The sequence below is a fragment of the Zootoca vivipara genome, chromosome 1 (genome assembly GCF_963506605.1).
Source record: "Zootoca vivipara chromosome 1, rZooViv1.1, whole genome shotgun sequence".
NCBI classification, from domain to species: Eukaryota; Metazoa; Chordata; class Lepidosauria; order Squamata; family Lacertidae; genus Zootoca; species Zootoca vivipara.
The window spans coordinates 81,462,369-81,591,379 of NC_083276.1; the positions used below are offsets into that span (position 1 = coordinate 81,462,369).

Consider the following 129,011-nt stretch of genomic DNA (forward strand, 5'->3'; position numbering starts at 1 on the left):
GTCGGAATCTGGAAAAAAGTGCATCTTATAATCGGGCCAATATACAAAGATTACATAAAAACAATAAAACAATATCAGAAAAACAGCGCCCACTGCCTTGGGGGTAGCCATTTCATTCTACCTAAAGGTGCAGCCAAGCCCTGCATTTTCCAAAGATGTGGTGGAAAAGGTCAGGGTATAACTGATGCCTTCTACTTTTCAGCACCTGCCAAGTATTAACTTATTCTGAGGCCAGTCATTATCCCATTCTGAAGAGATTCAGGTATGTTACAATCTGCCGGATGCAACAGGGCCCACGCCAAATCTACAGGAAAGATCTCACAAAACAGCCACGTCAGATTTGCATAAGCTTGGATTGCTGTCTCTTCCTGTTCAGCTATGTTGAGTACATTTTTTAGCTGCGCAAAATGTGACTCGCAGGGGGGAAAGAACTGTTCAGCTTCTAAAGAAAGGAAGTACGGCTAGAGAGAGGAACTGAAAAAGTCTGCCAGAATTACGGTCCCGCTCACTCACCATCTTGTTCATTTCCCCTTCAGTTCCAAGACTGTGTTGGGGATCCTTTGAGCCGTCTTGCAGAGAGAAGACTCCATGTGCAAATATAGGCAATGGATGATTTAGGTAAGTAACTCTTTCGCATTATAGCAAAACAGCAAGGACTGACACGGTGCAGAAAGCACAAGAAGATTCCACACTGTTTCATCTTCTCTTTAACCGGGTGGGGGTGGGGGTGAGGGAACAGGGAAAATTGAAGATATGAAGAGATCAGACACCAACTGTTGAGATGACACAGTTCCATCTGGCAGAGGCTTTGTGCCTTTAACATTCACAGCTGCATGACAGGCAAGAATTCACCAGGTACAACTTTCTCCATAACTAGAAAAAAGATGGTGAAGGAGAAAGAGCTGTAGATGTTGAATTTCTACCTCTCAGACAGCTGTTAAAAGCACAAAGACTTTCTTTCGAGAAAAGCACCAGCCTTATTTGGGTCACTGGTGTTCCAGAAGGAAGAGCTCAAGCTAGGACAGAGGAACTTGAATAAATTTGAGGAATGGAGAACCAAAGATCCACACCGTACCTTTAAAACTCATTCAAGGCACATTTAAAACCCACGACTTCTCCCAAGAATCCTGGGGAACTGTAGTTCATTAAGGGTGCTGGGAATTGCAGCTCTGTGAGGGGAAAACTTTATCCACAGAGATGGACCAAGCTTGTCCTTGTTAGTTTCCAATATATGGAGTTTACAAAAGGTGATACATTAGAAAGATAATGGTTGGTAAGGCAGTAGAAAGAAGAGGAATGGTTAGAGAAACCTGTGGTTGCAAATGACATCTGAACAAATTTATATGGGAAACAGGGGAGAACATTTTTTAGAAATTATTAGCAGTTTTAAATTCTAGAATATTCTAGATTGTGCTGGATATATGCAGTAAGGATATCTTTCTCTTTTGCTGTGGTCTCATCATCCTTCCCTTCCCTACCTCACTTCCTTTTGTACATCAGAGCTACTGCCATAAATGGGTAATCCTGTGTGTGTGTGTGTGTGTGTTTGCACATACAATAAAAGCCACAAATCAATGTGGTGGGTCAGAGAGATGCATCATAATGTAATGAAGAATAAAACAGAATTAAGCACAACCAATTACAAACGACTTAATAAACTTGGTTGTTGACCCTTAAAATGGCATAATTACCAAGTTCAGCTCAGCCTGTAATTTGTCTAGGTTAGATTTTCCAACATAACAATTTTTAACTTCAGTTTGTACTGGAATTGGCCCTAATGAAAAATATGCGCGTAAAATTTGAGATCAGGCTTCTGCAATAATATATTGCCTGTTGAACTTGTGGAATATGGTTCATGCCTTTAAAAGGCGGCAACTTTTGTCCTTTATTTGACATTCCTTTGTGTTATTTGAATCTAACTGGATGTAAGTTTGAGGTCTTTGTTAGGCCACATGACAACTATCTTTCCTTTCCGCGAGAGGAAGTATCTGAACAACAACCTTGTGGCTCTCACTTTTCTGATTTTGGACATTTCATTTCATGAGAGAGAAAAGCCACCGGATATCTTTTAAAGGTGAAATTATGTGTCATGTACAACACACTAAGGGTCAACGGAGGAAGCAGAAATTAGGGCAAGGAGAAAGGCTATATTGAAAGCTCCTCCCACAGATGAGACCATTGTGCTTCCTGAGAGCAAGGTATGTGGTAGAGGAAGCCAGCAAGTTTTAATAGCTCTCTTTGAAAGGTGCACCTAGGACAGAAGATGTACTGAATTGTGCTGGGCACCGTATAAATAGGTGACTTGCATAGCCCAAGAGTGTCTGTGAGACAACTGTACGTGTGTCAGCACAAGAGAGATGCAAGGCAAAGAAAGAGAGCACATACCGTATACTGATTTATCAAACTTCTCTTTCCACAAGTTCAAGACAAGAGGCCACCAGGGCCAAATCCACACCTTACCTTTAAAGTACTATTATACCATATTAACAGTCATTGCTTCCCACAAAGAATCCTGGAAACTATAGTTCATTAAGGATTCTGAAAGTTGTTAGAAGGCCTGCATTCTCCTCTCGGCACACACAGCTACAGCTCCCAGGATGCTTTAGGGGAAGCCATGAGTTAAAAAGGTATAGAGTGGTACCTCCGGTTACAAACACTTCGGGTTACAAACTTCGCTAACCCGGAAGTAGTACCTCGAATTACGAACTTTGCCCCAGGATGAGAACAGAAATCACACGACGGCAGAGCGACGGCAGTGGGAGGCCCCATTAGCGAAAGCGTGCCTCAGGTTAAGAATGGTTTTGGGTTAAGAACGGACCTCTGGAATGAATTAAGTTCATAACCCGAGGTACCACTGTATAGTGGTACATAGTTCTCAAACTTAATCCGTTCTGGAAGTCCGTTCCAAAACCAAAGCGTTCCAAAACCAAAGCACACTTTCCCATAGAAAGTAATGCAAAATGGATTAATCCATTCCAGACTTTTAAAAACAACCTCTAAAACAGCAATTTAATGTGAATTTTACTATCTAAGAAGACCATTGATCCATAAAACAATGTACTGCAGCCACACAATCAATCAATCAATCAATCAGTAGCTGAACTGGGTTCCACACAGTCACAAAAATAAAACAAAAAAGCCACAAAAACAAAAAGGCAAAATAAATAGCAAAACCAGACAGATCTCAGTGTAAGACTCAAAACGGAAGTGTGGCACTCAAATCGGGAGCGTAACACTCAAAACGGAGCCCATTCAGCTTCCGAAAAAAGTTCGCAAACTGGAACACTTACTTCTGGGTTTGCAGTGTTTGGGTTCCAAGGTGTTTGAGTATCAAGGTGTTTGAGAACCAAGGTACCACTGCACCAATGCTTTAAATGTATGGTGTGGATGTTGCTATATTTAACATAAAATACCATATTAAAACATTCCTCTAAATTGTCCCTACAGAGCATATGTAGCATCTAGCTCTCAGCTCTTGGCCTTCAGGAGGGAATTAAAAAAACCTAAATAAATATAGATGCTGACCCTGAGGTTAGAAGAGATTTGTGACCAGAGACCTCTCTGCCAAAAGGTCCAAAATAAGCAGACTGCCTTTTATACCCTAAGATGTGGAGGGGCAAATAGCAGCTGGTGCATATGATCCTATCAAAGTCAAGCATTTATTCCAATTGTGCAAGTGTTTCTGTCTTCCTCCACGAATTAGATTTTTAAATGTTTAACTGTTGGGCTTGGTTGCACTTCCTGTATATAGCCTCGGATGAGCAGGCTTGTTGAGAGGTGGTACTAGAGAGAACTCTAGACAAAGATTTGTGTGGCTATTCATGCTCATACTCAGGAAATACTGTATTTCACATTTATAATCCAGAGAGAGAGAGAGAGAAATAAATTAAGTTTTCCATTCCTTAATCATGCTTGGCTTCCAGAGCAAGGTGCCCCCTGTCATGGACATTGTGCTAGACTGGTCATGTTGTGCGGATGCCTGACGATCGTCTTCCAAAGCAACTACTCTATTCCAAACTTTAAAATGGAAAGCGTAATGCTGGTGGTCAACAAAAGAGGTTTAAAGACTTTCTCAAGGCAAATCTTTCAAAAAAAATGTAGTGTAAGCACCAACAATTGGGAAACACTTGTCTGTGAGCGCTCCAACTGGAGAACAGTCTTTACCAAAGGTGTCATGGGCTTTGAAGACACACGAACTCAGGACGCAAGGGAGAAATGTGCTAAGAGGAAGGCATGCTTGGCAAAGCCACACTGTGATCAACTCCCACCCGGAAACCAATGTCACCACTGTGGAAGGACGTGTGGATCCGGAATTGGCCTCCACAGTCACTTACGGACTCATTGTTAAAACTGTGTTTATGGAAGACAATCTTACTCGGCTACAAGTGAAGAAGAAGAAGAAGAAGAAGAAGAAGAAGAAGAAGAAGAAGAAGAAGAAGAAGAAGAAGAAGAAGAAGAATCAAGGAATGGAGAAACATCTCTAACTTGCTTCCTCCTTCTGCAGGGTCTATATTATCCCCACCCCTACACCAATAATGGTAGACGTTTGTAAAGAAAACTCCCTTCTGCCCTTGTTTGCCCCAGCATAACCCATGAAATTGACAGGCAGATTGCTAGTTATTGATAGATGTAGATGCCTATTATTGCCAAAGCACTCAGAATCAGATGGAAGGTGCCAATGGGCATGACAGGGGCAGGAAGAGAGGATGAATGATGGGAATGACAAAATTTAAACTATAATCATTTTGTTCAGATGCTTTGTTGGCAGAACTGGAACAAACCTCAGCAAGTTTAACTGTGAGTGATCCAGTAACCCCAAAGGGCTACTTTCTTCTGGAACGTGACAACAAGGAGAAACCAGCGGCAGCAGCAGCAGAGGCCAGTGTCACCCAGAAGAAGAAACCAGTTGCCCCGGAAGCCAAGAAGGTATTCTCCTTAAGCTGTTTACCTCCTTAGCAAGTTGCCGGTTAATTCAGCTTTTCAAGATGAATCACACTGGGGTGACTACACCTTTGGGGGCTGAGGGAGACATCCCCTGCTTCCAAGCCCTCCAGGTGCCTAATGCCAGTGATAGGCATGGCCACCCCACAACAGACACACACACACACACACACACACACACACACACACACAAGAGCGCACACAGTCAGCAACACACTCAGCAACACCCAGATCCAGATGCATGTACACACCTACACAGAGAGATGCATGCAAAGGGTGCAGATCACTCCCTCTCCTGGCTCACCAGATTGATCCTCTGGTCAGCAAGGCGAAGGAGTAATCTCGGTCCTGATCCTGGCACTGGGATGGGTGGAGAGGTTTCAGTTTCTCTGCTCATCCCAGGGCCAGGGTGAAGACTCTGCTTACCAGATATAATTGATCTGGTAAGTGGGGGAGAGGGAGTGATCTGTATCCCAGTCTTGCATGACTAATCTAGGAAGGGCTTCCCAAACGTTGCAGAAATGACACTTCATATGGAGCATCAGAGAATCAGTTCAGCAGTTTGTTTGTTTGTTTGTTTGTTTTCCCTGCACTCCCAGAGTACAGGGAGTCTTGAGGACACGGACACGGACACACACACACACACACACACACACACACACACAGGGCTTAATGGGCTGGGTATGGCTTGCTGGTCACAGGGGAACCACATGACACCTTGTGTCCCCAGCAGACAATTCACTCCAGTTCTTGGCTTCATCCACCACATTGCTGTCATTTTTCACCTAGTCCAGAGTTTGGGTAAAAGCACTTTGTCTTATATATGGTTGGGGGGGGGGAGAATAACAAAATGTGGCTGACCCATAAAAAGTCCAAAGTCCAAGTTGCAAAACACAGACTAAAGACCTGCCTGATGACCTCAGAAAAATGAACCTCTTTCAGCAAATCAGCTACATTTGTAGACTCAGAGTCAAAGTTTATTTCTTGTTGCTACCATCCAGGTCATTTCAACCAAAAAGGAAATGAAAGTACAGTGGTACCTTGCAAGACGAAATTAATTCGTTCCACGAGTTGTTTTGTGTTGCGATAATTTCGTCTTGCGAAGCGCGGTTTCCCATAGGAATGCATTGAAATTTAATTCATGAGTTCCTACGGGGGGGGGGAGAAGCGCCCCCCCAAAGGCACTGACTCACCCGCCACGGCTGGAAGTCTTCAAGGCTCTGGGGAGGGGGAAGCAGGAGGAGGGCCAGGGGTCTGGAAGGAGTCTGGAAGCCATACAGAAATGGGAGAAAGCAAGACCGGAGCCACGGGGTCTCCTCCCGCCGCAGCCTCCACTCCTTCAGGTGCTGCCGCTGTTCCCACCAAGGGCTGCCTGGTGAGTGGCGCTGCTGCTCCTGCCAGAGCTGTGGAGGCCGCCAAGGAGGGCAAGGCTGGAGCCGTGGAGGCCACCATGAGCGCCGCGCCGCTGCAGGAGACAGAAGCGGCGGCCGTGGACGTCACCGGTGGAGTCCTAAAGGTAAGTGGTGGTGGCACGGCAGTGGCACAGTGGTGGCACGGCAGCGGCACGGCAGCGGCTTCCCTTCCCCTTGTGAGGCTGCTTCGTCTTGCGAAGCACGGCCATAGACGGCTTTGTTTTGCGAGCCGTCCAAAAAATTGCAAAACGCTTTCGTTTTGCTATTTTTTCATTGCGCAAGGCGTTCATCTTGCAGGGTACCACTGTATACATAACTACATTGGTAGAGTCATAAAGCTACTGTACACACATGGTTTGCATATATTATATAAGTCCCCAAGTTTCAAGTCTGGTTAGAGCAGGGGTAGGGAACCTATGGCCTTCCAGATGTTTTTGGATGACAACACCATCACCCCTGACCATGGGTCATGCTGGCTCGGGCTGTTGGGAGTTGGAGTCTAACAACATCAGGAAGGCGGCATTTTCCACACCCTGGGGTTCAAGGACCACAGGTACCTCTGCCCCTGGTTCTGGAGATGTGTTCACTGAGCTACCGGTATAGTGGACTTGAGGAGCATTTGGCTTGATTCAGTTTACAGCAGCTCCTCAAACTGCATATATCCTTTCACACATGAGACTTCCCAGCGTGGAGACTGTTGCATAGCATGGCTGCCCCGATCCTATGCTGTGATGATCCAGTTGTCTGCTTTTCTCCCCTGTATGTTTTGAATATAATTGAATACTTTGCAGCAGTAATGGGAGATAAGGGGAGTCAATAGGTATGGGAGAAAATATATTTGAGATCTGCTCCAAAGTCTTCTAAACCAGGAGCTGGCTTCACAATGGGAGATGGCAACTTAACTATAAAGCAGCTCAAGAGAAACAGAGGAGAGTAACAATTTCTGGTGGTTCTTTGCTTTTCAGAACTGGTTAATACAGGATAACAGTCAATATTGGAGAGGAGCATATGATTGAGGGGAGGCAGTGTCCTTTTTGTATATCTTCTCTTGTGTATATTCCCAGGTGCCACCAGCACATGATGTTCAACACCGTGAAGAAGATGCAGACCGTATTTACAGGTAAATGAACACTGAATCAGGAAGGCAGGTTACACGGCTCACTTGTGCTGCATGTTTTTTGTGGGTTTTTTTAGGGAAGCCTTCCACAGATAATGGCTCAAAACTGTACGGCATGTAAACTTTTGCTCTCTTAATGCTTAGTTAGCATTGCATCAAAGGTTACCAGAAATGGTCACTGATAAAAGGCAAACTTATCTCCATTCATATGCATACATATGTATCTATACCATATACCATACCACAACCCCAAAAGAAAGTTTTATAACACAAAAATAACTGCTGAATGGCTTCAAGGAGCTTGCTTCCCCACTATCTGCCAGAAAGAACAATCTGTCCGTTGATTGCCCTGGGGCTGAGAGCTGAAGGAAAGTACCCTTTGGCTCCACCCATTGTGTTGGGTCTGAGCAGAGGCTTCTGCATCTCAAAAACTTTCTTAACACTAAAAAGGGGAAACCAAACAGGGAGGCCAAATCTACACATTCCATTCCCACTGATCGCCAGCTCTAGCAAGTAACGTTGTAGGTCCTCCTTTAATAACTCCCTTTCTAAGTACAGCCTGTCCGTTCGTATAGTCCTTTTATCATTCTTATTCCAGAGCTTTGAATGTCCCAATCGGGGATTTCTATATCAACTCTTGAATGTTAGTAGGGACAAGTTGATTCATTTAAGCATAGCATGATTATTTTTCAGAATGGGGAATCATGCCATCGTTTTAAGCAGAAGGAACATTCTTTCGTACTACTCATATGCCCGATTTTACATGCACATTGTGAGACAGGGGTACCTGGGCTGGTAATTATTAATCCCCATTTCCAAGAACCCTCAAGCAATTCAACACAAAATATAATTTTGGGACTCCAAAGAAGGTGAAAATTCCTCTTGGGGAAAAACAACTCAGCTTATTAGCTATAATTCATATATAATCTTGTCCGTAGTTAACTAGATAATAGTATCAGGCTGGCTTCAGGTCAAGGTATCCAGCATGGGCAATGGCCAGGGATGAAGAGAGTTGTAGTTCAACAACAAGAGGCTACCATGTTGGCTACCCCCTGCTTCAGATGTATGGATTTAGTGAAGAAGATGAGGGATAAGATTGGATTTGTTGCAACTTGACCTCCTTTCCTATGGTTGGATGTATATAGGGGTGGGGAGAGATGAACCATGCTATACGTGGTCTGTGTGATTTATCCCAGGGTGGACTAAAACACCCCCACCCCCACTGGCAGCATGCCTTGAAAAATGGAGGGAATCAGGGGGAGGGCAGATACTGCTGCCATATGGCTTTCCTGAATCAGATACAGTACATGGAATCGATGCACCAATTGCGGAATGAAGATGTGGGAGAGTTTTTCTTTAAAAGGATCTCAGGCACATTGTAGCAGAAGTGAGTAGCTTCCTGGTATTATAATAATAATAATAATAATAATAATAATAATAATAATAATAATAATAATAATTTATTATTTGTACCCCACCCATCTGGCTGAGTCTCCCCAGCCACTCTGGGCGGCTCCCAATTGAGTATTAAAACAATACAGCATTAAATATTAAAAACTTCCCTAAACAGGGCTGCCTCCAGATGTCTTTTAAAAATAGGATAGCTGCTTATTTCCTTGACATCTGATGGAAGGGCGTTCCACAGGGCGGGTGCCACTACCGAAAAGGCCCTCTGTCTGGTTCCCTGTAATCTCACTTCTCGCAATGAGGGAACTGCCAGAAGGCCCTCGGCGCTGGATCTCAGTATCCAGGCTGAACGATAGAGGTGGAGGTGCTCCTTCAGGTATACAGGACCGAGGCCGTTTAGGGCTTTAAAGGTCAACACCAACACTTTGAATTGTGCTTGGAAACGTATTGGGTCATTGTTGCTTACCGGGTCAAAGTGGTGGGGAGGTCAGTGTGGTGCAAATGCATTGCCAGGCCCAATTTAGTGCTCCTGCTGGTGCATTTGCAATGTGCCAACCTTTCTGTCCTTCCATATCTCCTGGTAAGTAACGATGACCCACCTGCTAGGAAGCTCCACCCCCACCCAGTGATCCATTTCTGCCTTCTAAGTTTTTTTGAAGTTGGTAGCAGTTAAGGTGTAGCCAGGATCGGGGCCTATATGTGTGAACATGCATGATGGACAAAGGGAACATGGCTCATTTTAGAATTTTAAGAATGTCCTTCCTCCTTTCCTTCAGTCATAAATTTGACTTTCTATTCCCTCTAGCCAAGTGCAAACTCCACAGCCAGTGCTCTCTTCATTCACCACACCTGCTCAACAGTTGGATGAACTTTTGGCTTGCTTGGGAACAATCCAGGACAAGGTGAGTCACAGACCCAGCTGACCCTCTGCAGGAGAAACAACAACAGTTTCTGGGAAATGATAGTGCAGCACCAAGACTGTTCCTAAGGAATATTTAATGCTTTTTTTGTGGTCATTGTATTAGCCATCGCAAATTAAGAGCAGAAGTTACATTCTCATCTCCAGCTTAGGCAGAAGAAAGGTTGCAATAAAAATCAACAGAAGGTGTAGGTTGTGCGGGGAGAAGGGACACTTCTGTGGGACAAGACAGAAAAGGTTCATGCATGGTGATCCAGGAAAAGCTTTGTAGAATAAGTGAGATTTAGGAGTTTTAAGTGGAGAGAGAGAGAAAACTTGAGTAATACAAAAGAGAGTATTTTTTATGTATAGGGAGCAAGATTTGTGGCACTGTTAAAGTTCACCATGTTGAGTATATCTATTTATCTCCTCTTTTGCTGTTATGTATTATTTGCTTGTTTTACTGTGCTTGGTGTGTTATCACTTTATTTTTTTCCATTGTTAACCACTTTTGATTTATTGCTAAGAAAAGTGGAGGGTTGTTGTTTTTAAATAAAAAGTAAATAGAAATAAATGAATGAAAAAGCGAGAACCCAAATCATTTGCTTTTCTGCAGATCTCAGATGGAAATGAAGGTCCTGAGAAGCCATCACCAACAAAACAGAATACCATTGACAACCTAGACAGCATGTTGCAAGGCCTGACACATGATATGCAGGACCTTGGTGTTGCCACTGAGGCCAAGGGCCACTGTGCTTCCTGCCACAAACTCATCGTTGGAAAGGTAGGAGAGGGAGAGAGACAGAGAGAGAATTGACCTCTCCAGTAGTTTTCAGCCCCAATGGGTTAGAGGTTTGTTATGAACAACCAATGGTTTGTCACATATCTGCTTTGTGAAGTGTTTGGTTTGCCTCAGATAGAAGGAAGGGATTTCTTCTCCTGCAGATTGGCCATTTAGTGTCTGCCACATATTGCTGAGGGTCCTGCCCTCTCAACCCAAAGTGGTCCTGTGGTGCACTGAGCAATGTGGGGGCTTGTTGATTAGAAACATGGCCCCATGACAAACATCTGAGAGACATCCTGTTGGAAAGGGACACATGCCTCTAAACTCTCCTCTTGGGCTTGCTGGTTTCTAGGTAATTACAGCACTGGGAAAGACGTGGCACCCTGAACACTTCACGTGTGCCCATTGTGGAAAGGAAGTGAGCTCTATCCCCTTCTATGAGCGGGACAGCAAGGCCTACTGCCCCGAAGACTACCATGATCTCTTCTCTCCTCACTGCGCTTACTGTGCTGCACCAATCAAGGAGGTGTGTCATGTTAGCCTCACCTTCTGACTGCTATTGCTCCCTTTGATTTGACTCGATTATTGACTTTCTGTATCAATAATCAATGTATCAATGTATTAAAGAATATCTCTAAGCGGTGTACAAAAAACTGAAGCAACAACAGACAACTTAAACAAAATATTGCAAAAATACAGCGTTACATATAAAAATCTTACATCAACACACACACAACACACAGACACACATTTTCCTACTGGCACACCCTCCCTCTCAGCCTCCAGGTCCTCACCCAGGGTCCAAGCAAACTCTTGGCCCACCTACAAAAGTCTCACATCACGAAGAGTTCCTGGAAACAACGGACTAGTCTGGTGATAGTACTGTACTTCCTCAGGCTGTGTCCAACTCAGCTGTACTCTCTGCACCCAGTTCCAGGTGCAACAGGTTTGTTGAGTTTCCGGGGGGTGATTTCTTTCATCAATGGAGAACATACAAATAGGGACTTAATGATCAAGTGAACAGGATTTGGGGAGCTGTAGAGTTCTATACCACCCAATGGCCCCCCAATGTGTGTGGAGGGGGGTATTGTTTTTGTTTGCTACTATGGTATGCATTTTTGTGTTTTAATACTGTAAAAAGTAATACTGTGAATCTTCAGATGAAGAACAGTATGGAAATTTTAATAGTAGAAGTAATAATAATAATAATAATAATAATAATAATAATAATAGGGGGCCCTCCACTCACATCTCTTTCTTTGCCCTCTCTCTCCTCCTCCAGCTGCTTTGAGAGAAGGTTCTGATTCAGATCAAGAGCAAGTTGAGAGTTTATCCAATCTCTGCCTCCACCTTCTTTTGCCCTTTTAACCACCAGGGCTTCCCAGTGTTGAAATCCCATGACCCTTTCTTCTCCTTTTCTTTGCAGAAAATCCTCACAGCCATGGATCGCACTTGGCACCCAGAGCATTTCTTCTGCGCTCACTGTGGGAAAGTGTTTGGCAATGATGGTGCGTCTTCTTCCTCTCCCTCAGTCCCTGACCCTTCCCTCAGCTTTTCCGTGCTTGCTTGCATAGTAGAAATCCATACAGTTTTTGCCCTTTCAATCTTCACTTGCTGCTCCCTGCCATTTGAAACTTCCCTCCCCCCCTTCTCTTTTAGTTAGACTAAAATCTGCTAAATCACAATTGTTTTCTGCAAAATCCTAACTACTCTTCACCAGGGAGCAATTCTAGTTGAGCTCAGTGGGACTTGCTTCTGAGTGAACAAGCTTAGGATTGCATTGTGTAGCATTTTGGTATAAGGGATACCAGAGAACTCTTTCCACAGAGCTGCCAAGACGATTCTAAGACATCCTGCAGCTGCCTGTCATACCAATGCATACATTCAAAAGTATGTTATATTTGGGGAAATTGATTGGAAGACTGTTTGTTTGACAGAATTGCATTAAAAATCTGTATATTGGAAGAAGTGCACACTAAAATATTGATGAAATTAACTTAAGGTGGGAAACAGAGAAATCAAAATTGGCAAATTTGTTTGTCCCTACTCTAAAGCATTTTCAGTCACATTGCTCTCAATGGGAGAGGTATGCTTTACTGTCCCACTGAAACCAATGAGGCAAGTTAAGTGCTTAATTTTGATTGAATCATGTCCCTGGTATTTAGCATAAGTATGAAAGCCTCCTGCTTCCATCCCGGAAGCCTAGCTAAAAGCAGAAGCAACTCGGTCACCTCTTCAGGGGCGTTAAACTAATACGTTGAGATGACCAGAGAGTTTGTGGCATTATTCTAACTCTTTCAAAAAGACCTCAAGCTGTAAAAACACTGGGTTGGTTCAAGACGTGGGCATGCTTAGAGGAGACTATTGAAATCAGTAGGACAAATAAGTCAAAAGTAAGTCTGGATCCAATGCAGTACATAGAAGTCACCCATAATGTGCTCAACTTGACCTGACATAAGAACCAGCCAGGATTCATGAGTGACAACTTGTTTGCTAAGACATGCATCACTCTTTCTAAGTTGTGATCTATAAGAGACTGTTTTGGGAATTCTATAGTGAGATTCCTCAAAGCTTCTCCATTTGGACTCAGAGTCACTATGGCAGGCATCCCCAAACTGCGGCCCTCCAGATGTTTTGGCTTACAACTCCCATGATCCCTAGCTAACAGGACCAGTGGTTGGGGAAGATGGGATTTGTAGTCCAAAACATCTGGAGGGCCGCAGTTTGGGGATGCCTGCACTATGGTATCAGCATTCTACCAAAGGACATTCTACCAGCATCACAGTTCTCATTGAAAGCTTGTCTCTGTGTCCTAGGAGGAAGTCATTGTGAGTGTGCCTATGATGTGTTTTAATTTCTTTGCTACCTGGGTGGCATGTCACAGGGACTTATTATTTCCTTCTCTGTGAATAACCATCAGAAAAGCGTAAACACACTTGTGCTCACTGTGGGACTTTTGATCACAGACTAGTTCTGATGTGCTCCCAGGAGCCCAGCTCCAGTAATTGGCCCCCCAGTGGATCACTGAGCACATAGTGGTGAGCTCAAGTCCCCAGACTGCTAATTATAAGATAAGTAGAGTGCAGAAAGTTTTGTGGGTGAATTTAGAGTCTGACTCGTCCCTGAACTCTGTGGATTGGTTCCTTTTGCCAGCTCGTGGCAACCATTCTTTGCCATTAGAGTGGCTTCTCCTGAAAACACCCCAGTGTTATTGCTTCATGCTATTAGAAGCAACTTTGAGAAATGTGCTAGCCTTGCAACAGTTTCTTAATCCTTGGTGTGACGATGGCTCAGCTTCCGTTGCATGCTTGGAGCAATTATGGATTGCTGAGCTGTAAGTATTTCAGGAGAACTGTCACTGCAAGAGTTTAGCAAAGCACTGTGTGATCCTATTGTTGCGACTGGCCTATGACTGTACCAGATTATTCTTAGAATCAGTATGGATTAGTGCAGTTTAGCTGGTCAGTAGCACGAACAGCTCGATCTGCTTGGACGAGTTGTTGCATTTTGTTTTTAGGGAGGAAAAGAGCAGCCTGCCTAGAACCTGAGTATTCTAATTTCCCAATAATTAACATGCTTTAGTTGTGAAAAATATATTTGAGCCCAGGTGGACCGCTTAGACTGAGTTTTCTGCTGAAATGTGGAGTGGTCTATTAAGTAAAAAAACAATATGTTCCCAAGACAAACCATGAACTAGGCAGATCAGCTGAAGGAATCTCGATCACAAGGACCTGTTGAGTACTTAATGCTTCCAAGGGAGGCACCCCGGGGAGTAAAACACCCAAGGTAAACTAGACATTGCTTACTGGGCCCATGCAGAAAAACCATTCGGCAGAAGCTGATCACATCCAGCCTTTTCATGTTGATTTGACTGGAAGGTAGTGGGTCAAAATCCCAACGAAGGCAAGAATAAGATCATGGGCGGAATTCAAGTAACAGACCCATTTGTGGAAGGACTTCCACTTGCACAGTGGGGCTTCTCCTTCTCTCCCACCCCCAGCCCCATTAAATTGGCTTGGGGAACCCCCATAACAGCACCACAGGGGGAAAGATTGTTCCATCTGATAAGGTGATAGGCTTGCTCAGATGGATCATTTGGGACACTGAGTTCTACCCCTTGGCTCCACATTGGACTCTTCATGTGAAAAGGAGCCACCTACAAGGCTGTTTCTGACTGTTGAGAAGACAGGCAGAGAAAAGTTGAGGGGATCAAAGAGTAGCTGACCACCTTTTTGCAGTGAAGGAGGGACGCTTATTTTCTCTAGGGGTTCTGAGAAGGGACACTTATCTGCTAAAGAGAGAGGAGATAGTCATAGATAAACATTGGTTGGTTGATGTCAGATCTTCTCCGGTGGGATGGGAGACCCCCAGAACAACAAGTGGGAAGGGGAAGAGAGAGGAGGTCATTCCAGTGGACAAGCAGATATGATTGTGCTGATGGAATAATCTTATTGCTACATTGAATACAAACCATGGTATGCGGTTCCTCTTCTCTAAAAGCTCTATCTCCCCATACTTTCTCTACAGGTTTCCAAGAGAAGGATGGGAAGCCATATTGCCAAAAGGATTTCATGGCCCTTTTTTCTTCCAAGTGCAAAGGCTGTGACAAGCCTGTGATGAATCAGTATCTGTCAGCATTGAATGGTGTCTGGCACTCTGAGTGCTTTGTGTGTGGGGTAAGTAAATGCAGAATAGTCTGCTCCAATTAGAGGTCATTCTGGGTTGCTGGGCGGAAAACTTATATACGCCACGAAACTTGTATTGAGGAGGCTGCTAACAGAACCAAGAATTATGAAGTCCAGACAGAGTTCAGATAGGATTTAGCTGCAATCCTGCATGTAGTTAGGTTGCTTAAATCCCCAAAACTTGATTCATTCATTTGTTTGAAAAATTGTATATTGCTCCTCACTGAATTTGATTCCAGGGCAGGTAACAAAATAAAATATCAATAAAACAATAAATCCCCATGATAAAAACAAACCAACAATGACTTTAATGGGTTTAAAAAGTCAGTGTGCAGGATGACAGCCCTTTCCCAAATAGAAAACTGCCAAAGCTGTTTGAACTGCAAAGTTCAGGTTTTATTCTTCATGAAATTTTAATTAAAATTTTCTTAATAAGATTTTATTAAGATTAAGACAGTGAAATTTCAACTACAGAAAATACAAATCAAATAAGTAAAAGACAGAGTTCTCTCTTAAAATTAATTCTTGGCCCTTACCACACACAGAGGACAGTAGCTTATTCCAACTTTCACCTGGAATATTTCCTTTCTCCTATACTCTCACCCTGGGAGACCAACATCTCTCATCCAGGGTCCCCCATAAACCCATATATCACCCCCATGAATATACAATCTCTGGACCTTAATAAAGGCCCTACACATAGGACTCTAAAGAGAGAAGAAAAAGAAGAAAAACAAAGGAGAAACAGAAAAAAGAAAGGGACAACAAAAAGAAAGAAAATAAAAAGAGAGAAGAGTAAAATAAAAAAGACAAAAGAAACAGAAAAACATTCTAAAAGAAAAGCAAAGTTCAGATTTTAAAAACCAAATCATGAAAACAAAACCTTGATTTGCAGAATTTAAATACTAGTTGCATACTGTACAGCACGCGCACACGCACACACACCACCTGAACTGCCAGATTCCTAAGCATCCTTCAAGTGATTCCTGGTCCATGCCTCTAGCCCCACCCACAGACTTCCATGTGTTGGTGCAGACATCCTCGCTACAGAAACCTGTGCACGAGCAGCTGCTTCTTTGTGTGAAGGCTCATGTGAAGGCTTCTTCAGTGCAGGCATCTGTGGATGTCCATAAGTGGGGCCACCACTAGGCTCCATTGCCAGGAGCAGGGCCTGCAGTGCACGCCCACTCCCTGCTTATCACAATTCATATGTGAAGGGGGATCTGGTTTCAGATCAAAAGGAAACAGAATGTTTCTATTTTAAAACTCAAAATTTCATTTTTCAAAAATAATAATAAAGGAATGCTTTGATGGTGTTTCCTGCTTGGCAGGGGGTTGGACTGGATGGCCCTTGTGGTCTCTTCCAACTCTATGATTCTATAGAACAAGAGCAGAATTATTTTTGATGGGGAAACTGCAAATGCTGACAAATCACTCTATAAAGCACTAAATATGAACTACAAAGCTGAAAATTTGATTTAAAGCAAGAACCAAAACACAAACGTGAAGAACTTATTTCAAAACAGTAGCTGACTGGTGATGGTCATGATAACTCTATCCAGACTCTGTACAGTATGCTGACTGGCTGGTTCTTATGTCAATCCCGGAAATGGTTATTTTTCTGATGCCCTAACACATGCTTCCTCTGCTTTCAGGACTGTTTCTGCAGCTTTCAAGATGGTTCCTTCTTTGAATTAAATGGACGCCCCTATTGTGAGCTTCACTACCACCACCACCAGGGAACAGTGTGTTTGGGTTGTGGGAAGCCCATTGTTGGGCGCTGTGTCACTGCCATGGGGCACAAGTTCCACCCGGAGCACTTTGTCTGTGCCTTTTGCCTCACCCAGTTGCACAATGGCATCTTCCAGGAGCAGAATGGCAAGACCTACTGCCACGCCTGCTTTAACAAACTCTTTGTCTGACCGGAAGCCGCACAGGGAGCATATTTCTTCTCTCTTCTTCTCTTTGCATGAGAAACAGGCAGGAGGGGAAACGATTTTGAAGGGACAAAGGCTGCAATCCTCCACTCCATTGCGTTTCAAACAACTTTTGCCAGTTTACAGTAGTTTATCAGAAACAGTAGCCTCTAAGTAAGATTGGCTCTTCATCCCGTATCCTTTCCTGCTGGCAATAGCAAGTATTTTATTTACTCATTGGGGCAAGGGGAATCCATCTACACAAAACATATTCCACTGATATGGTTATTTACTGTGCAATCCTATGCATGCCTATTCAGAAGGAAGTTCCACTTGGATTTACTCCAAGGTAAATGTGTATATCTTTGTACCCAGGCAAACCAATCCTATTCACTAATTGTGTCAGATAAGGGAGATACACACTAGAGGAGAGCAACAACCATACCCTCCTCCCAAAGCCCACGGATCAGGGACTGTGCCAGCAACCATGCCCACATGCCACCCAAAGAGGTGTGATGGTGGTGAATATCATATATTTGTGCACTACACATTTGCGCTTTTGATTGGCAGGAGTACCACGTACAGTACAGGCAAACATGGCTGCCCCCCTTTTGCTAACCTGCTGAATCTCACACATGTATACAAGCTCTCTTTCGCCAATTCATTAGAGTAGCTTTCTATCTTAGAATACTCCCCCTGTCTTTCAAGGACACTGTGCTGGATGCCTAGATATTTTCAACATGTTGTTTGTAACTGAATAGGTAGCGTACACTGAAAAATAAACATCACTTTTCTATTGGTTATATGAGTGCTTCTTTGCGTTCCAGGACTCTCTTTGGTACAGTTTAGTTCTTGTGTGTATCACATAGGGATCCTGGTTGCTTCAAGTGAGGATTTGAATAAGGGATTGGGGGGGGGATTTATTTCAGTTCATATTTGAAGTTGAAGCTGCCTAATTCACACTTTGTGAATTGCTATGCAAACTTAAACCTAGCCATCCTTTAGTGTTCACGCTTCACTGAATATTGCAATGCAGTTCTCCAGCCAAGGAATGTGTATAAAAATGCATATATTACAGAAAACAGTATACAGAAAATGCATTATATTAGGCAAAATTGCATGCAAAATGTTTATATTAGAAGAAATTCACACTAAAATGGTGACAGATTTTCATAAAGACTTTTTTCCCCAAAAAATTCAGATGATGTGGAAATGTGGAAAACTGAATTTAAGATTGGAAAAATGAGGAAACTGAGAGAAACTGAAATTGACAGTTTTTTCCATCCCTAATCTGAGTTAGCAAATACATGCAGGGCCCTTATCAGTTTATTAGCAAAACAATATCATGGTGGACAGAAGAAAATTAACAAAATTGCATTCATACCAGGGTTGCCCCTCTGTAAACTTCCATGCAGGACTGACTTTAAGGTGTCCAGAGCACAAAAATAACTAGAGAATATGGCTAGTCAGTGCCAACAATGGCAACTCTTCCCAGTAGTTGCAAGGTCTGAAGGCCTCCACCTTCCCATCACGCTCTAAGGCTCCTCCTCTCCAGGGTCTTTTCCAAGCAGTTGCAAACTGTGTCTGTGCAGAGCCAATCTGTGCTCTGCTCTTTTCATTTCTCAGCCTGATCTAGGAGACCAGAGGGGAGGGGAGCTGGTTGCAACAGGAGGGTGAGACTCCCTAGATTCTTCAGCAACATGTCTCCACTCTGCCTTTTGCCCAACCTCCTCTCCAGCCTCTGCTTCAGCCTTGGAGATTGAACTGCTCTCTGCCACAGCCTCTTCCGGCTCACCACACCCTGTTACCTCTTCTGCTTCCGACACCTCTTCCTCCCAGTCTTCTCCCACGGACCACTCATTGTTGTCATCTCCCCACCAGTTCCTATCTCTGAGCCTTCTTCTCTTGGGAGTTCCCCGGCTGGTGCCTCCCATCCCTCCTCTGCATCCTGCCAGTGCATGACATTTCCCCACAAAGCAGCATGATTTCTTATTAAATAGGCAATGTTATCTAATCTCCCTGCAAAAAAAAAACCCCAACAACCCACACACATTGATTGCTTGAGAAACAGGTTAGCTGGAAACACCCAAGCCGACAAGCTGACTTTATTATTGCACTTTATTATTTTTAATTTTTCGCCTCCTTCCCCCTTTGTTTTGTATCACATCTCTGCCAGATGAAAAGCTCTGGAGAACTCAAAAGCTTTCCATGCTTTTGTGACATTATGGTTGGTCCCAGTATAAGTGTTGTCCAACTGTGGAAAGGAAGTGTGGTTTTTAATGACAAAAAAAAATCACTGTAGTTTTTCTCTCTTCAACACCCTTAGGGAGAAAGCTCCACTGTACTATTTAAATACTTAAACAGGAAATTGTCCAACATTTTGTTTGACTAAATAATGGGGAACCAATCCTCCTACTTATTTCAAATCATCTTGCACATGCTGTAAGTACATTGAATATGTTAGGCAATACTAAGTTCCGTAGATGAACTGCAGAAGATCAGCCAGGCTTTCCAGGTCCAATAGTTTAACAATAGAGCCCAAAACAATTCCCCATCTTCCATTGTCTTGAATTAGGTTGCTGAGATCAGGAACCCTTGGCGGTGGTAGGTGGAACAGGAGTAGAATTGGGAGCAAACTCCAGTTCTGGTACTGTATTGAAAATAATCCTCAGGCTAAACTAGTGCTCAGAGGTGCCACATTTTATAATTGTGTCCATCTTCCAGGAAACAACATTTTGCTGCTGGCTCTGGTTGGTGGACCTCAGGTTTCTAGTGGAAAAACAAATTGATCCTTCAAACCTAAAATTTGCCTGCCTCTGCCACAGATGATCAGAGTGGTGAAGCCTGTTCAGAGGTGCATATACGGCAGTGCAACGGGTTCCCCCGCACAAATGACATAGTGAATTGAGCAAAACGGAAAGTAAGAGGCAGGTTTGTGTGGATTCTGGCATTGCTGAAATTTCAAAGGCCAAAATCCACCCTTGTCAGACTTTGGGGAATTGGCTTCCCTCCCCCCTTAGCATTAGATAAGAACATCTTACCAGTTAGAAACTTTCACAGCAAGAGAACAAAGAACACATCTCCTAGACATGATGGTGCTCCCAATTAAGGATCACACCCCCTTCCGTCACTATTAATCTACGTCATTCCTACTTCTTGTAATCTGAGCTTGTACCTTCTATGCTTTCTGTTCTGAGACTTTCTGAGCTCTTCTTGACCTTGGGCTGAGTGGAGGAATGCTGTCCAGAGACTGTGAATCTGTTAACACTCTCTATTCCAGTGTTTCTTCTTCTAGCTGTTCCCCATCCAGCATTTCCCAGCTTCTGCCTTCTGAACTATGTCCCTCTGCAAACCTCTGTTCCAAATCTATACTGTCCTCCTGCTTCTGGGAAGATTCAGGAGCAGGAGCAGGGGGAGGGTGTGGCTCCCACCATTCCTCTTCAGTGCAGCCCTCCTCAGCATGGTACCTGACAACCCCTGAGGCTGTTGTAAATTGACACAAGTACAATGCTAAGAATGCTGACCCTAAGATTGCTATGGGGCCTACCTGGACTAAGTAGATTAAAGGATCTCAAACAGTAGGAAAGCTCTGCTGCTAGAAACAGAGGGAAATAGAAGCATCATAACTGGTGGTTCCTCTTGTGAGCTGTAGCAGGCACTATCGGAAACAAGCCTGTGGTTTGTGGTGACTCATCTCCCTCAGCTTCCTTTGAAAAATGCAATCAGCAATAAAATATGAACTCTGGGGCTGGGGAAGTTCTCTTGCATTGCTTTCCTATCAACCGAATGAGCCCTTCTTTGTTTTGTTAAATGCCATAAAACGAAAACAAACAACTGTATATACAAATTCACCCCAGTGGATAGAACGCATGGAAGGTGGAAAGATCTCTCACATACAGTATGTCTCTGACCTGATATTGCTATGGCAAGAGCATGTGCACACCCACCCCCTGTCATTTCAGCTGCAGAAGACAGGGAAATTGTGTGATAGATGTCACAGACCACAGCAGTGCTTGCAGCAAGGAAATGCAATGTTAAGCAATTTCAGAGAAAGTTCTCTTCCAATCAGCAGGGCCAGTTTTTTAAAAAAAAAATTTTTGAGGATGCTACTCAGCTCAACTTGGTGACTATCCTGAAAACATCTCCTCTTTAAATGTATTTTATTTATTTCCTTATATTTATATACCACTTTTTGGCCCCCAAGTGCTGGACAGATGACTACAAAAGACAAATGCAATTATTTTTATGTACAAAGATACATAAAAATCAATAAAAATATACAATATCTCCTGCCTGCCTTCAAATATGGAACCTTTATAACCTTTGACAAAGGCATTATCATAATTTTTTCTGAGAACTCTTGGGTGGATGATCCCATTTCTTGTTAGGAGGTACGTTCCAGGCAGTAGAATGTGGTTCACCAATGCTCCAAGAAACTGGCGCAATGGAATTGGGGTTAGTTCAACAGCAGAGTCCTTTGGTGCTAGAAGTCATGGATGCAGCCAGGATTTTTGTTAGGGGAGCCTGGGGAGGGGGCTTTTTTTTAGGGGATCCAGAAAAGTTGTTGAGCTACGCCCATGCTGGAAGTGGAATCAAAATGCAGGTTTCACAGAGCACCTAATATAATGCTGGATTGTTGAGCATTGGCTCTTTCCCATGGCTTTCCCTTATCTTTTCTTTCTTTTAATGTTTTTCCACACAGAAAAACTTAGTTTGCAAAAGAAGGATAAAAGGTATGCAGATTCTGGTCGGTGGTTGCAGGTTTAGAATTCTTAGTTGTTTGTTTCCCTCTGACTTCTAAATTCATTTTTCACCTGCACCTAAAGATAGTGTGGCTTCATGCAAGGTTTACTCATTTTATTTCCACCTTGAAACTATAGACAGATCCACACATTTAAAGTACATCCAACCAGCGGCAGAGCTTCATGCTCCGCCACCGGGGGCGGAGAGCAGGCGCGCTGCCCCCAGGGACGGGGCACGTGTTCTGGGGGCGGGGCGCGCCGTGCGCAGGGGCGTGATGCGCATTTGGGGGTCAGAGCAGGCAGCCACGATGGCGCCCCTGGGATTGCGCCACCCAGGGCGCCCTGCCCCCACCGCCCCTATCTTCCTACGCCCCTGCATCCAACACACATTTAAATCGCTTGACTTCCCCCATAGAATCCTGGGAACTTTAATTTGTTGAGTGTGCTGGAAATTATAGCTCTGTGAGGGGATTTACATGTGAGTTGGTTGTGCTTTAAATGTATCTTGTGGATCTGACATTATAATACCGATGGAACGGCACAGGAACATATAATGAGGAAATTTCGTACTATTTATAGGCAACCTCTAGCGGTGAACAGACGGCTGGGAAATGTAGTTCATTGTTATACTGTAATTCTTTTATGGTGATTGGTATCTCTATCCCTATTCGCTCTCCACTTCCAGATGTTCATTCCTTATATGTATTGTGCTGATTCTATAAGATGCACTTTTTGTGGCATGACTTGACTGTGGGGAAAGTGCAAAGATAATGTAGTTTTTAGCTCCCCAAATTTCCTGCTACCGGTATCTATATAATGTTGGGGGATAGAGCACGCTAGAAAATATTCAAGATGGTGTCATTGTCAGCAGGGAAGTTTACAAGCATTAGGTCTACTACAAAAAACAACAACCAGTCAATTAGTCATTGAATACCTTGGCTGGGATCAGTCCAAAGTTTGTGACAATTAGGTATTGCCTCCATAGTGGATAAGTACTGCTTGGGACAGGAAGACTGTAATGAGTTTATCATAAGTTCATTGACCTTTGGGGTTTGTTTGATAAATATATTTGCAACAGAGAAGAGGGTGATGTTCCCTCTAAACAAAAACCAAGAGATATCTGACAACCCTACTGGGGATAATTCACTTCTTCTGGAAAGAAGCTAAGTGATACCCTGTCTGCAGGATTAGGTGATGGCAATGCATGGGTAGTTGGTGTTGCTTTGATTCTGTTGATATTTCAGTGGTGGGAGAATCTTACCAACCTAGCAAATAAACCAGAATACCCTAAGATCCATTACTATACTGCGTAAGAGTTGAGTGGGGTGAAAATAACGCTGGACGTATCACTTGCTTGCTGATACTTGCCTTCCTTTTTGGGAACCAATATCTCAACAAAAGGAGATCGCCAGAAGGAGCACTCGCTTTGGACTGTCATCCCGTGAGTCTGAAGAAACTTAGCAAGGTAAGAAGAGCCCCTTGCAGGCATAGCCAGTTATATAGCCAGTTGTTTCCATGTTATTCTTTAAATGGGTTACATGCACTTAAACAAATCATGCCTGATCCACTTCTTATCCTTTGCCGAAGGGATGGGAGCCAGTGACCCTCCAGATATTGTTAGACTTCAACTTCCCTCAGCCCCAACCAGCATGCAGTCAAAGTTATCTAAAGAGCCACAGACCTGCTTGACAGAATACTCATGAAAAATCATTTACTCAATTGTGCAATGGATAGGGAGGATGCTGGGGATAAGTAACAAAGGCTATCCGTTATCTTCATGCCCTGGTTGTGAGCTCTCCAAGGTATCTGGTTGGTTACTGTTGGAAACTGAATGTTGGGCCAGGTGGACTTTAGAAAGGCAAGTGTTTCTGCACACAGTGGTCCTCTTTCTCACTATGCTGATACTCACTCATTGTTCCTGTGGACTGAAAAGCTGGGGTGGTGGTGGAATTGTAATGCAATTGAGCATGCTTGCTAATGCAGCTTTGCATTAGTGCTGCAGATCTCAGTGAAGCACTACATATTTATCAGTGTGCAAGGTTCTCTCTCCCTCTCCATTTTACTCTCACAACAATCTTGTGGAAATCTTTTATGTTCTGTGAGTGGAGAGCTGCATCTGGATTCATCTTGCCCCCGTTTAAAGTGCATTAATTTTATTTATTTATGTTTATTCCACGAGAGAATATACCTCCTCCCTCTCCCAATGCCATCTAATAACCTTCATGGCCTGGTAGTGATTTGAATCCAGGTCTAAGGGATTATCCACACTTACCTTTTGCCCCACTCTTTCCAGGCAGAGATTTGTACTATAACACTCAGTGTCTGAACATTTTGGGGGGGGTCCTTCCCCCCCTGAGCTTTCCCCACAAAAAACCCACTCTTCAAAGCTGAATTGGAGCAAACTCAATTTGCATTTTCTGAGGATTGATATTTCCTCGGATTGTGCTTTAAAGAATGGCTTTTCACAGGGTAAGTCCAGAGCAAAAAAATAAAGGTTTTTCTTTTCTTTCTCAGACATAGAGTTTAAATCATGGGCTGTACCTGGAAAGAGGGGAGGAAAGGTAAGCCCTAAATTTACATCCCCTACACTGCACAGACTCTCACAGCTGAAGAGGTGAAATATGCAGCCTCTAAAAGCTCTGTCCAAATGGATGAGGGAGCTGCAGTCAAGAGAAGAGAAACTTAGCCAAACAATGACCCTAGGGAGTGTTGCAGGAAAAACTGCAGGAAATCTTGTGGTACCATTAAGAATTAAGCATTTTTAATAGCATAGGCTATCTTGGACTCAGGAAAACACTTCATGCATCTGATGCAGTGGACCATATTCCACAAAAACTTATGCCAGAAGAGTCTTTTTAAAAACACAACAGCACTTGTTTGTTTTTATGACTAAAGCAAGCCAGAATGGGCAAAGGGTTTTTTTAGGTGCCTCTTCCACAAACGCCGACTCTCCTTTAGTCTATGTTTTATCCATTTTGCCGTTTTTTTATCCATTTTGCTATTGAAACTGGGGCCTCTTCCTCTTGTGTCTGTGAGCACACATCTAACTGATTTATTAAAGTAAAAAGATAAACAGAAGCATAATATTTTACCACTCTGCACACTCAGGCCGAGTGTATATCTCCCACTCTTATACCTGACAGTGAGTGAAGATCTGAAGATCCGAAGTGCTTTGAGAGAGGCTTTCAGTTCTCAGTGTCCACACATATTTCCTTTGTGCCATTGTTGAATCTGGTCCAACAGACTTGGCAAGTTTTTGAAACCCGCTTGCCTGAGGTAAAAGCTGGATAAGTGTATATGTACATGAGCAGCAATTCCTCTTTCATTCCACCTTCAACTTTATGAAAACAGGGGACCCAATATTTTCACAACTGAAGCATTAAGGTCAGACCAGCAGTGAGAGGTACTCTTTAAAAAACGGCAACATGAGGGGGACGAGCCCTGCTGGATTGGACCAAAGGGATAATTCATCATCCTGCTCCCCACAGTGGCCAATCACCTAAGTTGCCCTTTCACACTCACCATTTTTCTGTTTCCAGTCACTCTCCCTGGCCTAGCTGCCTTCCCCCAACCCCACCAATATCAATTATGCTGGATCGGCTGCTGGAGTGGGCTCCCGTTGCTCTGTCCCAGCTTCTGCCAACCTAGCAGTTTGAAAGCGCACCAGTGCAAGTGGATAAATAGGTACTGCCACGCTGGAAAGGTAAATGGCATTTTTGTGCGCTCTGGCTTCCATCACGGTGTCCCGTTGCGTCAGAAGCAGTTTAGTCATGTTGGCCGCCTGACCCAGAAAGCTGTCTGTGGACAAATGCTGGCTCCCTTGGCCTGAAAGCAAGATGAGCGCCACACCCCATAGCCGCCTTTGACTGGGCTTTACTGTCCAGGGCTCATTTACCTTTAGCTTTTTACCTTTACCTAATTGTTTAATGTATATTGAAATGGATAATAAATATATAATGTGCCAGTATTGTATATGGAGTAACATGACTAGAAATTTCCATTGAAGAAGAGATTACCATATTAATCATTAATGGGACTGTATCTTTGTGGCTCATTCACAAGGTTTTTAGCTCACAGTCACATGAAAGAGATAGTATTAAAGGTCTATGCATATGCTAATTTGCGAGGCAACCACGTTGGGTGTGTGTTTTTTGTTGGAGGCTGTGGAAGAGAATGGACATGTTAATCTGCGTCCAGCACAAAGCATGAGACTAAAAGACTGCAATGGAGAACAGACTGTTTTAGCTCAGAATACAATATATTTGTACTGTAATCTAAATTACTATGCCTTGTGCTGGGACCAGTATATGAAATTATGCTACTGGGTGAATGTAACTTTATTTGTTTTAAGTTGTTTGGAGTTAAGTTCTGTAAGTAAAGCTTTTGAACAGATTAGAAACTTGCATGTTGTTTTTCAATAAATATTATATAATTAGTAATATTTCATAACGATTCATTGACATTTGCATGGGAGGTATTGTACAGGATCTAAAACTAATTCAGTTTGTATTCATGGCGACCACAATATTTACATGGTAAATAAGATGCAGAGGAGTAAAAAGTCTGAAGCTGATAATCAAGATTCCAGGTATTTGAATACCACATGCTGCAGTGAGATAACTATGAATTAAGAATTGATGTTTAACCCATTGGTTTTTTTTGTACAGTGACTGATGAGATGTACTTGGCACTTGCAAACCAGAGCAACCAATCCATTGCCTATGAGTTTATCTTCCGGGCATTCTCCACCATTCCTGAGATCCAGCGTCTCCTCTTCGCGTTCTTCCTTCTGCTCTACCTCACCATCCTCTTTGGCAATGTCTCCATCATCTGGGTGGCGTGCACAGATCATTCCCTACGTGTCCCCATGTATTTCTTCCTGGGAAACCTCTCTTTTCTGGAGATCTGTTACACCACTGTGGTAGTGCCTCAACTGCTGTCCAGCATCTTAGATGTCCACAGACCAATCCCATTTGCAAGCTGCGGCATACAGATGTTCTTCTTTGTAGCACTCGGCAGCACAGACTGTTTCCTGCTGGCCGTCATGGCATATGACCGTTACGTTGCCATTTGCCACCCACTTCGCTACAGCCTCATCATGACCTGGCAGGTATGCTCATGGCTCGTGGCTGGATCACTGATCCTTGCACTTGTGTTGTCATTGGAGCTGACTGTGCTGATCTTCACCTTGCCTTTCTGTGGCCACCAGCCCGAAATCAACCATTTCCTGTGTGACGTGCCACCTGTGTTGCGCTTGGCATGTGCCGACACCCATGTCCACCAGACTGTGCTGTATAGTGTTGGTGTCATGGTCCTAACTATTCCCTTCGTTCTAATATGCATCTCCTACATTTACATTGTGACTGCCATCTTGCGGATCCGCTCAACAACTGGGCGGCAACAGGCCTTCTCCACCTGCTCCTCCCACCTGACAGTGGTGATCATACAGTATGGGTGCTGCAGCCTTGTCTATCTGCGTCCCAAGACAGATTCGTCAGAGGATGACGACCGCCATCTTGCTCTCATGTACACTTTTGTCACTCCACTGCTAAACCCCCTCATCTACAGCCTGAGGAACAAGGATGTCAAGCAGGCTCTAAAGAAGGCCATGGTGAGAACTAACGACTCTCAGGTCTGATTCCTATTCATATGGGAAATCCAGTACCAAACATTCCATAGAACCATCTTCCATGTCTAAGAAACAGGAGGCAGAATGAGGTTATGCAACGAAGGGGAAATGAGCGAGGTCCTAACTAAAGAAGAATGGCAACTTAAGCTGATGGAATATGCACAGCTTGTGGACTTAACCTATAGAATAAGAGAACAAGAAGAGCATACAGTATGTTTAGAGTATACTCTTGAAAACATTGGCAGCATTGTGTAAATAAGTTTTGGTGGATTTAATAATGGAATACTGAATGGTTTAGTTTGTGTAAAATATGCAAGGATTTATGGTATGCAAAATGAACTATGGAAAGAGAAGAAGGGAAGTTTAAATGAGAATTCTAAATTGTAAAACAGAAACATTAATAAAAATTATATATATAAAAAAGATAATGACTGCTCCCAGGTGTTCTTACACAAGCTGCGGCAAGATGATGACCGCCATCTTGCTCTCATATACACTTTTGTCAGTCCACTGCTAAACCCCCTCATCTACAGCCTGAGGAACAAGGATGTCAAGCAGGCTCTAAAGAAGGTGATTAGGACCAGAGCTGGAACTAGGGTGGGGTGAGCAGGGTCCTTGCCATGGGTGCCTGATTCAAGGGAGGAGACACACTGAGAACAAATGTTTTAAGAACTGGGACTTTACCTGAGGCCAGTGGGATTGCTATTAACCTATTGGAATAGATTGACATGTGGGTATGTTTGTAGACCTAATGTTCTCCCTGAACCTCAGGTCATAGCTTTGACCAGCATACAAAATATCTGGCGGTGTACAGCAAGATTTACAGAATAAATATAATACCATTAATCACAAAATTGAATAATGATAAAAATGGCTGGTTTGTCTTAAAAGTTTAAACCACAGAACAAGCCTGTTGACAGCATTCCCATGGAGATTCAACAGGTTTCTCCTACCTGCACTTCACAGAAATTAAAATATTTTTGTTTAGGCAAAACAAAATAAAAAGATTCCTTCCAGTAGCACCTTAGAAACCAACTAAGTTTGTCATTGGTATGAGCTTTCATGTGCATGCACACTTCTTCAGATACACTGAAACAGAAGTCACCGGACCCTTATACTGTATATGGTGAGAGGGTGGGGAGGGGTATTACTCAGAAGGGTGGTGGGAATGAATGATTGGCTGATAGGTGTGGTAAACCTGTTGATGACTGTTAACGGCTGTTAACGACTGCAATTGGCCTTACAGGAAAAAGCAAGGGGTGAGCTGGCTAAAAATTGCTTTATCATGTATAACGAGATAAGAATCCAATGTCTAGGCAAGCTTTCCTAGATGGAAGTCTCTGCCACAGTTGACCATTTTGCATAGTGTTTGAAATTATTTTCTGTTACTCTTGTGTTGTTTCACAACTGTGTTTTAGTTAGTCTGTTCTATTTTTACATAGCCTTGAGGGAAAGTGATCAATAATAATAATAAAAACCAGCCACCACAATAATTATACAAACAACTGCTCAATTAGTTCTTGACTACCTTTGGATGGACCCAGGTGGCGCTGTGGTTAAACCACTGAGCCTAGGGCTTGCTGATCAGAAGGTCGGTGGTTCGAATCCCTGTGACGGGGTGAGCTCCCGTTGCTCGGTCCCAGCTCCTGCCAACCTAGCAGTTCGAAAGCACGTCAAAATGCAAGTAGATAGGAACCGCTACAGCGGGAAGGTAAACGGCGTTTCCATGTGCTGCTCTGGTTTGCCAGAAGCGGCTTTGTCATGCTGGCCACATGACCTGGAAGCTGTACGCCGGCTCCCTCGGCCAATAATGCGAGATGAGCGCGCAACCCCAGAGTCGGTCACGACTGGACCAAATGGTCAGGAGTCCCTTTACCTTTACCTTTACCTTTGGATGGAGGGATGCAGGCGGCGCTGTGGGTTAAACCACAGAGCCTAGGGCTTGCCGATCAGAAGGTAGGCGGTTCAAATCCCCGTGACGGGGTGAGCTCCCGTTGCTTGGTCCCTGCTCCTGCCAACCTAGCAGTTCGAAAGCACAAAGTGCAAGTAGATAAATAGGTACCGCTCTGGCGGGAAGGTAAACGGCATTTCCGTGCACTGCTCTGGTTCTCCAGAAGTGGCTTTGTCACGCTGGCCACATGACCCGGAAGCTGTATGCCAGCTCCCTCGGCCAATAAAGTGAGATGAGTGCCACAACCCCAGAGTCGGTCATGACTGGACATAATGGTCAGGGGTCCCTTTACCTTTGGATGGAAGCTTGTTTTCTTTTGCTCTGAAAGGGAGAACTAGAACCAATGGATTCAAGTTACAAGAAAGGAGATTCTGACTATCAGTGGAACGGTCTCCCTCGGGAGGTTGTGGACTCCAGGGGTGTAGTGGGGGGCCATGGCACTCCCATGACAGGCTCCCTCAGTTGCCAAGCCATGCCCAGGCTGGGCCTTCAGAGCTGGGGCGGCAGCAGGTGCGCCTCATGGCTGGCGAAGGGATGTCCACACACCCGCCATCCACCTCGCACCCGCCACAGAGAGGGAGGTGGTGGGTGCCACCACCGCTGCCCACCAAGGAAAGGCAAGAGGCTCTGGCTGCCTCCTCCTTTGCAAACGGGGTGCCCCTTCGAGCCCCTTTCTCCCTCCCTTTATCTCCCTTGTCTCCAGCTCAGGCTGCTGAGGTTTGGTCCGTGGTGAGGACTTGGGGCTGGCATGCCCACCCTCCACTCCCCACCCCACATACATGCCCCAGGTACAGAGGACCCACACTATGCCACTTGTGGACTCTCCTTCATTGGAGGTTCTAAGGCAGAGATTGGATAGCCATCTGTCATTGGTGCTTTAGCTGAGATTCCTGAATCACAGGGGGTCAGACTAAATGACCCCTGGAGTCCCTTCCAGCTTTACAATTCTATTTAATTTGTATGGTATTTAATTAATATGGTATCAAGAAGACCGATATCTCCAATCTGCAATTTATTCTCTTTGCCATTCCATATTGGTTCACAGGTGAGTAGTAATACTTAGGAGACTTGTATTATCCTTCCCAATTCAAACAGTGGGCACATCACTTTTTACATGAAACTTCAAGCAACATAAGGCACTCATGTAAAAGTCATAACTTAAAAAAACCAAATCTGATGGCTTAGTTGGTAACCTACACAACCATTTTAGAACAGTTCCCTACACAGAGAAGGAAACCATTTGGGTATTTCATGGAGTTAAGTTAGCTGGATCCCATGTGCCACAAGGCAAATATATTAAACTTGATCACTTTGGGGATATCATGGAGGATGCAGTAGGAAAACTTCTTCATCCATAGATCTACAAAGCTTTACAAGCAGGAGGACATATCTGCGCACTGGAAAACCTCCTAGCCTCTCTCTTGAAAGAAAGCACATCACAAGAAGCTTCTTGTTTTAGCAGTGAAAAGAAGGAGCCAGAACACTAGCACTGTCCTTCCCAGTTCTGCATCCTGTGGTGGTGAGTTGTGATCTTTGCAGTAATTCAGTGTGATCCTGCTGCCAAATGCTTACTGCTAAAGATGAATCATAACCTGCATAGGAAAGCGGGAAAAGAGTCCAGGGGGTGGAATTGACTGTTTCACAAGAACCATGGACTGGCTTCTATGGGTGTTCACATGCAAATGTTATGGCATGAATTCTGTTTCCCTAAAGCCATGTCCTTCAGCCTTTGCTCCCCCATTTGTTGTTGGACTAAAGCTCTCGTCATCCCTGACCACCATTGGCTAAGCTTCCTGCAGATAATAGGACTTAGTACCTAGGACTGAAGAAGACTGCTCTAAACCCATGGATGGAAACTCTTAGGCTCTTTGTGTTGAGGGTTCTCGGGATTCTTTACTGTTAAAGTGGTGTAAGAGTCCTTTAAATGCCATGCCTGGTGTGGATGTGACCTGATGCCATCCATGTGTATTCTTTGAATTGAAGGGCAAGGTATAAATTGAAATTCTTCTGCTACCCATCACCTTTCCATTGCAACACTTCCTACAGAGTAGGACTCAAATGTGATCCACAGGCAAGGGACCAGTGCCGGATTTAGATATAAGCTAAACAAGCTATAGCTTAGGGCCCCATTCTCTTGGGGGCCCCCAAAAAATTTAAATAAAAAATCCTGGATGTGCATTTCCAAAATATAAGATAAAAAAACATTATGTTGATAAAATATATTAGGTCCATAAGTTACCATATAGCGGGCATGTCCAAAAGGTAGATCGTGATCTACTGGTAGATTACTGGACATCTGCGGTAGATCACTGGTAGATCACTCGCTCCCCCCAAAGAAGCTGAACAACTGTGGCTCCCCTAAGCTCAACATTTTACCCCCTCCCTGAAAAAACTCAACAACTTTGACCCGAACCACCCCCCCAAAATGTGCCTTCCTCCTTCCTAAAAAAAGCTCAACCACTTTGACCTGAATCCCCCCAAAGGGGCTAGATCACTGTCAGTTTTTAACTCTGTGAGTAGATCGCAGTCTCTTGGGAGTTGGCCACCCCTGCCATATAGCATATATTCAACACAAAAAACAGCGACAATTTGTTGTTGACAGCTGGACATATAAAGGGCCCCATTACCTTCAGTAGCTTAGTAGTAGTAGTAGTAATTTATTATTTGTACCCCGCCCATCTGGCTGGGTTTCCCCAGCCACTCTGGGCGGCTTCCAACAAAGATTAAAATACATCAATCAAAGGGCCTCATCAAACCTAAATCTGGCCCAGCAAGTGAGGGAAAGGAGCCAGAATCTGTGGGTATGAAGAAGGGTTGAGCAGCCCCTTCCACCCTCCTCCACCCCACAAACAGGGCACTGGGAAATCATTCCCACATTTGCTGCTGAATATCTGTTTCCACCCACAGCTCAATAACAGTAATCTAAAAGCAATAGGATTTTTAAAAGAATTTTTATTTATTTAACAAGATCATGTATTCCAGTAACATACAAGGATAAAGAAATAAATAAAAACAGTACAGTTCAATTAAAAAGTAACTCTCACACACAAAGTATAAATTTGGGACATTTTATTCACTTTCCTTGGTGTTGGGGGAGTAGTATTTTTAAACAAGGCTTGTTATATATATATATATATATATATATATATATATATATATATATATATATATATATATATATAATGGTATTGTCATCTAAGTCTTGTGATATTCTCACTTAAAGCTGAAATGTTATTAATAATTCCAAATAGTAGCATATTTCACAGGAGGCATGTGAACATAGTTGAAAAGGGATCTTGTTTTGTTTGTCCTCCTGTTGAACCTTAATTTTTTTTTGTTAGTTTTCCAGCTGTCGCTATGAACCTGATTTGACTATCCCATAACTCCTTATTGAATCCTTCTGCATTTTTCTTTTTTCTTGCAATAACCATATTGTCAGCTTATAAGTACAAAATCAATTCTTCATCTAAACCATCTTCACCTGGCCCATCCCACCAGTAATGCTAATGAAGGGATTGGTATCAATTCTTGCTTTGTTATAAAATTGATTTCTAGGAACACCATTTCCCTCTGGGCAAGACTCCCACCATAAGAGAAAATACATTCCTTTGTGTGTGTGTGGCGGGGGGGGGGGGGGTTCTTTAATGCTAACATTTCAGGGACAGATTGGGGTTAATGTGTGATAAAATTACCAGTGTATAGTGATGACTAAATATTACTTTATTCTTGAATCTTCACTGAGATTGATTTCATATGCACCTAGTATTTCCCATTTAATTGGCTCAATAGCATAACACAAATCCTATTCCCAACATTTTTGTAATCCTGTTCCATATCTAACTTTGTCAATATTCTCTAAATTTGGGTGTCCTGTCAAAAAATGAAACACATTCTTTAGAAATAAATTTATATTTAATTTATTTCCTGTAACTCAAATTCTGGGTTATAAATATTTAGGAATGAACTGCAGTTTATCTCTAAACTTTGAGGGCTTAGAAACTGAAGCATAAAACTGGGGATCCCATTAAGCTCTGATCATCAAAGGACTTGTAATCAAAACACAAAACTGACCATTACAGTTTATTAATGAAATCATTTTTGCCTGGTATAAACACCTGAGTCCTGGCCTTGATGTTCTCATTAGTCAGTGGACTTGATGTTCTTCCAGGTAGTATGTTTCCTTTCCTGTTGGAGCCTATTTTTCAATATCAGATACACCCAGGCTCTCTAATTAGCACTGATGCTATCTTATTTTTCATCCTCATTGCTCTGTAGAACGGGAGCTAGTCGGTTGGATGCTCCAGGGGAACTGCACTGCAATGATGGACTTCATGCTGCTGGCTTTTCCCACCCAGCCAGAGTGTCAGATCTTACTTTCCCTGGGCATCAGCATGATCTACGCAGCCATAATCACAGGGAACGTACTCATTATGGTAGCTATCTGGGGCAACCCTCACCTGCACACTCCCATGTACTTCTTCCTGGGGAATCTCTCTGTGGTTGAGCTCTGCTACACAGCAGCTGTAGTCCCACAGATGCTGCTGAGCAGCTTGCAGGAGAGGAAGTCCATCACTTTTAGAAGTTGCTGCGCTCAGATGTTCTTCTTCATTGGACTGGGCAGTGCCGACTGCTTCTTACTGGCCATCATGGCATACGACCGCTATGTAGCCATTTGCAAACCCTTGCACTATACCCTCATCATGACGCAGCAGCTGTGCATTCAGCTAGTAGCTGCCTCCCTGCTGATTGGTTTCTTGATTTCATTCATGCTGGTGTGGCTGGTCTTCCACCTCCCCTTCTGTGGCAGGCATGGAATTGAACACTTCTTCTGCGATGTGCCACCTGTATCACAGCTCACCAGTAGCAAGACCAAGTTCGATGAGGTTGGGGTGTTCCTCACTGGGATAACGGCCATCGCTGTACCCTTCATATTGATCTGCGCCTCTTACCTTTTCATCGCTGTTACAGTGTTGAGGATCCATTCTTCAGACAGTCGCCGAAAAACCATCTCCACTTGCTCCTCCCACTTAGCTGTGGTGGCCCTGCAGTACGGTTGCTGCAGCTTCATGTACCTGCGTCCAAGCTCCAGCTTTTCTCCAAAGCAAGACCAGATGCTATCAATGGTGTACACTCTGGGTACACCACTACTTAACCCCATCATATACAGCCTGAGGAACAGAGAGATGAAAGTAGCCCTGAGGAAAGTCATCAGACACCGAATCTTCCAAAGGGAATCTGAATGCCACTAAACTTCATGCATTGCGGGCTGGTGGTCACAAGTATCCTTGACCTCTTTCATGGAGAAATCACTTCTAGGCCCCAGAGGAGGACCAACATGTGTTACGGTATCTCAGCCAGACTAAGCAGTTTCTGGGTAACTTAGAGCAGTATCTTGATGAGTGCATTCCAGACAGAGGCTTAATAATGCAAATGGACCATTCAGATATTGCAAATAGGTCATTGGCAATTGTCTGTTGTTGTTGCTTTAACTTATCAGATTTCCCCCCAAAAAAGAGTAAATCTGAATTAAAGGGCACTTTGGTGCTGACAATGTCATGTGATCTCCACAAAATACTTACATCATGAGCTGTACCCAACCCAGAATTAACACCCACCTGTGTGCTCTCAAGATAGAACTATACTGTGATTAATTTTGTATGCTGGACTAAAAAGTCAGATCTCAGAACTCAACTTGAATTCAATTAGCAACAAAGAGGCTTTTCTTCTGTGAACACGATTTCTGGGAACAGGGTTATCCGTGTGGGTTGCCCCAAGGCAGTAACTGAAAGAGTGTTGGTTCCCCAATGACACTGCTGTATTCCAATAATAATAATAATAATAATAATAATAATAATAATAATAATAATTTATTACTTCTACCCCACCCATCTGGCTGGGTTTCCCCAGCCACTCGGGGCGGCTTTCAACAGAACATTAAAAACAGAATAAAACTTCAAACATTAAAAAATTCCCTAAATAGAACTGCCTTCAGATGTCTTATAAAAGTCGGATAGTTGTTTATTTCATTGACCTCTGACGGGAGGGCATTCCACAGGGCGGGCGCCACTACCGAGAAGGCCCTCTGCCTGGTTCTAAGAAACCTAGAAGATGGTTGGAAGGGGCAACTCATCTGCATATCCCCCTTCTAGCCAGAGGGCAAAGCGCTTATGTGTGTGAAAAAAACAATAGACTGCAGCTGAGACAGAGAGCTTGGTTGGGGGCTCTGTAAGTATATAAGGATCTGAGGGCATTGGCTGTCTTTCCTGGAGATCTGTGAGGTTCAGTTCTCTGTCAGAGTGTTTCATCTGTGTGGCTCCACCTGTGCTCAACATGTATATTTGTAAATAAACACAAATATTACAAAATGTCAAATAAGCTTTCAGCGGCCTCCTTCCCAAGTAAACCAAACCCAGATAAAAACTGAACCTTTAGAACTACTCGTTGTTCAGGGAAATGGAGTGAACATAACAATCTATCATGGGACAGCTCAGTCAGTAGAGCATGATACTCTTGATCTCAGGGTCATAGATTTGACCCCCATGTTGGGTGGAAGATTCTTACATTTCATGGGGTTGGGCTAGATTATCCTTGTGGTCCCTTCCAACTCTATGATTCTATGCAAGACACAAAGTTCCCCATTCTGCATTTTCCTCATGAGGCAAGCACATCATTTTTGTTGGTTCAAGAGGAAAAGAAGTAGTATAAAAAAATAGAATTCCTGGATTCTAAGATCCAAGTTTGGGGCATGACCAAATGGCACCTGTGTGTCGCTTATAGTGTCTTCTTTGCCCCTTAGGCAAAGCTCTCTCACCAGGCTACTATCAGCTGAAAATAAAATTGTGTATTTGTGAGTCCTGTGGAGCCCATGGGATAGGGTAGGAAAGAAATAGTTATGAATTAGAAGTTATTTAAATTGCTCCCATCAGCAATAGCTTTCTATAGTGAAGATGAACTAGGTCGAAGCGATACATTTAAGTCAAGAAAACAGTATTAAAGAATTCCCAGGAGCAGCTAAGATTAAAAAACAAACATATTTGTAGTTCTTTGTCATTATCTTCCTTCACTCCCTATTCACTGCAAAAAGTGCTAATTGAGGTGGAAGGGATGTTGCTGTGCAAATGTGGTCTGGGACCACCGGTGAAAAGAAGGATCGCGTCACATGCAGACCACCAACAACATATTTCATTCATATTTACACACATCCAAAAACATCCTGAGAGTTCTGGCAAAATGTGTGATTACTTCCATTATGGAAGTAATATTGAGCTCTGCTGGTGAAGTCAAGCATAGAGGACAGAGGGCAGGGTTGTACGTTGTGGAAATAGCAGGCAACCTCTGCAGCAGGGTAGAAGCAATAGCCTTTCCCAAACTGGCGTCATGACATTTCTTGGGAAGAGATTGGCCCTGCAGTTCAACCCGTGCTTAGCAGCACTTCCAACATAACACTTCAGAGATAAGCCTCTGAAGACCCATGTCTTACATTGTGTACAAATGTTACTAAGGAATGGTTATATCTCCATCTGTCTCATTGCAAAGATAAAGGAAAAAAAGGAACTCATATAACCTGTGGTTGGTTTCTGAATTCATCTCCACAGTGATAACCATGTAGATATTGTTTTTAAGTGACACTTTCATACATGATGCATATTTAAAGTAATATAAGAAGCCTCTATGAATGTACTTGGAAAAAACAGAACATACAGTGGTACCTCTACTTACGAATTTAATGCGTTCCGAACGCACATTTGCAAGTCGAAAAAAATTGTAAGTCGAATCCCATAGGAATGCATTGGGAGGAAAAAAATTGTAAGTCGAAGCAACCCTATCTAAAAATTCGTAAGTAGAAAAAATCCTATCTAAACCGCATCCAAGATGGCGGACGGAGCTCCATTCGTAAGTAGAGTTATTCACAAGTAGAGGTACCACTGTATTGGGTTTGATTGCCATACCCTCAAACATGGTTGGGAGAACATGTGGCTCTCCGGATGTCACTGGGCAACAGCTTCCATTCCACCTCAGTATGACCAATGATCAGGGATGCTGTGGGTTGTAGCCAATCAGCATCTGGAGGGCCACAGACACTGGTGGAGGATGAGGAGTGGGGGGGGAGCACACCGCCCCCGGCAGCGCGATCCCGGTGGGGTGCCATCGCAGCTGTCCCCCCCCCCGTGCTGGGCACCACACCCCTGTAGGTGGCATGACACACCCCTGCGGGCAGCACACCACGTCCCCAGGACACGCACCACGCCCCTGGGACGTGTGCCAGCCCTGTCCCCACCTGCTCTCCGCCCCCTGGTGCCAGAGCATGAAGCTCCACCACTGGCCACAGATTCTCCATCCTTGCCTTTTAAAGAAAACATGCCTTATTTAATACACCAGAACAGTGAACACCCCTGTTCTTCATGCACCTCCCTTCTAGACAGTGCCACCTGTTGGGAGTGCCTTCCAGGACAATGGCCCAGCGAGCAGCAGGACAGATGCATCCCAACCATCTTTGACTTCTTGTCCTACACAGAAGCTTTGGGTGTGGTGCTGGCAACCTGCAGTTCCTTGTTCTTCTTGCTCTCGCTGTCAGTCTTGGGTATCTTCATACAGCATCACCACACCCCAGTTGTCAAGGCCAACAACCACAAGCTCAGCTACCTCCTCTTGACCTCCCTGGCTCTCTGCTTCCTCTGCCCTCTGATGTACCTTGGGCACCCATCCCAGCTCACTTGTTCCTTCCGCCAGGCTGCCTTTGGCCTGGTCTTTGCCATTTGCCTCTCTGCAACCCTGGCCAAGATGGTGACTGTGGTGATGGCCTTTGGAGCTTCTAAGCCTGGCAGCTGCCTCCAGAAGTGGGTGGGTTATAAGCTCCCTGGCGCTCTCACCCTGGGCTGCTCCCTTGTCCAAGCTGCTGTATGTGTCTGCTGGATAACGGTTTGCCCCCCGTTCCCATTACAGAACCCACTACATGGGGGGCCTCTTGTGACCCTGGAGTGTGACAAAGGCTCAGTTGAGTTTTTCTACACCATGCTGGGGTACCTAGGCTTTCTAGCCACCATCAGCTTAGGGGTGGCCTTCCCAGCTTGCCAGCTGGCAACAGCTTTCAACGAGGCCCAACACATTGCCATCAGCATGCTGGTCTTCACTTTCGTCTGGGTCTCCTTTGTGCCCTCCTATCTCAGTGCCACAGGGAAGTACACGGTGGCCGTGGAGATCTTCGCCATCCTGGCTTCTGGAGCTGGTTTGCTGGCTTGCCTCTTCTTCCCCAAATGCTACATCATTATTTTGCACCCTAAGAAGAATAACAGGGACCACCTGATGGGCAGACAAAGGAGACTTTGCTTATGCTCCATGAGCTACAAATGGACAGCACATATATTTAGGAAAAGAGTTTCTGTCCCACTTTTGTCCCACTTTTCTGTTTATCTACACCAGGCCTGGGGAGCCAGAAAGAGCCCCTTTGTAAAGAGCACAGCACCTAGAAGCACCGATGGTCAGCTGATCTCTGCTTCAGAAGCCCCTGTTGGCCCAGCCCAGCCATCTTTTTACCTGTCCACACTTGATGCCATGTTATGACATCAGCTGTAGAGGCAAGTGAGCATGTCTTGGGGCAAAATTTTAAAAAGGCCTAGTGTTTAGGGAAGCTTTAAATGTTTGACGGACTATTGTATTTTAATATTTTGTTGGAAATCCGCCCAGAGTGGCTGGGGAAACCCAGCCAGATGGGCAGGGTATAAATAAATTATTATTATTATCATTACTAGTACTACTACTAGTAGTAGCAGTAGTAGTGGGCCACATGGGAGGAGGAGCCTTGGTTCTCAGCCGGGAGGTTTCTCACTGGTGATCTACACCCAAGGCAGCTTACAACCAGGGCCGGATTTAGGTTTGATGAGGCCCTAAGCTTCTGAAGGTAATGGGGCCCTTTATATGTCTAGCTGTCCTTTGTCAACAACAAGTTGTCGCTGTTTTTTGTGTTGAATATATGCTATATGGTAATTTATGGACCTAATGGGTATCTAAAGCCATTTGCACATAACAAAATATGTATTTTATCAAAGTAATTGTTGAACTGAAATGCAATTAATAAGAAGTATATTAATAGTGAAATCATTTTTAAGTTCTAACTTAAAATGATTTTTTATTCATAACAAACTGAATAATGCAAACACATCATTTGGCAACAACAAAAGTTCATTTAGAAATGAGTTAAAGCAGTGATATCTTGGGGAGCAGGCTAGCAGGCGGGGCCCATTACTTACATCATAGAAATGCTTTGATGGTGTTTCCTGCTCGGCAGGGGGTTGGACTGGATGGCCCTTGTGGTCTCTTCCAACTCTACGATTCTATGATTCTATACACAACACAAAACACTGTTGCTGTATGTAGGTTTTATTTCATTTTTTTTATCTTATATTTTGGAAATGTACATCCAGGGGTTTTTTTTCCTTTAATTTTTTGGGGACCCCCAAGAGAGTGGGGCCCTAAGCTATGGCTTGTTTAGCTTATATGTAAATCCGGCACTGCTTACAACACCAGCAATTAAACTACAGTCAAGCGATGAGCATACTAAAAATTAAATGTGACATTCAATTAAACGAGTCCCGTCAACAAAAGCCCTGCACAAAGACTTCTGCTTATGCAACAGGGCTTTCTCCTCCCTCTGCACCCCTTGAAATTGGTTGGGAGTGGGTCCAGGTTAACCCCAGAACAGCACATAGTGGGAAGAGGGGGGGGGGCGTTGAATCAGGTAAGCAGAAATGAAATGAAGGGAAGAGTGCAATGCTGAATTCCACTCTAAGTAGTTAATAGTGGCAGGGACAGCAGCACATAAATGCACAAATATCTTGAGGGGAAAAGAATGGAGTTCCCATCTTCTTTGGACTGTTTCCACTCATTTTTGAGCAACTTTCATGTGGAAAGGAGCAGAACTCCTTCCACCAATATCCAATATAATAAAAGTTTTTTCACAGGGACTTCATGGCTTACCATGCCTTGCGCTGAAAGGGAGGAAATGCTGCCATGTACATGGATATATTCTTGTTAAACTTACATTGTATTGATGTTTAACTGTCCAAACTGAAAACCAGGTCTAGTCAGTAAGATGTTGTAGGGATAAGAAAGCTGTGTTGTCAGTGGTTTCACAGAAACATGCCTTTCTCTGGGAAGGGATTTACTTATTTAGATTTCTAGGACTGTTATATCACTCCTCAGAGCAAGCAGCAATGAAGCTGAAGTGATAGAGAAGAATGTGATGTGGTTTTGATAGGAGTTTGGTACAGCTATTTTTGTTTAATCAGTTGAAATATCATTAGCTGTTATTTTGATACAGATGTATGGATTTTAATTTTATTTTTTTAAATATTACCTGTTACACATTTTCTTCAGAAAATAAAATGGGAGGGGGCATAAATATGCAGTTAAATATCTCCCTGCCCATAACTCTAGAGTAGATTCTCATTTGGATCAAGTTACCGTGCCAACAGCAATCTTGCACCAACAGCAATTCTGTAAGATAGTTTTCCATCTACAAAAAAATCCAACCCAAGGTTAAAAGGTGACAGCTTACCTGTGATCCCTCAGCTAAACTGGGATTGGAACGAGAAGAGTGGAGCAAAGGGAGCTATTAAGGATGGTTCTCAGGTAGATAGGAATGGCTTATGCTGCAAAATATCCCTCCAACCCCCAACCCCCCCAGAAGAAATCAGGTTGAGTTCTTGTCACGTTGCAAGCTGCTTATTCTTGGAAATAACCCTGTATAAGGCCCCCTTCACTTCTGCATTCCGTAGGCTATAGATGAGGGGGTTGAGCACAGGGGTGACTATTGCATAAAATACTGACACCACCTTGTTGAGGTTGATCGACGAGGCCACCTTAGTACGTACATACATGAAGAAGAGTGTCCCATAGAAGATGGACACCACTGTCAGGTGAGCAGTACAGGTGGAAAACGCACGGCGGCGCCCTCCGAAGGAATGAATCTTCAGCACTGTGGAGATAATGCGGACATACGACACTACAATGACAATAGAGGAAACCAGGAGCACCATCAGCGAGACCAGGAAGTCAACCGTCTCCTTCAGGGAGACGTCGGTGCATGAGAGGACGATGAGTGGAGAAGCATCACAGAAGAAGTGGTCTATAACATTGGGGCCACAGAAAGTCAACTGGGACATGAAGTAGATGGGCAGTGCCGGGGTGAGGAACCCCACGAGCCACGAGCCAGCAGCCAGAAGCATGCAAACATCTCGGCCTACCATCTCCTGGTAACGCAGAGGCACACAAATAGCCACATAGCGGTCATAGGCCATGGCTGCCAGCAAGAAGCACTCAGTGCTGCCCAAGAAGGTGAAGAGGTAAAGCTGGGCCAAGCAGGCGGAATAGGAGATCATTCGACCACCAGGAGATCCAAAGCTGGCCAGCATCTTGGGCACAGTGAGGGAGGTGTACCACATGTCCAAGCAGGAAAGGTGGAGGAGGAAGAAATACATGGGGGTGTGCAAGCGCCTTTCTGTTGCCACCACCAGGACCAGGATGCCATTTTCGGTCAGGGTCAGCAAATACATGACCAGGAAGAAGGCAAAAAGAGGCAGGCGCCCCTCATTGATGCCTGTGAAGCCCACCAAGACAAACTCTTCCACAAGGGTCCAGTTCTCATGTTGAGGCTGCATCTAAGAGGACCAGCACAGCATCGTTAGGCTATTGTGCCCCATGGACAAAAGCAGAAGGCTCATTCTAAACATTCAGATCTTGCATAGATTTTATTTTTTAAAATAAGGTATATGCTGTCTCTCTTTCACACACACGTCATTTATTTTCTCTCAATTTTTCTAAGCCACCTTTGCACTAAGGAGTGACCAAGGCAATGTGGCCAAAGAGCCAATGTGGATCAAGTATGTAGCACATGGAACAACCAACAGCTGCTAACCAATCAACAGCTACTAGCCATTATGCCTTCGTTCTACCTGCTGAGAATTGCAAGTGGATAGGCCATTCAGCGCTGTTGTGTTCAGGCCCTTCCTTACACTACAGGCTTCCCATAGGCATCTGGTTGACCATTGTGAGAACCAAATGCTGGACTAGATGGGCTTTTAGTCTGATCCAACATGGCTCTCTTTATGCTAAACAAAAGCGCTGCCACTGAGCTAATGTTCAGTCCTTATGTTAACTTTGGGCCACTTACAACAACCCTGTAGTAAGGATTAAAATGAAGGGAACAATCCAAGTGATCTATGGACACTTCTCTGAAAGCTTTTCTGCACAGCAACAGTAGGGTCTTAGAAAATGGAGGTTCCTATTCTCACAAGGTTAAAGGGAATTATTCCTATAGACTTTAAATCATCCCTAAGAATGGGATGACTTCCAGATTGTCATTATTATGCAGGAGGAATTCAAGACATACTATAAATTTAGGTTTGGATTCAAGTTCTCTGTCATCCTAGCACAACAAAGAGGGTCATGCGCCTTCTAGGGTTCTTTTATGGCAGAAGTCAGTCATCTGATGGTTTATTTGTAGCACCCTTGGTGTAAAGTGAGATGAGCCAAGACTCATCCATTAACAGGGCAATCCTACACATGTCTACTCAGGGTTGAAGTCAATGGGGCTTACTCCCAGGAAACCAGTTATAGGATTCAAGACACAATCTTACTTTGTTTCATGGGCTCACTTCTGAGCTATTAATGGTGTGCAGCTGGTATGGGGAAGCAGTGGAGCTCCAAATGTTGTTGGACTCCAACTCCCATCATACCTGAGCATTGGCCGTGCTGGCTGAGTCTGGTGGGGGTTGGAGTCCAATAGTTTCTGGAGGGTCACAGGCTCCCCACTCCTGGCATCAAGGAACCCTCCCCTAGGCAGAGCTCATGGATAACTTCTTCCAGTTACAATAGGAAAAGATGTGTGCTCCTCATCCCATGCGGCAAAACTGATCTAGATGCAAGGTGGAATAATCAGAGAGCTGCATGGCCAGTAAGAATGCATTTTGAATTCAGAAAGTGCAACCCCGCCCTCCCAAACACACACATATCCAAATCCGCTCTAAAGAAGGCTGGGTGAATGCTTTCTTTTCCAGCATGGACAATTCAGTCTGGCTCAAGCTAATAACCCCAGAACACAGCATGAAAAAAGCATGTCAGGGTTTTGCTCTCAAAGGCAGCAGCTGATCTGGAATCATCTGAGAAGGCAACAAATGCTTATCAAGCAAGCTTGACTGAAACGTAATAGCTGTGAATGCACCATTCTTGCCTTGAGGTGGCTGTGGGGGGGGGGCAGCGGCAGTTAGATTAAATGGATCGGTTCCTTCCAACCCATAGGTTATATGTTATATTATCTTTTTTCTGCTTTTGATTGTCCACACCCTGCAAAAATTTACTCCGGCCCTTTGTCAATGTGACTGATGACAGGCATGTGTTCTTCCCCCTATACTGTACCCAAAGCATCAGTAACCCATAGGTTGTGAATAACCTCATCAAGGCCAAGTACTTAATAAGGTTGACAGGTGTTTCAGGGGTGGCTTTACCTAAAAACTATGTGTTTTTAACAGCAGTAAAGTGTATGTATGAGATTTCAGTGGGATGGATGATATTCTCATGTTTAGCTGACTTTGAAGACTAGGAAGACATGCCTGTGGTTTTTCCCCATTCCTATCTAATGCATGGTTTCAGGTAACCTTCACCTAGGCATTATGATGTTCCCTATACCCATTTTCGGGGGCAATGTCCAGTTGCCAAGTGGAATAATTAAATGGACTTCTATTTAGTGGCCACAACACACCCACCAGGTCTTAAAATCAAGAATCCAGAAGAAGCTGGACCACAGACTTCATTCAGTGTGGCAGTTCTTTAAGATTAGTTGCCCTAGGCTAAGAGTACTCACCATCCATGCTTCTAAAGACAACGTTGTCCAGCTCTGCCTGTCTTTAAATTCTCCTTGTATAGTGAAGAGATACTGCTTGGGGTGGTCTCTCCTCCTTAGATCATATCACTGCCTCACAGCCATGCCTGCTGGATGACTCTAAACCCCCAGGAAGAGCTGCCCTCTAAAAATGACTCACAAGATAGTTGCATGAACCTTCTTCTTACCCCAACACCAGGGAATGGACTCTCTAATGAGTAGCTGGGGAACAGCAAGGCACATAGGGGAGGGGTGTGTGTGTGTGTGTGTGTGTGTGTGTGCAAAGTTCTGGTAAAAACTTTTTTTTAAAAAAAACATATTCAGATAGAGCTCAAAGTACAAAGCAGTAGATGTGTATTGTAGACAGCACATATTTTATTCCCAGTCATTAGCACTATGCAGTGTTTTTCATTGCTCTGCAGAAAGCTCCAAGCCTTTGACTCAAAAAGATGAGTGCATAGGAACCTGCCATTTATAGTCAGATCACTGGTCCACCCACCCCAGCATTGTCTACTTTGACCAGCAGTAGCCCTTGAAGATTTCAGGCAGATCTCTCTCTCAGCCTGCTTTGGAAGAGCTTTGGAAGTGGGATATGCCAGGAATTGAATCTGGGATCCTTGTGCATGCACTGAGCTTTGGTCACTCAAGTAAATTGTTCATTGTACGTTTGATAACTTGCAGCTGAATGTGTGAACTGACTCAATCAAAAAGCAGCACACTAGGCAGATGTCTGGGTGTCATATCTATAGGGGCTGATTCACCCTTGCATGTCCCCATTTGATGCTAAAGTGAATGAATGTGGATTTGTGAACTGACCCAAAGCATGCTCCTAACTTCTTCTGAGCCTTTGATGGGGCTTCTTGTGGAAGCAAGTGAAGCCATATTCTACAATGGCAGGCAAAAACAAGCCATTCAGAGTCACGCACCAGTTCGATCTGGATGGGAAATGTTTTCCAACCACAAGCTTGACAACAAAAATAAAGACCCTGAGCATGGCCACAACCCAGTTAAAAGGGTCATGGAGAAAGTTATGGGGGTAAAGACTTCACTCTAGCAACCATTAATTCACCTTATTGCCATGAGTTTAAAAAACATCACATTTCACCTCCATTACAGGAGCTAAGAAGGGAATGGGAATAGACATAGGGTCCCTGTGGTTGACCCAGGACTAAAGTGATCCCTGCATTGGGATTAGAAGTCAAAATTACAGCTTCACTTTATAAAATATGGTGGCTACAAATGACAATTTATCCTAGGTATGACATGTGTACCCCATTCTCACCAAGTGGGAAGCCAGTCCCTACAGCATCCAGACTAGAGATGATGATGAAGATGATGATAATGATAATAATAATAATAATAATAATAATAATAATAATAAATTTATTATTTATACCCCGCCCATCTGGCTGGGTTTCTCCAGCCACTCTGGGTGGCTTCCAACAGAATATTAAAATACAACAATCTATTAAACATTAAAAGCTTCCCTAAACAGGGCTGCCTTCAGATGTCTTCTAAAAAGTCTGGTAGCTGTTTTTCTCTTTGACATCTGATGGGAGGGCATTCCACAAGGGGGGTGCCATTACCGAGAAGGCCCTCTGCCTGGTTCGCTGTAACTTGGCTTCTCGCAGCGAGGGAACTGTCAGAAGGCCCTCAGTGCTGGACCTCAGTGTCTGGGCAGAACGATGGGGGTGGAGACGCTCCTTCAGGTATACTGGACAGAGGCCGTTTAGGGCTTTAAAGGTCAGCACCAACACTTTGAATTGTGCTCGGAAATGTACTGGGAGCCAATGTAGGTCTTTCAAGACCGGTGTTATGTGGTCTCGGCAGCTGCTCCCCCCCCCATTTTTTCCGGTTTCCCCCCAGGCCTTCCCATCTCTAATCCAGGCACAAGGTGAGAAAAATACTACCAGCAGTTACACCATGTTTGCCAGATACTAGAGAGAACCAGCTCATGACTGCAGTCATCCATAGCCACCTGGCAAACTAAGTTCCATGATCAGCAGAAACAAGTGTTGTTCTGCTGGAATTTACCACTTCGGGTGGCAGGGGATAGTACTGTATGGCTGAATATAAAGAAAACTCCAGAGAACAGAAAATGGACATGCCTGCAAGAAGACTATGATAGAACCCTTCTCCCTGATAAGGTGTGTGTGTTCGTGGTGGTGAGGCTATGCATGGGAGAGCATTCAAATGTGTGGTTTCTACATGCTGAAGCGCAAAGGCAACAGCAGCTGCTTCTCTTGAATGTGAATTTCAAATTCCCAGCTGTAATATTTTTCACTCAGTCATGCTCACCATCACCGCTAGTATTCTATCCTAATAGTTGGGCTGTTCCGCTTGGAGCATTTATCATGCCCATGTGGAACACCTAGCAAGTGTTGGCTAAGGGTTACTGTAATGTAAATATATCAAAAAATGACAGTTGCATAGAAAAGAAATGTCCTGTACTTATGAAAGATCTCCCAAACCTGGCTTTAGTGCATGGTTTTTTTTTATGTCTGTCACTGAAAGAATAATAGACCCCCAACAACAAAAGACCCTGCAGACAAGTGCTCAGCACAAATTGTGTGTTGATAATATATTGCTTATAATTATTTTTAGATGACTCTTTTGGGATGTCGCCATGTTTCTTTACAAAGACCTTGAAATGTAATTATAATATAAAGTAAAATGCATTTAACAAATACCGTACCTGTCTTTTAACAAAATTCTCAGTGCAAATTCACAGCAATTCACAAACAACCTGAGTATGCCGAGGTTCATGACAATACAATAAGGGCAGTTCTCTGTGTGTTCTTCAGACACATGTTCTTCACACGGTTGAGAACCTTTCCCAAGGCTTTTTTCACATCTCTGTTCCTGAGGGTATAGATGATGGGATTCAGCACTGGGGTGATGACAGTATAGAACACGGATACCACTTTTTCCAGTTCAGAAGTCTGACCGGAATGTGGACAGAGGTACATGAAGATGACAGTGCTGTAGAAGATGGTGACCACCGTGAGATGGCTGGCACATGTGGAAAAGGTCTTGTGCCTCCCAGAAGCAGATGGGAGATCTAAGATGGTAGAAACAATCAGGGCATAAGAAGTCAAAGTCAGGAGAAAGGACACAAGCACAATCACTGCAGACACAAGAAAGACCATTGTGTCAGCCATGAAGGTGTCTCCAGTCGATAAGTTAATTAAGGGGCTCGTGTCACAGAAGAAGTGGTTGATCTGGTTGCTGCCATTGAAGGGGAGCTGGGAGATGAAGGCTATGGGCAAGAAGGGGGTCAGGAAGCCCCCCAGCCAGCAACTGCAGGCTAGGCAAGCACAGACATGGTTGTTCATGAGCACAGGATACTGCAGTGGCTGGCAGATGGCTAAGTACCTGTCATAGGCCATAATAGCCAAGAGGAAAAATTCTGTGGTACCAAGCGAGAAGAAGAAATACATCTGGGTGATGCAAGCCTGCAAGGAGATGGCTTGAGGGCCAGTGAGAAAGTCCCCCAGCAGCCGGGGAACTGTGACTGAGGTGTAGCACATCTCTAGGAATGAGAAATTGCTCAGGAAGAAGTACATGGGGACATGTAGAGCCACATCCATATTTGAGAGGAGAATGATCAAGGCATTGCCAAGGAGAATGAAGAGGTAGACTACCAAAAAGCTGAAGAACAACAGGATCCGGAACTCCTGGAATCCAGAGAAGCCCAGTAGGATGAATTCAGGGGACGAGGTGTTGTTCAGCATAATCTTGGTGTTGCATGTACAGCCAGCATCAAAAACAGGAGGAGGAGGAGGAGAGAAACAGACAAAGATGTGTTGGTGATAAAGAGATACCAAATGGAAAATCCCAACATTGCTGTTCTAATGACCAGATCAAGGACATCTAAGTCCACTTTCGTGATGTTTGGTTTGAACAAAGCCATAACTCTGTCTCATGATGATACAAGTAAGCTTCAAGTTTCATTCATAGACATTTGCATATAATGAAGTCAACCCGATTTGGCTTTTTGGTCATATAGGATGTGTAATGGACATTGTATATTTTTCCAAAATCACAATTCACCATATTCTTGACATTTTTCCAAGGATGGGTTAAGCCTGGTTGTAGTGACTCACAAAGTGGACAAGTGTTGAATCATTCACAAAACCCATTCAACAGCATTTTGAAACTACCGGGATATACTTATGTGAATCACCTTCTGGTGGAACCCAAGTTCCTCAATCAAGCCTCCATCGCCAACCTCTTAGTTGGGGTATTAGCATGGTAGCAGTGGAAGTTGCCTTATATTGAGACAGACCATCTTCCCATCTAGCTCAGTTTTGTCTACACTGACTGGAAGTGGTTCTTCAGAGTTTCAGGCAGGATTATCTTGCAGCCCTACTTGGAGATACTGGGGAAAGAAGCTCCTATTGCTCCTTGTCAAACAGAAATTATTCCTTCCTCAGTCTTGACATTTTATTTCAAGTTGCAAGACTTCACAGAGAGAACTTAACCTCCTGCCCCTTGTGTCTTGAAGAATCAAAGCATAAACAAAATATAAAAAGGTACCATATTCTTTTCAGTGTATATAACATAAACTACATTGATAAACGTATGAGAAAAAACAAAACAATATTAATCAGAAAACTAAAAAGAAGATGGGACACCAGTTAAAAATTCATTGCAACTGCTCAATTTTGTTTTTCCAGCTTTATTTTTTCAGCTGTCCTTGGAAGGAGTGAGACTATCCAACACCTGAGGAGAGTTTATGCATTTGCTCCAAGGTAAAGGGGTAAAGGGACCCCTGACCATTAGGTCCAGTCGTGACCGACTCTGGGGTTGCGCGCTCATCTCGCATTATTGGCCGAGGGAGCTGGCGTATAGCTTCCAGGTCATGTGGCCAGCATGATAAAGCTGCTTCTGGCAAACCAGAGCAGCACATGGAAACGCCGTTTACCTTCCCGCTGTAGCGGTTCCTATTTATCTACTTGCATTTTGACGTGCTTTCGAACTGCTAGGTTGGCAGGAGCTGGGACCAAGCAACGGGAGCTCACCCCGTCACAGGGATTCGAACCGCTGACCTGTTCAGCAAGCCCTAGGCTCAGTGGTTTAACCACAGCGCCACCTGGGTCCAAGGGACCCTTAGTTATATTTTTCTTTATCCTAAGAAAGATAGAAAAATATATGAGGCTGAACAAACTGAAATGTGGCAATTAGTCAACAGAATTGTGTAAAAGACCCTGGATGGAGTGTAAGAAAAATCTGGAACAGCACATAATTTTAAAACAATATATACTCTATAAAGAAAACCAGGAGGGATAACTCTGATAAGCAACAAATAGCGTAGTTGCCTTTTGTGAATGCCACACTATAGGCAACATTTAATGGGAATTAGTTCTTGTACAATTCACAAAAACTACAAATTAAATTAATTAAGGTTCACTTAATATAGTGGTACCTCGGGTTACAAACTCTTCAGGTTACAGACTCCGCTAACCCAGAAATAGTACCTCAGGTTAAGAACTTTGCTTCAGGATGAGAACAGAAATTGTGCTCCGACAGCATGGTGGCAGCAGGAGGCCCCATTAGCTAAAGTGGTGCTTCAGGATAAGAACAGTTTCAGGTTAAGAACGGAACTCCGGGACGAATTAAGTTCTTAACCAGATAACTGTATTCAGATAGTTAAAAGTTGGAGTCGTCACTCATTTTCTTGAAGACTTTATTTGGGAGAGGACCATAGCTTGGTGACAGAGCATATGCTGTGCATGTAGAAGTCTAGGATTCAATTCCTGACATCTCCAGTAAAGACTGGGAACAACTCCTGCCTGAAACCCACTTCCAGTCAGCAAAAACAACACTGAGCTACATGAACTCATAATTTGATTCATTATAAAGGCAACTTCCTGTTTTGCTCAGTAAAGCACACTGCCACAACCCAAAGCAGAATCAAGCCCATTAAATAATATTTGTAGATGTGCTTAACTCTGTAAGATTGTGAACAGAAAAACAAATATGCCAGTGTTACACTCAGTGGGGATCTAAACACAATAGGTAAGAATATGTAAGGAATGCAAATGAGAAGGGGGATCAAAGCATCTTAAAGATGGAACCTTGTACATGAATTTGGAAGTCAACCCAACTCCATCTTCTATATTAATCCATGCTTGTTTCAATGGCTAACCTTTCCAGAACAAATGCAAGCAGATTCTTTTATTTTATACAGTGCACATTTACACCTTATTTTGTTCTGATCTTCTGAGTCAAAGAAAGAACATAAGCAGGGTGCGTGGAATGCCAAACTAAAGCAAAATTCAAATGATACAGATGAAAGCTGGTAATAGCATTCTGCTGCTGAAGCACATTACACATACGTTCCTAAAACACATGCTTATTCCTATAGCAACTGTTTTCAGAAATTGTCTTTGGTTTTGTCAATTACCAGGAGTGGTATTGGGAGCTAACCAATTTCTGCAGGTAGATACAGGCTTGGGTAGCCATGGGAAAGGTCAGAAAAATGTTAACTTCCCTGCCTTTAAATTTCAGGCAACCATTTTTGAGTATCATGGAAGGAGAGTGAATTATTAGGCTTTTAATTTTTTATCATTGTATTTTCACTCCCAGGAAAACCAGTCTTTGGCACTATGTACACATGACTTTACATGGGGAAAGTGTTTGCATGTTTCTGCCTCCCACAGCCAAATGCCTTGAAGAGGCTCTGATAAGAATGCAAGAAAACTAAGCTTGTGTGAATCATGATCTCATAGCAAACTGGGATCAGAGAGGAGAGAATACATACCTTAAATCACAGGGCCAATCTTGCAGTCACTGAGATGTAGCCTCTGCAGAAATAAAGCACAAAACCCCTTCCTCTACTTGACTTCAGATCAAGAGCAAGGAATCAGTCAAAATTGTTTTTCACCTGTTTTCTGCTGACAATATTTGCATGCAGAGACGGATTCTGCTTACAGCCTCCATGAGCCCGATCCTTAAGTAGATCTAGCTTGACCCAAACTGGCCCACTCAGCTTTTCTTTTCTAACTACTCAGAGCAGCAGACACACTCTACAAATTACAACCCCCAAGACCTGACTATGCATAGCTATGCCTTTGAACTAGGGAGCTGCTGGCCTTATATAAGCTCAGCTGGGGGAACAAGAGATTCACACTTTGTTCCTTATGGGTGAAAGATACACAGCCCAATTACCCTTTGATGAGCTACTTGGAAAACAGATCAGGCGTTCAATTATACAAAATTCTGGTGGTAGGGAGAGGTCACTTTATAAGGGCACCTGAGGCCTTTGAATCCTCTTGAGAGAGTGACATTTCTATAGGGACCGATCCAGATGATTGGCTGCTGCACCTACACAACTCTGGTATTCAACAGACATACTGCAGCCCAGTGGGATCCCACTGTGGAAAGTGGTTCTCCTGCAGCAGCAGGTGTCTGTGTGGGTGGAAAGGGGCATGCAGGGAAGCCAGAAATTGGTGATCTCACTAGGCCCACTGCCAATGCATTCTTATAATGCAGACTACACCAGCAAGATGAGCAATAGCTAGTTGAACTTCTTGGTTTCTGCTACACAGTTTTTAGCATACCTTTGCCTTTTGGCCACTAGGTGGCAACCACATAAATATTACAAGATGATCTGCACACCTTCTCTGTCCTCCATAGAATAATCAGCCTGGGGTGACCCTGATGAAGAGGCTGGTCTTGCCTGCTTTAAGGAGGACAAACCAGGTGGGGCGAGGCCTTCTGTTATAGGCCTTGTGTGCAAGCTCCCCTGAAGGCTGCAAACATGCAGGGAAATTCCTGTGGGGAGAATTAAATAGATCTTAGAATCATAGAAATGTAGAGTTGGAAAGAACCATGAAGGTCATCTTGCTCCACCCCCTGCAATGCAGGGAGCTTTTGCCCACATTGGGCTCAAACCTAAGACCCTGAAATTAAGATAGTCATGCTCTACGGACTAAGCTATATGAATCCATGTGTGGGTGAGCAACAAAAGAAACCAGCTGGGTACCTGGATTCAAAATGTGGGGCACTGTGTACTCTCCTACAGAGAGAGCGCCCCAGTAGCAGAGATTAAACTCATAAAAATTAAGCTGTAGTATAATGTTAGGAATATTTTTATTCAGTTCAGCTGCACACAGCAGCTGACCACGTTCTACTCCTCCTGCTATCAGCAGACTACATACTGTTGAGTAAGTTTAAAATGCCTTACTTACAGATTCAAGGTCTCAATCATGCATTGTACCATGCAGCAGCAAGGCTAATACAGGCATATAACACTCTTGGGTAGACAGTACAGAATAGAGTTCCAGGCATGTGCTGCAAGCTTGGGAGCAAGCTTACACATGTCCACATCATTGCATGATGGAGAGACTTCACTTCCTCCCTCTCCAGAAGAGAGGGAGTGTGACCTAGATGAGTCTATTTAGCAATATAACTCTGTGGGTCCTTTACCCCTTCCTGCACTAACTAGCCCTATGCTTGCTAGTTGTATTTTTCTGCAATTTCCTACCCTCCCTGGGTGCTGCATACAATGGCTGCCCTTCAAAAGGATGGACAGATAGAGGTTGGTTCAGTCTCTTTCCACCCCACAACCCACCCACCCCACTCTATGCAGGTGCTGGCATGCATTGGAGGGCCCTTAGAGAAGTTATCTCCTTCCTATGCTCCTTTCCTCTTTCTACACAGTGATCATCACAGTGATAAACTCCAGGACCTTGTTTACTGAAGAAACAAAAACTTAACAAGTCCCCTGAGTAATAATCTGGGTTATGAGTAATAATCATCCAGGTAATCATCTGGAGATATGACTCCATCCCATTTTCAATTCTGAGATGTGGGAAGGGGCTAAATTGCCCGGTTTTCTCTCTTTCGGTGAACAGAAAGAAATTAGACACCATCTCTGTAGTTTTATGCATGAGATTTTCTGATATAAAAATAATATCGCACTGTGGCCCGATGATGGAGATAAGATTATTGCTCCCATAGTGCAATGCCTCCCTTATGACCTTGGTGGTCTTAGTTCTGATCATGCTTTGGGTAGCTTGAAAGTCGTGGAAATAGAACAGAGTGAAGGAGGAATATGGCTCACTGATTTACACAGGGGAGCATACATTTCCCAAAAGAAAATGGTCCTGATGTGAAAGGATATTGATATGAGAAAGTGGATAGCTCAAAGCTGGTTCTTCATTTTTTTTTAAGGGGAAAAAGGAGGGCAGGGGTCTACCTAAGTAGTTCTGCAATAAATGTTCATCTTTTCAGACTTTTGAAAACAGTAATAAAGACCATAAAGCACTTTCTGAACTGTTTTGTGTATTTAAATAAGAGGGTAGATATTATTCCTTACAGGGACGCAGGTGGCGCTGTGGTCTAAACTACAGAGCCTAGGGCTTGCCGATCGGAAGGTTGGCGGTTCGAATCCCTGCAATAGGGTGAGCTCCCGTTGCTCAGTCCCTGCTTCTGCCAACCTAGCAGTTTGAAACCACGTCAAGTACAAGTAGATAAATAGGTACCGCTCTAAGCGGGAAGGTAAACGGCCACAACCGCAGTCATCAGCGACTGGACCTAATGGTCAGGGGTACCTTTACCTTTATTATTCCTTACAGGAACTATCCAATATAGAGGTTTTCATACTTTTTAATATTTGCTTTTTATATTAATGTTACATACTCTGTTTCTCCGAAAATAAGCCGTAGCCATAAAATAAGCCGTAGGAGGATTTTTAAGCATTCAAGGAATATAAGCCATACCCCGAAAATAAGACATAGTAATAGGCACAGCAGCAATGTCAGCTGTGGCAGGAGAAGGAGGGGGAAAATAAGACATCCCCTGAAAATAAGTCATAGTGTGTTTGAGGAAAAATAAATATAAGACGGTGTCTTGTTTTCGGAGAAACACGGTACATTAATCATCCATCCATCCATGCATGCAGCAGTAATACAGAAAAAAAACATCATGTAACAAAAAACAATATGCATGGGAGTATTGCGCCGGAGGGTATATAACAAAAAGGGCCACAAGTTCATGATAAAACACAGGACACAGGACAACTGTCAAATAATAAAATAATAGGTGCCTTGGTGATAAGTCCAGCCCAAACGTTCTGTAGGAATTCAGAGGTTTAACGGAACCTCCCCGACTAATCACATAATGCAAAAAAGGAGCCAAATTGTTGCAAAATTGTCACTCTTTGTTTCTCCTCTAAGAGCACAGTGGCTTTGTGTTAATTTTTCAGCTAGTGCCATGAACCGTCCTGAGATCTACGGATGAAAAGCAGTATACAAATTTAATAAAATAAAAAATAAATGAACCACATCTTGCCCCACCAGCACCTTACAATCAGCTTAGAGAACAATTCCCAGTCCTGTGGCAGCTAGTAGAAGATGAATTATATCTTTGCATGACAGCCCAAATGTAGACTTTGGAAGAGCCCTGAGTCCAGAAAAAACCACCTATCTGGTTTAGAATAGCTATGATTTCTTGAAAGATTCTTTGCCAGAAAACTTGTATCCTGGAACATGGCCACCACATATGAAACTCTGTGTCCAAATGGTCACATTCACACCAACACAATAGATTCAAAGTGGTATTTTTATACTTGTTTTATTTGCTTTTCGGTAAGTCACTTCGAGTTTCCATTTTTTAGGGGGGGGGACTAATTAGCGCCAGCCCACCCATTAGGCAAGGTGAAGTGACCACCTGAGGCAACAGGATCCACCTGAGCAGCAGATCCCAATGTTGATCTGTCTTCCCCACTTGTTCCTGATGTAGATCTTCCTCCACGAGAGCCAGTGTGGTGTAGTGATTAAGAGCAGTAGATTCGTAATCTGGTGAACCGGGTTCGCGTCTCCGCTCCTCCACATGCAGCTGCTGGGTGACCTTGGGCTAGTCACACTTCTCTGAAGTCTCTCAGCCCCATTCACCTCACAGAGTGTTTGTTGTGGGGGAGGAAGGGAAAGGAGATTGTTGGCCGCTTTGAGACTCCTTAGGGTAGTGATAAAGCAGGATATCAAATCCAAACTCTTCTTCTTCCTCCTCCACTCCTTCTTCCTTGGCAGAGAGGCGGACCATCATTTGGGGGTCTGCTTCAGGTGCCAAAATATATTGGGCCGGCCCTGCAACTAATAAATAATAGGTGCTTCCTGTCACATCATTATGTACATACATGCATCACTGCAGCAGTGGTTTTTCTTTTCCAGGGGACTGCTTCACACACAAATGTAATCATAATTAATACACGTTTGATGGTTCTATTCTTGGAGTCTGCAGTGAACGTTCTCTGTGCTCCTGGGACATTCCATTTGGATTTTCACATATTTGGTGTGTCCCCTCCAGATACTTAAAAGGTTGGAACCTTTTAGATCTGCAGTGGAACTATTACTTCCATGAGAAAGAGGATATCCACCTAAGTATCATTTTTAGACTGGATCATTGAACCCTAGAAGTTAGTTTGATCCCACTTAAGTTCTTCAATCTGACATTTGAAGTCACCCTCCCAGGATATCCTAAGACAGGGGTCGATAAACTTTTTCAGCAGGGAGCCAGTCCACTGTCCCTCAGACCCTGTGGGGACACATTCTACTCATGTAAAAACACTCAGATTCCGGTACCATCCGTGGACTGAGAAGGCGATTGGGCTGGATCCGGCCCCTGGGCCTTAGTTTGCCTACCCATGAGCTAAGACCTTAGGCAGAGCCCATTGCCTGGCTTGTAAATATTGGATACCAAGCCTTTAGAATTCAGATATTTGAGCAGTTAAGGATCAGAAAGTTTAGAGAACATAAACAACCCCCCTGACAAGCTAAATATTTAGCAAATGTTGTAAATTGAATTAATGGAATCCATTTATGTGCTGTATTTCCAATTAGTTAGGAGGTATGGTATATTGTGAAGTGGGCAAACAAACCAGCCATCTCATGTTAAAAGTTCTCATCTCCACTACAGAAGCGGCAAGCAGGAAGAAACAAGATTCCTTCGCTGATCCCTCTTCCCCTAGCTTGGTTTCTTAATTGCCTTTTCGTGCCATCATAGGTTTGTTGCTTTTGGTCTCAAACCTCTGCCTTTTCTTCCCTCTGGTTGCAAGAGACAGCAAACGTTGGCAAAAAACCCACCAGTTTTCATCTTTTAAAGAACAAAACTCCAGTTCATTGTTTCATTCGCATGAGGCTTCTCTTTCCCAGTGTTTTTCATGTTCAGCCATCAAAGTTGCAGCATCCGTGGGGTGTGTGTGTGTGTGGCAAGGAAGGAATGGAAGGGGTCAAAGCTCTGGTTTTCAGAAGTTTGGACCATCCATTGCATTTCATGGCAAGTGGGCAGTCAGTGGCATAGCTGCCAAGTTCTCCCTTTTTTTAAGGGAAATTCCCTTATGCTGAATAGGCTTCCTCGCAAGAAAAGGGAAAACTTGGCAGCTATGGTCAGTGGGCTTTCTCTAGTGATCCTGCAATACTGCTGCCCCTTCAGTTTCTATTATTAGGGGCGGCAAGAATGTCACTAGCCAGTCAATGGAAATCTTTTCCACCTCCCTCAGTTGTTTGGCTTGGTAGAGTCTGAGATACAGCTCTCTCTGAGCATCTCACATATTTAAAAAAGGTTAACTAGGGGAGAATCTATATCAGATCATCTTTATGCTATTTGTGCTAAATTGTTGACATACAGTACATGAATACAACAAGAGACAGAACAATGGTCCAATTAAGTTTGCGAATATATATTTTAGAATATTGAGATAAAGTAAATTCTTAATGTTGCTTGTGATAATAAAAGATCCATGAATTAATGTAAGGTATTATTTTCCATTTTCTTCCCTTCCCTGATATCCATCCCAGTTCCCCCCCCCCTTGAATCAGTATGTTTGATGTTGCTTGTATTTTGTCTTTAATTTAAAAATTAAGAGTATTTAAAAAAAAAACACCAAACAAACCTTCTAACTCTTGGCTCAGAAGAACAAGGTGCTCTCAAAACAGGAAATCATCCTACTGACAAGTTTACTAGGTAGGTTTAAAAGTTTAATTTGTTGCAATGGAGGTGGACGATTGCCACTATACTGTGGATGGTCTGTGTAAAACAGGCATCCCCAAACTTCGGCCCTCCAGATGTTTGGGACTACAATTCCCATCTTCCCCGACCACTGGTCCTTTTAGATAGGGATCATGGGAGTTGTAGGCGAAAACATCTGGAGGGCCGCAGTTTGGGGGTGCCTGGTGTAAAATCTTCACTGGGAAGACATTTCAGGGTCTCTGGTTAACTTTATAGCTACAATTCACCTGAAGAAGCCTGTCCAACTCTTGCCAAGTGAATCCAGTCTGAATTGGTGAATTATTCGGGGATATTAATCTGCAGCTCATATGTAGACAACAAATGACAGACTCAACAATATTTGGAGAAGGCAATTCCATTTTAACAAATACACACTTTAAAACTTTATTTATATAAAAATCATTTCACTTTAAAAGCATTACAGAGTGAGCACAGGACTCAAGGAACAGCAGGATGTTCCCCTCCCCCAGGGGTGCAAAGGAAAAGCAAAACAAAAGAAGTCAGTGAATTATTAGTCCCTCTTACAGCATTGAATTGGTCAGTGGGGAAGGGGCTTTTTTTGGTTTATCTGGAAATAAAAAAGGAAATAGTGTTTTACATTAGAAAAAGTCAAGTGACTCCTCCCTCAGAAGGCTGATTTGCATGTTTGATCCCTCCCACTCCCCCCAAAAAGGAAAGAAAAACTGGGATAGGAGCATATCAGAGGCACCGAAAAATCTTCCACTTTAGGCCTTCCCCCCTCCCTCTTGTGCAATGTGGATTGTTAGTGTGGAGAGAATCCCAGGAGTTGAGGGCAACAGAGTTCCTTCCAGTTACTAGGCAGAGGCAGAGGTTGGGAGGGAGGAGGGAGGGAAAGACTGCAGTCATCTTCCATAGAAAAAAGAAAGAAAGGTGGGAGTCACCAATATGGTGCCCAGAGCTAGTCACTATTGTCCCTTTTACTGCTGTTTTGCAGATTAGGACAAAGATTGTAAGCAGACCCTCTTAAGTTCCTCTTGCTCCCCCAAACAGGTGAGCTATTAAGGTGCACAGCGTAACCCTCGCCTAACCATGCTCTCACACCTCTCCCCAACCCACGAGCCCTTTAGGTGGTTGACAGATTCATTCCTGATCTCTCTCACTCAAGTAGGATGCACCACTGCAATTACAAATGGCAACATCAGGATTCTGGTTCTAGTTCGGGGGGCGGGGAGGGAGGGAAGGGGGGGGAGAGAGAGAGAGAGAAAGCAGGAGCGCAACTCTGTGCCAAAATATCCATCTCCCCAGCCCAAGCCCTTTTGCCTTTCTCACACAAAACTACCAAGGGCGCAAAGCTTTTTCACAGTGGCGAAGAAAGGCACGTGTACATAGTGACAGATTTAAGAGTTTTCATTCCCCTGCCTGCATGGGAGGATTTGGGCAATATTTACAGACGAGAGTCTTCCCTCCCTCACAAACTTTCCACATCACCCAGCTTCCCAACTTCAACAGCCTTCTGCACTTTTTGCAGCCCAACCCAGGCACCCACTGCTTAAGCCAAAATTGGCCACCGGCAACCCCAAAACCAGACACAGCCAATGTGGTTCCTCTGCTCTCCGACAGCCAACATCACTGCTTCTAGGTATGGAGACTTCCATCCCTTTCACCAACTTTCACTTAACGTACTCCGGCCCGATTCCACCTGGTCCCTCAACCCCCCTGCACCCCGAACTGCTCTCCTCCCACAAATAAATAGCTTCCTAGGCGCTGATTTAATCCCTCTCAGATTAAAACTACCAAGAAGCAAGAAAACGGGAGGAAACAGATGCAAACCCACACATTCTTCCTCAGCCTAGGAGGATACAGAGGGCTGTCATCTCAAAGAGATATTCTTTAAGGCCATCTTGCATCCAGATGGCAGTCACCCACAAGCTGTCCCTCCTTTGTCATCCCCTCCCCCTTCCCTCCCTCCCAAACCACCACCACAACCACCACCAGGAATGTTCCAGTACTTCCAGCATCCTTTGTTGCAAGAAAAGAAGAAGAATCACACACAAAAATATATTCTATAGGCTAAGAGAAGGAGGAGACTGGTCCTCTGAGTTCTTCTCCATGAAGAGAGAAGACACTGCATTTAAGAAAACAAAACAAAAAAACCCTAGTTCCAGTATCGTAGGTTTTCAGCTGAGATCCATCTGCACCACGGGCTTCCACCATCTGCTGCAGATGAGAAGCTTGTAATTTCATAGTGTTCTGCCTTAGTTGCTTTAGTGAGATCCATTGGGAGCATTTGGTCTTCAGGAATTGCTGCACTTTTGAAAAATGCAGACAAAAAGAAGTGTCCAGGGAATTGGATGGGTGCAGCTGTCTACAGGGAGGTGTGAGGCCCTGTGGGCTCAGGCGGGGCCAGTCATTTGGCGCTGGGTGTCTGGACTTGTGTGCCCAAGAGATTTTTTTAAAAAGAGAGAGAGTCAGTCCATTTCACCACAAAGTGTTATACAAAGTATGTTATAAACCCAAAACAGAGAAGGCAGATGGTGGCAGCTCTAGATCTTCTGCTGTGGAAAGAGACAAGAAAGTCAAGGTTAACATAGCCATAAGTCCAATGGCAACAAGGAGAAGATTTATACAGAGCAAGCAGGCATGGAATCAAGCAATCCAAACTCCAAGTGTCCTCAGGGAAGCGGGTCTCTGAAAAGTGGATTGTTAAGCAACGTCCCAGATTTTGCCCCTGCGAATGCTTGATTTGTTGATTTGAGGAACCATTGCTGCCAAGTTATCCCTTTTTTTAAGGGATTTTCCCTTATGCTGAATAGGCTTCCTCGCGAGAAAAGGGAAAACTTGGCAGCTATGTGAGGAACAGGCCAGATTTTCCTCTCCCCTGCTTTTGGATACAGAAGCAGAAGAGCACCAAAGCCACGGGACATACCATAGGAGGATAAAGCAACGGGTCACTCTCCGCAAAGGATTCCTGCCCTTCCTCCTGCTGTAGACACACACATTGTTAGTAAGGACGGATTGTTATGTCGGAAGGGGAGAAAAGGGAGCAAGAAGTCTAACTGAGAAGCCACTGGGGGAAATGAAAGAGAGGCTGAGTTGAAGGTGTGAATAGTCAACAAAGACAGGGGTTAGGTGTTTAGTTAACAACTCTTTAGCACCCCCCCCAAAAAAAAAACACTGGTGTGTGTGGGGGGGGGGGGAGATGGTTTGTACCAATACTATTCCCAGTGCATTATCCAGTTCTGGAAATCCTTGGCTTTCTAAGCTTTGAGGGTTTTGTTTGTTTTTAAACCTAACAAGGGGTATATAAACTTCAAAATAAGCTTGGACAGCAAGCTTCTCTTGCTCTCACCCCGTCCTTTTTGCTACCCGTGCCCAGAAACACCTATGCCGCAGAGGTCTCCCTCAATGGGCATATCCCGGTCTTTACCATCAGTGGGGCTCCCTTCATAGATTCCATTTCTTCTCCAGATCGTTCCAATGTCCTATTATGGTCCCGCTCATTCAGTGTAGAGTAATTGTCTGAAATGAAGAGGAAGGCTTGATATGAGGAAATGTCACATGGGCCCAAGGTAAGCAAGGACACACTCTTCCCTTCCTCTGCGTCGAGAGTCAACTTACATCTCCACAGCCAGCCAGGGAACAAGCATCATCTTCTCCTTCCTTGCTGATTTACAAATGAGAAGATGTGTGCACTCTTTTCTCTCCATTCGGTCGTTCTCCCTACTAGCTAGCTCAATGGAACTGGGGGAAGGGGGGAGAGGACTCGCCACAATGCTGCCTAGCCCTGGGACACCCTAGAGTGTAATGAGCCCACTAATTTAAGGGAGAGAGACATACACCAGCCTTAGTTTCTGAAAAAGCTGTGTCAACCTGAAGATAACGAGCATGTATTAGCTGTAAGCATCTAGAGGGGAAAGATGAACCTGTTTCATTTTGGAAAGGCTAGAAGGGATCTATCATAGGCCGATTGCCTATCTAAAAGCAAGGCTATCCCCCTAATGCAGCTACCTACTGCATTTTATTAGCAGGATGCAAGCGCACTGAAGCCAGAGAAGCTGTACTCAACTTACCTTACCAGTAATAGCACTGGTTGTGCTTTAGTCCTAGCAAAGCTACACTTCCAGCAACTAAGTGGCAGGAGGATTAGCTGCCTCTGTGGGGTTGATGGACAGCACTGGCAAGGACCTAGCACAGCTGGACTGGATATGCATTGGTGTGTTCACATGTACAGGACTCAGTTAGGTGACAAATCACCTGTGGCCCACTAGGTTTTGGAGACAGGTTTAGAACACTTCACAGCTATACATAGAAGGGTGCTGAAGTTTATCCAGCAGTACTGAATGAGTGAGTCAGTCAGTCAGTCAGTCAATCAATCAATCCTCTACCCCTCCCCTCTTCTCTCTCTCTCTCTCTCACACACACACACACCACTGAATTTCCAATACCTGGTCCCATGTTGCCCATTTGGATCTCCTCTCGAGAAGATTTCTTGTCTGCACAGAATATAAAAATCAGAGCAGTTAGCAACAAAGTCCTTGCTCCTCGTTCTGACTAATGTGGGACTTGTCTTATCTATAGCAGCATTAACAGTAACCCATTCAATTAAGGTCCCAGCAGAAGTTTCCCACCAGCAGAAAGACTGCTGGCAATTTTGGTCACCCCCTTTGACTATGCCTGAAGTACTGATTAGGAGCAAATATTAATATTCTTAAAATCCTTCAGATTGCAACTTTCGACAGTTCTGAATGATGACGTTTTGTGTTGCTGCAACACTGAGCCACCCTTTCGAAAAACAAATGCATTCACTCTTTTTATCTTGCTCTTTGACTAATGAGCTCTCATTGCAACTCAGTGATAATGAAGAGTGTCTTAAACAAAATAAATCTCATGTTAAACGTTACAACTAAAATCAGTATTAAATAGATTTCCTTTGCAGTGCAAAGGGAAAAAAGCAGAAAGCCACGATCACTCCTGAAAGTGTATCCTTAAGGACAACATCTCTGTTGTTTTTTAAATGCTCTAAAGAGAACTTTATATATGAATACTGCAAGTATCCATGCTGGATGGCTCTCCCCTGCAGATCTCCCAGTTGGAATGTCAGGGCCCAGTCTATTCTCTGGTCAGTCAAGTTTTCTACGTCTACATTTTGTTACTGTCCCTCCCCACTGCTACTGCCCCACACAGGAGGAGTGCATTCAAAATACGTGACACAGCCTCATCCATGCCATGGGATGCTTGTGTGGAAACCTAAGTTCAATGTTATTAACATGATAGGATGGAGGGAGAGAGAATAATATGTGGGTAAGTGGCCACCGCTCAGTGAGAGAGCCCATGTTTTGCAGGTTCAAACCCTGGTGCCTCCAAGTAAGGCTGGAAAAGCTTCTCTCCCAAGCCTAAAAATCTTTGGAGAGCCACCATCATGGGTCAGTGGTCTGGCCTCGTCTAAGGTAGCTTCCTATGTTTCATTCTCCTCTGCCACACAAAAAGCCCAAGGGGCCACATGAACCTTTCTAGCCTGGATATACCACTAATCTTGCACTTACCTCCTTTTTGGTTCTTATCAATGAGGGGCAAGGTGCTGTCATCAAAGGAGTTGCCACCCTGGCTTCGAGTACTGTTACTTCGGTTCACCTGAAAAGAAGGAACCAGCCGGTAGATTTAAGCTGCCATTAGTGCTGATGTTCCTAGCTACCTAGGTATTTCCTCAGCACTTCAAAGCATAGGCTGCCATCCATGGGGCTCTAGGTGCACCCCAACACCATACAAACACACCCATTGAAGAGGGCAGGGCTGCAGAAACAAGCTTTCGCAGGTGTTGAATGCAGCTTGCCCTGAGAAGCTAGGCCTTCAACTGAAAGGCTGGATTCACCCTTTGCTCTTTCGACGCAGTGTGGTGTAGTGGTGAGAACGCTGAACAAGGGAGGAATCCATTTTGAACCAATTTGTACATGATTTTGGCAGTTCTGACCTCATCAAGCTTTGCTTTTGCATTGGACCACCCTCGTGCATCAAGCGCCTGAACCCAGTCCAATTAATTATATGCAAAATTATACAAAAGAAACAACATTGTGCTATGTCAAGTGTTCGGACCGGGAGAAGCATTTCTGCTTGCCGGTCGAAATGACACCCCCTCTCCTCCCCCACATGCTGTTCTGGGGGCTCCCCTGACCTCTCCAGTGTCAATTTGGAGGGCGTGTGGGGACCCCCCGTTGCAAAAGCCTTTCTGCTGATGGGGACTCGTTTGTTGAAACCCACCCCTACATGTATAACAGTCAAAACACACGTTGTGCAATATTTCTGCGGCATAATTTGATATGTATATTAATATAACTGTATTTATATAGTTATATGCAGTGTTGTATTTTTTCTGTTTATGTGCTGGTTACTTTAGGAATCCTAGAGTGTACGTCTGTACACATATTAAGACTGTGCATAACATGTGAGAATTGTTTGTCTTTTTAGTGGAACTGAAGTGTGGAGAACTCTCTTCTTGACGAGTGAGGCGGGGATTAGAAAAAAAATCCATGTGGATAAGCTCAACATTGGGGTTTTCAGAAAATTCCACCCCTGGTTTAACTCCCAGATACCTGGAAGTCAGACTTCTTCCATCCTTCCTTCTCCAGTGGCTTCCGCAATTCCTTATACCCCCAGATTGTCTGCAGTACAAGAGCAGCTGCTCTGATTTCTCTCTCTGAGCGGTTCCTAGGAGAGAACAGAAGATTATTGCAAAAGAACAAACAGCCCAGCCCATAAGCCTCCTAAGAGAAGGATGGGGGGTTTGTAGAAATCTGTGCAGGCACCCTCTACCTAACCCCCTTTGGAGCTGCACCCACCCAGATTTGTTGATCAGCACCAGTTTCTCAATGCCTTGCGTCTCCCGCAGTTTCTTGGCTGCTTCCAAGTTATCCAGAATGACCTCATTTATGGTATTTAACACAGAGACCACAGTATCTTCAGAGAAGTTCTTAGCTGGCGTTTGCTGTCCCCCTGGCAAATTCTTCACTAAACTGGGGATGGCATGCTTGCCTAAGAAAGGGAGAAGATCAGCGTCGGTTAGGGGGAAAGGAACAATATAAACAGAAGTGATCAGAAGACAGAAGCAGAAGTTCCCAACAGACTCTTTGAGACCTCGAAGGCTCTCCTACCATGAAACTGATATAAGGCACAGGCTGAATATAGCGGAAGATTCTGTTCTCAGCTGATCAAGGGAATGCAACTGTCAGAACTTCATTCATTTACCCGGCAGAGCAAGTTGCCAGCCAAGCCTTATTTAGCTAGGTGACAGGAAAATGCTAGTGCTCTTGTTGGGACTACGACTCCCATCAACCCTTACTTTGGAGCCATGTTGTTTGGGGTAGACGGAAATTGAAACCCTCAAAACACTTGAACCTTGCATCACTTTATGCCAGTTTCCCCAAATCCGGTGCCCTCTAGAGGCTGTTGGGACTCCAACTTCCAGCACCCCTAAACTTGGGCCATGCTGACTGGGGCAGATGGAGGGCACCAGGTTGGCAAAGGCTTTTCTCGCCAACCTCCACCTTCCAATATTCTACTATGATTCTTGATCAATAATGATCAACCACCCACAAACAATGATCATACTGCTTATGGGCACAGGGACCCTGCCCACCTTTTAAAAACAGTGCATTCCCTGGCAGTGAGCATCTTTCAAGAAACAGCATGAGTTGTGTTTGGTTTGGCCAATTCTTGGCATAACTCAGCTAGCATGTGTTTTGGAAAGGATCTCCCCCCCCCAAGAAAAGTGTTACCCACACCAAACTGCTGAGACAGGATAAGAAATCCACCAAAGTCCCTTCTCTTCCCGCCTTTCCTTCCTTCTCTCACCTATCAGCTCTTTGTTACGGGAATCCACTGCCAGGTTGCGCAGGGCTCCAGACGCAGCTTTCACCACGCGCTCGCTGTCATAAGTTAGCAGGTCCGCAATGGCAGAGAGGCCTTTCTCCTGGCGCAACGCAGAGCGGATGTACCGACCGTACTGCAAAGAGGGAAAACACAAGACACTTGGCTTTAGTGAAAGAGCTACATGAGAAGCAATTAGATCTACCCAAGAAGTGGGCTCCATACGCAGGAATACATATTTTTTTCTGAACAAAATGCCCCTGGCCTTATCTCTGCGTTCCCACAACATTATTACAGTGAGAACTCAGTTTCCTTAGGAATTCCCATAGCAAAAGTTCACAGTCAATCCAATGCGGAGACCAGCTGTTTGTTTTTATAGTTAACACCCAGCTTGCCAAATGCCTTCTTAACCACAATGTTGACTTCACTATTCCACTCCGGAAATTCCCCATCAGGCCGAGACTACAGCCTAGACATGAAAAACTATCCAAAGGATCCGTGAATGGACGGTCCTTGCAGCCATGAAAGGAGCACGGAGAACATTGCCAGGGACTTCCATGGCGGCTGCCTTCTAAATTGGACCTGCTTGTCCAGTTCAACATGTGCTGGGATGCTAGGAGGGACCGGATGGGACTTCCCCTCACTTATGCACAATGAGGCCTCTCCGCTTTGCCCGCAGCCTTAACTACAAACCTTTGCCAACTACAAACCTTTGCCAAGATAGGTCTTTTTTAATTAAAGAAAAAGGTGGATCCCAGTTTGCAGTCCCTGCCTCTCTCGGGTGGCCCACTCACCGTCCAACGGCCAGCACACAAATTCTGGATGGCTCCTGCTGAAGCTTCTAAGATAGCTTGAGTTTTGCTCTCCTTCAACAGGGAAATATATATGCGGACAATTTCCGGCTGGAAAAGGAGCTCATAACCTAGCAAAATGGAAGAGAAGGAAGTTTCACGTCAAGCCTGCCAAGCTCTCTTTTAGGTACCCCCACCAGGAACAAAGGAAGCTGCCTTATCATGCACTTGGGTTTATTTAGTTCAGTGCTCTGAACACTGATCATGACTCCAGGACCTTCCGCATGAGAAGGGAGATGGTTACCACTGAGCTATAACTCTTCCCCAAAGAGCTCCTCACAATATGGGTGGTGGCCCAAGGGGGGGGGGGGTAGCAGTGCCCCTTGGTTTTTAAAAAAAACCTTCCCATGGCAGACCTGCCTGGTGCCAACACTGCCTAGCACTGAAATAATGGCAAATACGTATTTTCCCCCCTTAGCATATTAGTGTGTGTGTGTTTTGTCAACTGATCTAGACACTCTGCTGGATCAATGCTATTCAGTCACCTTTCAGGTAAGGCAACTGCAGCCACAGAGCAAGAATGGCTATTTTTCCAGCACACCTGCGTGCCACACCTTTGCTGAGAAGTTCAAGGATCTCCCACCTTCACCCAAACCCTGTGCACGTCTCATGTCCTTTGCCTGCATTAAAGGCTGATCATGTGGGAGCTCACACAACAAGATACCACACATGAGAAGTAGTTAAAACAAATTTACACCGCCCCGCCCCCCCATCCAAAAGTGAGAAAGGGGTACCTTTAAGAAGCTGCCTTAAACCAGATCAGGTTTTTGTCCATCTAGCTCAGTGCTGTCTATTCTGACTAGCTGTGGCTACTCAGCGTCTCAAGCAGAGAGGCTTCGCTACTATCGGAAATCAGGCGAGCCATTGCCCTTGCCCAGAAAAAGGGTAAGAAACATTACCTTTTGCAGGGGTTGGTCTTTTGGGGAAGTCTACGATATCGGTAGAAGGATCCTCTGTCGGTTTTTTACCTTGTAGGGAGGGAAACCCAAGCAAACAATATTAGGAAAGAAACTGGGGAGGGGGAGAATTTCCAAAAGCTCACCATCACCAACACAGTGACCCCCGTACTGTTGGCGATAACTGGCAGTGGATCTCCAATCACAGTGTCTTTGTGCAGTACTGCTACCAGAGATCCTTCAACTCAAGGGTGGGGAACCTGTGGTCCTCCCTAGGTTGCTGGGCTGCAATCCTCATCATCGCTGAGCACTGGGCATGCTGGCTGGGACTGACGGGAGCTGGAGTCCAGCAGCAACCAGGGGGTCATTGGCCTGATCCAGCAGGCTCTACTTCTGCTCTTTCCACCCCCACCCCGCCCTTGCTTTAACTGGAGTTGCCAGGAATGAATTAACGGATGCAATCTATTCTAAACAATTTACTAACATTTGACTGAACTAAGTACATTGTATATGCGAGGAATGCTTCCTGTGGGGTGGGAGTATAGGGGAATTGTTCGTTATATGTATTTTTAGAAACTGAAAGATAAAGAAGGATTTTTAAAAATCACCGAGCTCCAGTCCCACTCTACCTCAGTTCAAAACTGCCAAGGCTAGAGAAGCACATAGACTTAGCAGCCCTGCACAGCTGCCAAGTAAAACAAGGCCTGACTTCTTGCTGTTCCGCACTAACCGCGCCACACCAGCATTGAGATTAGGGCTGGTGCTCTCCTGCCTCAGGCGGCTGTTGCACCACACACCCTGCTCTGGCACTTTCACCACCCGCACCCAGGAAACATGCAGCGTGCAAGTCCATGCAATGTCTTTGGTTAGGATCCAAGAGGGGGGTTTTCTTGGGAGGCAATACAAACTGAGCATAATGATGCACAGCTGGGGTTCTCCCTATCTGCACCATCTACTCTGTTCAAGAGCAGTGGTTTTTTTTTCAAGTTAACTATTGCAGGGTGGGGGAGAAGTGAATGTTGCAAAGACCAGGAGTGGCACAAGTCAAGGAAGCAGGAAAGGAAAACAAGCACAGTAGGAAACAGAGAATTAAGGAAAGGGCTCCTCTCGCTGCAGATGTCAGGCACAACGGCAAGGAGGTTACTTAGCTGTTTTTTTCCATGGGCATTATTATCTCTCCCCACCCTCTGACATCTCACAATTTCACGTCCCAAAGAGAAAAGGTCAGTGCACATGGAGAGATTACACTCAGCTGAGAATTACAGCCAAGCGGCAGGTTTCTGACAGGCAGCCATGTACAATACATGCATTTCCAAACATGCTTTGTCACATTCACATTTTGCGCTTGCATCTGAGAAGGTGTGGCGCAGAGGAGGCCAGCCTGTGACTCTCCAGAAGCTGCTGGACCCCTGGTTCCCATCATCCCTGACTACTGGGCTATGCTGGTTGGGCCTGACAGGACCCGGTAAACCAAAAATAGCTGGATGCCTACAAGATTCCCCATCCCAGGCAGCTTTGATGCTAGTCCTCCCTGCACCCAGTGCTCCTTTCCTTGAAGGGAGTTCTTAGGGGGCGACCCCAGCAGAATGCAAGACTATGAACTCAGCATTGTCTCCCAAGCAAGGGCAACGCAGCAGAGGAAAGCTTTGGAAGGACCTTGCAAAGTCACACGTTTTATAGAAACAAGCATGTCCCGCCCACCCCCTGGGAAAAAAGCTCAACTCACCTCTCGAGAACCACTCGTCTTTGGGCGGAGGAGGAAGAGAGGGGAGAAGGGAGGCAAGAGAGTAGAGATGCCAGCAGGATTCACAGGCCATTTGGAAGGAAAGCAAAAGAGAAGGGGAAACAGGCCACAAATTAGTCGAAAAACCCCATCCATCACCTTGATTGACACACCAAAAAGACCAGTCGTCAGGCCTTGAGAGATAAAAGAGCAGGAGAGCCAGGAAAAGTTACTGCAGCTATAGAACGCTTCGATGGAAAAGCAGCAGCTTGTCCTTACGAGGCCAAGGACAACTTAAGCAGCACTCAGAAACATCTCTCCCTGCCGTGGCCTAGCCCGACCCCATCTATGCAAGGGAACAGGGCAATCCTACCTTTGCCTTTTTTGGCACCAAAGCAGCTGGCTGCATGGGGACCGGTGTTGTTGGCCGCATTGAGGGGCACTTCCTGGTAACGCTCTGCGTGGGGGATCTCACGGTGCACCTGGTAGGACAGGTTCCTCAGGAGGCAAACGCAGTTCTCCACAAGCTGGCAAAAGACAAAACAGTTCCTCAAGATGGGCATCAAGGTCACAGAAATTCAAGAGGTCGGGAGTTGCGTGCACAAGAATAAGCAAGTACAAGAAAGGCGGGAAAGCAGGAGCTCCGGTAGCATTCTGCACCTTGGGACAAGAATCTGGGGTGGGGTGTGGGCATCTGACATCAGCAACACATTCAGGCTGTGAGCAGGAACCAATATGCCCTCTCCTCACTGATGGGCACTGACAGCAAGCCCTATCAAGATTAGATGCACCAAGGTGTTGCCCGTTAGGAACTGCCTAGTGCAACTGAAGGGGCCACCACCCGCTAGGCCCCCACTGTCCATTTGCAGGTGTTGTCTGAATCCAAGCTGTGCCTGCAAACAGACTTCTAAGGGGCTTCCTGTAATCGCCAGCCAGCTGCTTACAACAATCCACTGGAGCTTTGTCAAAGCCAGCTTGCTGGGTAATGGTATGGGGTTAATGATCTGGCCCACCAGCTGATCCAGCTCCCCCATCCTGATCAAAAAGGCATCAGCTGGGGGGAGGTGGGGAGAGACAGGCTGCCTTAGTGCATCTGTGAAACAACCAAGAGACCCAAGTGGAGTACCACTTTGTGAAGCGGCAGCTCCCTACAAAAGGGCGGGCGGGGCAAACATTCTGCCCAACTTTACAAGGAGAGATCTGGGGAAGAGAAAATAGATACATCTACGTGCTTTATTGGGAATCTCCTCTTTACAAAATGGGAGAAATGTTCCTGCTGAGAATGCAAATTAAAGACTCTCCCTCAAGCCCCATAAAGCCTCTGATAACCACCCAGATGCCCCTCCTCATTCTCTCAAAAAAGGGGAAATCAGAAGACAGGCAAACAAAGTACACTGCATTTGGTGCAGAAGACTCTCTCCCTCCCCTCCCCTCCCCAACAAGGGCAAGTGGCAACTAGAATAGGGCTGCCTCCTCCCACACTCCCTTTACCTTGCTGTCTAAATCTTTCTGGCCAATCTCTGCTTGAACAATGTAGATGAGGGCATCCACTAGCCCATCACACTCCCGCAATTTTCGGCGGGCTTCACTCCTCTCTGAGCTGACATTTCTACAAAAAGAGAGAAAGAAATATTAGAAAGATGGAGACACTATCAGGTAGTGACTGTTACAAGCCTGTCTGCTTTTCTGTGCTTAAATTTAGGCCACATTTCCACTCTCAAGTCTGTGCTGGGTTTGTGTGTGGAAATTTTCAAGCTTCTGGTGAGAACCTTCTAACATCATGGCAGAAGCCTTTTCCAGCCTTTTCCTCATACCACCTGCTACACCATCCTAGTCAGGCTGATTATAGACCTCATGGGCTATCTATTTCAGCTCCAACACTGCCTCTCTGACTGTCACCCAATTTTCTGCTGCTGCTGCTGCAAAAAAAAACACAAGGCAGCCAGGAAGGCCAGCAACTTCATCTTGTTCCTTCTCTGTGCGCCCCATCTCTTAGCATAGGGGACAGTGCATTGCTTCAATGGCCTGCAGTCAGGAATTCAACATTATGGCAAAGCAGGAGTTCTTTGGTTTTCTCAAGTTATACCCGGCAGCATCTCCAGTTTATTAGAAGGCACCAATCTCAGCCCCAAGAGTCCAGTCTAATGGTTCATCTCACTTCTACCAAAGCTACTCAAAGAGCTATGCAACTTGCTCCCAATAAGCTGGCAAGCATCAGGCCCGTCTTACGTCTGCTAAGAACAGGGCCTTTTGTGTGGTGGCATCTGACTTTTGGAATGTGCTCACCGTGAACATCAGCCAGGCACCTACAGCAGGGTCACTCAGGTGTCTGCTTAAAGCACACCTGCAGGTCAGCGGCCTCCAGCACATGCAGCACGCAGGCATGCCTGGAGGAGCAGGGCAGCCCCAGCTTACCTAAGGCAGCCAATGGTGTTGGTAAGCACAGACTCCCACTCTATGTGGCGGGGTTTCGAGTCCTCGCTGGGCTCCCTCTCCCATCCAGAGTGTGGGATGATGACCTCATCCGTGAGGGCATGTAAGGCGTTGTCCACAATGGCCATTTTTATCGAGTCGTGAGAGGACAGGTTCCACAGTGTTCCTGCGCCAAGAGAAAGCATTTGCCTGGTCAAGGAGTGCCTGGAAGACACCTGATGCCTCCACCTCCACCTTCCCTCTCCCAGGGCCCAGAAATTACCTGTGATGACCTCGGTGAGGTCCATGTCACGTGCCTTCCTTAGCAGCCGCACCAGAGCAGGGACACCGTCGCAGTTCTTGATGGCGATCTTGTTGTCCTGGTCCCGGCCGTAGGAGATGTTCTTCAGGGCCCCGCATGCCCCGTAGTGCACCTCCTTCTTGGGGTGGTCCAGCAGCTCCACCAGCACTGGAATGCCCTTCATCTTGCGCACCTCCGTCTTCACCTTGTCGTTGCGGTAGCACAGGTGCTGCAGGTAGGCCGCGGCGTTGGACTTCACCGCATCCAGGCGGAAGCCCAGCATGGCAATCACCTCAGGGAGCTCGGGCTGGCGCCAGTTGGGCGGGGGCGGGCCCCCTTTCTGCAGGCTATCCATGCTGGCTAGGCTGCCCCTCTCGTGCTGGGCCAGGGGGGCCCAGTAGTACTGGTCTCTAGCCAAATCATCCACCAACATGTCCTCGTAACTCCTGCGAAGGAGGAAGAGAAGCAAGTTACTTTCGGGATCCGTCAAGTCATCCAAAGCAGCTGCACTACCAGAGACAGGAACCAGGCTGGTCTGCCCATCTATAGAAGAGATCTGCGGGACAAGGATTAAGAAGGGGTTCCACCATCACCAACCACCTGTTTACATTTCTTGGTAGGATAAGGTAACACAGGGACCCAGTTGTGGCACATCATCCCCACTGCTGCCACGCTAAAAGCTGAAAGTGTGGCCCCAAAAGCCAATCCTCTAGCAGGAACAGGTGGTGGCAGAACTTCCCAGTATCACCAAGCAAGAAGGCCCCCTTTCCCTGCATCACCTTGGCTTTCCTTTCTTGCTCTAGTTTTCAGATACGGAGGCGACCACAAGCCCTCGGGGTCAAGCGCCCAAGTGCTGGGATTGTCTTGAAATTAGAAGCAGGCAATAACAATGACAGCAGCTTACACTAGCAGCTTAAGCTGGGCCCAGGAAGAAATGGTTGTTCTTAAAGAGGGGTGAGCAAGTTCCCAGGTAGTTTTGTCACTGGGGATTTTTCCAGCACCTTTCGCTTCCTTGAAGATAGAGACACCTCTCGTATGTTACTGCAGCCTGGCCACCAGAGGGCAACTTGGCACCATCTGTGTCAAACCACAGGCATTGCATTTTGTAGGTCATCCAACCTGCTCCTGCCCCAAACACACCCAAGATTCAGAAGAGGACTTCCAGTGCTTTATTCAGCCAGGCCTTCCGCTTTGCAATACTTCCAGTGTGCAGTGATTAAGCCAGGCAGACACTCCTGTTAGATTAGATAGTGAGATTTCAAGGACACCAAATTCTGATATGGCACAACTGTGCTACCACACCCCCAAGCTGAACACACTCAAGATCTGCTTAGGAGCAAATGACTGCCAATGCCTCTGGAGGTCTTACATTTCATGCAGGGTGCTGGCTTAACTCCCCAAGATCCCTTCTAAATATAAAAGCAAGACCTGCACTGCAAACGTGGCTCAGCCGTGAGATTCCCAACCTGTCCCAGTCACCCTCTTAAGGGGGTGGCTGTGTGATTAAGAGACACTCTGTACCCTGGAAAGTGTGACTGAAGCAATAGAAGGTGGGAGGGAGAAGAGAGAAAAAAGTGGCCAGGTGAAGGTGGGGAAGGGATGAGAGAGCGGTAGAAAAGGTCTCGGGACTGCTTTTAACATCCTCAAGGAAAGCACACATCCCTTTCACCATGTTGCTACAAGGACAAAATGGTTACAGGGGTCTGTAGCATCAGTATATCTTTTTCACATGGCATGAATGGATGCAAGGTCTGCAACATGCAGTAAAGCAGATGCTTCCACTGCCTTAAAGGAACAGAACCCTTGCCTCCTCATGGAAATGTAGTCCCTCTAGCACAGGGGTCAGCAAACTTTTTCAGCAGTTTCAGTCCACTCTCCCTCAGACCTTGGGGGGGGGGGCTGGACTATATTTTCAAAAAAATATATGAACGAATTCCTATGCCCCACAAATAACCCAGAGATGCATTTTAAATAAAAGAACATTTCTACTCATGTAAAAACACCAGGCAGGCCCAACAAATAACCCAGAGATGTATTTTAAATAAAAAGACACATTCTACTCATGTAAAAATATGCTGATTCCCGGACCGTCCGCGGGACGGATTTAGAAGGCGATTGAGCCGCATCCGGCCCCCGGGCCTTAGTTTGGGAACCCCTGCTCTAGCACTTGGTTTTCCTGTTAATGGATGTATTTGGGGCCTATATAACTCAGTGTACAAGCACAGGAGACAGGACAAGATTTGATACCAAGAGCACTTCAGCTTTTGCAACAATAATATAAAAAGCTTTCAGGTCCTCACAGTCATGGAAGAAGCTTAAACAGTGTCCAAGGAAGGTTTTTAGGTAAAGATGGAGATGGCCAAGGATCCCCCCACCCTGAGATCAGTCTCACAGGTTTAATGTTCTGGGTGGCTCCACATTCCTTTAAAAAACTCTTACTGCTGGAAACAGAACTGCACAGGAGGACCCAGGAAGTCTCACCAGGAAATGATGATGAATATTATTATTATTCATCTGAGACCAAACTCTCTTGTTTTGCTTTTGCCAAACTACCCCACTGCTTTGCAACCCAAAAGAAGACAACAAGATGTGCATCTTCGCAGACTCCTTCAGAAATAGGGTCCAGCAGAAATCCCCAGCCCACCCTGCTTTCAGGGTGTAAACACACACAGTGCATCTCGAACATCTGCCATTTGTGCCCACGCAAATGCACTGCAAAGGACGTACACCTAAGGCCTCCTCCACCCACTGTCTGGAGCGGTTTTGCACACATGAATGTTGGGCCGAAGGGGGCCTACTGGGAAGAGCTCCTTCCTTTGCAGCTTCCTTGCTGAATCAACTTGTGAGGGAGCCACAGCTCAGTAACAAAGTGCAGACTTCACACTAGTGGTCTGGTCCAGGACTGGTGAGCCTCTCAAAGGAAGAAGGAATCATATCTGCATGGTGGAGCTGTCATGCTTTACATGTATATGGTCTCTCGAGATCAGGCTCCGGCGCCTGTGGTTAGGAAAAGAAAAGGAAGTGGGCAGCAGCAGCAACACTGGGAGAGATGTTTGTGCAAGACCAATTAGAGCTGGTGGTGGACAACACCAGAGTAGCTGGGAAACCTGCCCAAGTCAGAGGAAGGCGCTTCTTCATAACCTCAGCATACTGCCTGATCTCCATATCCAAGCCTTGGCCAGGAGTGGGATCCTGACTGAGAGTGGCCCCAACGCTAGAATGGAGGAAGCAAGTGGTCCCATGGGGTGAAAGAGGCAACCGAGGAGTGTGGGGCCCAAGGAATGTCGCCTTAAATCATAGGGAGGGCAGAAGGCATAGCCTTCATTTTCATCTTCAAATATTCAAGCAGACATTCCAGGGGCTTAGGGGGCTGGGACTGCTTGTATGATCAATTTTCCATGTTTTTAAAACACAGGTGGGAAACTTGCAAAATGCATGCAGCATCTCCCACCCAAAAAAGTGTGTGGGGGGGAGAGAGATCGAGAGATCGAGAGTATTCAGTATTCAGCTAGTATTCAGCCCCTAACCACTTTCCCACCAAATAAGTGTGTTCCTCTGCCCTGAAAATGTTGCTCTGCCCAGCTAATAAGAAGTCAATTCCCTAGTCATGGTTTGCTCTGATTCAAAGTTAAATGCCTGAATGAGAGTGGACAGGTTTCAAGATTCACCTGCTCTTTAAGCAGAGATGGCAATAATCCAGAAAGCAACAAGGTTTTAGTCAGTGAACACTGCAGCTTTGGAAAAGCAGAGCCCCTACTTTCATTGGTTTTAAACAGATTGGTTGCTGAAAAATTTATTTTCCTCCACTTTGTTTTAAAGTGATTTGTGATTTAAACACTGCTGCTTTGGTTTTATTTTGTTGTTTCTATTATTATGTGTGCTTAAAAGAAATACTGTAAGCTGCCTCAGAGAACTCTGATTATTGGGTAGCCTATAAATTGCAAACACAAATTAGGGGGGGACATCCCTTATCAGGCAACATGAATTTAGATTTCATATCCATATCTGTAGCAAACATATTCTTGTCAAGCTGACTTGTGGTTAAATGTTCTTGCTGCACCTCATGTCACGTTTTTTAAAAACACCAAGAACATAAAGTCACATTTGCAGGGCATGATGCACATATTGTGGAGGATTTGAAGAGGAAGGGAACTTATGTTCAAGCGAGACAAATTTGAGTTAGCCCACCAATGTAGCTGTAATGAGAATTGAAAGGGTGTCTTCCAACTCCTTAATGCAGGCATAGGCAAACTCGGTGGCTCTCCAGATGTTTTGGGACTACAACTCCCATCATCCCTGACCACTGGTCTTGTTAGCTAGGGATGATGGGAGTTGTAGTCCCAAAACATCTGGAGAGCCACCGAGTTTGCCTATGCCTGCCTTAATGCCTCACTTCCAATTTTTCAGCACTTTAACAGCCTGTATTCGATGAGGAAGCTGCTGGTTTTTTTTTTTTTGTTTGTTTAAAAGTCCATTAAGCTTTTGCTTTCACAGATTCTCACAAGTGATTCCTCAGGAGCTGCATGATGCCCCAGCCCAGTTCCAAAGTAATGCTTCAGCCAGTTTTCAGCGTATATTTTGTAGGAAACTCATCAAGGAAATTTGCTATGGCAAGCAATGAAGCTTCCATCTAAGGCGGGGCCTACCATTACCTCCCTTTCTTGTACGGCCATTGTTGCATGGGGTTCATTCAACAGTGAACATTCAGAACAATAGCACAGCCTGAAAGGCCTGGCCAGTGGCCTACATAAACAGAGAAGGCACCCTAATATCCACTGGAACACAAAAGGACAGGCAAATACCAGCTCCTTATCAGACACGTCAGTGTGGAAATAAGTCCCTGAGGGAAGGAAGGACGTTTGAAGACCACTGTGCTCCAGACTGCAAGTGTCCAAGCTGCCTTCTGGAGGCAAAGCGCCGTTGACTTGGCAGTTGCTTTCCAGCTTGAAAACATGTTCATACAAGACACTCGCATAGCTCTGGGTTATTTTTGAAACCACAAATACTGTTCCCTACATGCCTTAATCTCTTAGATCACAGAGCATACAAGAGACACTTGTCCAGGCTTTAACCCCTCCCTTCTCACTGCAAGGGATTCAAACTGGGGCTCTTCAAAAGGCAACACTTGGGCCTGGCAGCTGTTCTGGGAAACTGCATTAAAACCGGTATATCGTCTCAAAGCAGCAAATCAACCCGTACAGACTTTCCGTGTGAAAATAAGAGAGCACCGGGGGGGGGGGGGAGGGCTGGGGAATCAATCCTCTACAGTGGCTTACTGTCAGACCACATCACCTCCTGATGTTTTCCGTGCATGCCTCAGAAGTTTAGCAGAATGCTCACAAGTGGGTCTCCTGACCTTCATGGCAGATTACTGAGCTAGAGGACACTGAACATACTAAAAGGCTGTTGAGGCCTTTCTTCACAAGGGCAAGCTGCCAAGTCACAATGGTTTTAAAAAAAAGTAGTAAAGTTCAGTTCCTTACTCAGAACAAGTAAAGATGTTATCTGGCTAGTTACCATCAAAGGTAAGAGAATGGACAACAGACACACACACACACACACAGCTCAACTCAGGAGGTGGCAGGACAAGGAGAGAGCTCAGTTGGTAAAGCATGGGACACTTAATCTCAGGGTCATGGGTTTGAATCCCGTGTTGGGCAAAAGATTCCTGCATTGCATGGGGTTGGACTAGATGACCGTCGTGGCCCTTTCAAATCTACAATTCCATGGTGTGAGGGACAGGGGATATCGCGAAGTCCCTCCCCTCCTGAGTTCCAGCCCATCCCCGAGCGCAGGGGAAAGCAGGGAGAGCTCCGTCTCAAGTGGGGAAGCAGGAAGTGGGGTCCGAGGCTCAGACAGGGTAGCGGAGCCAGCGCCCCAGGTGAGACAGGAAGGGGAAAGCAAGGGGGGCAGACCTGTTCCCCCAACTCCGGAATTGCGCAGAAAACGTAGGGGGAAAAGGATGGGTCTCCCCAAGTTGTTGTGTTGGAGAAAAACGCGCCAAACGCCATTCGGAGGTTCTGATTCAAGCGGATAAGATGTGTCTCTGTAAATAGCACTGCCTTCAGCACTGTAAATACGCAGCACCAATAAAAAGATAAAATGCAGAGCGGTGTAGAGTCGTTACTCTGAAGTAGCCCACTCCGGCCACTGTGACACATGGATTCAACAGAGCCAGTATAGCAGAGTGCTTAGAGTACTGGACTAGAACCTGGGAGACCAGGGTTCAAATCCCCAATCAGTGTTGAAACTCAATGGGTGACCTTTGGGTCAGGCATTCTCTCAGACTGACCTACCTCACACGGTTGTCATGAGGATAAAGATGTGGAAGGGGAAAGAACCATGTATACCACCTTGAGCTTCTCGGAGGAAAGGTGGGAAATATAATAAATATAAATAATAAATAGTTTACTCAACCTTTATTTGCTTGCACAAAGCACAGCCCTTTCAGAACTGGCAGTCAAACTCCACACTTAGAAATTCTACTGGAGCAAGCTTTTATGCATCAATGTTAACTGTGCGGGTCACAGGTCAGAACAATACAGCACAGGAAGGAGCTGCTTCTCTATAATCCTGTGAGCAAGTCGCTTAATTGTTCACTCCTCTGGCTAAACTTAAGATGCCACATGCAATAGCAGCAAAAAAAAAAAAAAAAAGCCTGAGGTTAAGGGCATTTTAAGCAGTCCTGAGTTTTCAGGCATTATTTTTTGTCATTGTTAAATTTGTATCCCGCCTTTCCACCAAATCATGCTCAAAACAGCATCAAAACATCCCTTTATTGTTCCTGACGAACTCATGGAAAAACAAAACACTGCACCATCACCACCTGTCCAGCAAGAGCAGACCAAACTGGGATGGGGTAGGACTACAGCTGCTCTGAAGTAATTTGAGAATCCTCAGGAGATCCTGAACTCAGATCTCCTATGTGCTCTTGGAGGTCTTGTTTATCGGTTGAGAAGCCAAAACTGGATGAAGCTGTGCATTGACCCAAGCAGCAGGTTTTGCAGAATTTCAGCCTCCCCTAACCCACCGTACCCTGATCAGTCCCGGGCAATAAACCCATTGTTAACATTCGTGAAGTCAGTCGGACAAGAGAAGCCATCACTCTGCTCCATCAAGAACCTGCAGAGTTTAGAAGCTGTGCAGGTCAAGCAGAAGACACCACTTCTCCCCTTCTAGGCCAAAAGCTACCACAACTGATTATTAACAAAGTCACGTACTTTAGGGGTTAGCCAAGGTGGTCAAAATTTTTCCTCTCTGACAGCAATGTCAAACAGCAAAGGAGTATTAGACAAGATAGTCATTTTACATAACTTTAATCCGTGTACTTTAATCTGCAGAATATACAGTGGAAGGGGGTGAACAGAACTGAAATTGTACTGAGGATGAATCCTCTGGGTCAACACTGAGCAAAGGACAGGCAGAGGCACAAGCTGACATGAAGCAGCAGAAGACAGGTAGGAGACCACAGAAGATGAATGGAAACTGTGCTGTGGAGTTTGCCACTATTTAAGTCTGGGTGGTTGGGATGTGGGTTTTTTTTCCAATGGAAGCTGATATTCGCAAGATCATACTACATCAAAGGTATATAGAGCTAGGGGACAGGCCTTTACTGTGGGATCAATGCTTCTCACACATAAGTTTTTCACAGCATCCACACAATGCCGGTGCCATTAGCCTACTATAATCTGAATCCCCACCCCATTTACCCTTGAAAACACCCAGTCGACTGTAAACCTATGCCACCATTAGGCAAACAAGAAAAGAGAAGGTTGACTCTGGGGTGCCCAATGCAGCACTTGCAGGCATTGTAACACACAACTCTTGGTGCCCATCTGGCAATTGCAACCACTACCTATTTTGTTGTTGTTGTTGTTCCTATTTTTTTACACTTTGGCAGCAGCTGCACTGGCTGGAAAGAGAACTGCCGGCCTCCAGCTGCCCCACCTCTCCCTTTCCATTTCCCAGAACGCCTTTGAGTCCCGTGTAAGCCCAGAGGCATTCTTCACTGGAAAGGAATAAAAATGGTGCAGCAGCCTTCTTTTGAAACTCCTCGGGGGGGGGGGAGCCACTGCCTGCTAAATCTCTGAGATTGGAGAGTGAGTGGCAGATTCCTTTTAATTAGGTTAATATAAGAGAAAGCAAGCATGCATGTGTCAACTTTTTAAAAATCTGTTTGAGGGTATTTTGCCTGCTTTTTGGGTGTGTGCATGTGTCTGCTTTATTTGGTTTGGGGGGCATGCTGCCCATTTTACATGTTTTAGTATTTTGTTTGTGGGGGTAAGTTCTGGCTGTTTGAGCATCACCAGTTTTTCCTGTGTGAAATGATAATTAATAATAATAATATTTATTTCTACCCCGCCCATCTGGCTGGGTTCCCCCAGCCACTCTGGGCAGCTCCCAACAGAATATTAAAACAGAATAAAACATCAAACATTAAAAACTTCCCTAAACAGGGCTGCCTTCAGATGTCTTCTAAAAGTCCGATAGTTGTTTATTTCCTTGACATCTGATGGGAGGGCGTTCCACAGGACGGGCACCACAACCGAAAAGGCCCTCTGCATGGTTCCCTGTAACCTCACTTCTCGCAGGGAGGGAACTGCCAGAAGGCCCTCGGAGCTGGACCTCAGTGTCCGGGGTAAACAATGGGGGTGGAGATGCTCCTTCAGGTATACTGGGTATTTTGTGGTGACCATGACAATTTTAGATTTCCAAATATGACCCCAGGCCACACACAAAAAACCATGCAAGCACCATGCAAGCATTTGAATCTTGATACAGAGCCCTGAATCCCCAGGCTCTACACCTGTAAACCAATCCCTGCTACCAGTATGCACAAGAGAAAAAATGCTGTTCATACAGTCAGGGTCTTCTTGGCAATGGAAAGCATGAACCCACAGCTGTGCAACAGCAAGGCTCATTTTCATGCTGTAGTGACAACAGGATTCAATGTCACAATGGGAAGGAATGAAGAGTACCTCGTAGTACTGGTACCGGAGATGCCACCTTATTATAGTTAGGCCTTACCTTAATGAGACTCCTCATACACACACTCAAAAATTCTTCACAACGGTCCTGCAGAGCTAGCTTAGTATCATCCCCACATTGAAGGTGGAGGATGCCGCAGAGAAGGACTCATGGAGTGGCTTGCTGAAGATTGCTTAGCACACGGCAAGAGGAGACGTGTGAACGGGGACTTTTCACCCAGAAAATAGCCATCACACTGAACTCTCAATATACTTCCTCTTGAGGCCAAAAAGAGCACAAGTGCCACACACTCCTTACACTTATCACCAGACATTCAGCGGCACATTTTGGGAAAGTTTACTGGAAAGAACATTTTCAGCCTTTTCCTTTTAACTGAAGGGACAAAAGCAGATGAGCAGATGAATTTTCCTGCTCATCCCTGAATCCCAAGGCCAAGTCTGTACAACTCTAAAGCTCGCTTTATAGACTGCATTGTCACTCGTAACGACAGCAGTGTCTCAAAGAGCTATGGTAAAAGCACGCTTCACAATGTTTCTCAAGAACGAGCGCACGTCCACCCCTCCAGCGCCGCTTTAAGTATTTCTATATCATGACAGAATCATTGCCACCATCTGCCCTAGAATGCCAAGCAAAATGCTCCTACCTGAGTCTCTGGCGGGGGTCGGAGGGAGTCCCAGTCCGCCTGGCAGTACCATAGTCTGGCATGGTGCCGTAATCGAGGTCGTCGTATCCCATGCTGCGCTGGTCGTCCTCCAACCCGTAAGGCTCTGGGTGGAAGCGGTTCAAGTCCATGTTGCTTCCCCCTACCCGCACCTGCGGCTGAGGCCCATAGACATCCTGCCGACTGGGGGCCCGGTAGCCGTCCATGGAGGGGCGGTAGCGCTCGTCAATGCGTGTCACGCGGGACAGGCTGCCGTAGTTGTGCTCACTGCCGTGGTAGCTGTCCTCATACGGGCGGCCGTAGCCGTCTGGGTAGTGGTAGTTTCGTGGGAGGGTAGCTGTGCCCGGCTGGCTCATGTAGGCCCCAGGGCCGCCATTGGTGTTTTTCCTAAAGTTCCTATCCATGGTCTGAATGTAGTTGTTGGGGACTGGAGAGCCGTCCACAGGCAGCCCATCGGGGCCAACAGGAACTTGCTGCACTGTGCGCGTGGTCATGGTCTTCACAACCTTCTTCACCTACACAACAGTAACAGGAGCTGTTAGGCATCTGCCAGCGCCCTTCACCCCAAAGTAGTCAGTGCTGAGCTTGAATCATTGATACCACTTTGTGGTATTTCCCCATTACCTCCACAGGGCCTGGCTCTTTCTACTCTCTGTGGCTCTTGTTCTGGGCCAGAGGTCGGCAACCTAAGGCTCATGGGCTGGAAGCAGTCCATGAGGGTCGCTTAACCAGCCCATGAGCTGCCCCCAAACCAAGCCACCTGCTCAACGAGTCCCTGCGCGCTGCACTAAACTGGCACGGCGCAGGGACTCTCTTCTGCAGCTCCAGAAATCCCATCTGCGCATGTCCGGGGTGCCGGAAATCGCTTCTGCGCGGGTGTGATTTCTGGCGTCATGCTGTGCCAGCCCGGCCCATGGAGGATCTCTGTGGGAGTGATCCGGCCCATGCCCGGTAAACCTTGCCAACCCCTGTTCTGGGCCATCTTTCTAATGTGGCACTCTCCCGATGCTGGACTACAACTCCCATCATCCTTTGCCATTAGCCATGATGCAAGCGGGAAGCCCAACAACATATGGTGGTGCTCCTTTCATAGACCTTTGCAGGTGCCTGCAAAACTTGTGCACTGCAGGCGAGTTAAGTCCAACCCTAAGTGTTTTCTTGCTGAGAGCACTGGCAGAGCTGCAGTTCTCAGAATCCCACTTCTGGGACACTTTGGTTAAGCACAATGCAATACTGCCCATTGGTTAAGCCTGGCTAAGCTATTAGGAGCTGGTGGCAGAATCACACGCTCCCCCCTTCCTGCCAAGCTTATATTCTTCTCCTCTGTCAAAATGGTTACCTTGGTGAGTTCTATCTGCTGTCTACATCACCACTAATAAACATGAATGGCAATTAGGCCAGGCAGGTTGAGTTCATCCTCCCAGAAGTGAGGGAGGGGAGCGGGTGCAATCCTGCAGGCCTCCCTCTACTGGTGAATTAAGTTGCCTTCACTGTGCCCGCATAGACTTTTGGGGATAACGAAGGAAGCAGCGAAAACTACTTTAGATCACTGCATAGAGACAGCTGCCACTAATGGAAATTTAAAACACCGCTTGTTGGGTGTTCTAAGCCCCAGTGGTTCTTTGCTGTTGAGTGTCTGGTACACACAAGCCTAATCTCTTCCCGACCCAGCTCCTAAATAAGGGGCATATTTCACAACATCAGAACCTGCAATTCTTCTCAAGCCTCTCACCGTGGTCTCTGTACGGCGAGTTTTCCCATCATCAGAGGTCTCTACCGAAACAACTGACATGGCGCCCTCAGGGTCCTCCTCCATGGTATAGGTCTCTTCCACAATCTGTCCTGGGTCTTGCATCCTAGGAATGGTGCTGTATATGAGGTGACTGTGGTCCTAAGGAGATGAAGATACAGATCAGTAGCAGCCCAATTCTGCCCAGACAATTCTGCACACTTCCCATAAGAAGCCAGGCACAACCGGCCAAGTTCCCTTTAATACCCAGTCTCTCTCTCAGGAAGCGCATACACAAAAAGGGTGTTTTTTTCTCTTTAGACGTTGCTATTTAAGGCTTTTGAACCCAAGTTCCAGTTCAAACCACAGTAAATTCATGCAACAAAATAGGATGTCAACTACCGAGTGGCTTTCCATTCAACGCAAGAGTAGAAGAGAAAGTGACTCAGACTTCCTCTCCGCGTGCATAACAGTTTCTCAACATTTTATGGAAGGAAAACGTAGGGCCATCTCACCCGCCACACCCAGACCAGGCTACAGATTGGAGAAGCTCAAGGAATCCAGCCAGAATTTTCACATCAGGCTAGATCCCCTTGAAAAAAGCAACAGCACCTTCAGCAAACTAGTGCCACCTGCCAGAAATAAGTTTTCAGTTCCGTTCTTTACCTGTGGTCCGTTGAGTTTCAGTTCAGAGAATTTCTGTCTCTCCAGGTCAGCATTGCCCAAGAAACGGCCGTTCTGTGAAAGAAAATAGTGGTGCATTTGTGTCCAGCATCAGGCGTGGAAGGGGGCGGGGGAGTGGAAGTCACCTGTGGCAATTGAGCAAGTTCAGCCATGGTGAGTTTATGGCTCACCATAAAGTGAAGAAGCTAGAAGGCTGGCCTGGCACCATTAGCAAGTAACATGATGCGTATAGGTTGCACAGTGTTAGGTAGCTCCTTAAGAGGGTTACGCTTCCTCACAGGTGGAGAGAGAAACCGACAAGTTCTCCTGTCCATCTATGAAACCCTCTGCGGGGAGAGAACGCAGCAACTCAGAGTGAAATCAAAAAGACTGCATGCTGCCACAACCCAAAAGGCACCAAGAGCTCCTAACTAAGGTAGCTAACTAAAGCACATAGAAGATCAGTTCAAAGACTGGGGAAAGCAGCCCGTTGGCACAACAGCTCCAAAGTCTCAAGTCCCATCTCCATCCTACGAAAAGAATGAGGGCGACCCATCTCAGCAGACCTCTCCCCTCCAGAGTGAAAAGGAATTAAATGCAGGCTCTTCCGAGTAGAGCACTCAAGTTCAACACCACCTTGCAGACCTGCAGCTCTGTTCTTGTGTGCATCCCGAACAGTTTCTATCCCTGTTGGGGCAGAAATTCTGAACTTCTGGAATAAACAGGACTCAAAATAGCAACCACAAGCTTAATAAGTATCCTTTGCAGCTGTCTGCTTCCTCAACCGTACCCTTGAGGTTGAGAAGTACAAAAAGCAAATAGCTAGCAGTAATCAAACAAAAAGGGAAAGGCAATATGAACTTGGCTTAAAAGCCTCAAAAACAAAGTCGCCTGGGCGTTTTCTCCACATCTACCTGGGACATTTCCTCCATGCTACTTCATCCTGGTGTGTCTGAATTGGAGGGCATTTTGCTATCAAAGGACAAGGGTTGCCATTATGAGCAAGGACAGGTTCATTTTACTGCCTGGCTTTCAGCAGTAATTCTTTGGGTTATTGTTCCTTTCGTCCACTTAATCTGTTAAGAGATCTCTTTTTGCCAGATACATGACCAGCAGCTAAGGCAAGGAAGTTTTGATTGTTCCACAGCAGCTTACACGAGGAACTCTGGCTTATTATTATTTTTTACACTACGATCACCATATCCAGGATGTTCTCGAGAAAGCACTACAGCAGCTAACTCCACTTCTCTGCTGGGCATCCCGTTACACAGATACAAACTCTGAACCATCAGTAATCAATACAAGCGCACACTGGCCCACTTCAAGCCTAACTCTAAGGCAAACCACGGTTAACCATGAGGGAATGAGTTTGGGGGTACTCTGGGCAAAAATCACAGCTGCTTTGCTCCTGTCCTGCTGCTGTTACCCAGAGTTAAGCCATGGTTTGGGCCTAGCATTACATCCAAACCACAAGTTGTGGTTGTAGCCAAGGTTTGTTTTTGACTTACCACGCACGGCTCACCCAGAGTGAGGTAAACCATGGGCCTGGTCTTGAAGGTCACAATAAGCCAAGCCATGGCTACTTAGTACTGTGGCAGCAGCAGCAGGCCTAGAAGAGATGTGAAGTGGCCGCACGTTTTGCTCCGAGTACCTGCAGGCTCACTCATCCACACTTCAATGTGTTTGGGCCAAGTGTTATAGGTGAACCAGACTTCTAAGTATGGTATGATACACTACTGGTCTTCAGGAATTAAAATGGGAATAGGAAGGAGAGAATCATAGAGTTGGAAGGGACCCTGGGGCTTAACTAGTCCAACCATCTACAATGGAGGAATTACAGCTCAAGAATCCCTGACAGATGGCCAGCCAACCTCCAATGAAGGAGAGTCCACCACTTTCCGAGAGGTGGACTCCTATAAAGGAGGGTCTGTCACCCAAGGAGAAGCACTTCAGTTTCTACTTCAACATGGATGGTGGTCTTTATTTCATATGACACTAGGTACTGTGAAAGCAAAATCTAGCCACTCACTCAATATCGGTTGCTCAACCTCTCCATGACACCACTTCCTAAACAGAGCAGTTGTTTATGGTTAGCCACTGAACAGGCACTGGCCTGTAGACCCAGCTACGCAAAGTGCGGAATGTCAAAGCCCTTGGGCCAAGTTGCCCCGCAAACCATCCCCGACAGAAGCCACACTACCAAGGCGGCACTCCAGCAGGCACCACTTGAGTCCAGAAGCCGACAAGCATCCCGCTTGCCCACCTCACCTGAGGTGATTTTACCTGGTGCCGGCGGGTGAGGGTGCCGTTGGCCATGGTCTGGCTGGCATCCTGCGGGGAGACGCGGACACGCTCCAGCTGTGCAGAGACATGGCGCCGCTCCTCCTCCAGTGCCCGCGTCAGCTTCTCAAACTGCGCCTCCTGCTCTTTGACGGAGGCAAGTATACTGGCAGTCGACTCCACTTCCGAGTCATCCATGGTTGTGAAGGCCCCGCACGGGGGGAGGGCGGGTGCAAGGCAGGGAGATGCCACGGGGTTGGAGGGAACGGACGTCACACAGAAAAGGGGGCTGGAGGGGAGAAGGGAGCCCCTCACTTCACGCACAAGAGTTGGGGAGAAAGTAAGAAGAGAAAGATTTAGATCACAGAAGAGAGAATTTGTTGCGTTGTTTTAAAAAAATCAAACCTGGGAAAAGGCCAGAGTTCTGCTTCATTTCCCCCTCCCACAAATCAACAGAGCAGGGGAAGGGGAAGACAAATTTTCTCCCTCCAAGCCTCCCCAAGGCAACAAGTGCAAAAGGAAATTCTATTCACAAGGGTGATCCTTCAGGAGAGAAGTGGCCGTGGCATATTATGTTTCATTTCTCAAAAGTGCAGGCCAGATTCTGGGAAGGAGAGGCCCATGTTTCTGGCACCCACAGAAGCTTGAGAGGCAGCTTTAATGGTAATACTCAGGATTTTAACCAGTGGCCCTATTGGGGGTGGCTATGATTTCCCTCTAGGCTGACCGTGCCATGGCCTTTTCTCTACTTCCCCTGCCGTTTGGCTCACTTGCTCCCAAGAAATCCCTCACATTATGCGGGCAGCGTATTCTTCTAACATGAAGCACTTGGTTGAATCCCACTCTGAACAGGAAACAACAAGCAGGAGAAAGGAGATTAGTGTGTGGGTTATTTAGAAGCTACCTGGTATATGTTGCCTTTGCAAGTTTAGCTCTGTGTGCCTTTTAATGCATAGGAGAGGGAAACCTGGCAAGGGAACGGGAGTTTGGTATATGTCTCCAGCACTAACTTTTTTCCTGTAATACAAGACTGGTCCAAATAGCCCTGGCTTTAAAACACAGAGCAACCATTTGTTTAATCCTCAGGAGTGACACTCTCAGTAGTGCCACACGCTCCCAAGATTTGTTTCATATCTACTAAGACCAGGACATGTTCAGTGTGGCGGCACAAACCCTTTGGAATGCGGCCCCAATGAACATCAGTCAGGCATCTACGGTATTGGTATTTAGGGGCCTGCTTAAAAGCTGATCTGCTCATCCAGGCTTTCCCCTGGGAAATGATCCAATTATGTATTTGAGGTATTAAGCGGATCTTCTGGTTTGTGATGCATTTTGTATTGGTTTTATGAATATAGTTTGACTACTCATCTTATGATGCCCACTGTCATGGCTTTTTTCCTTAATGTTGACAGAATTGATTTTTTTGCAAATAAATCTTAGTGATCCCTCAAAACTGCCCTATTAATCCTGAAGAGGTCGTCGCAAGAGCCGCCTCATATTTAACATGTGGCCTTTTGATATGGCCTCAATTTCCAAATTCCACTGCATCAGCACTTACAGATCTGACTGGCCTGTCTAGAGCCCAGGTCCTTGTCTCCTAAACAGGAAACTGCCTATCAGTTAAGTTTTTTGTGCATTCCTGTCAGGGTGCAATAGCCTTTAATTCCTCAATGTCATGTCACAGCTGGGAACAAGAAGTTAAGTTCCATCTTCCCCAACCAGGCACCCTCCAGATGTTTTTGGACTACAGTTCCCATCAACCCCAATTATTGGCTGTGCTAGTTGGGGTTAATGGGAGTTGTAGTCCAAAACATATGGAAGGCACCAAGCTGGGGAAGGCCAAGTTTGGTTGCTTTGTGACCTACCAACACTGTGATTATATATTGGGCAGAAAGATACCAAGAGCCAGCACCAGAAAGGTGAGCAGAGGATGCAACTCACTCTCATTTTCCCAAAGCTTCAGTGTTAATGGCTTTTTCAAACACATGATGGGGAACAGCAACATTCCATACAATACATCTATGTGTACATATAATATGTCTGGCCATATAATGCTCACCAACAATACACATCTAGAATGTTGCTACCACCATGGAGACAGCACAGCTCTGTCTTATCTGGTTAAATCTGCCCAAGGTATTTTGAGGACACAGCATCCATTTCCTTGGCTGCAACATTACATATGTGAATGGCATTTAAGCAGTAAAGGGTTGGGAAGCAGTACAGCTTCTTAAAACCCTCAAACTTATTTTACAGCAATATATATATCCAAAGCGCAAGATATTCCTTCAAGCCATTTCCCTCCAAGGGATGTTTCCTTTACCACCTTTTATCAGCTGAAAACTGCAGATGTGGAGCTACAGGCTTTAATGTGGTTGTCAGCAATCATTTCACGGCTAACAAGATGGGAAAGGAGAGCAAGGTGTTCTGCAAATCATATGGCACTGTGCTTGAGAGTAGGGCACTGGCATAGGCCCAACAGGAATGTCTTGAGACAGAATCTACTTAATAAATCCATAAAGCTGTGTTTTGCTTTTAAAGCGACCCATGCGCAAAAGTGTGGTTGGAATTTGGGGAGGCAGGAGGGAGTTAATGGCCACATTTGCACTCTACCTGGGGGCTTTTGATCTCCTTATCATGGGAGGAAATTCCAAAATTTTAAAATGTTCAGTTCGAGAGAAAAAGCGAGCCCGCCACCCATAATGGAAGAGAACAAAAATTACATTTAAAAGATTGATTTTTCACACCATACACACCTGTGAAGGAAGGCCGGTCTGAACTGATTGGCTAAGGCACAGCTTGGTCTAAGTGCAGAAAATCATGGAAGAAGCAGCCCAGCCACCAACAGCAAGGAAGCAGGAGGGAAAAGGCTGCAGAGACAGCAGAAAGGAGGTTCAATATATGTGCGATTTAAAATAAAAAATACAAAAGGAACAAAGCACAAGAGGCATGTAAAGAAGGATCTACAATCAAACCAGTATTTATTCATTTAAAAAACAAAACAAAAAGCACTGTACCTATCTTCCCCACCCGTCTAGATATTTTGGACTACAACTCCCTGGCTGGAGTTGGAAAAGACTACAATGACCATTCCACCATTTCTCCCAAAGTGGAATTACAAGTGGTTTACAAAAACACTTCTTAAAATGGAACGGTCACATTTACTGATATAGCAATGCTACAATGGAAAAGAAAGCTCAGGTTTGCCCAACTGGATTACAGGGAATAAATGTGGTTTAGGATTTTTAAGGAGATTTTTGGCTCACAAGGTAACCTTCCAAAAGACAGCTAACAAGACACACAGAAATTGGGAAAGCACAAATAGAACTATTCTGCACACAAGTTGCCAACTCAGTGGGCCAACTAGTATTAAGATCTTGGTACTCTGACGACTGACGGATGGTAGATAGCAAACAGCTTCCTCCAACACTTAATATCCCACCTCAGGAAAGCCTTGTCCAAGCATGTCAGAATTGTAATATTTTTAAAAAAATAAAAAATCCCGGGGGGTGGGGAAATCAAGGTAGGGACGGCGTGCTTGGACTAGTCTGGCCTCCAAGACAGATCTCGCCTCAACCCACTTTCCCACGGTTCTGGTGACACACAACACCAGGCCCTAGAAATGATTTACATACAAGGCCACGGGCACTGACAATCTGAGGCAGAGGGATCTCTTTGGAGAGATTCATAATAGTGTGAAGAAAAGCAGCACAATCCCATGACCATTATCTGGAACACACAAACTTTATTTTGCAGTCATCCAACAGCTCCATTCAAATATTTGCCCAAACAAAATAAAAAAAAATCCTTCCACTAGCACCTTAGAGACCAACTAAGTTTGTCATTGGTATGAGCTTTCGTGTGCATGCACACTTCTTCAGATACCTCTTCAGGTATCTTCAGATATCTTTGCTGAAGTCTTTCTTGCCCATTAAACACTCCTATGCACAAGCCCCAATGTGAAATTAAAATCCAAAAGGCACTGTTGCTCCATTAACTGGATGTTACAATTAAGCAGGCAGGCAAGATATGCACCTCATTAGTCATTTACTGGTAGCATCCGGAAAAAGTAGCCTTTCTAGAAGACCATCAGTTACGGAAATGTGGTTTGCGAGAACATAAGGAACAACAAGTTCATGGAATCGCCATGAGATTAATTCAGCCTTAAATGTTTTATGCTGAATGGCTACAGTTCCTGAATATGCAGATGTTATGCTTTCAGAAGAAATTTAGATGCAAACTTGTGTCACAACACTCTGGGCTACAACAAGAGGGCACACCACTTCGTATTGAGTCATATTTTTAGTCACATGTTAGGAATTGCTTATTTGACAAATGAACTTTTTTCACTTTGGTTCAGACATCTTGGCACCAGTTGGACTTTGACCCAAAGGAGATTGTTAGTTTGCTTTAAACAGTTTAGTGCTTTGCCATCCCATGGCCTCCACCCTATAATCTTTCTCTGCAGTTCAGCAGCCAGGATGCACCCAAGGCATGGAAGAGTCCAAGAAACACTCCCCTGTTTTTGCTTTCTAGGGCTGCTATCGAAAATCTTCTGGGCATGGCTATAGTAAAATATGCAGGGATGTATGATATGTAAAATGAACCATGAAAAGAGAAGAAGGGAAGTCACTGGGTATTTTGAAGTCTGTAAAATGTTCATTTGAAATTGTGAAAGTGAAAATTTAATAAAAATATTATTTAAAAAAGAAAAAAAATCTGGGCAGTCCCAAGCCCACTTCAAGTCCATCCCACTGTATAACTAACACCCCCAAGTGGAGCAAGCAGTGGTCTCAGTAGATGCCATCCGAGGGAGGACTTTGTCCTGCCCCTTTCCCCACAAAGGTTGCTTGGATTCAAATCTTTCCTCTACAGTGGTACCTCGGTTCTCGAACTTAATCTGTTCCGGGAGTCCGTTTGACTCCTGAAACCATTCGAAAACCAAGGCGTGGCTTCTGATTGGCTGCAGGAGCTTCCTGCACTCTCAAGCGAAAGCCGCGTCGGATGTTTGGCTTCTGAAAAACAAACGAACACTTTGCAGCATTTGGGAGCCGATTTGTTCAACAACTAAGCCATTCGGGAACCAAGGTACCACTGTACCATGTACTATTTCATCACAAGAGCGGGATGCCTAGACACCCCCAGGGTCTCCTGAAACATACAGACCTGGTTCACCAATTCATGCCTTAGTATGAGTCTGTGAGCCAAGAGAGGTCCTGGAGAGACCATAGCGCCTGCACTCCTTCCCCTGTCCTCCAACTGACATGCTACCCAAAGCCAAGCTATGGCTTGGTATAGCATCACATCTGAACCCAGGCTTGTGGTTTGTCTCACTTCAGACAGTTTATAAATTGGGTCTGGTTATGGTTCAGTGTTCCATGTGAACTGAGCTACTGAGCAGAAGCCCCTTCTCAGAGCTAGGCTATTATCTATGAGAGAGATAATTTTAGTATACCAAGCAAGTACTGCTGCCTCTTAAATAAAGGGAGAGAGGAAAAAAGAGGAAAAGGGAAACCGTGTCTAATTGACAGCCTTTCACAACCTGGTGCACTTCAGATGGTTTGGTGTGCAACTCCCATCAGCTTTAGCCCTCTTGCTGTGTAGAAGCAAATGATCAGTTAACACTCTGATCAGGCTCTCCATGCTCCATTTTAAAAGCCAAACCACATTACCCAATAGTGGGTGCTACGGATTTGGCCCATGGAAGTGCAGTGAGCACTGTGTTAAGTAATAACACCTAGTTTCCCTGTGTCTAGACAGCAACCGTGTGTGACATCAACAAGCAAACACATTCTGCCTAGGGTCTGGCATACTCTGCTCTAGGAAGAAAGAAGTCTGCTACCTTTGAGCAAATTAGCATATTTTGCTTGTTTTGCGATCCGGGTTGGTGAGTGGAGAGCACTGCTCCACCAGCCAGATGTGGGCCATGGTTCTCTCCTTAGTACTCAAATAAATGTACCTTACAAAACCTGGCAAACACTCTGATAAAAGGTTGGAAACTCAGGATTCCTTTAAGAAAGGGAACCTCTGATCCTTCCCCCTTTTTATCTGGCTCTTGACAAGTCATACATGACGTTTCCCCTGCCTGTTTAATGCAAAATATATTTATACAGCATTACCAAGGGCTCAGGGCAGCATTAGAAAATTGGATATATAAGCTAGGTGCCAAATGGCTCCTTAAACCAAGATTTCAGTCGCCAAAATGCTTGCCAACTCAGAGTTCATGCTGCTGATTCCTATGTTACGGAAAGAGCATTGTGGTGCCATTCTCCAGGACCACACCTGTGTGCCATGATCCTCAAGCCCCACTTCTGGCTGGTATGAACATAAATCCCCAAAAAGGGCAGGTTGGTTGTGGCTCTGCCTCCACAGCTGTTCAGCCAGTGTGTGCTTTTCTATGTAGCAAAGACTTTTGAACAAAGTAAGGAAGAAGATATTCCTCCTTGCTTGCTGCTGTGTTTCCGCTCAACTGATAGAAAAGCATTAAATTCATCTTGCACTGCAAAAGGTCAACATGAAATTTATGTCAGAACTGACCAGCTGGCTCAAAGATCCATCTATTCCAGAGGTCCTTTTATTACCCCAGGCAGACTGACATGCCCATAAGTAGGATCTGAAAGAGATGGCCTTTTTGTTCAACACAGCATCTGTAGCCACTAATACACAAAACTATTAGCCACAGAACAAGTTGCCACTAATACATGGAACACAATGCTTGCAACCATCACATATAATTGTGATTACAACAATTACTGCACAGACACAGAACTCCTCCACAAACTTCCCTGAATCTCCCTCTCTCTCACCCTGAATATCTCTACCACCCAAAAGAATTGCAAAAGTTGTTTGCAAGGCTGTCATGCGCTTGTACAAACGAACCTGGACACCTCATGTTCTAACTCGCACTTACGATGCTACACTGGACTTATGGGACCAAAAGCAGCCTGAAAGGCAAGGTACCATTAAAGATCTTGAAATTATCAGAGATGGGGCTGGCCAGAGAGACAATGAATGAAGCACCCCGAAGCAGACATTGCAGTTAAAAATGACAAAACAAGTGTTTCCACCAACAGACAAGCTCTCCTCACATAATGCTCTGCCAGATATTCAGCTGACTGGAACTTGTATAATGCTGCTTGAAAGGGCAAGTGTTCCCTGTAACAAATGGACTTCTGATCAGACACCCCATACGTAAGAGAAACTGCAAGTTCTCAGGGTTTGGTTCACCACAGCCCCAAGGGCTGGAAGCCTGGTATATATACTTCTAGATTTGCCTTTTTGCTTTGATGCTTTCATGCACAACAACTCATGGCCACATTCTGAATTCAGCAAAGTGCATTCATGCTAGCATATTCACAAGTCTGATCCCACAACATCAAAAGATCCTGTGAAGTTTCTAGTACCTTCAAGAGTTAAAAGCCATGCAACCCCCAAGCTGGACTACTTACTTTCTAGATCTCTAAATACAGTTTAAGTTGTAGTTGGAAACTATGAACACCTGCAGACATTGCATTAAAGGCAAATGCAAACTTGATTGAATATTTATTGCTGCCTCTCCTATCCATAAATGCACTTTTTTCTGCCCTGCTAAGATAAGAGCCCTAGAAAAACACATACGTCATGTGTACACAGGTAGGATTTCAGTGAACTCATGCATCCTGCAGAGGCCAATGCCCAAAGTTAAACATTTCTGTGGGCTCCATTTGCAAGGAGGCACAAGATACTGCCCTCACTTCCTCCACACAGGCTAATGAACGAAACGCATGCAAGCCAAGGTGAAATCTGAGCAATCTCAGAAGCCTTCCTACTACATCCTTCCCAAATGTGATCGGCTCTAGACATTTCCTGGGCTAGTTCACTCTCTTAATATGGGCCTCGTGCAAGTAAATGTAAATTGCTGCTTAAGAAGTCCCAATCTGATTTCTAGAGCTTAACTGTGGCTATCTCGCACAACAAGAAGCACAACCAATAGTAGATATTTTGTGACGATTTAGAAAAACTCAGTAACTCACCATTCCTAATAGATGCTCTAGGTCGGAGCTCTTTTGGAATCCTACCTGCTTGTGGGAGAACCAGAAAAGCTAGTTGTTGCAGTTCCTAAGTCCATGTAAGCACTGCAGCTACCTTGGAGAAGAAACTTGCCTTGGGAGATGAGCCAGTTCCAGAGGAGGAGTTCCCCCCATGCAAGTACTTTTCAAACCACCCACATATAAACAACAACAACATAGGAAGAGCAACTTGATACATGTTCTCTGTCCCCTAAAATAGCAAGGCACACTATCAAAAGGCAGGTTTATATTTTCCCTAGGTCCTTCCCACCACTTTCCAACTCTAGTGCCCAAGTGCCAGAATATACATCAGGTCACCTCTTTAAAACAAATGCACTTAAGTATGCTCAGTTTTTTATTTTTATTGGGGGGGGGCAGCAGGAGGGAGGCCTGATCCAGAACATACTCCAATCTAGATTGGGACCCAATGAAAATCAATCACTGCACCCATGGTTGCCTTTTCACTGCTGAAACTGCCGGCTTAAAACGTGGCCAGTTTAAGCGCACTTCTCTGAACAGGTATTTTGTGCTCCAGTGTACTGTGTAATTGGGATAACTAACATAGCATGCAAGGCAGTTACTTGGCCTAGAACCCATTAGAAAGCAGGAGGCAGTTCCCTACCACCTAAAAGGCATACACAAACCTAGCAGTTTGAAAGCACGGCATTGCAAGTAGATAAATACAGTCATACCTCGACATCCGAACGACTCGACTTCCGAAGGTTTCTTTTTGCCATGCATCTTTTCGTCGGCGCATGTGCAGAAGTGCAAAATCGCGCTTCGCGCATGCGCAGAACAGGCGCTTCGGCAACCAAAGACTTTGACTTACGAAGACGGCCGCGGAACAGATCGTCTTCATAAGTCGAGGTACCACTGTAGATACTGCTGCAGTGGGAAGGTAAATGACATTTCCATGTGCTCTGACTTCCGTCACGGGGTTCTATTGCACCAGAAGTGGTTTAGTCATGCTGGCCACATGACCTGGAAAGTTGTCTGTGGACAAACGCCAGCTCCCTCGGCCTGAAAACGCGATGAGCGCCGCAGCCCCAGTGTCACCTTTGACTGGACTTAACCATCCAGGGGTCCTTTACCTTCACCTTAACATTCATGGGTGCTGATACAGCTATGAGCACACAGTAGTAGAGTTCCCAAGTGCCTCACAACCCTGAAAGCGAAATACCAATCAGCATTTTCTTACTCCTTCAGGTATACAAGGCCTTAGAGAGGTGTCTCCACCCCAATTATTCAGCCTGGACACTGAGCTCCAGCTCTGAGGGCCTTTTCAGTAGTTCCACCCAACCAGCGGAACACCCTCCCATCAGATGACTTTTAGAAGACATCTGAAGGTAGCCAAGGATAGGAAAGTGTTTAATGTTTCGTTATTTTACTGTGGCTTTATAATTTGTTGGAAGCCGCCCAGAGTGGCTGGGGCCACCCAGCCACATGGGCACATATAAATGTTAACGCTGCAAGTCAGCTGAGGCAGGGCCATAGCTCAGTGGCAGAGCATCTGCTTTACTTGCAGGATGTCCCAGGTTCAAGTTAGGGCTAGCAGATATCCCTGCCTGAAATCCCAGGCAGTTGCTGCCAGTCAGTGTAGACAATACTGAGCTAGATGAACTATTGGCCTGACTCAGTACAAAACAGCTTCCTACGTCCCTAATTATATTTGCCATTTCAGGTCTGTTTATCCAAGCAGGATAACTCTCATCATCCCTGACTACTGGCCGGGGCTGAAGCAGGCACAACAACATCTGGAGGGCCATAGATTCAGTTCAAATAAAGCTCCAAAGGCGTAACCCTAATCATTTCAAAAGCTTAGGCCTAACACTGCCCTCTTAATGAAAGGATGTATCTTAACTGGAGGAGGGAAAAAGAGAGGAAGCAGTGGGAGGTTGGCATATGCAACAGAAATTTTAAAGATGCACCACAAGTTAGTCCCAAAATGTTTGTATCCAAAAGAAATAGCACTGGCACAAAATAATTAAGCCAGTTGCATATATATGATAAGCTGGTTCCGCTTTCAACTGCTAAAAGGTTGCTAAAATATAGAATTTCTTGCAGCCTTCTACTTCAGAACACATTCCTCAGATTATTATCTTTCAACAAGCATACCAAAGTCTTATCCCAGTTAGTATCTGTCCTGGATTGGAATCTGGTTACAAACGGGATCCGTTCCGGAGGCCTGGCCATATCCCGAAAATTCTGTAACCGGAGGACCGCTTCTGCATGTGCAAGTGACGCCACAGAGTGTTTCTGCGCACGTACAAGCGGCAAACCCACTTCCGGGTTTGCCACGGCCGTAACCCAAAGATTCCATAACCTGTAGGTTACGTAACGCGAGGTACAACTGTAATCTTCCCAGATGGTCACATGTTTGACAATTGTCAGCAACCCCTGCACACCTTCTCCAGCCCCTCCTATAACTTGATACTTAAAACTTGACACTTGTCCAGGGCAACAGGAGTCCGCTGTCTTCAAAACAATTGCAGAACACCCCCTAGATATGGGCATTAAATAACTGTTTTACAGGCATTAAGTAACTCTATTTTGCAATATTCAGCTTTTGTGGGCTAACAGCTCTCTACATTAACGTTTGCCAGCCTGGGGCCTTCCATATGTTTTTGGAATACAACTTCCATTCACCGAATTCCTTTGCTTCGCCACAAGGACCCTCTCAAGACCCACTTCTTTGTCAAAGCTTTTCCTAGCTTGAAGGTCAACTTAGCTCCTTCCTGCACTCCTGAGCTCCCTCTAACCCACATGGTCAATTCTCCATGCATCCATGACCTTTCACCTCACAGCACCTTGGCATTGCATACTGCCAGAGACACAGGGCAGAGGTGTCGGCCAGTACATTAGCTCTGCCTATCAGTATTTTTAATATCACTACTACTACTACTACTACTACTACCACCATCACCACGCCAGGTCCCAGGGAGGGATTACCACAATCTAAAGTTAAAACAAAAAAATTCCTTCAGTAGCACCTTAAAGACCAACTAAGTTTTTATTTTGGTATGAGCTTTCGTGTGCATGCACACTTCTTCAGATACAGTGAAATAGGAGTCCCCAGGCACTTATGTAGAGAAGGGGTGGGGAGGGGATGGGGATCCCCACCCCCTCTCTACATAAGTGCCTGGGGACTCCTATTTCACTGTATCTGAAGAAGTGTGCATGCACACGAAAGCTCATACCAAAATAAAAACTTAGTTGGTCTTTAAGGTGCTACTGAAGGAATTTTTTTATTTTACTTCGACCCAGACCAACACGGCTACCTACCTGTAACTAAAGTTAAAACAGTTAAAATGAATTACAGTCACAGGAATAGATGCTGCCAGATGCTGGACGTCCTCAGCCCCCTCTCACATTTCTGCCAGAGTTAGAAACACGACTCTGTCCAAAGTCACAGGGCTAGAAAATTGCTTTAGCAGGACAACAGAGGTTCTGCACGAGATCAGGAGCAGACACGCCATGGACTTGCTACCAGGTGCCTATACCTTGGATACAGGTGGGGCTGGGTGTATCTTTTAACCATGAATTTAATCAGCAGCCATCGTTACAACCCTTAAGAGAGACAAGGCTGGGCATTAATGTGGGATGGGAATCAGGAAGCTTGGTAAACTCCAACTTGTGCAGGTGTGGGTTGAGAAGGACATCCAATGGTCAAGGGGTCAGGATGCCCTCTTCCCTAAATTAGCAGAAGGAAAAGGTGCTGGTTGTGTATAGCTACCATGCACTTGAATTTATATGCCCCAGACACATTTTTTCCTTGGTGGGTGAGAGTTTTACAGCAACGTACCTTTGGATCCTGATAGCATTTAAGTTAACAGCAGCATCTGTTCCACTTGGCAAGTAGTCCAGTGGCCAGGAAGGAAGCGCAACACTCACACCCTTTGCTTGTAATACAGCATTCAAAAAGAGGGGCCAGGGGAAAACTATAACAAGACTGGGGTTTTAGTGGCCGCCTTGACATTTATTTATTTTTTCAAACTGGAGGATTTCAAAACAGAGGGCAAAAGCTCCGGGTCTGTGTTTCGTTCACCTGTTTCTCATTCTGGGATTTGCTCTCCGTGCTCCTACACCGAGAATGTTTTGCTTTTACTGGCAAGGCATCTGCCTTTGCCAAGCGTAGAGCAAAAGCCCCATTTGATAGCTTTGTTCATTACTCAGCATGGACTTTGAACAGCTTGCCACTCCCTGCGCAAGCAAGTTCCTTGTTCATGAAGAATGCAAAGGACACCATACACCCTTACAGGCAGGCATAGTCCCTTTCCAAAGTCCCCCTCCCCTCCCCTCCACCAGCTAGACTTCTGCAACAAAGCTTGGGCTGGCTGCACTTAGGGCGCGTCCCTCACCAATTAGAACTGGCCCAGGGCAGAAAGGCAGAGCTTCACCCCCAACATGTGTCACACACACAAGACTGGTTTAACTAGTTGATTTGATCTCACTTCAAGAGACTCACCTGGCTCCCTATCCCTACACACAGCCGCCCCCTGCAACCCCTCCAGGGCTGTAGATTACATGCCTAACTAATCAGGATTCTAGTGTCCCAGGCTTATACTCACCATTGCCTCACCTGGCCATATAAGGGGAAAGCGGAGCAGCTCCAGGAGATGCAGATAGGAAAGCAGTGATAAGGGTGTGGAAAGGAAGGGCTGACTTTGGAGGCCCCTCAAGAGAATGAGCGGAAGACATGAGATCAAGGGGGAGGGAAGGGAGTAAATCCATCTACTCAAGGCTCCGACATGCCTCAAGCACAGTTCAAAACACAATTCCGTAATGAGGATAAATACATTTTATGCATGCGAAAGCAGCAGTTAACAAAGGGGAGCTAGCTTTAGGATTTATCTGAGTGGGGGGCATAAATAGAGATCAAATGAGAGATCAAAGACCTATAGAATCATAGAGTTGGGACCACAGGAGTCATCTAGTCGAACCAACCCCCTGCAGTGTAGGTATATTTTGCCCAACGTAGGGCTCGAACCTACAACCCCATTGTGGTTTCAATGCAGATCCCTGTCTGTAACTGGAGCTGGTCCCTCTCCCTTTTCTGGAAGTTCAAGTTAACTTGGGGAAAATGTACAAAACCAGCTACAACACGGTTTTTTGGGATGGGCTGGAGGAGCAGAAGAGTCCAACTCCATGAAGCAACAGCGAAGTACACACCAAGAAACATGAGCCCCGGCCTGCTCAGACCAAGGTTACACCCCACATCTGACAGGAAGGGAGCAGCAGTTCTGAGGTGGAGGGGAGGGAGTATGGAGCATACACACAACAGGAAAGGAAATGGTGCCGAGTTGAGTCTGCAGCAGAACAGAAGGAAGGGATTGTTCCAGTGGTATGCCAGCAATCTGACTGCAGGGCAGCTGTCCTTCTGGGCAGTCAAAGGAGGGTTTTGTGCGTGCTTGTTTGAGGGTTGCCTCACTGGTAAACACCATGAATCTATGAACCAGAAAGATGTAGGGAAAGTGAGGTGTCTGCTCCCCAATTCTGAACAGCTTGTATCCACAGTCTCGGATAGCCAAGAATAGTGGTACCACCCACATTCCATCTGTGCTCAACAGGTAAGTTACAGAGGACCACTGTCAACATGCACCAGTGTGGAATGACTAGGCATGGGCTAGCAGGATAACCGGCTAAGAGGCTGCAATGAGGAGGCATGGATACTACAGACAGGTCACCATTAAGACAGCACAATAACTCTTGAGGCCACTAACATCACTCATTTGGGAGCCAGTCAAGCAACACCTACCCATCTAATTAGTGGTATGGGTGGATCCACAAGGACTGATCCCAGGGGTGGAGGGTAAAGTGCGCACAAACATAGCACCAGAGACCACTCATTTCTGTTAGATCTGGTGACAAAGCAGCATAAGAACAGAATCACACAATGGGAGCATGCTGGACCAGCCCTATGTCCCGTCTAGTCCAGCATCTTGCTCTCACAGTGGCCAGCCAGATGCCTGCATGCAAGCTGGACCACACTACCACTCTGGCTACCTGTGATCCCCTGCCACTGGTATTCAGAGGCATAGTCCTTCTGACAGTGGGGGCAGAACATAGGGTAGCCACTGTGGCTGGTAGTCACTGCTAGTCTTATCCTCCAGGGATTTGTCTCATCCATCCTCTTTTAAAGCCATCCACGCCAATGGCCACCACCACCTCCTGTGGGAGCAGGTTCCATAGTTTAACCATGTGCTGCATGAGGAAGTGTTTTCTTTTTTTCTGTCCTGAATCTTCCAACATTCAGCTTCATTGGATGTCCACAAGTTCTAGTGTTATGCAGGGAGGTCTAGGCAGCAAGCTCATATGCCAGGTGTATGCCTCTTTCTCAGCAGGTAGGCTTTGCAGGTAGGCTTTGAGAGAGGGAGAGAGAGAGAGAGAGAGAGGGAGCGCACATGCACTCTGCATCTCCTTTGGGGCGGAAGGGGAGGCAACATGCCAGAAGACTAACCACTGGGAGTCTGCACTGCAGGTTTGCTCCCCAACCCCCCTAGAATGGCTATACCTCTGGGCTACTTTGCAGGGCGAGTATAACCCACATTATTTTAGCAGCATATTCTTTTAGCAGCATATTGGGGGACACAGGTGGCGCTGTGGGTTAAACCACAGAGCCTAGGGCTTGCCGATCAGAAGGTTGGCGGTTCGAATTCCTGCGACGGGGTGAGCTCCCGTTGCTCGGTCCCAGCTCCTGCCAACCTAGCAGTTCGAAAGCACGTCAAAGTGCAAGTAGATAAATAGGTACCGTTACAGCGGGAAGGTAAACGGCGTTTCCATGTGCTGCTCTGGTTCGCCAGAAGCGGCTTTGTCATGCTGGCCACATAACCTGGAAGCTGTACACCGGTTCCCTCGGCCAATAACGCGAGATGAGCGCCGCAACCTCCGAGTCGGTCACGACTGGATCTAATGGTCAGGGGTCCCCTTTATCTTTACCATACCCCCCACAGTGTGGGTACAATAATGCTAAACTTTACCTGTACTTGGAGAATATTTTTTAAAAAATGTTTTCCAACATTAATCATTTTAGGTTTATGAAATATGGCCAAGATCAGCTCCTGCCTTTGCTGCTACTTTTCATACAGACACATTTCTAACCTATCAAAGTTATACTAGCCTGCATTTCCAAATTATTTTCTATCGGCCAATCACTTTTCCATAAAGGAAGATGAAAAAAGCTTAGAAATGAACCAGGAAGTTCCTTCTCCAGATAATGGGTGAATCATTCTAGACTTCTTTCTGCCTTGCTCTCGTAAAGGCAGTCACTGCTATGACATCATTCATTAGCAAAACACCACTTCAAAGGCAGGACCAGGCATGTTTCTTGCAAAATGAATGGACAGAATAATGCCCTCGCCTTTTTCCGATATTTTGGATTATACACGGGCTAGGGTATAAATAATAATAATAATCAGGAAAGTTATGGTTATGGTTCATCTGGAAGAGGAGGGAACGTACTCCCTCAAAGGCACCTAGGATCAGCGGATTAATTCCGGTTCACAAAGTATACAGCCCCACAGCTGCTAAAACTATAGCAGATACTTGCGCAAGGAGAACTATTCATTGGGCCTTTGGGTACTTGTTAACTTGAAAAACCTAAACAAGCACCACTAACTATGGCTGATTGGGGAGGGCATTTCTATACCTGAAGTTGGTACAGGAATGACTGCATATATCTGAGCTAGGAGTGCTTCACCGCTGCCTTAAGTCAGATTACTACTAGTATTTATCAGCAGCACTGGTAGGATATGTATTTGTGACAGATGCATGCATCTACCACAAGAACCAAGTGTTGTATGCACTGCTGTGTCCAACGTGCACTGGGAGCTCCCATAATTTAATTTATGTATACACAGCCACAAAAGAAACATGCCAGCCAAGATATCTCATCTCATACAAGTTCTATTTTCCTCCCCCTAAGAGGGAGGGGACAGACCTATGGATGAGGCAGTCAGTCAGGAAGAATTCAAGGCTCCCACCCTCCAAGCACAGGAGCTTTGCAAGTTGGGAGTTGAAAAATCTTTCGCAACACAAAAGGCCGCTTTCCCCCCTCTGTGGGAATTTGCAGCTGAGCTCCGGGGACAAAGGGATTTCACAGGCACATACACAGACATCTCCCTTCTTTACCAACCCCCCCCCAAACCACCACCTCCCCTCCAGCTTCCCCATTTCCTGTCACAGTAGCACCAGACCTCGGGCTCAGAAACAAACAAACACAGAGTACTGGATTCTGGGAAACGGGCCAGAGCATTCCAGGGCAGCCTGGCCACCAATCAGGAGCAAGAGCTCCCACTTTACCCAGCAGTGCTCCTTATCATGTTAGAGGAAAAACAACTCCTTCCCCACCCCAACCCCCACCCACCCCGCCAAAGCCAAGGCAGGATTTGACTGAAGAGGTGGCTGCGAAGCTTGGCTGGAAGGGGCTGAAGCTTCAAGGGTGTAGGGCAGAATGTGGAAGGAGAGAGGGAGAAGAACCGGTAATTACCAAGTTGGCCATTTTGCTACAAGAACGCCGCAACCAGACATACGGCAACTCCTTGCTCAGCATTACCTATGAAAGCACAAAGCAACGTGGTGTTAACATTCCACATCGACAAACCAGTCAAGATCCCCTGTGCAATCATTTCGAGGCTCGCATGCGTGATCCTCGGTGGGATCAAAACAGTTCCATTGTGATAAAGGTACCTCAAAAACTCATTTGCAGGTGTTCCATTCCAGCACTACTCTGCTTCAAAAAACATTCAGGGAGAAAAGCCAGCTAGTTTTCAATTACAGCCTTACAGCAAATAGAATCTTGGCGTTCTTCGAGATAAGGCCCTGCCTATCAGCTGCACAGGAGCAAAGTCCTCTGCAGACGGCAACATTCGCCAGGAGGAATCATAGCCTGCCCTGGATACTGTCTGCAGGAAGCAGCCCCTAGGGAGCGGTCCGGTGGCCAACGCCCAGCTGACTAAATTTTGCATGCTCTTTTCATGCTGAGGAGGGAAAGGAAGCTAGCACACCTACCTAGGCTTTCTGCATTAACTTTGGAGATAAAAGCTTCTTTTCTTCCTCCTCATTTCACCTCAGTCAGAGGCTAGTTTGGCTAAGGCACAGAGCACCACAACACTACATGGAGAGTTTCTGCCAAAGCAGCTAGTACCAACTTTGCAGGAAGCTCTGCATGTTTGAGATGGGAGCAGCTGCTGACTGTGCTCCTGGCACCCCCAGCAAAAGGCTGCCTGCCCTGGTGTCCCAGTTCCAGGATCAAACAGCTACAAAAGCAGTGTCTGAAACCCCAAAACTGCTATCCTCCCTGCACCTAGCACAACAGCAGACCATTCTTAGGCCAAATGCCTATGTACACAAGGGAGCTTAAAACAAACATATACTTATGCAGGCTGGCTGCCATGCCTCAAACTCTGCAGCGCAAGCATGCTTTTACCCATGGGGCACAAGCACAAGCTCCATTCAGCCCTTAAAGGACCAGCTAGCTGCTGCTTGAACAGAGCGACAACCAAGTGAAGAAAGGTGTTTGGTCTCAGGTGCCCAAATGTTTGCGGCTGCCTCAGAGAAATTCAAGATACATGGCATAGGTCAGGCATCCCCAAACTGCGGCCCTCCAGATGTTTTGGCCTACAACTCCCATGATCCCTAGCTAACAGGACCACTGGTCAGGGATGATGGGAATTGTAGTCCAAAACATCTGGAGGGCCAAAGTTTGGGGATGCCTGGCATAGGTCAATTTTCATAGCCCAGGAATGCAGCCCCACAATTTCCAGCAACAGCCAAGGTGATTTTTTTTTTTGTGGAGGACCAGCGACTACTAGCAACTGCAGCTATGATTGCCTCCAGTGTCAAGGGCAGGATGCCTCTGAATACCATTTGCTGGGAATCACAAGTGGGGAAGAATGCTGTTATGCTCAGGCCCTAATTGCAGGTTTCCCCACAGGCCTCCATCTGATTGTGAGAACAGGATGTTAGACTGGATGGGCCTTTGGTCTGACCCAGCAGGGCACTTGTGGAGGGTTGGTCTCAACCAAGGCACTGCATGAAGAAAATGCCTCCTTCAGTGCCCTGCAAATGGTTGCACTAGGAACTGTGTCATCAGCTGGCTATGCTACATCTCAGGAAGGAAAGGAGACAATGAATGTGGACTGCAAAAATAAATCAAGCTGGTAACTGATCTGAAGATGTAAGCTACATTAAGGGACAGCTTAACTTTTGAGAATACCCTTTCTGCAGGAGCCTGCATCTTTTCCATTCTGGAATTCCTCAGAGCTAATAATTTCTTCAGTCGTAATAGTTACACAGAAACTTTGAGAACTGCAACTATCCTGTCTGGAAATGTTGGGGGGGGGGCTATGCGGGCTTCCAATACAGTAGTTCTGAGTTACCATAGTCCTTTACTGTGCTGTTAAAAAAAGCTTTTAACCAATCTACACACAAAACCCTTGCATCCTTTCCATGCTCTGTGCTCTGTCACCTGTTTCTCCCCAAATATCAGTGGTTTGAAAGTCTCCATCTTGTAGGATTGAGACTATAAAGGAAAAAAGTAGAAAAATTAGATCACCACTAACCCAATTCTGATGGCAGAATGTGAGTTTCCTTGTCTCAGAACCCGGTGCCCCCTAAAAATACACATAGTTAACGTGTGTATGCCACAATGAGATACAGAATCCATCTTCTTTAAAATTTCAGTTTCACTTAAAGAAAAAACACAGAAGCAAGCTTCTGACCCTTAATAGTTGTGGAGGTAAATAGGAAAGCATGGGGGGGGGGGAGCTTTGTGAAATGAAAGCTTGCAAAACAAGACTGTTGTTGACTAGGATTTCCAGTGACTGGCGGAAGGTTTTCCGGGTCCCTCATAGACTAGCCATTGTATTCACCTTTTCCGCACAGGACTTGGATTGTTAAAACAAGCTCCATGCCTAGGCAGAATACACAGCCCTAACAGTGATGCTTGAGTCATCTTCTCCTTTTTTTATTTCACAAGCCCCACCTTGTAACGTCCCTATTCTCATAGACTGGATCACTGTGGGAGAGCAACATAAGAAGCTGCTCTTTACCAGGTCTGACTGTTTGCCCATCAAGCCTAATTCTGGTATACTATTGCTGACAGCAGCTCTTCAGTATCTCGGGCAGAAATGCCTTCCATCACCTGCTACCTGATCTTTTAACTAAACGGGGAGGGGGGGTCCGGGGTTGAACTTGGGGTTTTCTGCATGCAAAGCATGGGCTCTACCACTGAGCTATGGCCCCTCCCCACTTACATGGCATGGGGGCAGGGCATACCCCTATCAAGAAGGTGCTGCATTATGTCCTAGGGGTGATCAAAGACACACAGCATTCAGTCTAACTCAGGCCCCAACTAACCCACAGAGCAAAACTCAAAAAAGCCCCCGTGTCGTAGCCCATGTGGTCCAGGCCATTTCCTCTTTCTCCCACCTGTATGCAAGATCAAAGCAATGTACAACAACGTGCAAACAACTTGGTAAGTTTGGCTAGCAAACAGGAATAGTGTGGGCACAGATCTGGAATAACAAGTGCTGCAGGTCTATTTTTTTGGTACATGCCACACGGCTGCACAAGAGCAGGATCAAATGTTGCATGACGCCGAACTGCTGTGGGTGTGGGCTCTGGGCAATTTCATATTCAGGCACTCAAAACTGTTAGCTAGAGTAGATATGATCTGCAGCACTGCCCCTGTTACTGCCATCATCCCACTCCTATTGTTGTTGTTGCTGTTGTTGACAAAAGTCTTGCAGACACGGAGCTCCCTCTCTCAAAGGAAAAAAAAAGAGGCTGGCCTTTGCAGTAACACCTACACACAACTACTAATAGAAGCATCCATTTCTCAGGACAGAAATCCTTTCTTTACTCTGTGGGGGGCACAGGACAAAGAGATGCATTACCTTCCACCTAGCAGGTACTGAACAATTTTAGGGACTAAAAATGTAATCTCACTATATAGCATGGCCACTCTTTAGAAGCTTCAAGCATTTGCTTTAATTCTGTTCTCAGGCTTTGATGGTAAGCCTCCTGTGGGGTGGGGGCAGGGGGGGGGACAACTTCACTTTTCCAGGTCAGAAAAATCCGGCTATTTATTAAATCTGAAGGATGAAGCTAGAGGACATGTCACCGATGCAAGACACACATTTCACAGGAATCCCCCTGCCTAACAGATTAAGTCACTCAGTCCTCAGTTCAATACAGAAATAGGTGTTCATTACAGCACTGGTGGTGTTTTGGAGACAGATCCACTGAAGCATTTTAAGCAGGAGACAGGATCATGCATCCCTTGAATCCCTCATACACACACAAAACACCCTGTGTTTTCCACTCAGGGTGTTTTCCACTCACTACATCTGCATCCCATTGCAAATTTCGCACACTAGTCTTGGCCCAACCGAGATACACAAAGCCCAGCAAAATAAAAAAAACTAGCTACAGTTGAAATTAGGTGGCTTAAAACTAAAGAGACATAGAGCCACTCATTTAGCTGGTGGGGAAGTGGGAGGAAACATCAACGTCATGCAAAAAGCTTTCAAAGCAAGCCCTTTTGTTGTTCAGGCAGAAAGGAAGGAAGCAAACAAGGATTTCCTGGTCAGACAGGAAATGACATTGTGTTTAGAAACTTGCAGGAAAGAGAAGGCAAGTTTGCTTAGTGAACACTAAATTTTGCCTTGCCTGAAAGGATCAAGGGTGCAGGACAATAATTCTAAGGGAGCACAGCACTGACACCCAGACCTATTCCCCAAAGGATTCTTAATCTATGCTTTTCAGCGGTGGAGCAGCTGCCTCCCTTAACAACTCCAGACTCACTCATAGGTACTCTCTGTTCCTCCTGCCAACCAAGCTGAGCATTTACCTCCTTATGTTCCCTCTTTAAACATATTCATTTTACCTCCTCCCCACACCCCACTAGCTAAACACCAGAATGCTGTCACTTACACCTAGACCACAGGCACACCTATTAAGTTACTCTTTGATTTGAGCACATCAAACCTCAATCCTACTGCCTGGCGAGTCAACAGACACATTGTAGTGGGGCACTATATCTGGCGAAATGCCTTCCTTAGATTGGGACACCAATGCACTAAAGGTACCTAACAGTGAGGACATTTTCGAAACTCCCCTCCTATAGATGACTCAGATGTATAATACATAGAAGCTGCTTATGAGAAATCAGCTGTGTTATTTTCACAGCTATTACAGATAACAGTTGTGAGTTAGCCAGGCACCCTCTCATACCCAGACACATTACTCAATGCGGAAGAAATCTGATGTGACATTTCCTGTGTGCCAATGGCTGATAGGCCCACTCAAGAAGGGCATCAGCAAGTAACAGGTCAATGACAACTAGCACAGTGGGTCCCACACATTTTTCCCCACAGATCACCTGGAAATTGCTAAAGGTCCTGGCAGACCACTTCTTTATTATTATATCTATTATATTATATTATATTATATTATATTATATTATATTATATTATATTATATTATATTATTATTTTGCCTGTTGCAGCAATTGTAAAGCTCGCGGTGCTGTACAATTTTTAAAACTGTATTTTTATCTCTTACATTGTATTTTATTGTATCACAAGTTCAATCCCATAGAATTCAAATGGTAAGTGCTCTTCACGGAACCATGCTGCTGGCTAGCTGAATGAAGCTTGCAGGCCAGTTTGGGAACCCCTGGACAAGCAGACACAGGAGGGGGAGAATCAAAGGAGGTGGGTGGAAAACAAAACAGATGGATTATCAAAGCAAATCATTTCAACTCTTCTGGACAGGAGTGGCTCAAACAAGACATTCAGGCCAACTAGAAGCAAGTAACACAGGCTTCTCCCTCACCTAGACAAAACCAGCCTGCTTGATTCATAATCAAGGCAGTGGCAGCAGTGCATGCAGCAACATGTTCAGAAAAAAATGTATGTACTACTCTAGAGGGCAGGGAAAGGGGCGTGCCAATTAACATGCAGACAGGACTGTGTCGAATTGCCCTTCCATTAAAGGAGGTTGGTTTCAACCATGGGAGGAGTAGGGGGTTGCTGATTTGAAAAGGCCTGCAACTCACTAATGTTGCAATACAGCTGGTCTCCGGGTATATTAGGCAAGAGTTTCCCCCCAGCAGGAATTTGGAAGGGTGGAAGGAGAGGAGAAGGGGGTGGGGAAGCAAGAGACCCTATTCAGTTTAGCTTGCTGATCCCTGTAAAAATCCTGCATGTAAAAAAAGACAGACTCCCCCCTGTCCCCTCACACAGGTAATGGTATCAACTTTTGCCCTCTTCATGTCAAATGACAGTAATATCTATAAAGAAGATGGACACAATCACATTTTCTGCCACCTTGGCTCTTGGGCTGTTTCACCCAAGGCCAGCAAACCCAGCTGCTGCCAACCCTGGCGCTCTACTCAGCCTTTCTGTAGTTCCAGATGTGTATATTGCACATGTTATATTTTTATGCATGAATCTGCTCTTAATCCATATGTCATGGGGTCAGAACCAAACCTTAAAAGCCTATGGCAACATTGGAATCCAACCAGTCACAAAGGGTTAGCCATTGGCCAATCAAACACAGCATCAGAAAACGTAGCACAGGGGTATTTCATAGCAGGAATGGCCCACCAGTTGCACAACCACAACTCTCATCATCCCCAACCACTGGCTGTGCTGACTGGGGTTGATGGGAATCCAACATCATCTGAAGCCCCCCCCCCCGGTGTTCTATAGGTTGTTAGGACTTCTGTTTTTACTTGTGGAGAATGCAGCAGCAGCAGCAGCAGCAGCAGAACTCTCTGGCAAGCCACACTCTGTGTTTGGCTGTGCTTGAAGATTGTGGGTGCTGGCAGTAGCTGTAAGTTGAAGAACTGCAGAAGGGTGTGTCACGAGGACTTGCTTCTACTTAGCCACAAGAACAGCCAAGGCTGCAGCTAAGAAAAAGGCAAGGAGGTTGGCTTTCTAATGGCAATATACACCATCAGCAGGCTCACCCCGGTGTTACAAAGTCAGTTTGAGCAAGTCTGTTTCCATAAGATCACATGCACCTTCCCTACATTTGCCCTGAAACTAGGTTTCAGGAAAATCAAGAGGGAGAACTAATGGTCTCGCTGTCAGTAGTGGTTTGTTCTTCCCAGCATTACCATTCCACTTGTCTTGTCTCCCCAGACCTGTCTCAGAGCTGAAGCTATAAGAAGTGAAGCCAGAAGGCGGCACTTACAAGTCCATACTGGGAATACAATATCCACAAGACTCCCACCGTTCTCTGTTCCCCACCCAGAATGTCCAAAGTCCAAGTCAACTACATGGATGAGCTAAAGTCTCACTTGAGAACGACAGATGAGAGATTTTGCAACGGAACTAACATGTGCCAGCTTGTCAGAATATGTTGCAGAGCAGGATAAATAGGTAAAAATAAAATTTCAAAAATCCTTAAGTGTGCTTTTACAAAAGAGATAGGTATGCAATTCTTAACTACAGGTTTGGCTGATAAAAGGTATTTCTTATGCATTTTATGGCCATCCCCATATCTCCCATAGCCAAAGAGCTAACGGGGATGTGGGGACAGCAGAAGTGTATCTCAAGGAGCATGCAAGTTAAATTTTGACCATATGGAGAAGGGGGACATAAGACACCAAAGGAACAAATAAATGGAAGTCAAGGATAACAAGGCATGGATGCAAGCAGGCTCTCTTCCGTAATTTACCCGATGCTTTCTGAATGTCCTGCCCACTTTCTTCTTCTTAGTTCTTGTGGCTGCATACAGCCCACAAAATAGGAAACACTACTAGAGGGTAAAGCCACCGTGGTTTGTACTTCCCCAAGTCAGACAGCTGTGGCTCACACTTTGATGACTCAGGTAATGGCAACTCACAAGCCCCTTGATTAGCCAATGCCCCAGCAAGTCCTACTTCATCATGGAGGAATGTGCAAGCATCACTGGTATTGTCACCATCCCTTAATGACCTCCATGACATTATAGGATTTCAGCTCCAGATCTCCAGTTTTAGTATACAGGTATCCGGATAAGACTAACAGCAGTCAATGGGTGTATTTATAAGAAGCAAAGGGTTTCAAAATTCTTTTGAATCTGAAGACTATTCATTTCCTTTAACTACCATTAACTACCATCTTTCATCAGGCAGAACACCTACGAATAAAACCACCACTCTACACCACTTAACCTTCCCTTCTATCTTAAGTAGAACCTAGCAGAGGATGATCTCCCAACCAAACATTCTTACAAGCTATTAAGACAAACTCAGTTTTGAGCTATGTGGAAGCAACTGCTTCAATTGCAAAATCCTATGGCAAGTTCACACAGTTCATGTTACAGGATCGTGAACCATTCACTCCATTCTCCCTGTTTGCCAGTCCAACCCACCCTGCTCCTACTACTCCTACTCCTGCTCCTGCTGGCAACAATATCACAGTAACTCATTAAACCTATCTGGCCTTCCAACTACTGATAGCAGCAGCTGCACAGATAACACTGTTCAATTCATGTGGGGGGAGCCATTTTAACCTGCAGACTTGCAATACACTCTCCTTTTCCATTTACAGACAGTGTGCAAGTCATTTTATCAAAGGGACACTTGCTTTCCACATGTATAAATAATTAGCTTTGCAAATTTCAGGTGCAAGGACAAGTACTGTATACAAATAAGTAGAAGTCCACCCAGGCCCTATGCCAGGATTTCAGAAACAACAAACATCATTGTGGATGAGATCTTTCTACCATGCAACTAGCCACCCAAAACTCAGCAGCTGCAAGATTTCCAAGCTTGCCACTTCCTCACTTAAGCCCACTTCGAGATTTAAGCAAATGAAAAACTGCAGAAGCCATCCCAGCCAGGTCTGCCACTTCTAAAAAATGAAAGTTTAGGAGCACTATATGCAGATATAAAAATGGAATATCCCCATCTAGAGCCAATATGAGGAGAGGAACCAAGTGTGGTATGGGAAGTTCCGCTGCTATTGCCTGTTCCTGTTCAACCCTGTCCCCCACTTTACCACTGAGCTGTCAAGACACATTTGTTCTGCCTTGCATCACTGTCCTCTCTCAAATTTTCAACCTTGCTTGCTAAGCACAGAAGCCTGTCCCCAGCCCATTCCAGATTACTATAGGCTTGATGAGAGTAACACAAGGTGTGCAAAACCAGTAGTGCAGCTAAAATCCAAGGTGCACAAGGCTGATGCTCCTTTAATCAGGGATGGGGAACCAGTGACCCTTCGAATGTTGATGGGACTCAAGACTCCCACCAGACCCAGCCAGACCAGCAAATGCTCAGGGATGATGGAAATTGTACTCCAGCAATATTTGGAAGGTCACAGCTTCCCCACAATCTCCAGATTGTGGCCCTTTATGGCAACAACCATGTTTATCATGCTACATCCCACCCTTTCTCAAAGGAGCTCTAGATGGCACATATGGGGTTATTCGATTTTATTATAATCACAACAGCCCTGCAAGGTATCTCAAGCAGAGATTAAGGATGCAGTGCAGTTCTTGACTACAGATATGGCTAACAGATGACACTTCTTATGGATTTTATAACCAGGGGACCTTTTGGCTAAGTAACACAGAACTACCTTATTCACATGCAACACTGTCCACTATACTGTACAATAAAGTCCTAAAAGGTTCCTTAGCTCAGGAAGTTAAGGTTTATTATGACCTTCTCTTAAGGTGGGAGCTGCAGCTGCCTTTCTACCATCAACTTACTGCTGGCCTTTGAGAAGTCATGCTTCTCTTTAAAATGGAGGTGAGGGAAATTCCCCTCAGCATGTGCTCAGCCTAGCACACTGCCCCACCCCAGAGTGCAAGCAAGCAGTCTGCAACTCAGGTACCAGAGTGCTGAACTTTGCTTCCTCAAAAGGCGGCCATGAGCTTTACAGAGTGTTTACGTGCCACTTTTCTGAAAGGGTTTCATGTTCCCACCGAGTCATCCACTAGGCTGGCCAGAAACATTTTTGGACTCCGTCCATACAGGTGCAGAAAAGGAGTCAATGAGTTTTCAATGGTTCAGTCTATTTACTCCTTTCAGATGGAACTTAGGTGACAGCCCACCACCCCAAAGGAACCACCGCAAGAAGCATGAGGGCTAAGCTATATATAGGATCCATCTCCTTTGCCACGAGAAACCTTCACTACTCTGTTCACGAGCTTCTCCCTCCCAAATCCTGGACTATAAAAAAGATCAGTGGCTGCTCACCTCTCCAGGAAATGTATATTCAGCCCAAGTGGCATCACCACAAAGCAAAAGGGGAAGAGAGATAGTGGCAAGAGCCCCATAACTACCAGTCCTTTGATATTAAGGCATTTCCCTGTAGGTCTCAAGGGAGGCAGGGAGAGTGCCTGCACTCTGCCAATCCCATATTCCTTTGTACTGGAGGACAGGACAATCTCTTCTTCTACTGCACGCATTTGTTCCCACTGGCAGAAAGCCAGGATTTCTAACATTTTAGATATATATGATTGTGTTATAGGACGACTTCTGAACTCACAAGCTGCCCTGTCTTGTTTTGTTAGACCCAAACACAGAAAGCCCCTCCCTGCTCCTTTTTGAAGTGTCTTTGTGTTCGGGCCTCACAGAGAGTGAGCTTTCTTAAGGGCTTGGTGGCCAAGGCAGGTTACTACTGTACTGCAATTCCACTGGATTCTCTACCTCAGAGGACCTGGACAAGCAACAGCAGAAGAAACAAAATGGCACAGAACGGACAGTACAGGAACTCAACCAACTCCCGACAGCTGCATTGTGAATTGCTCCTCCTTTTGCTTTTCTATCCACTCAGCACAATACGTGTATGGTGGTCTGTTAAAATTGCTTTTGGATGTTAGCATCTTTGTCTGGTATCCACATCCTCCACAAGATCCAGAATCCAGAGCATGCTTTCCCCAGGAGTCCCCCTTTGAACTCCCGTCTTGAATAATAAGAAATCCAAAATATAATAACAAGTTCTATTGGGGGGGGCAGGGATTAACACATCCCCAATCAGTGCACTTTTCTAGAGTTAACAGAGGCACATCTCTGCCCAAAAGCAGCCTAAAATTCAACAATGGGGAGGACAGTAGGAAAAACAAGAGGGGATGGATAAAAGAATCAGAGATGGGATTATGTGGGAGCAAATGCAGTTAAGTTTCTTACAAAGATTTCAGGGTACTGTACAGGTAACAAAGATCCTGAATGCCACCGGTACTTCTGACTGGTGGGAGACCCATCCTAATGAAATTTAAGGCTAAGCATCAGCTGGTTTCATGAGCATTCCTGCTTTTAAAGAGACGCCCCCAAATATTTTAACGATTTTAGGGAATAAGTAGTGTTAAAAAAAAAAGTTCGCAAGTCGCCAGAAAGCTAGTCTTCAAAAAGCCTTCAGCGTTTTTGAAAAATCTCAACCCTGTAAAACAAAAGCAAGGTTGCTTAGACCAGTAGATAAAAATCCAGTGTTACCTCTCAATGCCCGATGGCAAAAGGCCCACTCCCCACTCCCTGAAAGGCGGAGGCTAGCCCCTACTTTAAAGAGAGAAAAATGAAGGAGGAATTTTGCGTCCTGCTACCCAAAGAGTCGAGTTCCGAGCGGCTCACTAGGGAGTCTATTTCGAAGCTGCCTCTGGAGAAGAAGAGAAAGAGGCCTCCACCCAAACCCACCTGGGGAGAAGCAAAATGGGATCCACCCAGCCCGGTGCCTTTCGGAGCGCGTTTGACACGGGAGCCGCGAGGGAGAGCGACGCGCGCGGCCCAACTCCTCTCTCTCTCTCTCCTCTCTTCCAAAGCGGCACCTTGGGAAACCGGGGGAGGGAAACCTCCTTCCCCAGGAACTCCCCTCACATTCCTCTCCTTCAGTCGCCACAAGAAAGGGAGGGGGAGGAGAAAGGGGGGAGCCAGCAGCCCTCCAATGCACACGACCTTCCACACAACACAAAAGTTTTTTCTTTACGGGAGGGAGGGGAGAGGTGCGTTTATTGTAATGCACCGCCTTACCTTTGTCTTTTTTGCCCCCCGCACTCTCCCCTTCGGGAATCGCGCAGCCAGCCCCTCTCTCGAATGCTAATTAAGCAAGTTTTACTTCTTCCCTTCTTGCAGTTTTTTTTTTAAAAAAGAGAGAGGGGGCGTGTGGCGGGGAGGGGGGGCTGGAGAGAAGAGGCAGGCTTTTCTTTTCTCGCGTCCGTGAGAGTCGCCGACCCAAGTGTTCCTCAGCTTTCTCCTCTGATCATTCAGCTTGACAACTTCGTGTAGAGACTGCACGGGACTAGACGCCTTTTTGTCCCGCTGCAAATGCAAGGCAGAGGGCGTGCGGGAGGAGGAAATAATAAAAAAGCGTGCAGTTTCCTAACAAAAGCACTAAAGACTCCAAGAATAAAATCTCAAAGGGAGCTTTTTTTATATAAAAAACCAGCAGCAGCAGCGCGCACACACACAAAAGGCGACGAAAAAAACCCAAGGAGCGCTGCAGCGATCTCCTGCTCCTCCTCCTTTTCCTGCGGGACCTTTTCTCTCGCTTTTTCTTTCGCCCTCCCCCCCTCGCTCAGCTCCAACACCTAAAATGGAAGTTGCACCCAGCCGACGGCAAAGGAGGCTGGGTGGTGACAAACCGTGCGCTCCAGCCCAGCCCCTTTTTCCCTAAGTGATGTCAGCTTCTGCACGGCTCCAATGGGAGGCAGGCATCAATCAGGGAGCCGAGGCTATCCAATAGGAAACTCCATTGTAGAATTTCTTTTAAAAAGAGAGAGAGAGGGAGAGAGAGGAGATACAGTACAGTACAGACAAAAAAGGGGGAACGCATAAGAAGGGAAAACAAGGAAATATTGCTTAAAATAATAAACAAAGCCAGGTTTCCATTAAAAGAGACAGGAACGCTCTCCATCCCTTTACATTGCAAGGATGCGCTCACATTACAATTCAACATGCAAAACTTCCGCCGGTAGCAATGGGGGAAGATTACCGGGACCGAAGTCAATATTTAATTATTTGCGTTCCCTGCCTTCGGCGAGCTTTCGCAGCGAATTTACACTTCGGTCCTAGGCGTGCTTACTCGGAAGTAATTCCAATAAATTCACCAGGATTTGATCGCTAGGAAGCATTTCGAGAAGGCGATCCCACTGGAGTTCGACGGGACTTGCTTCCTTGTAAAGTGCGCCTAGGACTGCAGCCTTATTTGTTCTTGTGGCGCTTTCCTTGCACTTTGCATGCAAGCGCTCCATCTCCGGAAGGGAGGAGACGGGCACTACCTATAACAAAAGGAATGCAGTTTCCAATCCTACCTTGGTTATATTAGGACTCCTTTGAAACACACATGGCCAGATAATCAAGTCTTACTTGGGAGTATTGTTAATTGACATCAACTGACAGAAATTGACTCTCGTCTCCCCCCCCTTTTTATTTTCTGTGGTAAATCAGCTTCTTTTCTTTGTCTCTTATTGGCCTGTGTTTGGAATTTACACAATACAATACAATGCGTGTTTTGATTTCTTTTTTTATTGTGTCTCCAATACAGTACTGCCATCCTAAACATCCGTGCAGCTTGTTCTGTGCCAGCTAACTCAAAAACCAATCCCACTAAATTTAATCATAAGGCAAGATATGAATGCTTGGAGTAATGATTATTCCCAAGGAATTCACAATTGCACCCCTGTTAGGAAATATTCTGCTGAAATTAATGGGATTACTGCTGCTGAGTAAGGATGGACTGGAACATTTTGCAAGATGCTATAGCAGAAGAAACAAACGTCATATAAATGTTGTCATAGTCTCTTCAGCATCACTGAAAATCATATGCTGGTCATAAGTATGTAAACTGTCTTGAAACTCTCAGCCATTTCTCGTTTTTACAAATGAAACGACATCTGATGAGATCCAAAGGCTCTTTTGCTGCTGGTCCACCTCATCTGCCATTTTTCAAAACCGCATTATAAATGTAATAATTACAGTCTCAAGACTGAAAATTAGGCTGCACAATGGGACTTCTGAATAAATATATTTAGCATTACACTGTTATATGCCAATCATACACATGAGGGCTAACAAAAAAAAAATCAGTTGAGGGCTTCATTCCTTCTCTGGGCCATATTCTGGCAGTGGGCATAGCCCAGGACGAAGTTCTCGATTATCCGATCCAGAACAAAGGCTACTCTGGAAAACTTCCTCAAACTTCACAGTGAGCAATTAGTATAGCTGTGTTTGGTGCCTTGCTCTCTCTGAGAAACAAACACATAGCATCGGGCAGGGAAGAGGGAATCTGTATTTGTTCCCCTTCAATACCTTTTAATTCAGATTTGTAATGTTGGCTGTCACATATTCTTAATTAAATCCTACACACACATACTCACACAGTAAGACCCGCCATGGGCCATGGGCCACTTTCAGGAGGGCCTCCATGCCACAGCTTGCTTAGTACCCCCTCACTGGCCTGCCCCAGCCCCATAGCCTATCCATGGACCACTGCAGACCCCAGCCACTCCTTGCATGCTGAGTCAAGGTGGTCTGAATTCAGATAAGTTCAGAGGGGGGCGGGGAGGGAAGGAAGATCTCCCTCCTCTGAGGGGAAAGGGCCAGAGGAGGTGTTGAAGGAAATTAGAAAGTGATAGGAAAAGTTAAACAAACAATCTGGGCATAGAAGCAAAGGGAGATAACAGAGGAAAGCTGTTACAGGAAGAAAAAAAAGTGAACATGAAAGGGCATGGGGAAGGGGTGAAAGAAACTGACAGTTTGGGATGGCTGCGGATTAAGGTAAAAATTGAGTATGGGAGAAGAAATCACAGGAGATTGGTACAAACACTTTGAGAGGCATGTTTGGGGTGGGGTAGGAGCCTTGGACACAGCAAATTCTGCCTAAAATAGGGAGTAAAATCCCACAGAAAAATCCATACCCGCTGCCTTGCGGGACATCTTCAGGAGAAGAAAAGGCTAAGGAGTAAACCATACACAAATCGGGAGTGGAGTTCCTAAGACGTTTGGATGGTGTCTTGTACACTTCCTTTCGGCAATTCCTGCAGCCAAGTTGGTGCCGAATGTATTGCTCTACTTTCCTTCCCCAAGAAGCCAGAAGCATTCCTGCTACCTATAATAGGACAGGAAATTCCAAATAAAGTCTGTGTGTGTGTATAAAACCTCTTCCTTTATGCAACAGCAGCAGCAAGACTCTACAATTTGGAAGGAGAGGAAAATCCCAACCAAAGAGCCGTGGTTGCTTAAACTAATAGAATATGTAGATTTAGCCATGATGACGGCCAAAATAAGAAATACAAAGAGAAAAACAGTATTGAGTGAGTGGCTACAACTAGAGTAGGGTTAAACATATGAACACCAGTAAACATCACAAAAAGTGAAAGATAAGAGGAGGGAAGGATTGGAAAGCTTTAGGAGTTACAGCAAAACAAAGTGACTGGGTTAGGATGTCAAGGAAAGATAGACTGGGAAGTCCAGACGAGAAGGGTTAGGTAGGAGATGGTGTCTGTAACTGGAATAAGTATAACCCACTGTAATTGAAAAATGCACACACACAAAAATGTATTTCTCTACTTTCCTTTGGACCACATCAGCAAGTCCAAGAGGGGTCTCTTGTCGTCTGGGCAGCCCAGGACCTGCATACAAGTCATTGTATCTCCAGAGAAAATGTCTATACTTAACTTGAAGAAAGCTGAGCTATGGAACTCCTTGCCACAGGGAAGCTGTTATAGCGAAGAATTTAGCAGTTTCCAAATATATCAATAGAAAAGGCTGTTATTAATTGCCAGCTGAATAGGACAACCTCTGCCTCCATCTACCACAATTTTTTTTTATTGGCTCTGCTCACAGACCACAGTTTTGTATCTCCCGCCCGGGAACCAATGTCCCCACTGTGGAAGGACGTGTGGATCCAGAATTGGCCTCCACAGTCACTTACGGACTCATTGTTAAAACCGTGTTTACGGAAGACAATCTTACTCGGCTAGGAGTGATCGCCAAAGAAGAAAAGAAAGAAGAAGAAGGGCCTCAGTAATCTCAAGTGAGCCCTCAGGGTAGAAAGTCTGAGAACCTCTGATGTAATATTTCAATTAACTGGCGGGGCAAGTGAAACATCTCCTCAGGGACAATTGCTTGACCAGATTCCTCAGTGATTGACAATTTGCATATAGCCACAACACACTTTGCATGGCAAATATAAATTACCATGTGGCAATTATCCTTCTTTATTCAAAGGTCAGCACATCTTTCATCCTAAAATAATGTTAAGTATGTGCACTCCAGGATAATTCGCTTACCAATCGAAACATGTCCAAAGGCACAGGTTACACCGCACAAGTTACCCTAAGATGACTGCAACACACATTTACCTGGTATTAGAATTTTGTGATTCTTTCAACATAAACCATTTGTGTTAATCTGGTTAGCATTTCCTATGCAGGTCATCGTTTCTTCTTATTACAGGAGACTGAAAGGGTTCTGTGGAGGAGCTGATCGCAACAATAGTTATGATGCATTGCAATTATTCCCCACAAGGATTGCCTGAAACGCCACATTATGCAAGCATTAAATGTCAATGAAAGGGACCCAGGTGGCGCTGTGGTTAAACCACTGAGCCTAGGGCTTGCTGATCAGAAGGTCGGCGGTTCGAATCCCTGTGACGGGGTGAGCTCCCGTTGCTTGGTCCCAGCTCCTGCCAACCTAGCAGTTCGAAAGCACATCAAAATGCAAGTAGATAAATAGGAACCGCTACAGCGGGAAGGTAAACGGCATTTCCATGTGCTGCTCTGGTTTGCCAGAAGCGGCTTTGTCATGCTGGCCACATGACCTGGAAGCTATACGCCGGCTCCCTCAGCCAATAATGCGAGATGAGCGCGCAACCCCAGAGTCGGTCACGACTGGACCTAATGGTCAGGGGTCCCTTTACCTTTACCTTTAAATGTCAATGAATAGCCTCTGCGTACACACACACACACACACACAGAGAGAGAGAGAGAGAGAGAGAGAGAGAGAGAGAGAGAGAGAGAGAGAGAGAGCAGATCTAGCCACTGTAAGCATCCTCCATAAGGTAAGAGTAAGTAAACAGGGAAATTTGCAAACCTAACCTAGCAGCTGATGCCTGGTAGGTACCTAGCAATATTTTCCCTTCTTCTTCCATGTTCCTTCTTTTGAGTCAACAACAAAGAGGTTTCTTCAAAGTTCCTCTCACAGCTGCTTGCACACAACAAGCAAGCATTTTTTAAAAAAATCAATTTTATACTTAGCGTATTCATATATTACTTTCATTGCAATCTTACAGACCACTTAAAAGCAAGTCATTTCAGAACAGCTGGGGAAATATATATGCAAAATTAAAAATGCCGCCTGCTTTATTCTCTTCAATATAAGAGTGATATTAACAGTAATCTGTATTTCCCTTGTTACTCACTCAGTATAATAGTTTGTAGTTGTAATGGATAAATAGCAAAAAAAAAAAGAAGAAGAAGAAGAAGAAGCCAGTGGATTTGGTGCTGATTGTGCAGAAATGTAATATCCCAGGACAAGAATGTGAGAAACATATTCAAAGCTTTGGTTGGAGTTTCTCAGCTAGTCATATTGTATGATGCAGAAACCACAACAGTATACAAATAGAAAATATGAGTACAAATTGAGCAGCTTTTGTTCTTTCTTAAATAAAACTATTCACATGACATAAACACACCCATAAATCAATGCCATAAAACATAAATGTTCAAGGCATATATATTACAGTATATCAAACTTCACTTGGTGACACCTACAATAAATAATAAAACATTCATATAGTCTTGGCAATATTATATTTTAACTGTGCTCTATGGGCATTTGCAGATAGTGACAGCAGTCACGAAATTAAAAGACGCCTGCTTCTTGGGAGAAAAGCAATGACAAACCTAGACAGCATCTTAAAACAGCAGAGACATCACCTTGCCGACAAAGGTCCGTATAGTTAAAGCTATGGTTTTCCCAGTAGTGATGTATGGAAGTGAGAGCTGGACTATAAAGAAGGCTGATCGCCGAATAATTGATGCTTTTGAATTATGTTGTTGGAGGAGACTCTTGAGAGTCCCATGAACTGCAAGATCAAACCTTCTTGAATGATTTCCATTCTTAAGGAAATCAGCCCTGAGTGCTCACTGGAAGGACAGATCCTGAAGCTGAGGCTCCAATACTTTGGCCACCTCATGAGAAGAGAAGACTCCCTGGAAAAGACCCTGATGTTAGGAAAGATGGAGGGCACTAGGAGAAGGGGACGACAGAGGGCAAGATGGTTGGACAGTGTTCTCAAAGCTACCAACATGAGTTTGACCAAACTGCGGGAGGCAGTGGAAGACAGGAGTGCCTGGCGTGCTCTGGTCCATGGGGTCACGAAGAGTCAGACACGACTAAACAACTAAACAACAACAACTTATTCATGCCCATGATTACCAGCAGATCTACTTTGAGTAGAACTAGCATTGGCTACAACTTAATGTATTACAATCACCAGGCTACAGTTAAACTTGGTGTGGCTACAAATTACCTTTTACCAAATAGTCAAATGGGAATACCGTCACCTGTAGAGTCTGTCCATGCGCTGAGACAATTGCAGCTGATCAGGAGTGTGTGGCACTAGGAATATGCTAAAATTCCTTTTACCACATCGCCTCCAGATGCCAGAGATTAGCTCCCTGCATGACTAAATACTACACACACTGCATACAAGCCACTACGATATGGCAAACAGCTTTATCCCATAATATATCCACGCTGACTTGTTAGCTAGTCGTTTTGCTCTTCATTTTGCTCTGGGACACATGCTACAGTTTTGTGGTTACTTTCATAGAATTTAAGTTGCCTAGCTTGGCATCCCATCATGTACCGTATCCACTTTGAGAGCCATATAACCGTTACAAATCAAAAATTGTGCTGACACAGTTCACCTTTCTACCTTTATGAGAAAACAGTCTAACTATGTAGTCAAAACAAAAACAAAATCCTTCCAGTAGCACCTTAGAGACCAAACTAAGTTTGTCATTGGTATGAGCTTTCGTGTGCATGCACACTTCTTCAGATAACTATGTTGCAACCACTAACGGCCATAAAGAATTTAGACGACAATGTTCGCAATCCTCACCTCAGGGGGTAATGAGTAAGGAAGTGTGCCACCTTTTGGATAATCTGTGCCACTTCAGCGCATAGTTTTCCTCATTTGAGTGTCAACTTTGTCCATACTTAACCTTTGGAATCAGAGACACTCTTAGGTACATACAGAATGTACACGTCAGTGCAGATATATAAGGTCAGATGAGCAACCAGATTTGTTGCAAGCGCTTACTATGGGCACGGTAGAAGTATGTGATATGAAGAATCAACACTCTTCTGGTGAGAAAAGAGTGCTCATAAAGTTGATAGACTTCTCTAGTTACGAGCACACAAGGTAGCTTAACCTACTAATTAAGTAGGAAAAATCGCATGATCTGCTCTTGTATCTTCGCTAGGCATAAATGAGCAGGTGAAGGTGTTCGCAGCATAAATATATAGGGCCTGAGGTGGCCCTGGTTTACAAAGCCCTGTGCAGCTTTGGACTAGGATATCTGAAAAGGATATATACCCCTTATATAGCCAGCCAATCACTAAATTCTACAGGAGAGCACCTCCTGCAGATATATCACCGAGAAGTCCATTCTTGGAACTCCTTCCTATGATATATCAAACAGGTGCCATCTTTACTGTCTTCTGTCTTTTCAATGGCTGTTGTATCTTTATTGCGGTCAAAGACCAGACAGCAGAATTAACAACAAAGCAATATATACTACTTCAGCACCAAGGGACGGACACAGTACATGAAATTGAAAATTCCCTCTACACTTATTTGCATTAAAAATAGCACTCCTCAATGGCTGTTGAAGACCTTCCTTTCCCAGCAAGCCTTTTAAGTGGAGATTTTTTTTTAACCCAGTCTGTGTCTGAATTTAATTTTTTTTAATTGCTAAATCACCTCAGTGTTTTCAAGTCAAGTGATATATATATACTGTCAAGTGATATATATATACTGTCAAGTCAAGTGATATATATATATATAAAACCACTTGCTAATGCCTGCGTTTCACACACCAGTTAAACACAGTTACAGAGGAAGATGAAAACTCCAGGCATCACTATGCAGTGGGGGTTTGGTTGTTGTTTTTTTGCTGATGGTATACTCACAGAGTATCAGTGTCTTTTTATAGCACCCATCAAATCATCTGATAAAATCCTGACAACAGGCGATTGACAGTTGGATGGTGGAGGAAGAGAATAAGCAGGATTGAACTCTCCATGCATCACCTGATGGGCAGAGAGTTCAGTGTCACTTTGCTGCAGTTTTGGGGTGAATGAGGTCCCTGCAGGGGATTCCCTCATGCACTCAAACTGAGCAGAATTGAACCTTTCACTCACCAGCTGATGGGCAGACTGCTCAATCCTGTTTTCTGCAGGCTTTAAGTGTGTGAATCAGACTTTGGGTACTGGCACCTCTTTATTTATTTATCCAAAAATCACACCTGAAGTCTTCTGTCTTTTAGCTTCTTCTTGTTCCATTTGGACTAAAATGTTTCCTATTTCTTTTGAGGTCTGAGCTTTGTTAACACTGCAATCAGATTGGGTATTGCTGGCTATTTCCGAGTATAACCACCTCTGGTATATTCCCACGGGGAAGCCACAAAAGGGATGTGATAGTGTGAGTTGCTTGGCTCTCATGTTGTTGACTCATGGAGCTGCTGTCATGAATACTTTAACACATGTCCAGATTGCAGGCCACCTCTTCTTTCTTTCAAAACTTTCCAAATATCTGGTTAAATCAGGATGTGACATTTAGCACATACACCCTTGCATAACACCCTGATGCATGAAAAGATGTGTGTGTGTCACTTCTACTTTCTCTATCACCCTTCCATGTAAATTTGCAAGCTGGCCTTTATGATGGCTGACCTTTTGAAAACAGGGATGGGGAACCCATTGCCCTCCAAGATTGTTTTGGATTGAACTCCTATCAGCCCCAGCCAGCATAGCTAATGGGCAGGGATGATGGGAGCTGTAGCCTAGAAACATTTAAAGGGCCACAGGTTTCCCACCTCGGTATGATAATCTAAGTCAGGCTTCCTCAACCTTGGCCCTCCAGATGTTTTTGGCCTACCGGTACAACTCCCATGATCCCTAGTTAGCAGGACCAGTGGTCAGGGATGATGGGAATTGTAGTCTCAAAAATCTGGAGGGCCGAGGTTGAGGAAGCCTGATCTAAGTGTAGCCTATACTCTGGGCCTCTCTGATTTCACTGCCATTCTTGTAATGTGAGGCAGCAGAACGTAAATATCACTGAATGATGTAAACATGCATGTATTAACATACGGTATTAATATGTATTAACATATTTTTACCCTGTACCTGCCATTAAAAAATATCTTCAAGATGGCTAAGAACAATATCAATAAAAATAAGTAATATTAAAAATTATACAATAAATATATCCAGCATCTCAAAACATAACTGAGTATGTGACATAAACCTAAACAGTGACATAATCATAACTAGGGAATGAAACCATATTACTTATTCTGGAATACCACACACTGAAGACTCTGGATTTTTATTCATTTTATTTCACCTTTTCAGGTCATAATATAAAGCAGGAGAGAGGGACATTGTATATTAGATGAGATGAGAAGTAAAGCAAAATTAATTAAGCATAAATCAGTGAGAATCAATTTAATTAAAACTTGTCAGTTGACTCAGTGAATAAAATAATGACTAAGTACAGCCCATAACTTTACATAGCTAAACTTAAAATTCCATTATACCAATTACAATTTTTATAAGTAACTATTAATCATAACGAATACATTAAAATTAAAATCTTTGAAATAATCAAGCTTCTCCAGCAGAGCTATTTACCTTATAAAATTTTGCTTGTACATTGGTGAGTGCCAATTCTGAAGGTAACGACTTTCCACGGTATCTTGATATCCTCATTAAAAAGCAATACCACACCAACCATTTTTATAAACAGACCAGCAGCATGTATATATTTATTTTACTTATTTGTTTTTCAAACAGCGGAACTCTTACTAATGATTAATCTTTGCCTAATGTGGTATAAATTAAACAAAATCACAAAAAGTGAAAAATTAATCTGTTCTATTTTTAGTGTTAATTTAATAGTTGGTCCCCTTGCTTCAGATTATTTGATCAATTAGTGTGGAGCAATATTTGGTGAAAGTGAAAATGAACAGGAAGAAAAAACTTCAGGACCTGGGCTGGCATCAGTACCTGGCATCCTTGGGCAGCAGTCATACCACTACTGATGTTTACACTGTTCCAACTCCCTTAACTGGGGGGGGGGGTGATGCTCCAAGCAGCCCCAAATGGCTGCTGGACCTAGCCATTTCCCCCAATGCCTCTGATCTAGCATCATTCTGGGGCACTGTGGTAAACTACAGTGTAGCCGGACACATCAATCAGGTGCTTCTTGGTGCACTGTCACAGCATCCAGCTAAGCCCACAATGGAGAAGGGGACCAACAGAGAACATGTTGTCCAGGGGCACCTCAAACTGGATCTGGACCATATCACAAATTATATATGAGGAGTACATGCAGTGTTTCCTATAAGATGTGAGGCAAGTACACATCTGAAGCTAGCTTTTCAGATACACACACCTGGGTACAGCCACCTGGGTACACACACCTGGGTACAGCCAGGATTTTTGTTGGGGGGCCAGGACCTTTGTTTTTTTTGGGGGGGGGGGGCAAAACCGAAATGATTGGTCAGTTAGTTAAGTATTTCTATTGTTTTACTTGATTGGGCGGCAGCTGCCCCCCTGCTCCCCGGCTACGCCCATGTACACACACTAAAATAAAGAGGTATGCTCAGTTCAACAATGTATTTACTAATCTGCAATATGGGGAACAGCCCTGAACTACCCAGTTATTACTGCCTAAGTTGCAGTCCTATTCTCTGCAGTTAGCATGTATTCCATGTATTCCAGTGGGTTCCTTATGCATGCATCTGCAAAGCAATGGACTGAGAGTCTCTTGGGCGTTCTCTACAACTTTCTTCCTGGACTCAAGTGTCCTGCATGCATACCTGGAGATTAGCTCAGTGCAACAAGTGTTTAGCTGGCAGACATAAACTCTCATTAAACGATGATATATTGGGTAGTATAGGCTAGGAGGAAATGAATACCTACTGATTTTTATACTCGGTGGAAAGCATTTGCCACTAGCTTAAAGGAAGAGAAGTACAGTATGAGGAAATCATGTCACCTTTATATCACGTCTCTCATTAATGGATAAACTAAAGGAAAGCCCCTTCCCGCAAAGACAGAGTATATTAAATGTAAGGAATTCAAATCCCTGAGTGTGTGAGACTCCTAAGATTCCTCATAAGCTTCCATCGTGTTTTCACCATGCAACCTTATGCATGTCTACTCATAAGTAAATCCCACTGTGTTCAACAGGGCTCGCTTACTACCGGTAGCAAGTGTGTTTATGGCGGCAGCCTGAATGTAGCAATACATTAAGGAGAATGCCCTTGTAAATCTGATGGACGTTCCTTTCTTTTCCCTCCAGGGTTGCTGTTGCTTTGGGCAGGTGGGGCGCTGGTTCTGCCTGACAAGCACATGGCTGCCTCTTCACCATGCAACTTCTGACCTACTATCTTGAATGAAGGCAGGTGGAGTCAAACAATTGGCAACTCCTGGGTCTCATCCAGCCTCTTTGGCTCATCGGTTATCAATGCAACACCCCAAACCCTTGGCTAGAAGCAGGCCTTTCAGGTAGCCGTGAAGGAAAGAAACAGAGGCAGCGAGAGAAAGGACAGGAGCCAGCGGGTGGGTCGTGGCCAATACAGTCGTACCTCCTTGTAATTGGGAGGAAGAGAATAATGGCGGGCCCTTTAAAGAAACTGGAAGGAAGCTCTGCGTGCGCGTGACCCCGCCTCTGCTCCCCTTCCCACGTTCCGTGCCATGCTTGCCCAAACTTGGGAAGCGCAACAACAACCCCATAACCAGCCACAGCCCAAAGTGCCTTGGCAGCCTCCGCACCGCCTTCCCTATTATTAATGGTATCTATATGTTTAAGGGCCTCGTTTCGTCCCGCCAAAAGCCGGTCCCTCCCACCCAGCGGCTCTCAGCCAATGAAAGGGTTGTTTCTGTCGCTCGGCGCTCTTTTTCCTGGGAGCCTCGCGCGGGCGGCGTGGCGCGAGGAAGGCAGCGAGTGCCGGGAAGCGGCTCTCACCGGCTGCTGCAGCGCCACGCCGAAACGCCGCCCCTGGCCGAGAGGCCCCGACTGCGGACGGGCACCCGTCGGTGGCAGGTGGCGCAGAAGGGAGTGGGCGCTGGGGCACAACTCCTGCCGGGGAAGGAGAAGGGAGGCCCTGCGGAGGAAGACGCCGGGCGGCTCCCCTGGGACTCTCTCCCTCTTTCCGTGGGCCTGGGGTGGGGCGTCGAGAGGGAGGAGCGAGTCACCGTTTCCTCAGGGACGGGAGGCTCCCAACTGTTGGTTTGTAGGTTTCTTCTTCTAGTGGTTGTTTGTAATATGTATGCCCTATACCTGCCACTCTCGTTGGAGTTGGTTCCTCGTGGCGCCTTCTTTACCGGTTTGGGATATACCTTTAAAAAGGCACATTTCGAGGCACGTTCTTCCCCTTGAATAATTCTGGGCCCTGCAGATTAAGGGTCGCTGAGACTACAGGCCCCAGGATTATTTGAGCGGCGGGGAAATGGGCTTCAGCGGTGTAGGGCGTCTTCAGCCCTCCTTGCCTTGAAGGCCCAAGGCGGTGGAAAGGTGAAATACATTTTTAATACACAGCCGTGTAACAAAAATATCGCCACTTGACATGTAGAATTACAGTGAAATAAAACCAGATACTACTGGCCTGGGGGGGGGGGGGTAAAACAGTTTAAAATTGTCTATTTAGGATAGTTTAAAATTAAATTGGTATCCTAAATAGAAGCTGAATGAAGCTTTTTGGGTAGAAAATTAGCTGCTGTTCCTTTTCTGACAGTCACTTGTTTTTGGTCAGTGGGTAAAAAGCTTACATGCAGAACGAGGGCTTTTGCCTTAATTTTGGCACATAGGTGCAGGTAGAAACTTGCCCTGTTGAATTTTGGCCTGTTAGCTGTTAAAGACTTTAGATTGTACCTAGAACAATGATTAGGGTGTGTTCTCAAGATCGTTTGCAGTACAATCCTATGCATGTCTACCCAGAAATAACTTGCATTGAGGGAAGTGGGATTTACTCCTAGGTACGCTGTGGGTTAAACCACTGAGCCTAGGGCTTGCCGATCAGAAGGTCGGCGGTTCGAATCCCCGCAACGGGGTGAGCTCCTGTTGCTCGGTCCCAGCTACTGCCAACCTAGCAGTTCGAAAGCACGTCAAAGTGCAAGTAGATAAATAGGTGCCGCTACAGTGGGAAGGTAAACGGCGTTTCCGTGTGCTGCTCTGGTTCGCCAGAAGCGGCTTTGTCATTCTGGCCACATGACCTAGAAGCTGTACGCCGGCTCCCTCGGCCAATAACGCGAGATGAGCGCCGCAACCCCAGAGTCGGTCACGACTGGACCTAATGGTCAGGGGCCCCTTTACCTTTACGTTTGTAAAGTAGTAACCAATCTATACTAAGGCTGAAATTCTAAACACACTTTAGCAGTTCCCTTGTTCTCACAATCAGGATTGGAGCAAAGGTAGATTTTGGTTACCCTTTGATGTGTATTTGTTTAAAGCTGAGGATTCTGCTTCATGTTAGTGTTTGTGTGGTGCCATGGGGAGAAAGAGCAGGTATTCTGCATGAATGCAGAGTCAAAGGGTGTGATCTTGTTAGGAGTTGAGTATTAGGCATAGTAATATGTACTCAAACCCCTCCATGTGGAAGTTTCTCAGTTGGGGCTGAGTTGCTGCTTTCCTGTCTGCCTTAAGTTATATACACAACCCACAATAAGATTAAAGTATGCTCTTTATGCTATTTATGCTAATACCCTTTCTCTTTGAAACACAATGATAATCAGCAATATTCCAGCTAAAATAGCTGTAAGATCCACAACAGTAAGATCCACCAACATGTACACAAGAGTAAAAATGTTTTCATCTGGCACCAAAAAGTTATCAGTGTTGGCACTAGGAAAGCTTTCCTTGGTTGGGGATATGATTCCACAAGGTTGCCACCAAAAACAGCTACCGGTAGTTCTCTTGCTACCACCCTCTGGACTTCTGAAGGAGACACACAGAGAATGTGTGACTTGAGCTGTGTAAGTGTAAAACTAGCACCTAGATCAGGCATCCCCAAACTTCGTCCCTCCAGATGTTTTGGACTACAATTCCCATCTTCCCCGACCACTGGTCCTGTTAGCTAGGGATCATGGGAGTTGTAGGCCAAAACATCTGGAGGGCCGCAGTTTGGGGGTGCCTGACCTAGATCTACATAATGGCTTACGAAAAGATAGGAGATGGCAAAGTTCTGGTTTCTCCAACTGAAAAAGGATATTGTGGCACCGGATATCTCAGCTGGTAGAACATGAGACTCTTAATCTCAGGGTCGTGGGTTTTGAGCCCCATGTTGGGCAAAAGTTTCCTGCATTGCAGGTTGGGTTTTATGACAGGGTGAGTGCCCGTTCCTCGGTCCCAGCTCCTGCCAACCTAGCAGTTTGAATGCACTGCTTTCCAGTGGGAAGGTAAACGGCGTTTCCGTATGCTGCTCTGGTTCGCCAGAAGCAGCTTAGTCATGCTGGCCACATGACCCGGAAGCTGTACACCAGCTCCCTTGGCCAGTAAAGCGACATGAGCGCCGCAACCCCAGAGTGGTCCGGGACTCTACTTAACAGTCAGAGGTCCCTTTACCTTTAATGCTTCAGATTAAGATACTCATCAGTTTGACAAATGGTTTGTTTTTGGCTTAATTTTATTTCATATGGAGACTGTAACAAAATTTGATGTGGTTTGTTTTTTTGGAAACTTTTTTATGATTTCCAGTTGAAATATTATGCTTTTATATACTGGTAGTTTAAAGAGTGATTTCCCTCCCTTATTTACCATTTTTTAAATATAAACTCCTGTCAGTTGTAGACATGGTGGATTCCTAGCCACACTTAGCCACAAGACCACATAACATCGGTCTTGAAAGACCTTTAAATCCCTAATTGGCCTTGGTCCTGTATGCCTGAAGGAACATCTCCACCCCCATCATTCTGCCCGGACACTGAGGTCCAGCGCCAAGGGCCTTCTGGCGGTTCCCTCCCTGCGAGGTTACAGGGAACCAGGCAGAGGGCCTTGGAACACCCTCCCATCAGATGTTAAAGAAATTAACAACTATCCAAC

General features: G+C 45.2%; 7 protein-coding genes across 16 annotated transcripts; 4 read left to right on the plus strand and 3 right to left on the minus strand.

Annotated features, from left to right (window-relative positions):
- The first annotated feature begins 422 nt into the window (after window positions 1-422).
- Window positions 423-17,955, plus strand: LPXN (leupaxin). Its single transcript, XM_035124441.2, has 9 exons — window positions 423-618; window positions 4,754-4,926; window positions 7,418-7,473; window positions 9,683-9,779; window positions 10,392-10,559; window positions 10,912-11,085; window positions 11,986-12,067; window positions 15,087-15,235; window positions 16,900-17,955. The coding sequence occupies exons 1-9, from the start codon at window positions 606-608 to the stop codon at window positions 17,164-17,166; spliced, it is 1,179 nt and encodes a 392-aa protein (XP_034980332.1). The 5' UTR covers window positions 423-605; the 3' UTR covers window positions 17,167-17,955.
- Window positions 17,956-26,580: 8,625 nt separating this feature from the next.
- Window positions 26,581-27,540, plus strand: LOC118079897 (olfactory receptor 10Q1-like). Its single transcript, XM_035104660.1, has one exon. The coding sequence runs from the start codon at window positions 26,581-26,583 to the stop codon at window positions 27,538-27,540; it is 960 nt and encodes a 319-aa protein (XP_034960551.1).
- Window positions 27,541-33,777: 6,237 nt separating this feature from the next.
- LOC118079947 (olfactory receptor 10W1-like) lies at window positions 33,778-34,731 on the plus strand. The gene has a single exon (XM_035104794.1). It carries the CDS (start codon window positions 33,778-33,780, stop codon window positions 34,729-34,731), a length of 954 nt encoding a protein of 317 aa, XP_034960685.1.
- Window positions 34,732-37,840: 3,109 nt separating this feature from the next.
- Window positions 37,841-39,043, plus strand: LOC118079994 (vomeronasal type-2 receptor 26-like). The gene has a single exon (XM_035104931.1). The coding sequence runs from the start codon at window positions 37,841-37,843 to the stop codon at window positions 39,041-39,043; it is 1,203 nt and encodes a 400-aa protein (XP_034960822.1).
- A 2,144-nt stretch (window positions 39,044-41,187) lies between these two features.
- On the minus strand, window positions 41,188-42,138 carry LOC118080074 (olfactory receptor 6Q1). The gene has a single exon (XM_035105038.1). It carries the CDS (start codon window positions 42,136-42,138, stop codon window positions 41,188-41,190), a length of 951 nt encoding a protein of 316 aa, XP_034960929.1.
- Window positions 42,139-47,119: 4,981 nt separating this feature from the next.
- Window positions 47,120-48,091, minus strand: LOC118080179 (olfactory receptor 11L1-like). Its single transcript, XM_035105146.1, has one exon. It carries the CDS (start codon window positions 48,089-48,091, stop codon window positions 47,120-47,122), a length of 972 nt encoding a protein of 323 aa, XP_034961037.1.
- A 9,633-nt stretch (window positions 48,092-57,724) lies between these two features.
- CTNND1 (catenin delta 1) lies at window positions 57,725-114,295 on the minus strand. Of its 10 annotated transcripts, none has more exons than XM_060277293.1 (21): window positions 113,708-114,295; window positions 88,453-88,566; window positions 85,700-86,010; window positions 83,420-83,491; window positions 82,757-82,915; window positions 81,007-81,539; window positions 71,358-71,821; window positions 71,078-71,261; window positions 70,154-70,271; window positions 69,036-69,189; window positions 68,666-68,683; window positions 66,943-67,011; window positions 65,987-66,114; window positions 65,178-65,328; window positions 64,166-64,358; window positions 63,920-64,034; window positions 62,876-62,963; window positions 61,778-61,825; window positions 60,760-60,851; window positions 60,259-60,315; window positions 57,725-59,884 (listed from the first exon to the last, which is right to left on the minus strand). In XM_060277293.1, exons 3-21 carry the CDS (start codon window positions 85,892-85,894, stop codon window positions 59,876-59,878), a joined length of 2,847 nt encoding a protein of 948 aa, XP_060133276.1. In that variant the 5' UTR covers window positions 85,895-86,010; window positions 88,453-88,566; window positions 113,708-114,295; the 3' UTR covers window positions 57,725-59,875. The 10 variants fall into 10 exon arrangements, with proteins under 10 accessions (XP_060133276.1, XP_034980402.1, XP_060133266.1 ...); XM_035124511.2 differs by having other exon boundaries at window positions 57,725-59,887; XM_060277283.1 differs by lacking the exon at window positions 113,708-114,295 and adding an exon at window positions 113,375-113,698 and having other exon boundaries at window positions 57,725-59,887.
- Window positions 114,296-129,011: the final 14,716 nt, after the last annotated feature.

Bases quoted from the DNA above. Each gene is read 5' to 3' on its own strand.
- LPXN (XM_035124441.2), top strand. The intron at 9,780-10,391 runs GTGAGTCACAGA...GCTTTTCTGCAG, and splicing joins TGGGAACAATCCAGGACAAG to ATCTCAGATGGAAATGAAGG. The intron at 15,236-16,899 runs GTAAGTAAATGC...CTCTGCTTTCAG, and splicing joins CTGAGTGCTTTGTGTGTGGG to GACTGTTTCTGCAGCTTTCA.
- LOC118079897 (XM_035104660.1), top strand. From the start codon at position 26,581: ATGTACTTGGCACTTGCAAACCAGAGCAACCAATCCATTGCCTATGAG.
- LOC118079947 (XM_035104794.1), top strand. From the start codon at position 33,778: ATGCTCCAGGGGAACTGCACTGCAATGATGGACTTCATGCTGCTGGCT.
- LOC118079994 (XM_035104931.1), top strand. From the start codon at position 37,841: ATGCCTTATTTAATACACCAGAACAGTGAACACCCCTGTTCTTCATGC.
- LOC118080074 (XM_035105038.1), bottom strand. From the start codon at position 42,138: ATGCAGCCTCAACATGAGAACTGGACCCTTGTGGAAGAGTTTGTCTTG.
- LOC118080179 (XM_035105146.1), bottom strand. From the start codon at position 48,091: ATGCTGAACAACACCTCGTCCCCTGAATTCATCCTACTGGGCTTCTCT.
- CTNND1 (XM_060277288.1), bottom strand. From the start codon at position 85,894: ATGGATGACTCGGAAGTGGAGTCGACTGCCAGTATACTTGCCTCCGTC. The intron at 71,822-81,006 runs GTAGGAGCATTT...CCTCCTTCGCAG, and splicing joins GACCCCCGCCAGAGACTCAG to GAGTTACGAGGACATGTTGG. The intron at 62,964-63,919 runs GTATCTGGGAGT...CCTTCTTTTCAG, and splicing joins GGAAGAAGTCTGACTTCCAG to GTGAACCGAAGTAACAGTAC.